Raw genomic sequence first — 144,179 nt, forward strand, 5'->3', positions numbered from 1 at the left:
TTCATCTAAGTTATCAAATATATTGACATAAAGTTATTTAAAATATTAATCATCGCCTTTTTAATGTGTGTAGGTAGGTTTCACACAGAAATGCAATTGACTACCTCTGTGGAAAGAGACGATGGAAAAGCTCAATATCATCAGTCAGAACAAGGCCAGGGGCCAACTGTGGAACAGACCATCAATTGCTCATATGCAAGTTCAAGCTGAAACTGAAGAAAATCAGAGCAAGTCCATGAGAGCCAAAATATGACCTTGAGTATATCCCACCTGAATTTAGAGACCATTTCAAGAATAGATTTGATGCATTGAACACTAGTGACCAAAGACCAGACAAGTTGTGGAATGATATCAAGGACAGCATCCATGAAGAAAGCAAGAGGTAACTGAAAAGACAGGAAAGAAAGAAAAGGCCAAGATTAATGTCAGAGGAGACTCTGAAACTTGCTCTTGAGTGTCGAGCAGCTAAAGCAAAAGGAAGAATTGATGAAGTAAAAGAACTGAATAGAAGATTTCAAAGGGCCTCTCGAGAAGACAAAGTAAAGTATTATAATGACACGTGCAAACAGCTGGAGATGGAAAACCAAAAGGGAAGAACACGCTCAGCGTTTCTCAAGCTGAAAGAACTGAAGGAAAAATTCAAGCCTAGAGTTGCAATAGTGAAGGATTCCATGGGGAAAATATTAAATGATGCAGGAAGCATCAAAAGAAGATGGAAGGAGTACACAGAGTCATTATACCAAAAAGAATTAGTCGATATTCAACCATTTCAAGAGGTGGCATATGATCAGGAACTGATGGTCCTGAATGAAGAAGTCCAAGCTGCTCTGAAGGCATTGGCAAAAAAACAAGGCTCCAGAAATTGATGGAATATCAATTGAGATGTTTCAACAAACAGATGCAACGCTGAAGGTGCTAACTCGTCTATGCCAAGAAATATGGAAGACAGCTTCCTGGACAACTGACTGGAAGAGATCCATATTTATGCCTATTCCCAAGAAAGGTGATCCAATCGAACGTGGAAATTATAGGACAATATCATTAATATCACATGCAAGCAAAATTTTGCTGAAGATCATTCAAAAACAGCTGCAGCAGTATATCGACAGGGAACTTCCAGAAATTCAGGCCGATTTCAGAAGAGGACGTGGAACCAGGGATGTCATTGCTGATGTTGGATGGATCCTGGCTGAAAGCAGAGAATACCAGAAGGATATTTACCTGTGTTTTATTGACTATGCAAAGGCATCCGACTGTGTGGATCATAACAAACTATGGATAACACTGCAAAGAATGGGAATTCCAGAATACTTAATTGTGCTCATGAGGAACCTTTACATAGATCAAGAGGCAGTTGTTCGGACAGAACAAGGGGATACTGATTGGTTTAAAGTCAGGATAGGTGTACATCAGGGTTTTATTCTTTCACCATACCTATTTAATCTGTATGCTGAACAAATAATCTGAGAAGCTGGATTATATGAAGAAGAACAGGACATCAGGATTGGAGGAAGACTCATTAACAACCTGCGTTATGCAGATGACATAATCTTGCTTGCTGAAAGTGAAGAGGACTTGACGCACTTACTCATGAAAATCAAAGACCACAGCCTTCAGTATGGATTACACCTCAACATAAAAAAAAAAAACAAAAATCCTCACAACTGGACCAATGAGCAACATCATGATAAACGGAGAAAAGATTGAAGTTGTCAAGGATTTCATTTTACTTGGATCCACAATCAACAGCCACTGAAGCAGCAGTCAAGACATCAAAAGACACATTGCATTGGGCAAATCTGCTGCAAAGGACCTCTTTAAAGTGTTGAAGAGCAAAGATGTCACCCTGAAGACTAAGGTGAGCCTGACCCAAGCCATGGTATTTTCAATCACATCATATGCATGTGAAAGCTGGACAATGAATAAGGAAGATCAAAGAAGAGTTGACACCTTTGAATTGTGGTGTTGGCGAAGAATATTGAATATACCATGGACTGCCAAAAGTACGAACGAATCTGTCTTGGATGATGTGCAGCCAGAATGCTCCTTAGAGGCAAGGATGGCGAGACTGTGTCTTACATACTTTGGACATGTTGTCAGGAGGGATTAGTCCCTGGAGAAGGACATCATGCTTGGCAGAGTACAGGGTCAGTGGAAAACAGGAAGAACCTCAACAAGGTGGATTGACACAGTGGCTGTAACAATGAGCTCAAGCATAACAACAATTGTAAGGATGGCACAGGACCGGGCAGTGTTTCGTTCTGTTGTGCACAGGGTCGCTATGAGTCGGAACCGACTCAATGGCACCCAACAACAACAGCAACACAGGTAGGGAAGGACACAAGCTCTAAGAACTGAAGAAAAAATTCAAACCTCAAGTTTCAATATTGAAGGATTTTACAGTGAAAATATTAGACTACACAGGAAACATCAAAAGAAGATAGAAAGAATACACAGTCACTATACCAAAAAGAATTGGTCTACGTTTAACCATTTCAAGACTTAGCATATGATCAGGAACCGATAGTACTGAAGGATGAAGTCCGAACTGCACTAAAGGCATTGGTGAAAAAAAAGGCTCCAGGGATTGACGGAATACCAACTGAGATGTTTCCACAAACTGATCCAGTGCTGGAAATGCTCACTGGTCTATGCTAAGAAATTTGGAAGACAGCTACCTGGGCAACCAACTGGAAGAGATCTGTATTTATGCTTACTGGAGAGAAAGGTGATCCAACCAAATGTGGACATTATCCAACAATATCATTAATATAACATGCAAGTAAAGTTGTGCTAAAAATCATTCAAAAGTGGCTGCAGCAGTACATCAAGAGGGAATGTTCAGAAAATCAAGTCAAAATTATAAGAGGATGTGGAAAGAGGGATATCATTGCTGATGTCAGATGGATCCCGGCTGAAACCAGAGAATATCAGAAAGACTTTTACCTGTGTTTTATTGACTTTGCAAAGGATCATAGCAAATTATAGATAACATTTTGAGGAATAGGAATTCCAGAACACTTAATTGTGCTCCTGGGTAACTTGTACATAGATCAATAGGCAGTCGTTCAGACCAAACAAGGGCATACTTATTGGTTTTGTGTCAAGAAAGTTGTATCCTTTTATCCTACTTATTCAATCTGTATGCTGAGCAAATAATCTGAGAAGCTGGACTATATGAAGAAGAACAGGCATCAGGATTGGAAGAAGACTCATTAACAACCTGCATTATGCAGATGACACAACCTTGCTTGCTGAAAGTGAAGAGGACTTGAAGCACTTACTGAAGAAGATCAAAGATTACAGCCTTCAGTATGGATTATACCTCAACATAAAGAAAATAAAAATCTTCACAACTGGACCAGTAATTAACATCATGACAAATAGACAAAGGATTGAAGTTGTCAAGGATTTCATTTTACTTGGATCCACAATCAACACCCTTGGAATCAGCAGTCAAGAAATCAAAGGATGCATTGCATTGGACAAATCTGCTGCAAAAGACCTCTTTAAAGTGTTAAAAAGCAAAGACATCGCCTTGAAGACTAAGGTGCACCTGTCCCAAGCCATGGTGTTTCAGTTGCTTCATATGTGTGAAAGCTGGGCAATGAATAAGGAAGAAGGAAGAAAACTGACACCTTTGAATTATGGCGTTGGTGAAGCATATTGAATACACTATGGACTGCCAAAAGAACAAATAAATCTGTCTTGGAAGAAGTACAACTAGAATGCTCCCTAGAAGCAAGGATGGCAACCTTCGTCTCACATACTTTGGACACGTTGTCAGGAGGGACCAGTCCCTGGAGAATGACATCATGCTTGGTAAAGTAGAGGGTCAGTGAAAAAGAGGAAGTCCCTAGATGAGATGGATTGATACAGTGGCTACAGCATTGGGTTCAAACGTAACAACAATTGTGAGGATGGTACAGGACTAGGCAGTGTTTTGTTCTGCTTTACACTGGGTGGTTATGAGTCGGAACCAACTGGACGACACGTAACAACAACAATGTAGGTCATGATATCCTCTCTTTCTTTCCTGGTATTGGAGATTTGTGTTTTCTGTCCTTTTTTATTCACCTGTCTTGTTAAGGACTATGATGGGGTGAATATGGTTTACATGTGGCAAGGACATGAATTTTGAGGGCCGAAGTGTGAAGTGTTATGGATTGAATTGTGTCCCCCCAAAATATCGGTCAACTTAACTAGGTCATGATTCACAGTATTGTGTGATTGTGCATCATTTTGTCATCTGATGTGGTTTTCCTGTGTCTTATAAATCCTATCTCTATGATGTTGATGAGATGGAATTAGCAGCAGTTATGTAGACTCAGTATATAAGATTAATCTACAATATGAGGCAATCTCTTTTGAGATATAAAAAGAAAGAAGTAAGCAGAGAGACAGGGGGAACTCATACCACAAAGAACGCAGCACTGGGAGCAGAGCACATCCCTTGGACCCAGAGTCCCTACGCCTTTGATGCTCCTACACCAGGGGAAGATTGATAGCAAGGAGGAATCCACAGCCAAAAGAGATAGAAAGAATTCCTCTGGAGATGACACCCTGAATTTGGACTTCTAGCCTTCTAGACTGTAAGAGAATAAACTTCTGTTTGTTAAAGCCATCCACTTGTGGTATTTCTGTTATAGCAGTAGTAGGTAACTAAGACAAGGCCTTGTCACTTTTACCAGTCTTTTCAAACAACCAACTTTGGTTTTATTAGTTTTTTTCTGTTGTTCATGTCTTTCTTATTTCATTTATTTTTCTCTTGTATTTTTTTTTCTACTTACTTTGGCCTTAATTTTTTTTTTCTTCTACTAGCTTCTTAAGGTGGAAGCAAATATAATGTATTTCACATTCTTCTTTATATCTAATATTAGTATTATCTTTACTGGTGGCTGTTGAGTTGATTCTAACTCCTGGAAACCTCATATGTGTCAGAGTAGAATCGCGTGCCGCAGGGTTTTCGATGACTGATTTTCCAGAAGTAGATTGCGAGGCCTTTCTTCCAATGTGCTTCCAATCTTTTGGTTAGCAGCCAAGCACATTAACTATTTGTACCACCCAGGGACTCCTAATATATGTGTTAAAGTTATAAATTTCCCTGTAAGGACTACTTTGGCTGCATCCCACAAATTTTGTGTTGATTTTAATGTTTCAAGTCAATTTTCTCAGGTACATGTTGGGCATTATCTAACGTGTAGAATTAACTTTTATTTTATTTCTTGATTATATTTTAAGTATTAGTTTTGTTTCACTGTATTGTATTTCTTTTTCAGATACTCCAGTTGCATGTATGTTGTATATTCTTTAACAGGCTTTTATAACTGTTACTTTCTCACTTTTTCTCTTTTATGTCTCCTTTGTTTTAATTTTTAACATCTTTTTACTTCTGTACTCTAAGTCTCTTACCGTAACTTTAAAAAAATTAATAGACACTTTTTTTAAGAAAATCTTTAGATTTATTGGAAAATTGAGCAAGTAGTACAAAAAGTTCTCATAAGCCCCACCCTCACCCTTAGTTTCCCCTATTATTAATATCTTATATTACTATGGTAAATTTATTGCTATTAATGGACCAATATTGATACATTACTAAAGTCCATGGTAAATTCAGGTTTCTCTAGGCTTTACCTAATACTATTTTTCTGTTTTGCAATCTCATCCAGGGTTCCATGTTACACTGAGTTGCATGTCTCCTTAGGCTCCCCTTTGCTGTGACAGTTTTTAAGAATTTCCTTAGTTTTGATGGCCTTGTCACTTTTGAGGAGCACTGGTCAAGTGTACTGTAGGAATCTCCTCTATTGTTTTTGTCTGACATTTTTCTCATGATTAGACAGAAGTTATGGGTTTTGGGAAGAAAGATAACAGGTAAAATGGCATTTTCATAACATCGAGGATACATGCTACTAATGTAATTTATGTTGTGTATCTACCATTACAGTATCATGCAGAATAATTTCGCTGATGTAAAAATGAATAAGTACTCCACCTGTTCATTCTGTCCTCTTAAGCTGTTCATTCTGTCCTCTTAAGTCGATTCCTCTTAAGGAATCGACTCGATGGCAATGGGTTTTTTTAAGCTACTTACTGTACTTTTGGTTATATATATGTTCTTTGGGCACCTTAAAATTTATTCTTACTTTCTGATATGATTTGATCTTTTGATATTTGATCACCTAGCTTAAGTAGTGTTTTCAAGTTTCTCCACTATGAAGTCCCTCATTCCTGCTGCCCCAACGCCTGCTTCAATATTGTACTCTTTGGAAGGAAATTGCTATGTGCTGCCCACACTTAAGAAGAGGAGAGTTTTCCTGTGGGAGCTTCCTTATGGGAAATAGCTTTATCAGTTAGAGAGCAGCACTTATGTGCAGTTCCTTTCACCTTTTGGTTTACAAACTCCATTCATTTCCAGAGTTACTTCAAGCCAGTACCTTTTTCTCTACCCTCTTCCGTGAAGTTTTCTCATACATTCAGAATACCACTGGAATCTCTTGTCACAGTCTGCATTATTTCCTGGGATAGCTTGTCCTCCTTTAATTTTTTTTTTTTTAATTTCATACATTAAGATTCACTCCTTGTGTTGTAAAGTTCTATGGGTTTTGGCAAATGCATAATGTCATGTAAATTTTATTCTTACTTTCTGATATGATTTTTATCTTTTTCTTTAGTTTCTTAATCTAGTTTTGCATTTCTGATTTTTGATGTTCTCTTAACATTTAATTCAAGTTGGAGTGTTGTGTTAGACTTCATTTGCTTTGAGGATATTTTAGATTTCCAATTTCTGCTTTCTTCTTGTAGTGGCTTTATATGAATGGATGTCAATTTCTTTTTCTGTTCAAGGTTATTTGTGCAAGAATTTCCTGGACCAGCCCTAACTGTGACTTACGGAAGGAATGTGGGAGGAATCTTATGGTTTACTCAATCTGTTAGTTCAAGGGCACCCTTATTTGTTATAGTGAAGTTCAGTGTGTGTAATAAGTGGCACCATTCTTCTGATGTTTAAAAATAGTTTCTTGAATCAATAGCACCTATATCACAAGCTATCTTCTTCCTTCCTTTCACCATCAAGCATCTAAGAGACATCTCCCCCTTCCAAGGCACCTCCCTCTCCCCACAAGCAGCTCCACACAAGGCTGAATACTCAAGTCCTCTGCACTTTGTGAGCATCTTCCTTTTGACTCCTCAGCTCAGTTCTCTGATCTACCAGACCTTAGACCTGTTCTGTGTTCCCCTACTCAAGGCGCAGACTTCTTCTTCTGGGTAGTGTCATAGGTGTACTGCCACCAGTGGGACACTACCATACTCTCCTCTCTTCTAGGAGTTTCCATTGAACTCTGCTGTCCTGTGGACTCCCTTACCAACTTCACTGGTTTCAGATGTTTAGTTCCCCATGTATGTGTACATTGAAGTTTGAGTTATTTATGCTATGTCTTCTGTTTGCTGCCAATGGAAACCCCAAGTTTTGCTCAACATGACTTGTTACACCCAATAAACAAGGGGCCAAGGTGTGAGAGTAGAAAGGTACCTTTATTTTGTTGCATAAGGAAAGGAGACAGTCAGGTCTGCTGCCTCCAAGACTGCTAGCTGACAGCTTGGGGAGGCAGACTTTTACAGAGAGTAGCCAAGGGAATGCAAATTTATCATGAATATTCAGGATCGACCTTCAGGCAGGTGCTCAGGGCTTGGTGATGACTATGCATTTTCTCTAGACAAAGGTTTGAGCCCCTAAGATGGAGGAGGAGATCGATTTTCCTTCATTAGCATGCTAAGTCTCCACCCAGACTTAATGAGCTGATAGGTTATTTAAAGTGCCAGGATGGCATTGAAAACCTGCTAAAACTGGTGGAGGCCAGCTATGCTATGGCCCGTTCTGCACTTATCTTGCCAAGAACAATTGAAGAAGGGCAATTGGTATAGGAGGATAAGCTAAAGCGTTACTCAAAGAAAGGTTGGGCTCTGAGGCTTCCTGCCTCATGTTTTATTTGTTATCTTTGTTGACGGCAATGCTTTTAAGAGGATATGTGGCCAAAACTACCCCAAGATCACCTTTTAGCAAAATAACAGACTGGCAAGCAAAATAAAGGATATTACCCATGTGTGCGTTGCTCCATTAAAAAACCATCTATATGAGACCAAAAAGTCAACAACTACTCTAATACAAAGAAGAGAAGATCAAGAGGCAGGGAAACTAGAGTACTGGAAGTGGAACTATCAGAAAGCAATTAAAAAGAATGTTGATACATCATGAAAAACATAACTAATGTCACCAAAAAAAATTGTGTAGCAATTGTCAAATGGGAACCTAAATTGCTGTGTAAACTTTCACTGAAAAGAGAAGAAAATATAATTTTAAAAAACAAGATATGTGGAGAGATGAGTATTAAGGGGCAGTCATTATCTAATAGGTACCCTTTCCTTTCTTTCCTTCACTTCTCTTGACTGTGTTACACGTGGGCCTCATGGCATGCCTGAAGCTGAGATTTTAATGCCTCATCTCTGTGGCACATGGAACAGGGGTGAAGGAGAAGTAAATGCCCAGGACAGCTGCTGGTTTGACAAAGTATTCAGGAGTCCAGGTGTCAAGGCTTGTGACAATTAGTAAGCTCAGCAAGATCCTGGTAAGTTTCTGCTCTGTCCCACCCTGTGCATATTTTGAAGGCAAACTGAAACCATTGAAACTTTTTGTCAAATTGAGTGAGTTATACGTGTAATTGTCTGCCTGACTCCCTGCCACCAGGTCCCCCAAACTTGGCCTCTGCGTGTGTTCGACCCACAGTAACATATTCATTTCTGAGTCATCCTTTGAACCTAATTCTAGCCAAGGCAGGATGGGTACTCAAAAAGCTTGTGGCAGGAGTTCACTCCTTCCACAGAGCCTCTGTCCTACAGGTTGTCCTGCTCAAACCTCAGTGTGTGAGCCATTTTTCATGACTGGTCTCCTGCTCACCCTCAAGGGCCCTCCGTGAAAGCTGAGCTCTCGAGTTGCAGAGATCTGAACTGGACTCTTGCCCTGGAGCTGTGCCCCATGTTGGTTTTCTGATCTTGAGCCAGACCCCGTGTGGCTGAGTCTCCATCCTTGCTGGCAGAATTCTCCAACCTAGCCAGCAGGGCCTCTTGTGGGGCCACTCCTACTTTGCTCACTAGATGGACTGAATCTTAGATGTTTGAGTCTTGGTCAATAGCATCTCGTAACAACTGCAGTAATGTCTTGCCTTTAGATTGTTGTTGTTGTTGTTAGTTGCTGTTGAGTTAGCTCCAACTCATAGCAACCCCAAGGTATAACAGAATGAAACATTGCCCCATCCTGTGCCATCTTCATGATCTTTAGTATGTTTAAATGATATACCAAAACTAAACCTGTTGCTGATGAGTCAATTCCGACTCATGGTGACCCTATGGGACAGAGTAGAACTGCCCCATAGGATCAGCCACTGAATTGGAACTGCTGACCTTTTGGTTAGCTGCTGAGCTCTTAACCTCTGTGCAATCAGGGTTCTTTAAATGATATAAGACTAATTATTGCACAGTGTACGAAAGCATGGAATTAATTTCTCAAGTCTGATGAGGTAGTCCACTTGAACTGGATAAACTGGGAATTGTCACACAAATGTTGGTGCTCTCACCATTTGTAATGGGTTGAATTGTATCCCCCCAAAATTGCATCCACTTGTCCAGGTCGTGTGTGGTTTTCTTCCATTTTGTGATTTTTCTATGTGTTATAAATCATAATCTCTATCTGTGGTTAAGGAGGATTTTGGGGGAAGTAACACCCTTGCTCAGGTCACATTCCTGATCCAATGTAAAGAGAGTTTCCCTGGGGTGTGGCCTGTACCATCTTTTATCTTACAAGAGATAAAAGGAAAGGGAAGCGAGGAGAGAGATGGGGACCTCACACCACAAAGAAAGAAGCACCAGGATCCTACGCAGAGCAGCTCCTAGTCCAGGGGAAGATTGACAAGAGAGACCTTCCTCCAGAGCTGACAGAAATAGAAAGTCTTCCCCTGGAGCTGATGCCCTGAATTTGGACATCTAGTCTACTAGACTGTGAGAAAATAAATTTCTCTTTGTTAAAGCCATCCACTTGTGGTATTTCTGTTATAGAAGTACTAGATGACAAAGACACCGTTGTTTCATGATCTCATATTCTCCTTACAAAAAACTACGAGATAAGAATTATGATCCCCACTTTACAAACAAGGCAACTGAGACTCAAAAAATTTGAATAATGTGCTTGAAGTCAAAATATTAGTCAGTGGTGGAGAAAATTTCAATTTCATAGAACAAAGACTTTGAGGACTGGTGATTCGTTTCACAAATTATTTCTTTTTTGCAAAAAGCTGAGTATAACTAAATACTACAAGCCTCCTCATTTGACATATACATTTGTGTATGAAATGTTGTCTACACACTTCTTCAGAAGCCTGTACTGTGCATAGTGACAGGAACTTTGGCTCAAATAACAGGCATCTCTTGACCCTGGAGAAACAAGAAGTGGCTGAACTCACATCGGGACATAGCAAATGTTCTTACCTGCTGACTTTTACCATTCTCCATAAAGCTATAAAGATCTTTTGACTTCCAGTTCTTGCCCTTAGAGAGACTGGAGCTGCTGCAATGGGATAACACCCCAATGATGCAGGATTAAGTGAATTCAGATTTCTAACCTTTCTGAGTGCTTGTTGGAAAAATCAGATTATACGCTTCAAAATTAAAGAAAAATAAAACAAGCAAGTCGTGCCTCACCCCATGAGTCCACACATAACCACCAAATATTTTCCTGTAAAATAAAACTTGAATAAATTAAAAGTGTCTGGAAAAACCTCCATGGGGGAGCCTCCGAATGTTCCAAGGAGTCTGCTGTTTCCCTGGGGCCCCGCTTTCCTGTTTGTGCTGACACCAGAGGCTCGGAGCTGCTGGGTGAGCTCAGTGCACAACTGGCTCTTTATGTCCCAGCGCTCAGATCTGAGCCACCATGACCAGCACCCCCTGTTCCATCAGATCCTACTGAGGCTCAGAGATGTCATTTGTCACAAACAACACACCTAAGTCTTCTCTCCCTGTGTGTCTTTGCTGTTCTTTCTGGACATAACAGTGGGATATGGAGCATCCCTTCAGGGCTTTCCTTATCTAACTGCTCCTAACCTGATGCTACCTTGTTTTCCTCCTTGAGGTGGAATTTCTCCATGTCTCTGTCCTGGGCTTCGCACTCCTTTTGTCTCTAAGGTGCCTTCTCACGTGGTTCCTTTTAAGGATTCTCTCCAAGAACTCGCCAAAGTCTCTGCCTCTGGACAGTGAGAAGAGCCTGGAAAACAAGCCCTGACACTGCAGATGGGCAGGGTTGCCTTTGGTCCTGTCCTCCTTCCCCGGACTAAGCAACCTTCAGCTTTAGGGTCAGCCCTCTGGTTTGTGAGCCTCCAATGTTCGATGGCAGCCCCTCTGATCCCAGCACATATGCCCCTGATCCTGATCCATTTGGCCAGCTCTGGGTTGCCATCTGGCTGCTCACCTGGCACCATTCTTCCTCTAGCTGCAGGGGTTCTTATCCCATAGCATGGGTCTTACTTCCATCAGGGTGGCTACAGGAACCCAAACTATTATCTTCCTGAGGCTCTGCTGCCACCCATCACTTCACCAGACCCAAGAGTCCCTGCCTAAGCCCCATGTTCCTTCCCCCTGGGCACACAGCTTCTTTGGCCCCACAGAGAGAACCATGTGAAAGACTCTAGCCTTGGCAACCTAAACCTGTTCCGGGTCCATCATCTGAGCAGAGGAGGCTGTACCTCCATTGGGTGGCCTTTGTGCTCAGCTTACAGCCCATCCCCTGGACTTCGTGCCACTCCCTTTCAAATCTCTGAGAGATGCATGTGCACAGTTAACACTTCTGAATAGACTTTTCTCTCTTCCTCAAGGACTTCTTCCGCTCTTCAAGCAGCACTCACCTCAAGCTCCTGCGGTTGACTGGCCTTGAGCACCAGGATATTTCGTGTAGCACCTAACTGACCCTTTTAATTTTGCATGAAACCAAGTGAATTGCAACGGTGCAGAGGAGGTCTGTGCATATCAATAGGTGAAAATATCTGCCTGGCACTCTGGTTGTTAGCCCAGATGTGGCCTGTATTTTTACAGGATTTAATTTCTATTGGTTTTGCTACTTTTTAATAAGGAGATTTTTTTTTCATCTCTTTCTCTCCCCCTCAACCAAAATAATGTCTTAGCCAAACTGAGATACTTGTTTTTCTGCTTCAGAAGGAAAAGAAAATAAAGCTGCCCTTTTAAGCCATCAGACTTTTCAGAATTTTAATTAATAGGGTGAGTTCTGTGTGTAGAATATCAAGCCTGTTTTGGAAAAGACCAGATCTTCTACTTATTTAGAGCTCTGTTTAGAAGCCAAACTATATTAGTCTCTTATATTTCCCAGTAAATCATTTCTGCATTTAGAAATACTCTTGTTGTTGTTGTTGTTAAGTACTGTCGAGTCGGTTCCAACTCATTGCGACCTTACGTAAAACAATGAAACACTGCCCGGTCTTGTACCTTCCTCCCAATCATTGCTATGTTTGAGCTCATCATTGCAGCCACTGTGTCAATCTGTCTAGTTGAAGGTCTTCCTCTTTTTATCTAACCCTCTACTTTACCAAGCATGGCATGCTTCTCCAGGGACTGGTCCCTCCTGATAACATGTCCAAAGTACATGAGATGAAGTCTCACCATCCTTCCTTCTAAGGAGCATTCTGGCCATACTTCTTCCAAGACAGATTTGTTCTTTCTTCTGGAAGTCCATGGCATATTAAATATTCTTTGCCAACGCCATAATTCAAATGCGTAAGTTCTTTTTCAGTCTTCCTTATTCATTGTCCAGCTTTTGTATGCATATGAGGTGATTGAAAATACCATGGCTTGGGTCAGGCCCACCTTAGCCTGCAGAGTGACATCTTTGGTTTTTAACATTTTAAGGAGGTCTTTTGCAGCAGATTTGCCCAATGCAATGCGTCTTTTGATGTCTTGACTGCTGCTTCCACTTGCGTTGATTGTGAATCCAAATAAAATGAAATCCTTGACAGCTTCAGTATTTTTTCCATTTGTCATAATGTTGCTTATTGATCCAGTTGTGAGGATTTTTGTTTTACGTTGAGGTGTAACCCATACTGAAAGCTGTAGTTTTTGATCTTCATCAGTAAGTGCTTCAAGCCCTCTTTACTTTCAGCAAGCAAGGTTAAGTCGTCTGCATATCGTAGGTTGTTTATGAGTCTTCCTCTAATCCTGATGCCACTTTTTTCTTCATATAGTCCAACTTCTGAGATATTTGCTAAACATACAGATTAAATAAGCATGGTGAAAGGATACAACCCTGACACGCACCTTTCCTGATTGTAAACCATGCAGCATCCCCTTGTTCTATATGAATGACTACCTCCTGGTCTATGTACAGGTTCCTCATCAGCACAGTTAAGTATCCTGGAATTCCTATCCTTCACAATGTTATCCATAATTAATTATGATCCACACAGTCTTATGCCTTTGCATTGTCAGTGAAACACAGGTAAACATCTTTCTGGTGTTTCTGCTTTCAGCCAAGATCCATCTGACATCAGCAGTGATATCCCTGGTTCCACATCCTCTTCTGAAACCAGCCTGAGTTTCTGGCAGTTCCCTGTTGATATACTGCTGCAACAATTTTTGAACGATCTTCAGCAAAATTTTACTTGTGTGTGATATTAATGATATTATATTGTTTGATAATTTCTGCATTTGGTTGGATCACCTTTCTTTGGAATGGGCATGGATATGGATCTCCTCCAGTCAGTTGGCCAGGTAGCTGTCTTCCAAGTTTCTTCTAGAAACATAGCACATTTAATTAGGAATTATTGTCTAGTTAAATCAAGAAAAAAGTCCCTGGGTGGTGAAAATTGTAAACGCCTTCAGCTGCTAACTGTAAGCTTGGAGTTTCGAGTCCACCCAGAGGCAACTGGGAAGAAAGCCCTGGAGATCTACTTCCAAAAAGTTGGTCATTGAAAACCCTGTGGAGCTCAGTTGTACTCTGACACACATGGGGTTGTCATGACGTGGAATCAACTAAACGGTCACCATGAGCTCAAATTAATTGATCGGTGCACAACAACAGATGGCAACTGGTTTGGTTCTGTTTTTTAAATCAAGAATTGTTTCTTTTTTTCTTAAAATTGTTTTATTGTTCATATTATAGTTAAATAAGACCGGAGGTGATGACATGAGAGCAAAAACACTTAAAAACTGTTTCAATCTCATTTTTTTTTTTTGGTGAGGTTATATGCAATTGAACAGATATGGAATTTCAGGGTTAGATAAAAGACTGGGAAACCCTGCCTTTTTTCTAGCTATCCAAGCATTTGCAAACAAATTCCAAAAAAAAAAAAAAAAAAAGCCTGGGAAAAACTTCCAGGTCTGCAGTTTTATGCTGAAAGTAAAGTTGGGCTTCAGCAGTCAAGTTTACACATTTGATTTCTCACAGACCACCTGGTCGATGACAGTAGTGTGGAATTATACCCTGGGTATGTGCCATATGGCATGGGAGACAATTTGAACATTCCAGTCCTTTCTGGTTCCGCTGCATATGTATTGAAGACTTTGGAGGTGAAAACAGACACCCCAAACCCCTTCTCCCTTTCCACCTCCACCTTGGAGGCAGAAACAGTGAGGCACCCAATTTCCTGATCTGTCATGCGGCTAGAAGTGGCCATCTGACACGGTTCTAGCTGAGGAAAAAAAAAAAAAAAAATCAGGGCTCTGATAAAAGGAAGAGATGTGGCTGATGCCTGGAACTCAGGGAGTCATCTTGCAGCCATGAAGAACCAAGCTCGAGGGAAACACTGAGAGATGAGAACAGTAGACTTTAACTCATTGAGCACGTGAACTACTGTGGGCAAGGGCCTGCCTCCAGCCTTGTGGGTTTCGAAACAACACTTTGCTTAGTTTAAGTCACACCACGGAAAGGAGTTCCAGTTGACCGAATTGTTTTATAAACCGTGTAGATGCACCGCCTGGCACATGGTAGTTGCTCGATTGAGAGAATAAATCACTGGAGAGAGCCACTGGGGACAACTGTTCACAGTCACCCAGAAGGAGGATCTTAAGACTGAGCTGCAGCCATGAACTTTTTTTTTTTTTAATTGTGGTGGAATATATATAACAAAACATATGCAAACCTAGCCATGTTTAGTACATAATTCAGTGCATAATTAATTATGTTCACCGTGTTGTACAACCATCACCCCATCAGCTTCTGAATTTTTCATCACCCTTAACAGAAACTCTGTGTCCCTTAAGCAATACCTCCCCACTGGCAACCACTCACCCCTGGTAACCACTAATAAACTATGGTCTGTACACATTTGCCTATTCTAGGTAATTCCTGTGTCTTAGTCATCTAGTGCTGCTATAACAGAAATACCACAAATGGATGGTTTTAACAAACAAAAGTTTATTCTCTCAGAGTCTAGTAGGCTACAAGTCCAAATTCAGGGTGCCAGCTCCAGGGGAAGGCTTTCTGTGTCAGCTCTGGAGGAAGGTCCTTGTCATCAACCTTTCCCTGGACTAGGAGCTTCTCCACGTAGGAAACTCAGGTCTAAGGACACGCTCTGCTTCTGAGACTGCTTTCTTGGTGGTATGAGGTCCTTGTGTCTCTCTGTTTGCTTCTCTCTTTTGTATTTAAAAAGAGATTGGCTTAAGACACAATCTAATCTTATAAAAATATAGCTGCCACTAATCCATCTCATTAACATCATAGTGATAGGATTTACAACATGTAGGAAAATCACATCAGATGACAAAATGGCAGACAATCACAGGATACTGGGAATCATGGCCCAGCCAAATTGATACACGTATTTTTTGGGGACACAATCCAATCCATGACATCATGTAAGTGGGATCATACGATATTTGTCCTTTTTTGTCTGACTTATTTCGCTTAGCATGTTTTCAAGTTTCATCTATGTGGTGGCATGTAGGAATTTCATTTCTCCTTATAGCTGAATAATACTTAATTGTATGTATATACTACATTTTGTTTATCCATTCAGCTGTTGATGGACACTTGCGTTTGTTTCCACCTCTTGGCTATTGTGAATAGTCCTGCAATGAGCATTGGTGTACAAGTATCTGTTTGAGTCCCTGCTTTCAAGTCTTTTGGGTAGATGCCTAGGGGTGGAATTGATGGATCGTATGGTAATTCTATGACTGACTTCTTGAGGACCTGCCAGACTATTTTCCACAGCAGCTGCACTATTATACATTCCTACCTGCAATGGGTAAGTGTTCCAATGTCTCCATATCCTCACCAACATTTATCATTTTCTGCTTTTCTGACAATAGCCATCCTAATGAGGGTGAAGTTGTACCTGATTGTGGTTTTGATTGCATTTCCCTAGTGACCAATGATGTGGAACGTCTTTTCATGTGCTTAATGGTCATTTGTGTATCTTCTTCAGTGAAATGTCTATTCAAGTCCTCTGCCCATTTTTTGATTGGGTTATCTTTCTTTTTGTTGTTGACTTTTAGGGGTTCTTTATTTATTCTGGGTATTAAATGCTTTCTAATTTATAGTTCTCAAATATTTCCTTCCATTCTATAGATTATATCTTCATTTTGTTGATAACATCCATTGATGCAAAAATTTTTAAATTTCGATGAAGTCTAAGTTATCTGTTTTGTCTTTTATTGCTTATGCTTCTGGTGTTCTATCTATGGATCTATTGTCAAAAACTAGGTCCTAAAGCTTTACTCCTGTGCTTTGTTCTAAGAGTTTTATGGTTTTAGTTCTTACACTTAGGTCTTTGATCAAACCTGAGTTAATTTTCATTTACAGTGTGAGGTATGGTCCAACTTCATTCCTTTGTCTGGAGAAATCCAGCTGTCCAGCACCATTTATTGAAGAGAATTTTTTTTTTTAACCATTGGATGGGCTTAGCATCCTTAATGAAAAGTAATTGGCCATAGATCTATGGGTTTATTTTTGGACTCTCAAATCTATTCTTTGATACATGAGTCTATCAAGGAGACCTGGTGATGAAATTGTTAAGTGCTCGGCTGTTAACCAAAAGATTGGCAGTTCGAAGGAGAAAAAACCCGGCTATCTGCTTGCCTAAAGATTAAAGCCTTGGAAACCCTATGGGGTAGTTCTACTATGACCTATAGGGTCATTGGGTCGGAGTCAACTCAATGACAATGGCTTTGACTTTTTTGTTTGTTTTGATTACTGTAGCTTTATAGCATGTTTTAAAATCGGGAAGTATGAGTCTTCCTACTTTGTTCTCAGCCACAAACCATTTTGATGCCACAGCGCTTTGCCTGGAGAGCTAAGGGTTACTGAATGTACGCTTGTGGCCGTGAGATGTTATTTTACACCCATACCTCCAGATAAAGTGAATTTAAGAACAGATGATTCAGGCAAGCATGTACTTTCCTCCAAATATCCATCTAATTGAAGCAAATGTGTTTTTTATCACGAATTATGTGATACTTGTTTGAAAAGTACACTTCAATTTATATGCACTGGTCCTGATTTTCAATTTTATTTCAAAACATTTCTTCTGCACTTGGATGGGAATTCCCTTCTTAAACCCATTAAATCACATTCTCCATGGATCAAATACTAAAAATTCCTGATTGGCCTTCTCAACTCTCCTCCCTTCCTGCTTCCCTCACCTAGCCCCAGCCCCCAGAGTTCTTGCCTGAGCACTAGAGCAGGCAGAGGGAGAGACCCTGGCTGGGACAAAACCAAAGGACATGGCTTAAATGCTTCTCTCATACACACACAGCATTTGGAAGCTTCTCTAGTTACGATTCTCAAAGTGGGGTCCATGCGGCAAAACTGTTTTAATTCAGCCTTTATGGTATATTGTGTTTCTAGTGTGAGAGGGCCACATATGGTTTAGGAGTGTGTTTGTGGAGTGTTCTCAGTCACTGAGAGTCTTTCATCTCATTGAAGTCAGGTAAGGTTTTTTTTTTTTTTTTTTTTTAAATAACCTTCCCAACTCAAGAGAAAATGGAAGCAACAGGCTATAGCAGGACACACTGGTGAGATTGGCTGCCAACAGCAGATACTTTTTGCTGAAGTTGGCCATTGATGTGGTAGCATCTATCGAAGTTGTAACCCTGGACCCTGGTTAGGGATGCTGAATTTCTATTATGTGTTGGGCACTGGTCAGATGCAAAGACCACGTGAGCAGAGTCACTGCCTTTAAGGAGTCTAGGGTCTGGAGAGAGAAGGAAGACATATGGATAAATCACTCCCATTATGTACAAATGGTCCATGTGGGCTGGGAGAACCAAGTTTCCCAAGAAGCCTGTTTAGAGGATCGAGTAGGACAATTTGGATAAACTAGTTAGCATGCAGCTTGCCACTGAACGTGTAGCTCACAATCTTAGCTTCAGTTGTTATTCTGGGACAAAATTTGAATTGATAATAAATGAAGTTTTGACAATGAAGTTGGAGAAGCAGACAACATAAGAGGTAGAATAGCAGAGAACTCAAACAGTGGCTGTTGAGTTGACTTCCACTCATAGTGACACAGTTGTGTCAGAGTTGAACTGTGTTCCATAGAGTTTTCTTTTTTTAGATATATAATTTTATTCATTTTGCTGTTGTTGTTAAGAATATACACAGCAAAAACATGCACCAGTTCAACAGTTTCTACATGTACCATTCAGTGACATTGATTACATTCTTTGAGTTACACATTCTCACCCTCATTTTCTGAGTTATTCCTTCCCCATTAACATAAATTCACTGCCCCAAAGGTTCCTATCTAATCTTTCCAGTTGCTGTTGTCAGTTTGATCCCATATAGATAGTTCTTTAAAAAGCATGATGCTCAAGGCAGACATTTTTTACTAATAAAACTAAATTATTGTTTGGTTTTAAGAAGACTTCAAGGGATATTTTTGGTATAAGGTTTAAAGATTCTCTCAGGGCAATTGTTTCAGGGGTTCATCCAAACTTCACAGCTCCAGGAAGTCTGGAGTCCATGAGGATTTGAAATTCTGTTCTGCATTTCCCCCCTTTTGATCAAGATCCTTATATGAACATTTTGCTCAAAGACTACATAGAAGAATCCTGATCAAAAGGGATGTCTTAGTTACCCAGTGCTGCTATAACGGAAATATCACAAATGGATGACTTTAACAAAGAGAAATTTATTCTCTCACAGTTCAGGATGCTAAAAGTCCGAATTCAGGGTGCCAGCTCCAGGCGAAGTCTTTCTCTCTCTGTTGACTCTGGGGGAAGGTCCTCATCATCAATCTTTCCCTGATCTATGAGCTTCTCAGCACAAGGACCCTGGATCCAAAGGACATGCTCTGCTCCTGGCTCTGCTTTCTTGGTGGTAGGAGGTTCCTCTCCTCTCTGCTTGATTCTCTCTTTTATCTCTCAAAAGAGATCCACTCAAGACGCAACTTAATCTTGTAGATTGAGTCCTGCCTCACTAACATAACTGCCTCTAATCCTGCCTCATTAACATCATAGAGGTTAGGAGTTACAACACATAGAATAATCACAACAAATCACATAATGGTGGACAGCCACACAATACTGGAAATCATGGCCTAGCCAAGTTGACACACATTTTTGGGGGACACAGTTCAATCCATAATAAAGGGGAAAATGTTATTTTCTGTTTTTTTTTTTTTCTACCTTAGCCACCCTAGTGGAAGTTAAATAGTATCTCATCGTGGGTTTGATTTGCATCTCTCTGATAGCTAATGATACTGAGCATTTTTCATGTGTTTCTTGACTATTTGAATATCCTCTTTGGTGAGATCTCTATTCAAGTTCTTTGCCCATTTTATGATTGGGTTATTTGTATTTTTATTGTTAAGTTGTCAATGTTTTATATATATATATATACTGGTTATTAGATTCTTGTCGAAAATGTGGTTTCCAAAGATATTCTCCCAGTCGGTAGCTTGTCTTTTCACTTTTTTGGTGAAGTCTTTTAAGGAACAAAAGTTTTTAATTTTTATGAGGTCTCATTTATTTAATTTGTCTTTTGCTTTTTGTACTTTTGAATTTTTATATTAGATAATTCCATTGTTCAAAGCTAGGCCAGACAGCATTGCCTGTGCTTGTTCCTATAAGAATTTTATGGTTTTAGTTTGCACATTTAGGTCTTTAATCCATTTTGGATTTGTTTTTGTGTGTGGTGTGAGGCGTGGATCCTGTTTCATTTTTCTGCATACGGAAATCTAGTTTTCCCAGCACCATTTATTGAAGAGATTCTTCTTTCTTCTTTGAATGGACTTAGCACCCTTGTCAAAAATCAGTTGACCATAGATGGCAACTACTGCATTCTCCAGCTCAAAGCAAGAAAACTGTGGTGGTGCTTCTTCCTGAGGTAAGCAGGTGTCATGTAGATTCCCAACTAAGAGGCATATTCTTTTCTTCTACTAGTAACTTTTTTCTTCGCCCATTCACTTCATCTAAAATATTAAGCCCACGTGGTAGGTCGAGTATCGTTTTTCAATCAAAGGACTGCCCAGATCACTGTGTTAGTCAGTGTTCTCCAGAGAGGCAGACCTATAGGGAATATGGGCGTGTGTAAATACATTGTAAGTACCTATATATGTATATGTATCTCTCTGGGTGGCACAAGCAGATAAGTGCTCAACTAATAGCTGAAAGGTTGGCAGTTTGAACCCACCTGAAGGCACCTCAGAAGACGGGCCTGGGCATCTGCTTCCGAAAGGTCACAGGCTTGAAAACCTCATGGAGCAGTTCTACTCTGCACACATGAGGTCAGCATGAGCTAGTCAATGGCAACTAACAACAACAAAAAATAACCATATACATATACGAATATGTGTGTATATATATATAGTTTTGGCTACTTTGTTTCATTTCAAACATACATATATGTATACATATATATGTATATACACAGAGACCACTCTATCTGTCTGTCTATTTATCTGGAGTCCTGGTGGCATAGTGGTTAAGAGGCTGGCTGCTAACCAAAAGGTCGGCAGTTCAAATCCACCAGCCAGTCCTTGGAAACCCTGTGGGGTAGTTCTACTCTGTAGAGCTCTCTGAGTCGGAACTGACTTGATGACACCTAACAATGACAACAACAAAATCTATCTAAACCAATACTAGAACTGCCATGTGGGCTTAACATTTTGGAGAAGGTGATTGTGCAAAGAAAAATTACTAGTAAAGGAAAATATGTGTATATTCATATAGGGTCTCTATGAGTGGGAATTGACTCGACAGCAATGGGTACATACACAGAGAGAGAAAAAAAAATTTAAGGAATTGGCTTACACAATGGTGGGGTGGAGGTGGGGAGGGCAGCCAGAGCTGGCAAGTCCAAAATCTGTAGGGCAGGCCAGCAAGCTGAAAACTCAGGTAGGATTTCTCTGTATTGAGGCAGAATTCCTTCTTCTCAGGGAAACCTCAGTTTTTTCTCTTACGGTCTTCAACTGATTGGATAAGGCCCACCATCCTATTAAGGGTAATCTCCTTTACTTAAATTCACCAGATTGTAAATGTTAATCACATCTACAAAATACCTTCACAGCAACATCTAGACTATTATTTGATTAAATAACTGGGCTCGGTAGCCTAGCCAAGTTGACCATAGAATTTGCCATCACACCAAATCAAACTGTAGAATGTATCTAGTTGTAAATGATGCAAGCTGGAGTCAAGGGTAATATTTAACCTTGTAATGCCAATCTCCAGGCATACACTCTCTTCCACCTGGCACACATCTTGCATTGACACGGTGGGGGTGAGAATAGGCCACCTGCTCCTGTGGCTTGAAGGAGGAAGGTCGAGAGGGCAAATGACAGGCAAAGTCAGGCAGCACTTTCCAATGCCTGGCGGACAGGGCCATTCTCTGCACTGTGTCCATTTCAAAGGACGGGAGATTTGCTCTTCCCACTAGGAACTACAAGGAGATTGGCATAGCTGTGTTCCATCTTCTTCTGTTTAGCCTCTGATACACTCCGTGTTTTCCCACCACCCAGAAATGTCCAGCTCTGTAGCTACTTGGTTTCCTTTCAAACCTACATTTGCTCCTTCTGCAGCCAAGAGGGAGTATTGTTTATTCTAAAAGGAAAGCATACATGGTTGTGACATAAACACAAATAATTGGCTCTATGACATTCTTAATAAAAAAGACATGTTGATTTTGGTGTAATGGCAAATTTATAGCATATTTTTCAACTAAGTGAGAACAAATGCCAGAGTGGGTCCTGTCATTCTGTATACAAGACTGCCCTCTATGGGCACATGGGTCTCTCTCTACCACTGACTGGTTGTGGCTCCACTTCCTCCAGGTGCAAGGCAAAGGGTCTGCTGGGAACCCGAGGAAAAGGACGCTGGATTCCAGCTGAGGGGGTGATGTTCCTTTCTTGTCTCCCGTTCCTTCTCCACAACAGCTCTTGTGGGGATGTTGTCTCTATCGGTTCCCACTACTCCATCAGGACTCGCAGATTTAGGTCCTCCTGGAGCCCTGGTGGCGCAGGGGTTAAGAGCTCAGGCTGCTAACCAAAATTTCTGCAGTTTGAATCCACCAGCTGCTCCTTGGAAACCCTATGGGGCAGTTCTATTCTGTCCTGCAGGGTCGCTTGGAGTCAGAATTGACTCGATAGCAACGGGTTTGGGTTTTTTTTGTTGTTGTTCTAGCACCCTGGATGCCTCGTAACTCTCTCAGACTTCAGTGGAAAGTCTTGAGGCAAAAGCACTACAGGCTCACCGTCTTAACAAAACCCCAAAAAACATGTTGCCGTCAAGTCGATTACAACTTATAGAGACTCTACAGAACAGAGTAGAACTGCCTCATAGGGTTTCCTAGGCTGTGGCACAGTGGTTAAGTGCTATGGCTGCTATCAAAAGGTTGGCCGTTTGAATCTACCAGCTGCTCCTTGGAAACCCTGTGGGGCAGTTCTACTCTGTCCTGTTTCAAAACAAAACAAAAAAGAGCCCTTTGCCGTTGAGCCAATTCCGACTCATAGCAACCCTATAGGACAGAGTAGAACTGCCCCGTAGCGTTTCCAAGGAGCACCTGGTGGATTCAAACTGCCGACCCTTTGGTTAGCAGCCATAGCACTCTGTCCTACAGGGTTGCTATGAGTTGGAATCCACACGATGGGAACGGGTTTGGTAATGGGAATCTTTACGGGAGCAAATCGTCAGGTCTTTTCTCCCAGGAAGCAGCTGGTGGGTTCAAACCACTGACCTTTTGGTGATCAGCCAAGCACTTTAACCACTGCGCTGCCAGAGCTCCTTCCACAATCTCAAAGAGCAGCAAAATTTAGAAATCCTGAAGACCACAGGGAGTGCCTGGGTGGTACAATCAGTTAACACACGTGGCTGATAACGGAGAGGCTGGAGGTTCAAGTCCACCCAGAGATGCCATGGAAGAAAGGCCTGGCTATCTACTTCTGAAAAATCAGCCATTGAATTCCCTACAGAGTACAGTTCTACTGTGGCCCACATGGGGTAGCTGTAAACTGAAATCGACTCAACAGCAATTTTTTTTTTCTTTTAAAGACCAGAGAGAAAAGGCTCCTTTTAGAGTCTTCTCTGTATGCATGCCACACTAGGCCACTGCCCAGGAAGAGGGAGCTGGCTCCTACCACCACCTGTGTGCAGACAGAAGACCTCTGCAGTGACAGAGAAGCAGCAGGACACAGGCCAGTGGCCCGAGCGATGGCAGTCCCTGACAGGAAGGGTGGCCCGAGCGATGGCAGTCCCTGACAGGAAGGGTGGCCGGAGCGATGGCAGTCCCTGACAGGAAGGGTGGCCAGAGCGATGGCAGTCCCTGACAGAAAGGGTAGCCGGAGCGATGGCAGTCCCTGACAGGAAGGGTAGCCGGAGCGATGGCAGTCCCTGACAGGAAGGGTAGCCGGAGCGATGGCAGTCCCTGACAGGAAGGGTGGCCCGAGCGATGGCAGTCCCTGACAGAAAGGGTAGCCGGAGCGATGGCAGTCCCTGACAGGAAGGGTAGCCGGAGCGATGGCAGTCCCTGACAGGAAGGGTGGCCGGAGCGATGGCAGTCCCTGACAGGAAGGGTGGCCAGAGCGATGGCAGTCCCTGACAGAAAGGGTAGCCGGAGCGATGGCAGTCCCTGACAGGAAGGGTAGCCGGAGCGATGGCAGTCCCTGACAGGAAGGGTAGCCGGAGCGATGGCAGTCCCTGACAGGAAGGGTGGCCCGAGCGATGGCAGTCCCTGACAGAAAGGGTAGCCGGAGCGATGGCAGTCCCTGACAGGAAGGGTAGCCGGAGCGATGGCAGTCCCTGACAGGAAGGGTAGCCGGAGCGATGGCAGTCCCTGACAGGAAGGGTGGCCCGAGCGATGGCAGTCCCTGACAGAAAGGGTAGCCGGAGCGATGGCAGTCCCTGACAGGAAGGGTAGCCGGAGCGATGGCAGTCCCTGACAGGAAGGGTGGCCGGAGCGATGGCAGTCCCTGACAGGAAGGGTGGCCCGAGCGATGGCAGTCCCTGACAGGAAGGGTGGCCAGAGCGATGGCAGTCCCTGACAGAAAGGGTAGCCGGAGCGATGGCAGTCCCTGACAGGAAGGGTGGCCCGAGCGATGGCAGTCCCTGACAGGAAGGGTGGCCCGAGCGATGGCAGTCCCTGACAGGAAGGGTGGCCAGAGCGATGGCAGTCCCTGACAGAAAGGGTAGCCGGAGCGATGGCAGTCCCTGACAGGAAGGGTGGCCGGAGCGATGGCAGTCCCTGACAGGAAGGGTGGCCCGAGCGATGGCAGTCCCTGACAGGAAGGGTGGCCAGAGCGATGGCAGTCCCTGACAGAAAGGGTAGCCGGAGCGATGGCAGTCCCTGACAGGAAGGGTGGCCCGAGCGATGGCAGTCCCTGACAGGAAGGGTGGCCGGAGCGATGGCAGTCCCTGACAGGAAGGGTGGCCAGAGCGATGGCAGTCCCTGACAGAAAGGGTAGCCGGAGCGATGGCAGTCCCTGACAGGAAGGGTAGCCGGAGCGATGGCAGTCCCTGACAGGAAGGGTGGCCCGAGCGATGGCAGTCCCTGACAGGAAGGGTGGCCCGAGCGATGGCAGTCCCTGACAGGAAGGGTAGCCGGAGCGATGGCAGTCCCTGATAGGAAGGGTGGCCTGAGCGAAGGCAGTCCCTGACAGGAAGGGTGGCCCGAGCGAAGGCAGTCCCTGACAGGAAGGGTGGCCGGAGCGATGGCAGTCCCTGACAGGAAGGGTAGCCGGAGCGATGGCAGTCCCTGACAGGAAGGGTGGCCCGAGCGATGGCAGTCCCTGACAGGAAGGGTAGCCGGAGCGATGGCAGTCCCTGACAGGAAGGGTGGCCCGAGCGATGGCAGTCCCTGACAGGAAGGGTGGCCGGAGCGATGGCAGTCACTGGGTGCTCAGGACTGCTCATTTCTTACCCTGAGTTTTGGCATGACGAAACTTCAGTCAGGCTTCTTTCCTCCCCACAGGTCCCTAATTTAAAAAAAAGCACTAAGGTCCTTAGGTATGGACATCTCCCTTGAACAGCTCACCCTGCGCATCACCAACCACAGAGGGAAACCCTTCCTGTTGAAGCAGCCTGGCTTGTCCACCTACTCACCCCACAAAGTTCCTGCTGGCCCCTTTTATCCCTCCGGATAAAAGAGGAGCCTTTTTCTGTTTCATCTTGAGGTTTGCAGGTTTCTGAGATTGGAGCCTTCTCCGTATTGTGATGGTCTTTTTGAATAATATCTCTCCACACCTAAGTCCAGCTGGCCGCACAGTGGTTAGGGCTCAGGCTACTAATCAAAAGGTTGGCAGTTCAAATCCACCAGTTGCTCCTTGGAAACCCTATGAGGCGGTTCTACTCTGTCCTATAGGGTCGCTATGAGTCGGAACCTACTTGACGGTGATGGGTTTGGTTTTGGTGCCTGAGTCCGGATTTGTTTTTAATTTGAAAATGCACAGGTGACGGGTGGCCGTCATTCAACAGTACTCACATTTGAGAGGCCAGAGAGTACTGCCTAGACTGTCTTCGATGTGCTCCTCTGCAACAGAATGGTCTCCCTGTCACCGGCAAGCTCATTTTTTTAAAGAACATCTTCTAATTTATGCATGCGCATATTTGTTTCCTTTGTGTTTATTTTGTTGTTGCAAGCTCCGTTTTAAGCAGCGTGGGAGGAAGAACCTACAGATGAGCTGGCAGCGCTGGAAACACCAACGACAGGCTGCTGCCACTTTTCCCAGTTCAAGGGAGGGGTTTGCCATGGCGGAGCAAAATCCTAAGCAGTTGATGGGCCCGAGGGTGTGACTCCCCATCAGGCAGGTGGACGAGAAGGCAACAGCTATGACAGCAAGTCCCTGAGTTTTAGATTCAAACTTGAGTCACAAACGGTCCTCGTTATTTGGGTTCCGTGGCTGGCTCAGCCGAACCCACCAGGCCAGGGTTGTCACCCTGTGTCCATCCCCAGGCTCTCTCCCTAGGGTACAGCCCCCTCTCTGGGCAGATAGAACCTCTGCTTCCCAAATACACACAGCTGGTCAGCTGGGAGTCCATGCCAATCTCTGCCCACGAGCTCACATGCCACCTGCTCACTGATGGGGGAGGTAGCACTGGTGGGGTGGGTGAGCCAGGCCGGTGACCCACCACTCAGACACATCTGCCGCTATGATCTGATAAAGAAAATGAAGATTGCTTTTAGACCCCCTCAACTTGACAGTTTTTGTCATGGCGACCACTTACTTAAAGCACGCTGGTCAGATGCCGAGACTCCAGTGAACGGCCAACAGTCTGGTGCTTCCTGGCAATCCTTGGCAGAAGCAGAGATTGGAGAGATGCATCTACAAGTCAAAGAAAGCCAAGGATCAGCGGTGTCACCAGAAACTAGAAGAGAGAGAAGCATAGAACAGAGTCTCCCTCACAGCCCTCAGAAGGAATCACTGCGGCTGAAACCCTGATTGCAACAGACTCCCAGTCTCCAGAACTCTGAGACAATAAATTCCTGTTCTTAGAAGCCACTCACTTTGTAGTATGTACTACAGATCTCGCTTTCAGACAAGCAAACAAACAGAAAGTGGAGAAACGAGCAAGACCTTCTCACCATACCTGGTTACAGCACGCATTCTCCTCCAAGAACTCAGGGACCCTGAACGAGGGGTCTGTGTGGCTGAGTAGCCGATTTATCGTGTTTACCTTTGTTGAGAATATTTGTTTTTAATTCTCCCATTTTGTTTCAACACATTTCTACACTATTTGATTTACTTTTACTGGTTAATTGTGACTTTTCCAACCTACTTTCATCAGGTGGCTCATATTGGCCCTATTTTAAATCAACCAAGTATTATAGACAGTGAAGTCCACACAGATGGGTTCTCAACGCCTACATTTGAGGATTTCATGAACTTAAAAATACAGTGGATCGGATTTCTCTCCTCATAAATTAAACCAAATGTGGCTTTCACTACCCTCACCCACTCCCCCATTCCCTCAGAAAGAAATGCCTAAAAACTGCTTCGCCAGCTCCTTGTATGGAACCGAACACAGTAAAACATTTAATTTGGATGTGATTTCATTTTGTTCTGTTGCCAAGTCCTACATAAGAAGGGATTTTTTTTTTTTCAAATAAAAAAATAACATTTTGTAGAGTTAGCACTTGGTTCACATTTTGGATGAAAAATGTTTTTGGAAATAAAGGCAACTCTTAAGAGTTCAAATAATGTGGAATTTACTGACCACGTGCAACAATTACTTTTCATATTTGAACTTAACACAAAATTTTAATAGTTTTCAATAAGACTTTGCACTTCTCAAAATAAACACACTCTCATTGGGGTCAGCAGCTCTGAAGAATGTGTTAAGAATGTGGGCTTTACCACTTTTTCTAGAATAATTAAATGTATATCATATAACTCACCTTACATAAAGTATTATAAAACTGCATTTCTTTGCAAAACTTTCCACTCCTGGAGTCTGGAGATTCCTTTCACCTAAGGCGAGCCCTCAATAAGGTCAGATTGGAGTTTCTTAGGAACTTGGGTAGTTGAGGTAGCAGAGGACAACACGAGGCAAGCCAGCAGGGATGGCCAACTGTTCCTGAAAAGGGCTAGATAGTAAGTATTTTCATCTTTGCAGGACATTAGATCTCATTGCAACTACTCAACTCTGCTCTTATAGCAGGAAAACAGCCATAGACAATATGTAAGGGAATGAGCATGCTTGTGCTCCAATAAAACTTTATTTACAAAAGCAGGCAGTCAACCTAAAGGCCAGAGTTTATCAACCTCTGCAATACAGGGACCTACCTCTTCATTGTACTTACTGAGGCTCTTTGTCACAGCACCTGACCCGACTCTCCCAAGGCTACTGGAAGCATGTTGTTGTTAGGTGCCGTCAAGTTGGTTCCAAAACATAGCGACCCTATGCACAACAGAACGAAACACTGCCCGGTCCTGCACCATCCTTACAATCGTTGTTATGCTTGAGCCCATTGTTGCAGCCACTGTGTCCATCCACCTCGTTGAGGGTCTTCCTCTTTTCCGCTGACCCCGTACTCTGCCAAGCCTGATGTCCTTCTCCAGGGACTGATCCCTCCTGACAACATGTCCAAAGCATGTAAGACGCAGTCTCACCATCCTTGCCTCTAAGGAGCATTCTGCCCGCACTTCTTCTAAGACAGATTTGTTTGTACTTTTGGCAGTCCATGGTATATTCAATATTCTTCGCCAACACCACAATTCGAAGGCGTCAACTCTTCTTTGGTCTTCCTTATTCATTGTCCAGCGTTCACATTTATATGATGTGACTGAAAATACCATGTCTTGGGTCAGGTGCACCTTAGTCTTCAGGGTGACATCTTTGCTCTTCAACACTTTAAAGAGGTCCTTTGCAGCAGATTTGCCCAATGCAATGTATCTTTTGATTTCTTGGCTGCTGCTTCCATGGCTGTTGATTGTGGATCCAAGTAAAATGAAATCCTTGACAACTTCAATCTTTTCTCCGTTTATCATGATGTTGCTCATTGGTCCACTTGTGAGAATTTTTGTTTTCTTTATGTTGAGGTGTAATCCATACTGAAGGCTGTGGTCTTTGATCTTCATTAGTAAGTGCGTCAAGTCCTCTTCACTTTCAGCAAGCAAGATTGTGTCATCTGCATAACACGGGTTGTTAATGAGTCTTCCTCCAATCCTGATGTCCCATTCTTCTTCATATAGTCCAGCTTCTCGGATTATTTGCTCAGCATACAGATTGAACAGGTATGGTGAAAGAATACAACCCTGACACACACCTTTCCTGACTTTAAACCAATCAGTGTCCCCTTGTTCTGTCCAAACAACTGCCTCTTGATCTATGTAAAGGTTCCTCATGAGCACAATTAAGTATTCTGGAATTCCCATTCTTTGCAGTGTTATCCATAGTTTGTTATGATCCACACAGTCGAATGCCTTTGCATAGTCAATAAAACACGGGGAAACATCCTTCTGGTATTTTTTGCTTTCAGCCAGGATCCATCTGACTTCAGCAATGTTATCCCTTGTTCCACATCCTCTTCTGAAACCAGCCTGAATTTCTGGAAGTTCCCTGTCGATATATTGCTGCAGCTATTTTTGAATGATCTTCAGCAAAATTTTGCTTGCTTGTGATATTAATGATATTGTTCGATAATTTCCACATTCGATTGGATCACCTTTCTTGGGAATAGGCATAAATATGGATCTCTTCCAGTCAGTTCGCCAGGAAGCTGACTTCCATATTTCTTGGCATAGAAGAGTGAGCACCTCCAGTGCTGCATCTGTTTGTGGAAACATCTCAATTGATATTCCATCAGTTCCTGGAGCCTTGTTTTTCGTCAATGCCTTCAGAGCAGCTTGGACTTTTTCCTTCAGTACCATCGGTTCCTGATCATATGCCACCTCTTGAAATGGTTGAATATCGACTAATTCTTTTTGGTATAATGACTCTGTGTACTCCTTCCATCTTCTTTTGATGCTTCCTGCATCATTTAATATTTTCCCCATGGAATCCTTCACTATTGCAACTCTAGGCTTGAATTTTTCCTTCAGTTCTTTCAGCTTGAGAAACGCCGAGCGTGTTCTTCCCTTTTGGTTTTCCATCTCCAGCTCTTTGCACATGTTATTATAATACTTTACTTTGTCTTCTCAAGAGGCCCTTTGAAATCTTCTGTTCAGTTCTTTTACTTCATCAGTTCTTCCTTTTGCTTTAGCTGCTCGACGCTCAAGAGCAAGTTTCAGAGTCTCCTCTGACATCCATCTTGGTCTTTTCTTTCTTTCCTGTCTTTTCAGTGACCTCTTGCTTTCTTCATGTTTGATGTCCTTGATGTCATTCCACAACTCGTCGGGTCTTTGGTCACTAATGTTCAATGGGTCAAATCTATTATTCACACGGTCTCTAAATTCAGGTGGGATATACTCAAGGTCATATTTTGGCTCTCATGGACTTGCTCTGATTTTCTTCAGTTTTCAGCTTGAACTTGCATATGAGCAATTGATGGTCTGTTCCACAGTCGGCCCCTGGCCTTGTTCTGACTGATGATATGAGCTTTCCCATCGTCTCTTTCCACAGACGTAGTCAATTTGATTTCTGTGTTCCTTCTGGCGAGGTCCATGTGTATAGTCTCCGTTTATGCTGGTGAAAGAAGGTATTTGCAATGAAGAAGTCATTGGTCTTGCAAAATTCTATCATTCGATCTCCGGCATTGTTTTTGTCACCAAGGCCATATTTTCCAACTACTGATCCTTCTTTGTTTCCAACTTTCGCGTTCCAATTGCCAGTAATTATCAATGCATCTTGATTGCATGTTCGATCAATTTCAGACTGTAGCCGCCAATAAAAATCTCCTATTTCTTCATCTTTGGCCTTAGTGTTTGGTGCAGAAATTTGAATATTAGTCATATTAACTGGTCTTCCTTGTAGGAGTATGGATATTATCCTATCACTGACAGCATTGTACTTCAGGATAGATCTTGAAACGTTCTTTTTGATGATGAATGCAACACCATTCGTCTTCGAGTTGTCATTCCCGGCATAGTAGACTATACGATTGTCCGATTCAAAATGGCCAATACCGGTCCATTTCAGCTCACTAATGCCTAGGATATCAATGTTTATGCATTCCATTTCATTTTTGATGATTTCCAATTTTCCTAGATTCATACTTCGTACATTCCAGGTTCTGATTATTAATGGATGTTTGCAGCTGTTTCTTCTCATTTTGAGTCATGCCACATCAGCAAATGAAGTTCCCGAAAGCTTTACTCCATCCATCTCATTAAAGTTGCCTCTACTTTGAGGAGACAGCTCTTCCCCAGTCATCTTTTGAGTGTCTTCCAACCTGAGGGGGCTCATCTTCCAGCACTATATCAGACAATGTTCCACTGCCAGTGAAAACCTTATGAATTGGAAGCATAGCCAATGCTTACTTCCTGTTATGATTTGGATTGTGTCCTTCCAAAATATGTGTTGGAATCCTAACCATCAATACACATGGATGTGGTCCCGTTTGGGAATAAGCCTTTCTTTCTCATGCTAATGAAGCCATATCAGTGTAGGGTGTGTCTTAAGCCAATCAGTTTTGAGATATAAAAGGAACAGATTAGATACAGAAGCAAGCACAGATAGGGGAAAAGATGGCATACCACATGAAGATCACCGAGGAACCATGGAAGAGAAGCTCAAAAGAGGCAAGACCATTCTCCCAGGGCAGACAGAGATACAAAGAATTCTCTGAGAGCTGGAGCCCTGACTTCAGACTTGTAGCCTCCCAAACTTTGAGAAAACAAATTTCTATTTGTTAAAGCTACCCACACGTGGTATTTGTGTTATAGTAGCTCCAGGGAACTAAGACACTTCCCCATTCAGCACACTTCTGGAAGTTAGAAAAAATACCACCTGGGGTCACATCTGATCAACTAAATCAGAATCTCTGGCAATGGGCTCAAAATCAGGATGTTTTTTAAAGCTACCAAGTGAATTAACGAGAATCCAGGGTTTAAAAGGAATAGCTACTCTAGCAGAATCGTGGATGGTAAGTCAGGCTCAATGGAGAGAGGAGTCAGGGAGGCTGTAAAAGTCACCAGGTTTACTACGCTCACAGGTCCCAGAGACAGGGAAGCACAGCACACCATGGCACAGGACCACACAGGTTGCACCTGGGGACAAGGCGACAACAAGGTGGAGTTGTAGAAAAGAGCTTACGAATGATGAGCAGGGAGGGTTACGTGGGCTTTCTGGGGACTGGAAATTTTGAATAATTCTGTAGGCTCTGGGGTATATGGGCTGTTCCTAGTTGTTGGTACCTGGCCCCAGGGTGAATAGGATGGGTGCAGAGTGACCCAGGAGTGTGAGAACCTGTTAAGGGTTAAGGTTGAAAAATGGTCTTAATCCGCTGTTCCAGAAGGGGAATGGACCAGCCTCCAGCCGGGGCCTCAACACTATGTCAAAATACCACTTAAGAAAATGGTATTCCACACATTGCTTTTGTTGTTAGGTGCCATCTAGTCAGTTCTGACTCATAGTGACCCCATGTACAACAGAATGAAACACTGCCTGGTCTTGCACCTTCCTCACAATCATTATGCTTGAGTGCATTGTTGCAGCCACCATGTCAACCCATCTCTTTGAGGATCTTCCTCTTTTTTGCTGACCCTGTACTCTCCCAAGCATGATGTCCCTCTCCTCAAACTCTCTCTCCTAATAACATGTCCAAGGTATGTGAGGTGAATGTCTCACCATTCTCTCTCCTAACGAGCATCCTGGCTGTACTTCTTCCAAGACAGATTTGTTTGTCCTTCTGGCAGTCCATGGTATAGTCATATTTCTTAGACAAAACCATACTTCAATGGCAACATTTCTTTTTGAGTCTAGCTTTCACATGCTTATGGGGTGATTGAAATCACTTTGACTTGGATCAGGTGCACCTTAGTCTTCAAGGTGACATCTTTGCTTTTTAACACTTTAAAGAGGTCTTTTGCAGTAGATTTGCTCAATGCAATGTGTCATTTGATTTCTTGACTGTTGCTTCCATAGGTGTTGATTGTGGTTCCAAACAAAATGAAATCCTTGACAACTTCAGTCTTTTGTCCATTTATCATGATGTTGCTTATCCAGTGGTCCAGTTGTGACGATTTTTGTTTTCTTTTTTGTTGAGGCATAATCAGTACTGAAGGCTGTGGTCTTTAACATTCATCAATAAGTGTTTCAAGTCCACTTCACCTTCAGCAAGCAAGGTTGTGTCATCTGTGTAACACAGGTTTTTAATGATTCTTCCTACAATCCTAATGCCCCTTTCTTCTTCATATAGTTCAGCTTCTTGGATTGTTTGCTCAGCATAAGTATGGTGAAAGTGTACAACTCCGACGCACACCTTTCCTGACTTTAAACCATGCAGTATCCCCTTTTTCTGTTGGAACAACTGCCTCTTTGTCTAAGTACAGGTTCCTTATGAGTACAATTAAGTGTTCTGGAATTCTCATTATTCGAAATGTTATCCATAATTTGTTATGATCCACACAGTTGAATGCCTTTGCATAGCCAGTAAAACATGGTATTCTTTGCTTTCAGCCAAGATCCATTTGACATCAGCGATGATATCCTTGGTTGCACATTCTCTTCTGAATCTGGCTTGAATTTCTGGCAGTTCTCTGTCAGTGTACTCTGCAACTGCTTTTGAATGATCTTCAGCAAAATTTTAATTGTGTGTGACATTAATGATATTGTTCAATAATTTCCATATTCTGTTGGATCGCCTTTCTTTGGAATGGGCAAGAAAGTGGATATCTTTCAGTCGGTTGGCCAGTTAGCTGTCTTCCAAATTTCTTGGCATAGATGAGTGAGCACTTCCATCCCTGCATCTGTTTGTTGAAACATCTCAATTGGTATTTTGTCAATTCCTGGAGCCTTGTTTTTCACCAGTGCCTTCAGTGCAGCTTGGACTTCTTTCTTTAGTACCATATGTTCTTGATCATATGCTACCTCCTAAAATGGCTGAATGTCAACAAATTCTTTTTGATATAATGACTCTGTGTATCCCTTCCATCTTCTTTTGATGCTTACTGCTTTGTTTAATATTTTCCCCATAGAATCCCTCAGTATTGCAACTCCAGGCGTGAATTTTTTCTTCAATTCTTTCAGCTTGATAATTGATAGATACCGAAATTATCCCTCAAAAAGTTTACAGTTTTCTAGCATCCAGTGTCACTGACGAGAAGTCTGATGTGTGTTTGGTGTTCTCCCTTTTAATGTAAGCTGTTTATTCTCTCTGATAGATATCAGATTTTTTTTGTTCTTTGTGTTTTTATCTTTTGTCTTTGGTGTTCTAAACTGAGGTTTAGCTTTTCGTTGTTGTTGTTAGTTGCTGTCAAGGAGAATCCAACTCATGGTGACCCCATGTGTGCAGAGTAGAACTTCTCCAGAGGGTTTTCAACGCTGTGACCTTTTAGAAGCAGATCGCCAGGCCCATCTTCTGAGATACCTCTGGGTGGATTTGAACAACCAACGTTTCAGCTCGTAGTCAAACATTGAACTGTCTATGCCATCCAGGGACTCCTGTTGTTGTTGTTAGGTGCCGTCGAGTCGATTTCGACTCATAGCGACCCTATGCACAACAGAACGAAACACTGCCCGGTTCTGTGCCATCCTTACAATCATTGTCATGCTTGAGCTCATTGTTGCAGCCACTGTGTCCATCCACCTCATTGAGGGTCTTCTTCCTCCTTTCCGCTGACCCTGTACTCCGTCAAGCCTGATGTCTTTCTCCAGGGACTGATCCCTCCTGACAACATGTCCAAAGTATGGAAGACGCAGTCCCGCCATCCTTGCCTCTAAGGAGCATTCTGGCCACACTTCTTCCAAGACAGATTTGTTCATTCTTTTGGCAGTCCATGGTATATTCAATACTCTTCGCCAACACCACAATTCAAAGGCGTCAGCTCTTCTTCGGTCTTCCTTATTCATTGTCCAGCTTTCACATGCATATGATGCAATTGAAAATACCATGGCTTGGGTCAGGCTTACCTTAGTCTTCAGGGTGACATCTTTACTCTTCAACACTTTGAAGAGGTCCTTTGCAGCAGATTTGCCCAAAGCAATGTGTCTTTTGATTTCTTGGCTGCTGCTTCCATGGCTGTTGATTGTGGATCCAAGTAAAATGAAATCCTTGACAACTTCAATCTTTTCACCGTTTATCATGATATTGCTCATTGGTCCAGTTGTGAAGATTTTTGTTTTCTTTGGGTTTTATGTTGAGGTGTAATCCATACTGAAGTCTGTGGTCTTTGATCTTCATTAGTAAGTGCGTCAAGTCCTCTTCACTTTCAGCAAGCAAGGTTGTGTCATCTACATAACGCAGGTTATTAATCCTGATGCCCCATTCTTCTTCATATAGTCCAGCTTCTCGGATTATTTGTTCAGCATACAGATTGAATAGGTATGGTGAAAGAATACAACCCTGATGCACACCTTTCCAGACTTTAAACCAATCAGTATCCCCTTGTTCTGTCCAAACAACTGCCTCTTGATCTATGTAAAGGTTCCTCATGAGCACAATTAAGTATTCTGGAATTCCCATTCTTAGCAATGTTATCCATAATTTGTTATGATCCACACAGTCGAATGCCTTTGCATAGTCAATAAAACACGGGTAAACATCCTTCTGGTATTTTTTGCTTTCAGCCAGGATCCATCTGACATCAGCAATGATATCCCTGGTTCCACGTCCTCTTCTGAAAACTACCTGAATTTCTGGCAGTTCCCCGTCGATATACTGCTGCAGCTGTTTTTGAATGATCTTCAGCAAAATTTTGCTTGTGTGTGATATTAATGATATTGTTCTATAATTTCCACATTTGGTTGGATCACCTTTCTTGGGAATAGGCATAAATATGGATCTTTTCCAGTCAGTTGGCCAGGAAGCTGTCTTCCATATTTCTGGGGACTCCTAGTAGCTTTACCCAGATCTTAAAGATGGTCTTTCACATTTAATCTTCTTAGTCCCTGGTGAGTCAAAAGCTGATGGTTTGAGTCTCTTCAGCTCCGAGAACTTGTATTATTTCTCTAATTATTATTCTCTCCATTTTCTTTTTTCTCTCCATCTGAAAATTCAAAAGGAATTCTAATATCTAAGGAATGCCAGATATTAGTTATGTCTCTATATTCTAAGATATTCGTTTGCTCTTATCTTCCAGTTCACTAATCTGGCTTTTAGCTATGATCATGCTACTGATCACCTTGTGCTTTCTTTTTTTATTGTGCTTTAGGTGAAAGTTTACACCTCAAGTTCATTTCTCATACAAAAATTTATACACACTGTTTTGTGACGTTAGTTGCAATTCCCACAATGTGACAGCACACTCCCCCTCTTTCTACCCCGGGTTTCCTGTGCCCATTCAACCCATTCCTGTTCCTTTCTGCCTTCTCATCTTGCTTCAGGACAGGAGCTGCCCTTTTGGCCTCGTGTATCTGTTTGAACTAAGAAGCACACTCTTCACATGCACTGTTTTTCTTTTATAGTCAGTCTAATCTTTGTCTGAAGAGTGTGCTTCAGGAATGGTTCTAGCTCTGGGTTAACAGAGCATCCAGGTGTCATAGCTTCAGGGGTCCTTCCAGTCTGTCAGACCATTAAGTCTGGTCTTTTTACGTAAATCTGAGTTCTGTTGCAAACTTTTCTCCCGCTTCATCCAGGACTCTCTGTTGTGTTCCCTGTCAGGGCAGTCATTGGTAGTAGCTGGGCACCATCTAGTTCTTCTGGTCTCAGGCTGGTGGAGTCTTTGGTTTACGTGGACCTTTAGTCTCTTGGGCTAATATTTTCTTTGCGTCTGGTATTCTTCATTCACCTTTGCTCCAAGTGGTTTGGGGCCAAGTGATACATCTTTTAAGCTTTTAAGACCCCAGACGCCACTCACCAAAGTTGGATGCAGAACATTTTCTTAATAAACTTTGTTATGCCAATTGACTTATATGTCCCCGGGAACTATGGCCCCCAGGCCCCAGCCCCAGCTACTCTGCCCCTCAAAGTGTTTGGATGTGCCCATGAAACTTCTTACCTTTTGCTTTTGTCCACTTGTTGTGACTTCCCTGTATTGTGTGTTGTCTTTCGCTTCACTGAAGATGATCCTTGCCTACTATCTAGTTAGTGAATCCCCTCCCTCTCCCTTCCCACCCTCGTAACCATCAAAGAATATTTCTTCTGTGTTTAAACGTTTTCTTAAGTTCTAGTAATAGTGGTCTCATATAATACTTGTCCTTTTGTGACAGACTAATTTCACTCAGCTTAATGCCCTCCAGATTCATCCACGTTATGTTTCATGGATTCATCATTGTTCTTTATTGTTGCATAGTACTCCATTTTGTGTATACACTGTAATTTGTTTATCCGTTTGTCTCTTGACAGTCACTTGTGCCTTTGGTTTTATTCTTTCTCCCTTGCTCCAGAAGGGATAAGACCAGTGGATTATCTTAGACGGCTGCTCACAAGCTTTCAAGACCCCAGACGCTACTCACCAAAGTAGAACGTAGAACATATTCTTTATAAAATATGTTATGCCAATTGAGATAGACGTTCCCCAAGACCATGGTTCCCACAGCCCTCAGCCCAGCAATTCGGTCCCTCGGGGAGTTTGGATTTGTTTATGGAGCTTCCATGACCTTGCCTTATACAAGTTGTGCTGGCTTCCCCAGTATTGTGTACTGTCTTACCCTTCACCAAATTACCACTTATCTATTTTCTTGTTTAGTGTTTCTCCATCCCCACCCTTCCCCTCCCTCATAACCATCAAAGATTGTTTCTTTTTGTGTGTAAACCTTTTCATGAGTTTTTACAGTAATGTTCTCATACAATATTTGTGCTTTTGTTATTGACTTATTTCACTGAGCATAATGCCCTCCAGATTCATGCATGTTGTGAGATGCTTTGCAGATTCATCATTGTTCTTTATTTTTGCATAACAATATGTACCATAGTTTATCCATTTATCCACTGATGGACACCTGGGCTCTTTCTATCATTTTGCTATTGTGAACAATGCTGCAATGAACATGGGTGTGCACATGTCTTTTCGTGCAATGGTTCTTATTTTTCTAGGATATATTCCTAAGCGTGGTATTGCTGGATCATATAATATTTCTATTTCTAGCTTTTTAAGGAAGCAAGCACCATATCATTTTTCAAAATGGTTGTACCATTTTTCATTCCCACCAGCACTGCAAAAGTGTTCCAATCTCCGTGCAGCTTCTCCAACATTTGTTATTTTTTGTTTTTTTGATTCATGCCAGTAATATTGGGGTGAGACGGTATCTCATTGTAGTTTTGATTTGCATTTCTTTTAATGGCTAGTGATCACGAGCATTTCCTCATGTATCTGTTAGCCACTTGAATGCCTCCTTTGCTGAAGTATCTATTCATATCTTTGTCCATTATTTAATTGGATTATTTGGCTTTTTCTTGTAGAGGTGTTGGATTTTCCTGTAGATTTTAGAGAGTAGGCCTTTGTCAGATTTGTCATAGCCAAAATTTTTTTCCCAGTCTGTAGGTTCTACGATCTTTTATTTCTCGATATCACCTTAACTTTCTCTCCATATGGAAGTTCTGTGACTTCACTATTTATTCCCTCTTTTTTGTTTTCACATTGTCAGCATTGACATATCGATGCTTCTTTCTCTATTCTTAGTCTTTTAGCTTTGACTTATTTTTGCTACTTCCATATCTGGGTAGATATCTAGTTGTTCTGTCCTGTGTTCTAGTCTTGAGTTGTTGTCTGATATTGTTGGCTTTCTTACCAGAGGACTCCCTTTAATATTTTTTGTAACTTTGGTTTGGTTTTTACCAATCCCCTTAACTTCTGTTTATCTGGAAATGCCCCGATTTCACCATCATATTTGAGAGACAGTTTTACTGAATATATAATTGTTGGCTGCCAATTTTTTTTTCCTCAAGGTTTTATATATATATCACCCCATTGCTTTCTTGCCTTCATGGTTTCTACTGAGTAGTCAGAGCTTAGTCTTATTGATTTTCCTTTGTAGGTGACTTTTTGTTTATCCCTAGCCACTCTCAAGATTCTATCTTGATCTTAGGTTTCAGTAAGTTTGATTATAACATGTTGTCTCAGCCATCTAGATTTCTGCTCTAACAGAAATAGCACAAGTGGATGGCTTTAACAAAGAGAAATTTATTCTCTCACTATCTAGTAGGCTACAAGTCCAAATTCAGGGCATCAGCTCCAGGGGAAGGCTTTATCTCTCTCTTGGCTCTGGAGGAAGGTACTTGTCATCAATCTTCCCTTGGTCTGGGAGCATCTTAGCACAGGAACCTCAGGTCCAAAAGATGTGCTCTGCTCCTGGCACTGCTTTCTTGGTGGTATGACTTTCCCGTCTCTCTGCTCACTTCTCTCTTTTATATTTCAGAAGAGATTGGCTTAAGATACTGCCTAATCTTGTAGACCTCATCAATATAACTGCTGACAATCCATCTTATTACATCATAGTGACAGGGTTTATAATACATAGGGGAATCACATCAGAAGATAAAATGGTAGACAACCACACAATCATATAAGGGAATCATGACCTAGCCAAGTTGACAGATATTTTGGGGGGACACAGTTCAATCCATGACATATGTTTTGGTGACTTTCTTTTGGGATCTTCCCTGTGTGGGGTTTGTTGAGCTTCTTGAATAGATTTTTTTCACTACAGATGTCTTTCACTATATTGGGAAGTTTTCTGCCAACAAAGCTTCAACAATTCTCTCTGTATTTTCTGTTATCCCCCCGGTTTTCGTACTCCAGTCACTTGTAGCTTTTTCCTCTTGATAATGTCCCACATAATTCTTAGAGTTTCTTCATTTTTTTTTTCTGATTTTCCCTCAGATAAATTGGTGTCAAGGGATTTATCTTCAATCTCTCTAATTCTGACTTCCATGGCCTCAATTCTGCTCCTATGACCTTCTACTGAGTAGTCTAACTCTGAAATTTTATTAATATTTTGCATTTCTAGTTGCAGTCTTTCTATTGTTTCTAGCAGCCTGTTAAAATTTGTCATTCTGTTCTTGTATTATTTTTCCTGAATTCTTCTGTTGCTTTGTGTGTTCCTTGGCTTTGTCTGAATTTTGCCTGATCTCTTGAAGAGCTCTGTATATTAATCTTTTGAATTCTATCTCTGGTAATTCCAAGGCTTTATCTTCTTCTGGAAGGTTTCCTGGTTCTTTATTTTGGTCACGTGCTGGAGCCATCTTGACCTTCTTTACGTGATTTTACAATGACTGTTTTCTGGGTTGTCTCTAAGCCATCAATAAGTAATTTATTTATTGTATGTTTGTTTACTGTGTCCTAGCTTTTTGTTTTGTTTTGTTCTGATATGCCCAAGTACGCTGGACATGCAAGCTACTTTGGTTATCGGAGTCTTTCAAGCTCCCATGTCCTGTCTCTGGGTGGTTAGAGCAGCTACTAGGTGTATGACCCCAGAAATCTGCTCACTTTTCTTCTTTGGATGTGGCTCAGGTGCCCAGGTTGTCGGTCACCAAGTATGTGGTGCAGACTCTCACCTATAGTCCTAGACAGGCAGGGTTGCTTAGGGGTGTTTGGAACAGGCACAGTTATCTGGCTGCAGTAGGGTGCTAACTGCTTAGCAAGACTGACAGCTGCCTGCAGATCCCTGGGTAGAGGGTGTGTCCCTGTCGCTTAGAGCACATGGGGGGCGGGTTTTGCAGCCAGCACTTGATTACCCAATGTTGTTGGCTCTAAGGACTAGGAGGCACCACTTATTCTGAGAACCCTGTTGTGGGTGGCTGGATGAAGTGAGTGATACTGCCAGGCTTCAGGCCCTTGATATGGGTGGATGAGGTCCCTGCTTAACGGGCAGGGTGGTGTCGAATGTTAAAAACCTGCAACTCCTCCGTGGCTGCTGCCATTGAAAATAGGCTTCAGGTGTATGCCCTGTTGTTTTATCCTAATGAAGGCATGCAGTGTTGAATTGGCCCACATAGGTCTAGGTGGAGGTGAAGGGTGCTACAAGTCTGTGGACCCCTTATGCCAGTACCTAGGCAAAGGGGCAGTGCCTGTCCTGAGTTTCCAGCTTAGAGGGTTTGGCATTTTTTTTAAAGCTGCAAGACTGATTTGGGCATGGATAGCCCTAGTTCCGACTTATGGGACAAGGCAGTTGTTGAATACTGCCAGCCTGGTGTCAAAGTGGAGTGGAGTTGGGGGTGGGTGAGGAGAAAGAGACACTTCTCCTCTGTGAAAGTACTGGAGGGGGTGGGGTTATTTTGACTTTGAGCAGTAGATTAGACACTTGCACTTAACTTTCGCAGGTCCAGTGCCACTTCTACCCAGCTCTGCAGCCTTGTGCAGACTCACTGCCACCTGGCCTCTCCTGACACGGTGAGATGTGTCTTGAATGCTACTGCTTATGTCAGCCCCCGTGTACCGGCCAACCCAGCCAGCAGGGTGCTGGCATCTTCATGACTGGCACTTTGCTGCTTCTGAACTGTCTGTCCTTTTTTCTATCACTCAGTCCTACTCCTCGGATTTGTCTTTGATGATCAGGGCTCCTAGATTGTCATATATAATCTATTCACTTGTTTTTACAGGTCTTCATTTCTAAAGAGATAACAGGAAGTGTCTGAATATTCTGCCATCTTGGCTCTACCTCTCTGATCACCCTGTGTTGCTTTTTTTTTTTTTTAAATTAGGGATAGGAAGTAATCATAATCTTTAATTTCTAATAAGTTTTTTTTTTTATCATTCTTTTTGGAGGAGTCTTTTAAATAAAATTGTGGATGTGCTAGACACCCAGACAGTACTGCACATATGAATTTTAAAAATTTCCCACACCTTTTGTAGATTCCTGAATTATTTCTGTATTCTAGAGTCAGAGTCATCTGTTCTTCTAGTTTAACTTACCCTTCTCTTTTGGGCTACTGATTTATCTGAGTGCTGGAGATCCTTGATGCTGTGCATACACTGTTGAATGGATGACTATGTTGATGAGGACAGTAGCTGGTGTGGATTCTACTACATGTATGTGAGTCCATCTCCCTGACATCTTTTGACCTCTTAACAGGCCAGGGCTGTTAGCAGGCTCTGTAGGGGCAGCTGAACATGGACTTGGAAACCACTCTGTGGTTTCCATTTCAGTAATCATGAGAGCTGAACCCTGCAGTGGGGACTTTCATTTTATTTCCCTCCTGAGACTTGCTGCCTTTCCTATTTATCAATCTACTTATTTAGCCTCTGAGTCTCTAGTGCAAGTCTGAAGTGACCTCACACTGCTTTATTTCTCTCTGAGATCCCTCTGCTCACATCAGAGGCCCTTTACAGACAGGCAGTGAACTTCGGCAGCCAGCAGTGCCTCTCAACTTGCCAGCAGTGCCTCTGCTGCTTGCTGCCTAGGATTGGGATGCAGCTTCTGAATGGCTCCATTCTAACCAGCATGCACAGTACCTTCTGAGGCTGGGGTTTGGGCATCTGCAGATCTACTGTAACCTCCTGTGAGTCTCTCCTTCCCTTGTTCCAGGCTGAAGTTTCCTTTCTTCACCAAAGTCTAATTCCACCTTGTCTTCATTTTCCAGAAACATGTCATAACTCATGTACAGAATATGCCACTTGTTTTCCAGGATTGTTAAGAATTTATTATTATTTTTAATCTGCTTTCTGTCATTTGAAGGAATTTTGGATGGTATCTTAGACATCTAGTACTGCTCTAACAGAAATACCACAAGTGGAAGGCTTTAACAAACTGAAATTTATTCTCTCACAGTCTAGTGTCCTAGAAGTCCAAATTCAGGGCATCAGCTCCAGGGGAAAAGGCTTTCTTTGTTGGCTCTGGAGGAAGGCCCTTGTCTTCAATCCTCCCTTGGTCTAGGAGTTTCTCCACGCAGGAACCTCAGGGTCCAAAGATGCGCTCTGCTCCTGGCACTCCTTTCTCGGTGGTATGAGGTTCCTATACCTCTCTGCTTGCTTCTCTCTTTTATATCTCAAAAGAGACTGGCTCAAGACACTATCTAGTCTTGTAGATATCATCAATATAACTGTCACTAATCCATCTCATTACATCATAGTAATATGATTTACAACACGTATGGAAATCACATCAGGTCACAAAATGGTGGACAATTATACAATACTTGGAATCATGATCTAGCCAAGTTGACAGATATTTTGGGGGGACACAGTTCAATCTATGACAGATGGGAAGGACCCATATGCATATACTCAGCCTGCTGCTTTGGTTTCAATAAAGAATAAATGAGAAGTTAAGTTGGGTGCTCCTCTGAGGAGGTGACTTTTGAACTGAGAACTGAGGGATAAGGTTTGAATAATTATTAGAGGTAATATGTGGTGAAGGTGATGAGCCAGCATAATTGTCTTCCATCTAAAAGAAAATAAACATATCTCTACCTCAGTCTTTTTTTTTCTACCTCAGTCTATATAAAATAAGATATAATGGCATTAAAATAAAATACATTAAAAATGAAGCCATAAAACAATTAGAAGCAAAATTTAAGATGAAATTTTTATAACCTAGATGAGCCCTGGTGGCTCAGTGGTTAAGAATTATAGCTGCTAACCAAAAGATTGGCAGTTCAAACCCGCAAGCCACTTCGCGGGAGAAAGATGTGTCAGTCTGCTTCCATAAATATTGTAGCCTTGGAAACTCTACGGGGCAGTTCTGCTCTGTCCTATAGGGTCACTATGAGTTGGAATTGACTCGATGGCAAACGGCAATGGGTAGACTTTAAGAGACCTTTTCTTAACCCAAACAGAAAACTCAAAACCTTAAGGGAAAATTATATGCATTTTACTATACCAAGTTAGGTATTTATACATGTCAAGGATGTATAAAATATAAAAATGATAGGTTGGGAAAAATGTTCATAGATCATATAACAAAGGGCTAATATCTTGAATATACAAAATCCTCTTTCTATTTAGAAAAAGACAAGTGATACGAATGGAAAAATAGCAGAGAATGTGAATGAGCCATTCACCAAAGAGGACATACAAATGGTGAATAAAAACCTAAAATGATGTGTCTCACCAGCGCTCAAAGGGATGCAAACTCAGATAATCATACAGTATCTCTCTCCCCTTTGGAGTGGCAAAAATTAAAACAAAACAAAACAAATGCTCATCTAGTGCTGATGAGGACGGGGGACATCAGTGGTCATTTGTATTTCTGTCAGATGTACGAATCGAAAAGACCTTTTGGGAATGTTATCTAGTCATGTCTACTAAACTAAAAGTGATTATGTTTTTACCTTACAACAATAAGGGTCCTTAGAAGTGAGCATGGCACGACTTTGACTTGCTTGCTTTGAACATATCATTAGTAAAGACCAATGGCTGGAAAAGGACATCATGGTTGGTAAAGTAGAGGGTTAGCGAAAACTAGAGAAACCCTCAATGGGATGGATTGACACAATGGCTACAACAATGGACTCAAACAGACCAACCATCCTGAAGATGGCACAAGACTGAGCAATGTTTTGTTCTGTTATACTTAAGGTCGTCATGAATCAGAACCAACTCAATGGCGACTAATGACAACAACAACATGCTTTCACTCAGCAATCATATTTTGGGAAAACTTATCATATAGGAGGAGCCCTGGTGGCACAGAGTTTAAGGGCTCGGCTGCTAACCAAAATGTCAGCAGTTGGACTCCACCAGCTGCTCCTCAGAAACCTTAAGGGGCAGTTCTACTCTGTCCTATAGGGCCACTATGAGTCAGAATCTACTCGACGGCAATGGATTTTGTTTAGTTTTTATTATATAAACATAATTAGGATTAGTATACAAGGATACTGTCTTATACATCTAGTGCTGCTATAACAGAAATACTGCAAGTGGATGGCTTTAACAAACAGAAGTTTATTCCCTCACAATCTAGTAGGCTGAAAGTCCAAATTCAGGGTGCCGGCTCCAGGGGATGGCTTTCTTTGTCAGCTCTGGAGGAATGTCCCTGTCATCAATCTTCCCTTGGTCTGGGAGTTTCTCCATGCAGGAACCTCAGGTCCAAAGGACGTGCTATGCTCCCAGCACTGCTTTCTTGGTGGTATGAATTCCCCACTTCTCTCTTTTATATTTCAAAAGAGATTGGCTTAAGACACTATCTAATCTTGTAGATCTCATCAGTGTAACGGCCGATAATCCATCTCATTAACATCATAGCGATAGGATTTACAGCACGAGTTGACACACAGCTTTAACCATGACAGTCCATCCCTTGTCAACCTGGCACCTTAAACAAATTACTTCTCCTTAAATCACACATAATCTCTGGCTAAAGGCAATTATAAAGTCATACTTGCGTCTAACATGATACAACAAACACACATACAACCAAGAATGTACTAGTCCTATTTACATCTTATGTTTTATAAGTGGAGAAAACAAAAATATGTGATGCACACTTACAAGGAAGAAATACTCATAACAATTACAATTACAATCCTCCTTTCTGCAGATGGTCACATGGTCATAACTGGTATTTAGAACTACCTACTTCCACCACTCATTCTGTATTCCCTTTAGCCACAGCAAGCACCTCAGCTGATTGTGGTTCTTTGCCAGTGGGGTGACCTAAACTTTCATTCCTGAGGATCTGGGCCATTAGTAGTCATGTCAGAATTGGGTTGCTGTAGTTTTCCATTGACTTTAATCACAGGGCACAGTAGTACTAAGAGACACCCTAAGGGATCTCCTGCATTCCAGACATACTCTTCTTTACTTCCATTATGTAATATCAATCTGATTTCCTTTTGGTAATCAAGGTCGATCACACCAGCCAATATGGCAGCTTCCTTCTTTGCCTTTTGATCCAGAGACATAAGGAGCCCAAAGTGGCCAGGTGGCATTCTTAGCTTCCAGTTCAATGGAATCAGTGATGTGTCTCCAGGCGGGAGCATTCCTCTATTTGGAACTAAGACCTCTAGACCCTCAGAGCATTGGGTCAACAGGGACAGGAAGAAAAATCTTGAGAGTGGATCACTAGGGGTAATAGTGAGTGGTGCCACTCCCGTTTCCAACCCTGGATTCCTGGACCCATGAATCCTGGCTATGAGAGAAACAGCACCTTATATTGGATGCTGGTTTACAGCATATACAGCCTTCTGAAGAACATTGCCCCAGCCCTGAAAGGTATTGCCCGCTAGCAGGCACTGTAATTGTGTCTTTAGAAGGCTATTTCATTGTTCTATCAAGCCAGCTGCTTCAGGATGATGGGGAATGTGGTAAGGCAAGTGAATTCCATGAGCATTGGCCCATTGCCACACTTCATTTGTTGTGAAATGAGTCCCTTGATCTGAGACTATGCTATGTGGAATACCATAATGGTGCATAAGGCATTCTATAAGTCCATGGATGGTGGTTTTGGCAGATGCATTGCATTCAGGGAAGGCAAATCCATATCAGAGTAAGTATCTATTCCAGTAAGAACAAAACTGCCCTTTCTGTGACAGAAGTGGCCCAATATAATCAACTCATCACCAGGTTGCTGGCCGATCACCTTGAGGAACAGTGTCATACTGGGGACTTGGTGTTGGTCTCTGCTACTGGCAGATTGGGCACTCAGCTGTAGCTGTAGCCAAATCAGCCTTGATGAGTGGAAGTCCTCATTGCTGAGCCCATGCATAACTTCCATCCCTGCCACCATGGCCATTTTGTTCATGAGAGCATTGGGCCATGATGGGAGTGATTGGGGAAAGAGGGTGACTTGTTTCTACAGAATGTGTCTTCCTACCCACTTGATTATCAAAATCCTCCTCTGATGAGGTCACCTTTGGTGAGGATTCACATGAGACACAAATATCTTCACTTCTTTGGCCCGTTCAGAAAGGTCTATCCACATACCTCTTCCCTATACCTTTTTGTCGGCAATTTTCCAATCATGCTCCTTCCAAATCCCTGACCATCTAGCCAAACCATTGGCCACAGCCCATGAATCGGTATACAGTCGCACATCTGGATATTTCTCCTTCTAAGCAAAGTGAAAAACTAGGAGCAATGCTTGAAGTTCTGCCCATTGGGAGGATTTCCCTTCACCACTGTCCCTCAGGGAGGTCCCAGAAAGGGGCTGTAGTGCTCCCGCTGTCCACTTTCAAGTGGTGCCTGCATATCACACAGAACCATCTCTAAACCTGCACCAGTTTTCTCTTCTTCAGTCAACTGATCATAGGGAACTCCCCATGATGCCGTAGGTGCAGACTGGAAGATGGAAGGTAATGTGACAGAAGTAGAGACCACAGGCATTTGGGCCACTTCCTCATGCAACTTGCTTTTGCTGTCAGGTCCTGCTCGGGCCCAGTCTCGCATATACCACTTCCGTTTAATGATGGAGTGCTGCTTTACACGTCCAACTTTATAATTCTGTGGGTCAGGCAACATCGAGTTATTGATGGGCAACTCAGGGCGCATGATGACTTGGTGGCCCATGGTTAAGTGTTCAGTCTCTACTAAGGCCCAGTAACAAGCCAAAAGCTGTCTCTCAAAAGGAGAATAGCTATCTGCAGAGGATGGCAGTGCTTTGCCCCAGGATCCTAAGGGTCTGTGCTGTAATTCACCAATAGGGGCCTGCCAAAGGCTCCATACAGCATCTCTATCTGCCACTGACACTTCAAGCACCTTTGGGTCAGCTGAGACATAAGGCCCAAGTGGCAGAGCTGCTTGCGTGGCAGCCTGAACCTGTTGCAGAGCCGTTTCTTGGTCTAGGTCCCACTCAAAACTAGCAGCTTAATAAATAGGCCAGAGTAGCACACCCAAATGAGTGATATGTCACCAACATCCAAAAAGGTACACTAGGCATTATGCTTCCTTTTTAGTTGTGAGAGGGGCCGGATTCCATAACTTATCCATCACTTTAGAAGGAATATCTCGACATGCCCCACACCACTAGACCTCTAGAAATTTCACTGAGGTGGAAGGGGCTAAATTTTTGTGGGATTAATTTCCCACCCTCCAGCATGCAAATGTTTTACCAATAAGTCCAAATTCATTGACACTTCTTCCTTACTAGGTTCATTTAGCATAATGTCACCAATGTGGAAGGGAAAGTTGATCAAGGTCCCTGTGGACTAAATTATGACATAGGGCTGGACAGTTGATTTATCCCTGAGGTAGGACAGGGAGACCCAGTGGGAAGGGATATAGGTGGCATACAGGGCTAGGAGGGAGGGAGAAAGAAAAGGAAGGAAGGGAAAAAAAATGGCATAGCAAGAGCCAGCAGGTGGGACTGGGGCAGACCTGGGGTGATGGCGGGCCAGTAACTCTGTAGCCCAGGTGGCTTGGCATGGCCCATCAGGAAGGGGTAGAGGTGGAGTACTGGGCAGAAGGGTAAGGGGTGGAACAACGTGTTTCTCTGGTTACTGGATGCTCTGTCTCCTGTTGGGAGCTCTGTGAATTTGCCTTCCTGTACTCCCTGTCCAGGGTCATTACTGGCTGTGCTCCAAGATGACAATGCTCTGCTGTGGTAGTTGGCAGGGGATCTGCACTCTGTCTCTCTCCTCATTCTCTGTTTTCCTTCAGTCTCTTCTCCCATTAGGTGTTTGATCTAGCTCTTTATCCCTTCATTTGATGCTTAGGTTTCCAGGACTGACTTTTGTACCTGTTTTACTTAGTTTTTCAGGTCTTTGCTGCAGCGGGACAGCATGAAGTGTCAAGGGCGCCATGTATGCTCTGCCTTGAATAATTTCTTTTATAAGGATCAGCGCAAAGTTGGTTTCTATGGGGCAGAGGTTAAAGATGTCCCAAATATTCAAGCTTTCCAAAATGCTGTACAACTCCATCATCTCTAACATCAACTACTCCCTCTCCCCTCAATACTCTCCCTCCTGTCTTTGGGTTTGGTAATTTGCTGCAATGTCTCACTTAACTTACAAACTACTTACAGTTTAGTAGTTTATTAGTGCCATGGATTGAATTGAATTGTGTCCCCCAAAAATATGTGTGTCAATTTGGCTAGGCCATGATTCTCAGAATTGTGTGATTGTCTACCATTTTGTTATATGGTGTGATTTTTTTATGTATTGTAAATCGGATCTCTATTATGTTAATGTGATGGGATTAGTGGCAGTTATGTTAATAAGGCAGGATTCAATTCACAAGATTAGATTGTGTCTTAAACCAATCTCTTTTGAGATATAGAAGACAGAAGTGAGCAGAGAGACATGGGGACCTTATACCACCAAGAAAGCAGCACCGGTAGCAGAACGCATCTTTTGGACCTGGGGTTCTTATGAAGAGATGCTCCTATACCAAAGGAAGATTGATGACAAGGACCTTCCCCCAGAGCTGACAGAGAGAGAAAGCCTTCCCCCGGAGCTGGCACCCTGAATTCAGACTTACAGCATACTAGACTGTGAGAGAATAATCTCCTGTTTGTTAAAACCATCCACTAGTGGTATTTCTGTTACAGCAGCACTAGATAATGAAGACAGGAAGTTACAGGGTAAAACTCAGGATCGGAATCACCTTGGAAGTAACAGGAACAACTCAACACTTAGTTCCTTGATCAGGACAGCTTCTTCTCGTCACTGCTGCCAGGCCCTGCTGGGGTCTTCTGATGACAACTCTCAGCCCCACAGGTCAGCAGGCCGCATGGCAGCTGTCTCCCAGCAGTCTCCTGGTTCCTGCCATCTTTCACTGCTATTGCTCTTACTACTGCTGCGCCACCATTTCTTGCTGTCTTCCGTGTTACAGCTCCTCTCACTCTCTCCATGTCTCCTTTTAAGCCTAGTGGAATGGCAAAACTGACCAATCTTCTTTTTAGGGTTCCATAAACCTTATCTGCATGGTCCTACCACACGAGGATGCCATGTACCTTATTTACATTATTAGCAAGCTATCTAACCTCCTTGGTGGACCTCGAGTGCCTCATTTGCATAGTCCCACTCAGCCATTTGGTGGGAGTTACAAAGACTATGGCCATATTAGGTAATTTACTGCACAGCAGACCACCCGCTGGCTCTTCTAGCCATTGGCCAGGGATGTATTACCCAATAAGCAAGGTACACTTGGGTTTCCTTGTACTTACTTACTTATCGGTAATGCACAATTTCACCTGCACAGTTTCACCCATGTGAAACTGTGCACTATAGATTAGTAAGTAAACACAAGTAAGCCTGTGAGTATCTTGCTTACCGGTTAATCTACTCCCGCCATTGGTCCTTTCACACTTGAAGGATTAACTTCTCCCTCTCAATCATTTTACTAGTCCAAAACAGTTGTTAACAATTAGTCGTTCAGTAGGGCAAAGAGTCCTCAGGGTAAGGTTACTCAGGTACCAGCCACTCAGGTCTGCTGCAAGTGTCCCTCTGATCTGGTCAGGTTCACCAAAAGTCATCTCGGCTTCACCCTCTCTGGCCTCTGATAAAATTTAACTGAGACAATTATTCCTTTGTTCTGGGCCTCTCTTGAGGTATCAGCATAATGTTAGATTTCTCTTGTTGCATAACTCATGTATTCATTCCTTTATCTTCAGCTATTATTTCTCCTTCCTTCCATTTGTCATTTATTTTTACCCAAACTCTTCCATGTGGGAAAAGACATCAAGTTCAGCTTCTGTGCCAGTCCAGAAAGCTGGTAACAAGACCAGTCTAGTAAGTGTTTCCCTCCCAGTCCATGCCCATTCATGTTGGGTAGGATTACATACGTACAACACTAGTGGGCTATCTTGACCACTAGGCAATACGGCAGCATTCATTGTCAACCCCAATTTTGCCAGATGGGAGGTAGGTACAATCCATCTCCTCAGGTATTTGGAAGGAATTCTGGAGTACAAGTTCAGAGGTATAGTTACAGTCTCTTGCTTAGGGTCCACTCCTGCTTCCAGCACCTGAAGTTGCATCCCTGGTCCTGGGATCGCAGCACCAGTGGGAAAAAAGCAACTTTAGGTGATGTGGGAAAGAACTGTACACTGACACTAGTGTCCTCCCCTACCCTCTCTTCCCCAGATTTCCCAGAGAAGCATAGGGATCTGTCCAGTGGTGACCCTCTCTTTGCCCCCCTCATGTTGAGTGTGAGCACTCACTCATGAAGGCATGTGAGCCAGCCTCTCATGCCTTTATCTCCTCCCATTTTAGATAACAAATGTTTTAATTGCCCATTCCAATTCTCTATCAAACCTTTACTCTGAGGATGGTATGCAACATGATATGTCCATTTAATATGATGTTTCTTGGCCAATTGCTGCACCCTATGGGCTGTAAATTGTGTTCCTTGGTCTGATGAAATATAACTCAGTGACCCAAATTGGTACAATATCTTTTGTTCCAATCCCTTAATGGTGTTTTTGGCATTTGCACCTGTCAAGGGATATGCAAAGGCCAGTCTAGAATAAGTATCTATTCCTGTAGGTCTATTCCTAGACCCATCTGTAGCCACCTAGGACCACCAGCATCATATGTGCAATATAATCAATTTGCCAGCTATATGCAGGGCCTTCTCCCCAGGGAATCTGCCCATAGTCATTTGCAACCTCTGTCTTTCTTGCTGGCAGACAGAGCAGTCCTTATTGGTATTCTGTGCTTCAGAGGGTGCAAAGAAATATGTCTAGATTCAGCCCATCTTTGCATTACTGCAGCACCCACATGTCCACTCATTTCATGGACCCAATTGGACATCTCAAGGATGGACACAGCGGCTGCAACAATGAGCTCAAATGTAGCAACGATTGTGAGGACGGAGCAGGACTGGGCAGTGCTTTGTTATGTTGTACATAGAGTCGTTATGAGTCGGAACCCACTCAGCAGCACCTAAGAACAACAACACAAAGATATATGCTTAAGGATGTTTACTGAGGCAACGTCTATATTGGCAAGAATTTGAAAACCACCTGATTTTACATCTGTGGCAGATGGTTGACTAGGTTACAGTACATCCATGTTATAGAAAGTTAGGCAACTCTTGAAAAGAATGATTTCATACTTGTAAAGCATTGAGATAGTGCTGGTTCAGAGTCAGTACTCCGAATATTGGGTTAACCACGTGACATTGCTGATTTTCATATTTTTGATGTGCAAGCAGGCACTTTCTAAAGGTTCTCCAATGTATTAACTACAAGTGTTGACTCGAAGGCAGCTCGTATTGTATTAAGGCATGTATTAAGAGGAAAAAGGAATGTTCTTAGTGACGGACATGGCGTAAGCTCTGATTTTGCTTAAAAATAACAACAAGAAGACAGAAAAACCTCCACGCTGACGCATGTAAATTAAATTGTGTATATGTTTGCACAATGTAGAGAAGTGTACGAGAGATAATAGCTCAATTTTTAACATCATACCTCGGAGAGATGGGTTTGAAGGCTGGCAGGGAGACGATAACTTTTCCATTACGTTATTTGACTTGGTAGAATGAGCATACACTACTGTGATAATTAAAACAGAGGATAAAACCAAACCAAACAAACATTAAAGGGAGTGAGAAAATCCTCATGGCCACTGCTAGGTCAAAATATCAGTGTCTCAAAGCCTAAGGTAGAATGCAGGCTTTTTTTTTTTTTTTTAAGGAAAAAAAGTTGTTTCTCTGAGGGAGAGTTAGTTGGAATTGGGGCTGAGCCCTTTGAGTAATGAGAATGGATCACCTCAGGAGAGAGGAGCAGAGGGCTGTTTCTAGGGAGAAGAGTCAGCAGCAAAGATAAGCTAAGAGAATCACCATATGCAGAGGTTTTGCATATAAAATGCATATGTGTGTTCAAAAGGATACCTCTATTGGCATTAAAAGCAATCTGGTGAAGTAGCAGTCACATAGAATGGGGACATGTGATGTGGGATGAGCAAGTGACAGTTTTGTAGCCCAGACCTTGCTCTTTGTTTCCCCATGATGGTCCTGTTGCAGGCTGAGAGGTACCCTTCAGAGGTGTTGTCTAGGCATGTGGCCTCATCCACCGTGTGAGGCTCCTCTCCTCTGTACCCAGCTGCAGGTTCTGCAGATCAGACTTTGCCTCTGAGCAGGAAGTGTTCCCTGACAATCCTACTCCCTGCACACCCAGCACTGGTTCAGATCCCAACAGCCCAGGATAAGGGGGAACATGCCGCTCGCCTTGATAACTGACAGCTTTTCTGTGGCCAGTTCCTGGGAAATGATGGTGCTGCCAGCAATCAGTTCCTTCCAGTCCTTTCCCAGAATCTGAATTTTGATGAATGAATGCATTTGAGCTGGAGTGTTAGCAAAGAAAATTGAATACACTGTGGGCTGCCAGAAGAACAAACAAATTAGTCTTAAAAGAAATACAACCAGAACGCTCCTTAGAAGTGAGAATGCCTAGACTTCTGGCTCACTTACTTTGAATACGTCATCAGGACAGATCAATCACTAGAATAGGACATCATGGTTGGTAGAGGGTCAGCAAAAAAACAAAAACAAAAGGAAATCCTCGATGAGATAGATCGAACACAATAGCCACAACAATGGACTCAAACATACTAATGACCATGAAAATGGTGAAGGACCAGGCAATGCTTCCTTCAGTTCTACATAGATCACCATGATTTGGAACTAACTCGACAGCAACTAACAACAATCCTGTCCTGTCATATTCCTTTGTCCTCTGCATTTTCTATAAATTGGGTTGTATTATACAAAAATCCAATTTTCAGAAGTAGATTGACAGATACTTCTTTCTACAAAAAAATTGGCCAGTGAAAACCTTATGAATAGCAGTGGAACATGGCCTGATATAGTGCCAGAAGATGAGCCCCTCAGGTTTGCACTCAAAAGAAAACTGGGGAAGAGCTGCCTCCTCAAAGTAGTCAACCTTAATGACATGGGTGGGATCAAGCTTTCAGGACCTTCATTTGTTGATGTGGCATGGCTCAAAACTAGAAGAAACAGCTGCAAACATCCACTAATATTCAGAACATGGACTGTACAAAGTATGAATCTAGCAAAATTAGAAGTTGTCAAAAACGAAATGGAAGGCATAAACATCAATATTCTAGGCATTAATGAGCTGAAATGGACTGGTATTGGCCATTTTGAATCAGACAATCATATGGCCTACTGTGCCAGGAATGACAAATTGAAGAGGAATGGTATTACATTCATCATCAAAAGAACATTTCAAGATCTATCCTGAAGTACAACGTTGTCAGTGATAGGATAATATCCACATGCCTACAAGGAAGACTAGTTAACATGACTATAAATTAATATAAACCCACCAACCACTAAGACCAAAGATGAAGAAATTGAAGATTTTTACCAACTTCTGCAGTCTGAAATTGATCAAACTTGCAATCAGGATGCATTGATAATTACTGGTGATTGGAATGAGAAAGTTGGAAACAAAGAAGAAGGATTGGTAGTTGGAAGATATAGCCTTGGTGATAGAAACAACTCCGGAGATCTCACGATAGAATTTTGCAAGAATAATGACTTCTTCATTGCAAATGCCTTTTTCAACAACATAAATGGCTGCTATACAAGTAGACCTCACCAGACGGAATACACAGAAATCAAATTGACTGCATTTGTGGAGACAATGGAAAAGCTCAGTATTATCAGTCAGAACAAGGCCATGGGCTGACTGCAGATCAGACCATCAATTGCTCATATACAAGTTCAAGTTGAGACAGAAGAAAATTACAAAGTACAACCTTGAGTATATCCAACCTAAATTTGGAGACCATCTCAAGAATAGATTTGACTCATTGGACACTAAACTCCAAAGGCCAGACGAATTGTGGAATGACATCAGGATATCACTCATGAAGAAAGCAAGAGGCCATTAAAAAGCAGGAAAGAAAGAAAAGGCCAAAATGGATGTCAGAAAAGAGTCTGAAACTTGCTCTTAAAAGTACAGCAGCTAAAGCAGATGGAAGAAATGAAGTAAAAGAGCTGAACAGAAGATTTCAAAGGGCAGCTTGAAAGACAAAGTAAAGTATTATAATGAAATGTGCAAAGACCTGGAAATAGAAAACCAAAAGAGAAGAGCACCCGCAGCATTTCTCCAGCTGAAAGAACTGAAGAAAAAATTTGAGTTTTGAGTTGCAATGGACTGCCAAAAGAACAAACAAATCTGTCTTGGAGGAAGTGCAAACAAAATGCTCCTTAGAAGCAAGGATGGTGAGACTGCATCTTATATACTTTGGGCATGTTGTCAGCAGGGCTCAGTCCCTGGAGAAGGACATCATGCTTGGTAAAGTACAGGGTCAGTGAAAAGAGGGAGACCCTCAACTAGGTGGATCGACACAGTGGCTGCAACAATGGCCTCAAGCATAACAATGATTGTAAGGATGGCTCAGGACCGGGCAGTGTTTCATTCTGTTGTACATAGGGTCGTTATGAGTCAGCACCGATTTGATGGCACATAACAACAACATGAGGAAAATATTAAATGACTCAGGAAGCCTCAAAAGCAGATGGAAGGAATACACAGACTCACTGCACCAAAAAGAATTGGTCGATGTTCAACCACTTCAGGAGGTAGCATACGACCAAGAACCAATGGTGCTGAAGGAAGAGGTCCAAGCTGCACTGAAAGTATTGGTGAAAAACAAGGTTCCAAGAATTGAGGGAATACCAGATGAAATGTTTCAACAAACAGATGCAGTGCTGGAGGTGCCCGCTTGTCTATGCCAAGATATTTGGAAGACAGCTACTTGGTCAACCAACTGGAAGATATCCATATTTGTACCTATTCCGAAGAAAGGTGACCCAACAGAATGCAGAAATTACTGAACAATATTATTAATATTGTGCACAAGTAAAATTTTGCTGAAGATCGTTTGAAAGCATTTGAAGCAGTCCATCAACAGAGAACTGATAGAAATGCAAGCCAGAATCAGAGAGGATGTGGAACAAGGGATGTCGTTGATGATGTCAGATGTATCTTGGCTGAGAGCAGAGAATACCAGAAAGATGTTTACCTGTGTTTTATTGACTGTGCTAAGGTTTTTAACTGTGCGGATCATAACAAATTATGGATAACATTAAAAAAAAAAAAGGGAATTTCAGAACACTTAATTGTACCCATAAGGAACCTGTACATAGGTCAAGAGGCAGTCGTTTGAACAGAATATGGGGATGCTGCGTGGTTTAAAGTCAGGAAGGGTAAGTGTCAAGGTTTCACTTTTCACCATACCTATTCAGTCTGTATGCTGAGCAAATAATCTGAGAAGCTGGACTACATGAAGAAGAACGTGGCGTCATGATTGGAGGAAGACTCATTAACAACCTGCATTATGCAGATGGCACAATCTTGCTTGCTGAAAGTGAAGAGGACTTGAAGCACTTACTGATGAAGATCAAAGACCACAGCCTTTAGTATGGCTTGCACCTCAATGCAAAGAAAACAAAAATCCTCACAACTGGACCAATAAGCAACATCATGATAAACGGAGAAAACATTGAAGTTGTCAAGGATTTAATTTTATTTGGATCCAAAATCAATGCTCATGAAAGCAGCAGTCAAGAAATTGAAACTCACATTGCAATGGATAAATCCACTGTAAAAGACCTCTTTAAAGTGTTGAAATGCAAAGATGTCACCTTGATTGAAGACTAAGGTTGACCTGACCCAAGCCATGATGTTTTCAATCTCCTCATATGCATGTGAAAGTTGGACGATGAGTAAGGAAGACAGAAGAAGAATTGATGAATTGTGGTGTTGGCGAAGAATATTGAATATACCATGGACTGCCAAAAAATGAACAAATCTGTCTTAGAAGAAGTATGACCAGAATGCTCCTTAGAAGAAAGGATATGAGACTATGTCTCACGTATTTTGGACATGTTATTAAAAAAAAAAAAAAAAATTTTTTTTTTTTTTTTTTAAAAAAAAAAATGTTATTAGGAAGGATCAATCCCAGGAGAAGAACATCACGCTTGGTAAAGTGGAGGGTCGGCAAAAAAGAGGAAGGCCCTCAACAAGATGGATGGACACAGTGGCTGCAAAAATGGGCTTAAGGATAACAATTGTGAGGATGGCAAAGGACTGGGCAGTGCTTAGTTCTGTTGTATATAGGGACGCTATGAGTCAGAATTTACTCGCGGGCACCTAAGAACAACAACAAGAGAACGAATAAATCTGTCTTGGAAGAAGTACAGCCAAAATGCTCCTTAGAAGCAAGAATGGTGAGACTTCATCTTACATACTTTGGACATGTTATCAGGAGGCGCCAGTCCCTGGAGAAGGACATCATGCTTGGTAAAGGAGAGGTCAGCGACAAAGAGGAAGACCCTCAACAAGATGAATTGACACAGTGGCTAAAACAATAGGCTCAAGCATTAAAATTATTATGAGGATGGTGAAGGACTGGGCAGTGTTTTGTTCTGTTGACTTAGGTAGCTATGAATTGGAACTGACTAGACAGCACCTAATAACAACAATACAAAAAAAAAAGCACTCTTTATTTGTCGTTGTTTTTATCGAGAAAATACAGTAAAATCTGCAAAGGCCATAACCTGTGTGAGGTGGAAATCTGTCAGAAGGAAAACTCAAATATTTCCCACTGAAACAAGGGATAGAAAAGCGGTAAGACTGCACCCTGTCAAAGGTGGAAAACTTGCAAGTTCTGGCTCTCACAGATTTCATTATATAAAGATAGTTCCTCGGATTCAATACTAATTTAGTTCTAATTCAAATTGAGAGGGTTTGGCCCCAACTGAAATTAATGTTTCTCCAGAGAGAGAACTTTGTTTTCCTTAAAGAAAAAAAAAAAAAAAAAAAGTATATATTCTACTGTAGGCTTTGAGACACTAACTTTTCCACCTAGCGGTTGGAGGAGGGTTTTCTCACTTCATTTGATATTCGTTTTATTCAGTGTTTACTGAACCTCACGCGTCTTTTATTTGTGTCTTTGTCCTCCCAGCTGAAAACCTTTGTTCCCCACAAAACCACCTTTTGACTCAGTGCTTTCTCCCACAATCGCACCCAAAGCCACGGAACATCAACACCAACGTGGACGACAATTCAGTCCCTGGAAACAGTTCAAAACAGCATTTGTTTTGTTTTCGTCCTTAGCTTTCATCTCACTATGGATTTTCAGTCATGTTAGAATTTTTTAAAGTCCCCTGAAATGATACCCATTTGTATGGCTATACTCTTAATACGTACAACAACCAGTTGCTATCGAGTTACTTCTGACTTATGACTAGCCCATGTGTGTCTGAGTAGAACTGTATTCCACAGGGATTTCAATGGCTGATTTTTCAGAAGTAGATCACCAGGCCTTTCTTCTGAGGTACCTCTGGGTGGACTCCAACCTCCAATCATTGGGTTAGCAGTTGAGCACCACTCAGTGACTCCTCTCAATATCTAAAAAAACCCATTGCCGTCATATCAATTCTGACTCATAGTGATCCTATAGGAAAAAGCAGAACTGCCCCATAGGGACAGATTGCGTGGTGGATTTGAACTGCAGACGCTTTGGATGGCAGTCGTAGCTCTTAACTGCTATGCCACCAGGGTTTCCACTATATATATATATATAGTAAGGACAATTTGCTTTCAGATTTTACTGCACCTGTACCTGTTGTCGCTGAGTCGATTTTGACTCATAGCGGCCCTATAGGATAGAGTAGAACTGCCGCATGCTGTTTCCAAGGAGCTTGCTGAAAGTGAAGAGGACTTGAAGCACTTACTAATGAAGATCAAAGACCACATCCTTCAGTATGGATTACACCTCAACATAAAGAAAACAAAAATCCTCAAACTGGACCAATAAACACCATCATAATAAACGGAGAAAAGATTAAAGTTGCCAAGGACTTAATTTTTCTTGGATCCACAATCAATACCCATGGAAGCAGCAGTCAAGAAATCAAAAGACACATTGCGTTGGGCAAATCAGGGGCAAAAGACCTCTTTAAAGTGTTGAAAAGCAAAGATGTCTCCTTGAGGACTAAGGTTTGCCTGACGCAGGCCATGGTGTTTTCAATCGCTTCATATGCATGCAAAACTGAACAATGAATAAGGAAGACGGAAGAAGATTTGATGTTTTTTATTGTGGTGTTGGCAAAGGATATTGAATATATCATGAATTACCAAAAGAAAGAATAAATCTGTCTTGGAAGAAGTACAACCAGAATGTTCCTTAGAAGCAAGGATGATGAGACTATGTCTCACATTCTTTGGACATGTTCTCAGGAGGAATGAGTCCTTGGGGAAAGACATCATGCTTGGTAAAGTAGAGGGCCAATGAAGGAAAGGAAGACCCTCAAGCAGAAGAACTGACACAGTGACTGCAACAAAGGATAGGGTCAAGCATAACAACAATTGTGAGGGTGGCACAGGATTGGGCAGTGTTTCATTAAGTTGCACATAGAGTCGCTATGAGTCGGAATCGGCTCAATGGTACCTACCAACAACATATTCAGAGAAGTTGAACTTCTATCTAATGCCCTCCACCCTTTTTCCCTTCAAAGATAAATTATTTAAACAAATTTTATTGTTTATTCTTTAATTTTTAAATCTGAGCTTATATATAGTACACATGCATGCGTATTGGTACCCAAACAAAAGTGATGCATGAAATGGTAAGGTCAGTAAGGTGACTTCTGAAGACTCAGGCCTCTGGCTGGAATTAAAGAGAAGGAAAATCTCCTCCCAAAATACAGTGTGCAGAATCCAAAGAAAATGTTAGTTGGGCCCGGTGGGGGTGGCAGCGTTTCAGGACTGGGTTGGAGTCCATCTGTACCCATTTTGGGGGCACTGGGATCAGAGAAAGCCAGGAAACTAGGTATCCTCACCAATACCCTCCTATGAATCAATTCCCTAGCCTCGTCTGGAGTGTTGTTCCCTCTGTAGGTGCTGACCCTTCCTATCCACATGGGTCATCTTTCAGGTGATACATGCTCTTCTTCGCTTCCTGGCAATCTCCAGACTGCATTCAAGGAGCTGATAGCTGATAGCCGACAGAGTCCGTCCCTCTGAGAAGCCACTTCCTGAGGGGACTCAGTTACGGGACTGATCTATTTCCTTCTCTTGAGACTCCAATTGCCGTTCTTATTCTACAAACTGGAGTCCCTGGGCGGTGCAATGGTTAACACACCCTGCTGCTGACAAAAATGTTGGAGGTTTGAGCCCGCCCAGAGGCACCTTGAAAGAAAGATCTGGTGAGCTACTTCTGAAAAATCAGCTATTGTAAGTGCTATGAAGCACAGTTCTATTCTGACATACACGGAGTCCCCGTGCGGCAGGGTCAAGGCAGCTGGTATTCTATGAATTACAGTTGCGTGGAATCTTGCCTCTCGTTCCTTAAACTCTGTAATGTGGAAGCAACAGAGGTCCTCTAATTTCAAGAGGAGGGAAGATAATCGCCATCAGGATCAGCCCAAAGTTGATTCCTGTGAGGTAGAGCTCAGACACACCTCCACTCTCCAACTTTTTAATACCAGCTGTCTCTCCCATGGCGCTCTCTTCTTCTCTGGTTGTTTTGATCATTTGTCACAATGGCCACACAGAACTCACAGTTATGGGGTTTATTAGGGTAGTAACAGGCTATAATTCAGGATCAAGATCGACCTGGAAGTAATAGGATATAATCAGGACAACTTCCAACCAGGACAACTTTAAGCTTCTTCTCAGCCATGCCTGCAGGCAGGCCTCGCTCTTGGCCTCTGCCACAGAGTCTGGTTGGGCCAGGACTCTGTCCTGCTTGGGCAAGTGTTACAGCTCTTTAGGTCCACCAACATAGTGCCCATAGGCACCCCGCTCCACTAGGAATCCTCCTGCCTGAAGGTGTCCAGCTCTATCGCTCTGTGGATCAGACAGGACAATGCAACTGCTCTGCTCTGTGGGCTGGGAAGCCCACTGTAGCCATCTCGTGGTTCCACGCTGTCACCAGTGTTGCAACTTTCTCTCTGTCTCCTAGGTCTAGGAGATTCTCAGTGTAGGGACCTTGGGTCCAAAAGACACACTCCATTCCCTGCACTTTTTCTTGGTGGTAATGAGATCTCCCTCAACCTCTGTGGGACTGGCTGTTTTAAGCCTAGCAGGATGGCAAAACTGACCAATCCCCTTGGAAGGACACATGCACTTTATTTGCATAATCACTGTCCAATCCCTGTAAGAGTTTCACACATCTTTTTTGCATAGTCCCAACCAATGATTTTGTGGAAGTTACAAGACCATGGCTAGAGGGATCACATTAAAGCAATTCTCTACACTGCAAACTCACTGTTTCGTGGACTGAATCTGTTTGCTTGAGATAATTATTTCACTGTTCCTGTTTTCTAGTCTTGCCATCTCTTAGTCTTTCTTCTTGTCCTTTCCTTGCTCTATTTTTCCAAAGAACCTATATAAAAGGCTTATTTTCCCATGATGCTAAATACACTAGTAGTTAGTCACAAGGTGGGATTTATGCAAAAATGGCCAACTTGGCAGGAGAAGACCACCAATGATCCAGTAGTGACAACGGGGACACTGCACAGAAAACATTTTTGAAGAAGAAATGTTTCTCTTATAAATTATAGCTGCAAAGCAGCATTTTCTAGGTTAAAATGTATTTAAAACCTTGCCTTTCATTCTTTATGATGGGATGGTGTTTGCATTGCAAGAGAAAGTAATTGTAATAACTTCATCATTCTAATGGACTGGAACCACAGTTGAATTTAGCAGACACTAGACAAACGATGGGCTGCTCTGTGCTTGGCGGGACAGAGCCATCTGCCTCCCTCTCCCCTCTGCCGGTCTTCAGAGGAAATCAGGGCCCACGAGAAGGAAGTAGTGAGGAAAGAGGTTTCTTGGAAGAAGGAGGAGTTTATTTTCTAATCAAAATGTCCTGAGCTCCCACCAACTGCTCTGACAGGGATCACCACAGGAGGTCCTGGACAGAGCTGGAGAAAAATGTAGAACAAAATTCCAACTAAAAAAAAAAAAAAGACCAAACTTACTGGCCTGACAGATAACTGGAGAAACCCCAAGAGTATGGTCCCCAGACACCCTTTGAGCTCAGCACTGAAGTCACTCCTGAGGTTCACCCTTCAGCCAAAGATTAGACAGACTCATAAAACAAAACGAGACTAAAGGGGCACACCAGCCCAGGGACAAGGACTAGAAGGCAGGAGGGAACAGGAAAGCTGGTAATAGGGAACCCCAGGTTGAGAAGAGGGGTGTGTTGACATGTTATGGGGTTGGCAACCAATGTGACAAAACAATATATGAGCTAATTGTTTAATGAGAAGCTAGTTTGTTCTGGAAAACTTCATCTAAATTACAATAAAAAAAACGAAAACAAACAAAAAATGTGTCCTGAGGTCTCTGTCCACTTCTCCAGATTCCTCTGCCCACTTCTCTTCTTTCATGGGCAGAAATCACAGGAGGTACCAGTAGCAGGGATGGGGGTGAGAGGAGCTGGAGGAGATGGAACAGCCCAGTCACAGCTGTGGTACGAAACTCCAATCCTTGCAAGAGACTGTCTTAAAAGTACTGGTGAGTCTGTTTGCCAATCCACGGATGGGGTCACAGAGCTGCCCAGGGACATACTACCCCTTCCAGAATCACCTCCACGTCCCTTCCAGGACTGGTTGTAGACATGGGGGACACACAGAGAACCAAAGAGCCCTGCCCTCACAGGGCATGAATTCCAGGGACAGGAAGCACAGAAAAAACAAAACAAATAGATCCATCTACAAGATGTTGGAAGTCCCTGTGTGGGGCAAACTGTTACATGCTTGGTTGCTTAATCTCATGAACGTTTAGAGTTCTGTCTTAGTTTATTAGTGCTGCTATAACAGAAATATGCCCTGGTGGCGCAGTGGTTAAAATACTCAGCTGCTAATAGAAAGGTCAGCTGTTCAAACCCACCAGTCGCTCCAAGGGAGAAAGATGTGACAGACTGCTTCCATTAAGGTTACAGCCATGGAAACCCTAGGGAGAGTTCTACTCTGTCCTGTAGGGTTGCTACAAGTCAGAATCGACTCGGCAGCAGTGGGTTATAACAGAAATATTACAAGTGGGTGACTTTCAAGAACATAAACTTACTTTCTCACAGTTTGGGAGACTAGAATTCCAATCAGGGTACTGGCTCTAGGAGAAGGCTGTCTGTTGGCTCTGGAGGAAGATCTTTATCTCTTTCAGGTTCTGTAGCCCTGGCATTCCTTGGTTCAGCAATCTTCACGTGGCATCCATCTTCCCCCAGTTTGTGCTTACTTGTTCCTGTTATCTATGTGCCTCCTTAAAATTCAGAAGGGAATAGGTTTAGGACACACCCTACTCTGGTGTGACCTCACTAATACACCCCCCCAAAAAGAAACCTTTTTACAAACAGGATCACATGTACGGATACAGAGGTTAGTATTCCAACACATATTTGCGAGGACACAATTCAGCCTGTAATAGGTTCCTATTGCTGAGTTATTGGTGTGTAGACTCACACATCCTCCAGTGACTTGAACAAAACACTGAGCTTCTGTGGCTGATTTCTTAATACTCCTTCCTTATGCTCTGCAGAACTTGACTGTCCACTCTATTTGAAAATCCAGGGACAGTCTCATCTATTGCACAGCCTTGCAGTGCTCTGCTCATGGTGGCACCACTTCCCAATTGGGATCAGATGGAATCAGTACCTTGGTGCTCCCAGAGAGACCTTGTCTCTCCCATAATCCAGGCTGGCGGGTCCTACCAGCCATTCCGGAAGATTTTCGGAATCACCCTTCACCTGAGAAAGGAGACGGTGGTGCAGAGATGCTTTCCAGGGGAGCAGGAGGTGTGCTCAGGCAGGAGGTGTGTTCAGACAGAGGTTTGGGCCGCAGCACTAGTGGAGCAGGATACAAGCATGACACATCAGCCCTGTACTAAGTGCAGCATGCTGAGCTGCTACTTGGGTCATTTGTGACCATGAGCACACATGGTAGATAGATAGAACACAGGCGTGGGGTCAGACCTGTAGGGTGGCCTGGGGCAGGTGGATTTACCTGCCTGAGTCTCCCTTCTGCATCTGTCTCGAGGGCTCTTGTACAAATGCAGAAAAGTGACATCCACAATCATGTGGCATAAAGGCAAGCACATGCAAATTCCGCCCACACAACAACCATAAACCATGGCTGGGCATGTTGGGCGAATTGCAGCGATGATACAAAATATTGGCATGAACATCGCTGACTGCCGTTGTCTGAGAGCCTGATAATTTGTCTTTATAAAAGATAATTAAAAATGGAATAATAAATAGCTGCCATAGAGTCAACTCCAACTCATGGCCATGGTGACCTTATAAACAACAGAATGAAATGCTGCCCACTCCTGCATCATCCTCACAATTGCTAGCATTGTTGAGTTCATCTCTGTGGCCCCTGTGCTAATCCATCTCGCCCAGGGTTTCTCTCAGTCCCATTGGCCCTCTGCTTTACCATACATGGTGTCCTCCTCCAGTATTAATCTCTCCTGATGAAGAGTCCAAAACAAGCCAGTTAAACTATGTTCCGTTGTGATCCATAAGATTTTTAATTGGCTAATTTTCAGAAGTAGATTTCCGGGCCTTTCTTCCTAGCCTGTCTCAGTCTGGAACCTGTCCACTATGGGTGACCCTGCTGGTATGCGAAATACACGTAGCATAGTTTCCAGCATCTTAGGAACACACAAGCCACCACAGTATGACAAACTCGCAGACGAGTGGTGGAATAATATAATAGAATTATAGAAACACAGGCACAAACAGTAAAGCCCTTGACTACTAGCCAAAAGGCTGACAGTTCAAATCCACCCAGAGGCACTTAGATGACAGGTCTGGCGATCTGCTTTTGAAAGGCCACAGCCTTGAAAACCCTATGGAGTAGTTCTACTCTGCAGACATGGGGTAGCCATAAGATGGATTCGATTCAATCGCAACTAACAACAGCAACATAGAAATAACAGAATGGTAAACATTTTATAATAATTATAAAATAGAAATACCAATATGTAATAATGCAATGTATAAAGGAATGACATTCTAGTATTCTGAATGCTTTTCTGTTTGAGTAGCAGCTGATTATCTGTTTTCTGGAAGCAGTCCTGCTGGGCACGCCTTCATCAACACTGAGGACACTTGACACTTATATTAATTAGCACTACTTACTATCCTCTCACGGATCCCCACTCTCTTGTATGTTTGTCATATGGTGGGGGCTCGAGTGTTACTCTGATGCTAGAGCTATGCCACAGGTATTCAAATACCAGCCGGATCACCCATGGTAGACAGGTTTCAGCTGAGCTTCCAGACTAAGACAGACTAGGAAGAAGGACTTGGTGGTCTACTTCTGAGAAGAATTAGCCTGTGAAAACCTTATGAATAACAACAGAACATTGCCTAACACAGTGCCAGAAGAAGAGCCCCTCAGATTGGAAGGCACTGAAATGACGACTAGGAAAGAGCTGCCTCCTCAAAGTAGAGTCCACCTTAATCACGTGGATGGGGTCAAGCTTTTGGTACCTTCGTTTGCTGTTATGGCAGGACTCAAAATGAGAAGAACAGTTGTAAACATCCTTTAATAACTGGAACATCGAATGTACCAAGCATGAATTTAGGAAAATTGGAAATCATCAGAAATGAAATGGAACGCAAAAACATCAATATCCTAGGCATGAGTGAATTAAAATGGATTGGTATTGGCCACATTAAACTAGACAATCATATGGTTTACTATGCCAGGAGTGACAATGAAGAGGAATAGCATTGCATTCATTGTCAAAAAGAACATTTCAAGATCTATCCTGAAGTACAATGCTGTCGATGATAGGATAATATCCATACCCCTACAAGGAAGACCAGTTAATACAACCATTAATTCCAATTTATGCACAAACCACTAAGGCCAAAGATGAAGAAATTAAAGATTTTTACCAACTTCAACAGTCTGAAGTTGATCAAACAAGCAATCAAGATGCACTGATCATTACTGGTGATTGGAATGCAAAAGTTGGAAACTAAGAAGAAGGATTGATAGTTGGAAAATATGGCCTTAGTGAAGGAAACAATTCCAGAGATCACACGATAGAATTTGCAAGACCAAAGGCTTTTTCACTGCAAATACCTTTTTTCAGCAACATAAACAGTGACTATACACGTGGACTTGGCCGAATGGAATATACAAGAATCAAATTGACTACATTTGTGGAAAGAGGTGATGCAAAAGCTCAGTTTCATCAGTCAGAACAAGGCCAGGGGCCCACTGCTGAACAGACGATCAATTGCCCATATGCAAGCTCAAGTTGAAGCTGAAGAAAATCCAGAACAGGTCCCTGAGAGCCAAAATACAACCTTGAGTATATCGCACCTGAATTTAGAGACCATCTCAAGAATAGATTTGATACAATGAAAAGTAATTACTGAAGCCCAGATGAATTGTGGAATGACATCAAGGACATCAAAGACAGGAAAGAAAGAAAGACTAAAATGGATGTCAGAAGACACTCTGAAACTTGCCCTTGAACGTCAAGTAGCTAAAGCAAAAGGAAGAAATAATGAAGTAAAAGAACTGAACAGAAAATTTCAAAGGGCTGCTCAAGAAGACAAAGTAAAGTGTTTTAATGATCCGTGGGAAGACCTGAAATTAGAAAACCAAAAGAAAAGAACACACTCTACATTTCTCAAGATAAAAGAACTGAAGAAAAAATTCAAGCCTTGAATTGCAGTGTTGAATGATTCTATGGGCAAAATATTAAAAGACTCAGGAAGCATCAAAAGAAGAAGGAAGAACTGGTCTTACCCCTTCAGGAGCAAGGAAGAATGAAGAGAACTAAAGATACAAGGGAAAGATTAGTCCAAAAGACTAATGGACCACATCTACCATGGCCTCCACCAGCCTGAGTCCAGTACAATGAGAAGATGCCCGGCTACCACCACTGACTGCTCTGACAGAGATTACAATACAGGGTCCCAGACAGAGCTGGAAAAAATATAGAACAAAATTCTAACTCAAAAAGAAAGACCAGGCTTGCTGGCCTGACAGTGACTGGAGAAACCCTGAAAGTACGGCCCCTGACACCCTTTCAGCTCAGTAACATGGCCACTCCTGAGGTTTACCCTTCAGCCAAAGATTGAATGGGCCCACGGAAAAAAATACGATTAAAGGGGCACACTAGCCCTGGGCCAGGGACTGGAAGGCAGGGGGGACCAGGAAAGCTGGTAATAGGGAACCCAGCGTTGAGAAGGGAGAGTGTTGACATGTCTTGGGGTTGTTAACCAATGTCATAGAACAGTGTGTATACTAACTGTCTGATGAGAAACTAGTTTGTTCTGTAGACCTTCATCTAAAGTACAAAAAAAAAAAAAAAAAAAAGAATACACAGTGTCAATGTACCAAAAAAAAAAGAAACCTGTCAAAGTTCAACTATTTCGGGAGGTAGCATATGACCAGGAACCGATGGTACTGAAGGAAGAAGTCCAGGCTTCACGGAAGGCATTCGCGAAAAGCAAGGCTCCAGGAATTGATGGAATACCAATTGAGATGTTTTGACAAACGGATGTAGAGCTGGAAGTGCTCACTCACCTACGCCAATCAATTTGGAAGACAGCACCTGGCCAACATATTTATGCCTATTCCAAAGAAAGGTGATCCAACCGAATGCAGAAATTATCAAACAATATCATTAGTAACACACACAAGTAAACTTTTAGCTGAAGATCATTCAAAAGCTGTTGCAACAGTACATCAACAGGGAACTGCCAGAAATTCAAGCTGGATACAGAAGAGGATGTGGAAGGAGGGATATCATTGCTGATGTCAGATAGATCTTGGCTGAAAACAGAGAATACCAAAAAAGATGTTTAGCTCTGATTTATTGACTGTGCAAAGGCATTCAACTGTGTGGATCATAACAAATTACGGATAACATTTTGAGAAACGGGAATTCCAGCACACTTAATTGTGCTCATGAGGAACCTGTACGTAGATCAAGAGGCAATCGTTCAAACAGAACAAGGGGATACTGCTTGGTTTAAGGCCAGGAAAGGTGTGTGTCAGGGTTGTGTCCTCTCAACATACTTATTCAATCTGTATGCTGAGTAAATAATCCAAGAAGCTGGACCACATGAAGTAGAATGGGGCATCAGGTTTGGAGGAAGACTCATTAACAACCTGTGTTATGCAGATGACACAGCCTTGCTTGCTGAAAGTGAAGAGGACTTGAAGTACTTACTGACGAAGATCAAAGACCACAGCCTTCAGGATGGATTACACCTCAACATAAAGAAAACAAAGATCCTCACAACTGGACCAATAAGCAACATCATAATAAACGGTTGAAGCTGTCAAGGATTTTATTTTACCTGCATCCACAATCAACGCCCATGGAAGCAGCAGTCAAGAAATCAAAAGACACATTGCCTTGGGCAAATCAGGGGCAAAAGACCTCTTTAAAGTGTTAAAAAGCAAAGATGCCACTTTAAGGACTAAGGTGTGCCTGACCGAAGCCATGGCGTTCTCAATCGCCTCACATGCGTGTCAAAGCTGGACAATGAGTAAGGAAGAGCAAACTGATGCCTTTGAATTATGGTGTTGGTGAAGCATATTGAATATACTATGAACTGCCAGAAGAATGAACAAATCTGTCTTGAAAGAAGTACAGCCAGAATGCTTCTTAGATGCAAGGATGGCAAGACTTCCTCTCACATACTTTGAACATGTTATCAGGAGGGATCAGTCCCTGGAAAAGGACATCAAGCTTGGTAAAGTAGAGGATCAGTGAAAAAGATGAAGGCCGTCAAGGAGATGGGTTGACACAGTGGCTGCAACAATGGGTTGAAGCATTACGACAGTTATGCAGATGGTGCAGGACCAGGCCATGTTTTGTTCTGTCGTATGTAGGGTCACTATGAGTTGGAACCAACTCGACAGCACCTAATGACAAATTACCGTCCTGAGACTGGGAAACAAAATCTGTCTACCAGAGGCAATGAGGTTGGAAAAGGGCTCAGCTGAAGGGTAGGTGCCCCAGGTCCTCCCAGATATCCCAAGTCCAACAGGAAACCACAGGACCTCTCCACAACTCAGTCTCCCCATCTGCAAAGGCCCGTGGTCAAATCACCTCCTTATTTTGACTTATACTTGTTTTGTTTTTTAATAATAAGTTAATGTTTGAGTCCTCTATACATCAAGGTGCCCTACACACATTACCTTATTTCATCCTCTCAACAGCCCAATGAGATAGTTTCTAGAATTACCATCCCTACTTTAAAAATGAGGAAACTGAGTATGGGAGAGGTTGACTAACTTACCTAAGGTCACAAAGCTACCAAGTGGCAGGGCTGGGATTCAAGCCCACACCATCTTCTCCGAGTTAAAGTGCTAAGTATTTCAAACTTAGGGTGACCTATAACTTCTTGTCCAAACTGAGACACTTTTAAAAGTAAGGGAGGCACTAAAAGTTATTGTATAATTTTTGAAAATTTTATTTTTTTGATCAAGAGATTAATTGTATTATAATGATATACCTATAAAATATTCATTTATAGTTTTACTGCCTATATATTCATTCCTCACCAATATAGTTTAGTTTTGATGTAGGGTTACTAATACAATCTCATATTTCCTTAAAGCTCTTTTTGTTCTTACAATACCTCCTGTGGAGGATGTAGAGTCAAAATACTGGGTTCTAAAAGACACAGTGGCTACAACAACAAGCACAAGCATAACAACGATTGTAAGGATGGTGCAGGACCAGGCAGTGTTTCGTTCTGTTGTGCGTAGGGTCGCTATGAATTGGAACCGGCTCAATGGCATCCAACAATAACAACAAAACTTACTTGAAATAATGCTGTGCTCCCTGGGGTTTTGTTGCCAACTTCATACATAATTAGGTTCTTTTGTTTCAGCTTGTTTTCAGTTTTCAGGATTGCATTTTTTCTTTTTGTTTTAATTTTATCCTTCGTATGTACCAAACATATAAATGATCACAAACCCAACAATATAACAAGATGTAGTACGAGGATTCTTTCTTCCGGTCCAGCACCCTGCACCCCGATCCCTCTGTCCCCCATAGGTAACTTTTTTTTTAACCTTCTAGTGATTCTTTTTGCAAATATACATATGAATGCATTTATATAGCATTGCCATTATAATTGTGAGGTCATATTGCCTCAAAATTTAGTGGAATAAAATAACGAAATAAATAATGCCCACTGTTGTTGTTAGGTGCCATCGAGTCGATCCCAACTCATAGCAATCCTATGAGCAACAGAGCAAAACACTGCCTGATCTGCACCATCCTCACGATCTTTGCTATGTATGAGCCCATTGTTGTAGCTACTGTGTCAATCCATCACCTCGAGAGTCTTCCTCATTTTCACCGACCCCTTACTTTACCAAGCATGATGTCCTTATCCAGGGACTGGTCCCTCCTGGCAACATGTTCAAAGTATATGAGAGGAAGTTTCGCCATCCTTGCTTCTAAAGAGCATTCTAGCTGCACTTATTCCAGGACATACTTTTTCTTTCTTCTGACAGTGCATGGTATATTCAATGTTCTTTGCCAATATTGTAATTCAAAGGCATCAATTTGTCTTCTTTATTCAATTGTCCTGTTTTCACATGTATATGAGGCGTTTGAAAACTCCATCCACGTTAAGGTCCACTTTACTTTGAGGAGGAAGCTCTTCCCTAGTTATATTTTGTTCCAACTGGAGGGGCTCATCTTCTGTACTGTATCAGACAACATTCTGCTGGTATTCATAATGATTTCTCTGACCAATTTTTTCAGAAGTAGAATGACAGGTCCTTCTTCCTAGTCTGTCTTAGTCTGAAATCTCCACTGAAACCTGTTCACCCTGGGTGACCCTGCTGGTATTTGAAATATCAGTGGCATAGCTTAAATATCACTGCAACGTGCAAGCCACCACAGTATGACAAACTGATAGATAACTGGTGGAACCCCCTCTAGGATGGCTATTATCAGAAGAGTGGAAAATAACACGTGCTGGTGAGGATTTGGAGAAATTGGAACCCTCATCCATTGCTGGTAGAAATGTAAAAAGGTTTAGCCACTGTGAAATACAGTTCAAAGGTTCCTCGAAAAGTTAAACATAGAATGACCATATGATCTAGCAATTCCACTCCTAGGTGTATACCCAAAATAATTGAAAATATATGTCCACACAAAAATTTGTACACAAATGTTCATTGCAGCACTATCCACAACAGCCAAAAGGTGAAAACAGCCCAAGTGTCCATCAACAGATGAATGGATCAACAAAATGTGGTACCGTGAAAACTGTGCGAGCCAGAAGTCAATGGGGCTGCTTTCTTTTTCCTGGTCTTGCATGTTTTCTGCTTCTGACAGGGTGAATCTTACCACTTTTCTATTGCTATTAGTTGAAAACGTTTGAGTTTTCCTTCTCTGACAGGTTTCTGCTTACAGTTTCCAGCTTTTGCAAATTTTTCTCTATATACATACAGTGGAATATTTATGGTTGTTATTAAGTGCCGTGGAGTCAGTTCTGACTCATAGTGATGCCGTCAAAAATGAAACGGAACGCATGAACATCGATATCCCAGGCATTAGGGAGCTGAAATGGGCTGGCATCGGCCTTTTTGAAAAATCGGACAATCTTATGGTATACTATGTCAGGAATGACAAATTGAAGAGGAATAGCATTGCATTCCTGGTCAAAAAGAACATTTCAAGACCCATTCTGAAGTACAATGTGGTCAGCGATAGGATAATACCCATACACCTACGAGAAAGTACATGGTCAGCGGAAAAGAGGAAGACCCTCAACGAGGTGGATGGACACAGTGGCTGCAACAATGAGCTCAAGCATAACAAAGATTGTAAGGATGGCTCAGGACTGGGCAGTGTTTCATTCTGTTGTGCATAGGGTTGCTATATGTTGGAACCGACTGGACAGCACCTAACAACAACACAAGGAAGACCAGTTAATATGACTATTATTCAAATTTAGACACCAACCACTAAGGCCAAAGATGAAGAAAACAAAGATTTTTACCAATTGCTGCAGTCTGAAATTGATGGAACATGCAATCGCGATGCATTGATAATGATGGAATATAATCCAGCCATAAAGAGAAATGAAGTTCTGATACATGCCGCCACGTGGATGAGCCTTGAAGACATTATCCTGAGTGAAATAAGCCAGACAGAAAAGGACAAATGTTGTATGATTCCACTCAACTGAAATATCTAAAACAGGCAAATGCGTAGAGTCAAAAACTTATTGGTGGTTACCAGGGGCTGGGAGAAGGGGGAAATGGGAGAGTTACTGCTTAATTAGTATAGAGTCTCTGTTGGGGGTGATAAAAACCTTTTGCCAACAGTGGTGACGGTTCCACAACATGGTGAATGTAATTAATGTCGCTGAATTATGTGTTTAAAAATGGTTAAGATGGCAAATTTTTATTATACATATTTTTCCACAATAAAATGAAAACAAACAAAACGTTTAACTCGCTCATGAATCTGCAGTTTGAACAGAGGTCAGCATGGACTGCTCAGCTCTGCTCTGCTCAGACACAGCTGGGCAGCTGAGTGGTGGCTTTCTGAATCACAGGGATGTTTGGTGGCTGATGCTGGTTGTTGGCTGGGACCTCAGTGGGGGCCGGGGCCAGAGCACCCATATGCAAACTTTCTATGGGAGTGCCTGGCTTCTTTACAGCACAGTGGTTCGGTTCTAAGGCCAAGCATTCCAGGAGGCTCAAGTGGCCACTATAACACCTTTGGTGACCTAGCTTTGGAGATCACTCAGTGTCACTTCTGCCCCAGTGACAGACAGGCCCAGATTCACAGGGTGGGAGCATAGAGCCTCCTCTTGGTGAGATGTGCCACATTGTAAGACGAGCATGTAGGATAGGATGTACAATGCAAAAACACATCCTATGCCCTGTTTTCGCATAAAACAGGGCATGTTCTGCAAACTGCTCTATACCTACTTTTGTCCATTTCTAAATTTAAACAATAGAACCTAGAGACTGCTCCCTGTCAGTGCATGTTCACCATCCCCCTTCATGGTTTCACACTCTTCCAAGTTATGGCAATGAATTACCATGGGTCTGAACCACATTGTCCCTCTCCCAGCCTATTTCAAAAGTAGACTTTTTTTTTCTTTTAGGAGTGGGGGTGATGTGCCAAGGGGTAAATACACATGCAGTTGAATTGTGCTTGTTCATAAACCTTATGTAAATGGAATTGTCCTGTATGCATTTCTTTGTGTCTGACTTCTTTTGCAAGATTTGTCCACCATGTTGCTCATGGCTATCGTTGGTTCATTTTCATTGCTGTATGGTATTCTACGGCTTGAATATACCAGAATTTATTTGTCTGTTCTACTGCTGATGGACATTGAGTTGTTTCCGTCATGGGAATGTCACAAACAATCCCATCTGGACATTCTTGTTCATGTGTCCTATGACTCTATGCACAACTTTCTCTAGGACGAGGATTTAGGAGCAGATTTTCTGGATAACGAGATACCTCCAAACTGTTTCCCAAAGTGGCTGTGTCAGTTCCCCTCCTGGGCAGGATAAGGGAGTTCCTACTGTTCCACAGCCCCCAAAACATTTGAGTATTGTCAGACTTTTAAATTTTACCCAGTCTGGGGGTGGTAGTAGCATTTCATTGCAATATGAATTTGCATTTCCCTGATGGCTCATGAGAACTCTTGTTGTTGTTGTTAGGTGCTGTGGAGTTCATGGTGACTCGTAGAGACTCTGCGTACAACAGAATGAAACAACAGCCAGTCATGCACCACACTCACAATCACTATTATGCTTGAGCCCATTGCTGCAGCCACCGTATCAATCTATCTTGTTGAGGGTCTTCCTCTTTTCTGCTGACCCTGTCCTTTCCCAAGCATGATGTCCTTCTCCAGGGACTGATCCCTGACAATCCATGGTATAGTCAATATTCTTCTCCAACACCACATTTCAAAGGCATCAATTCTTCTTCAGTCTTCCTTTCTCATTGTCCCGTTTTGGTGAGAACTCTTATCTTCCTGTGTATTTATCTTCCATTTGGATCAACCATTGGTTGTCCGTCATTTTCTTATATGTTCTGTCTAAAAAAAAAAAATTGCCATCAAGTCACCCTGACTCGTGGCAACCCCCATGTGTGTCAGAGTAGAACTGTGGTCCATAGGGTTTTCAATGGCTGATTTTTCGAAAGGAGATTGCCGGGTCTTTCTTTCAAGACTCCTCTAGGTGGACTTGAAGTTCCAACTTCATTTAGTAGCCAAGTGTGTAAACTGTTTGCATCACCCAGAGGACCTGTGTTCTCTATGTGAGTCTTTCATTAATCATTTATGCTGCAAATGTTTCCTCTTACTTCTTGGGTTGTCTTTTTACTCTCTTTTATAAAATCCCTCTTTTCTCCTTAGGTAATAATAAGGCAAATTTGCCCTAATTCCTAGGAAAAAAATAAGTGTGGATCTGAAATAAGCAAGAGCTGGAGTAGAGTCAAGTGTTGGCTTAATTCTAGCCATCCTTTAGTCTCATAGCAAAGCAACTGTGTACCTATGCTTGGATGAAGCGGGACTCTTTTTGGCTCTAGCTGCAAAGCCAAAGCACATCATAACTGAGCGTTAGGCTGAGTGCCTTGGGACACGCATGACTTATAGATGCCTTGTTCATAGCAAAGCATAAATACTTCACTAAAGCTTCCATTTGTCATTTGTTCTGGGCATTTCTGAACTTATGCAATATGAATTTCGTTTTGTAATGGCCCTTGTGTTGGGGTCTTCTGGGAAAATACTGTTTTCACTGAGACAAAGCAAATTGCAGTTGTTCCTAAAGGGACTTGACTTTTATACAAGGAAATACATTTAATCTGACATAGTTACTCTAATGATCTCCTGTGTTATCTTTTATTGAACACAAGATGAGGTCTGCCCATCTAAGCTGTGTGTGGCTGAATGTGTTCACATTGAAATACCAAATCCAAGTGGGAGGAGATTACAGGAAGAGAACTTATAGCCCTGTCTTTGAAAAACAGATGGGTCCTGTTCACCCATGCACAACTCTTCCTCGTTAGCAGGAGAACAAAGGTGGGCTGGGCTGTCCTTTGTGCCTAAGTTATTCCCTGTGAATATTACATGTTGACTACTGTTATGGATTGAATTGTGTTCCCCCAAAATTTATGTTCAAGTCCTAACCTCTGGTATCTATGAACTTGACGCTGTTTGGAAATAGGGTCTTTGAACATTTTATCAGTTAACATAAAGTCGTGTTGCTGTTGTTAGTTGTCATTAAGTTGACCCCAACCCATGTCGACCCCCTGTGTTACAGAGTAGGACTGTTCCATGGGATTTTCTTGGCTATAATCTTAACTGAAACCGTAGTTTCAGGGCTCATCCTGCATCCATGGCTCCAGAAAGTCAGGACTGAATCCCTCAGGTTCACAGAGGGTGACAAAATTCTGAATCCAGCGGCATCACTAGAGGGGTGCAGGGGGTACGGACCACATCAGGTGACATTGTCAGAGGGAGTGACACCAAAATGACTGTAAAATTTTTATGCAGTGTTTCAACAGAAACGTATTGTTTTTTCAATAAAAAATCCCTGTAGTTAGTTGTAACAACAACAAAAAATTTTTAAGCCCAGCTTACATATATCAATACACCCACAAGTCTAAAACTCTATGCTAATTTACTTTTTGAACGGTTTCTAATGCCCTCCAGACAGAGCTGTCACTATTACCCAATGACAATGATGCTTCGAATCACGTGGTTTCATCTGCACACGCTACAAGCACACACTGTTTTCATTGCTGCTGGTGTTTTTATAGTTGCTGATTTTGTCAAATTTTCTGTTTTAGCTACAATATTGTGGCAATTAGCACAGAGACGGGGGACACCATGAATCATCGTACTGGGTAACATGAACCCTAGTGACACCACTGTCCCAATCCGGTAGGCAAGAGTGTCAGGAACTGTTGCCTTGTTGTAACATGGCAAACCATGGGAAGCAAAAGCTTGCCTTTTGCTGCCAGGATATTTTTGGCATATTTCTGAATTATGCCAGTTTTAAATAATGTAGAGTTATTCACAAAGGCTATGTTTGCATAAAACACAGCTGCTCTGTAGACAGGAGGTGGCAGCTAATGGTGGACTTACGTGAGCCGGCATCCCTCCATTGAGGATGCCATGTCACACCTTTCCAGCAAATGCCTGGTGCTCCTAAGGATGGTCCTTGAATGCCTGGGACATGGATGCACACCCAGGAAGGGCAATTTTTGAGGGAGGGCTGCAGTCCTGAGGATGCTTCCAGCTCTCTCTTCCCTCATTCAGTTTTAAGATGACTGTAGAATTTTTCTGGACATGCGTATGGTGGGTTGAAATGTGCCACGAGATATGTTCACCCAGAACCTGTGAATGTGACCTTATTGGGGAAAAGGAACTTTGAAAATGTGATTAAGGATCTTGAGATAATCATGGATTATTGAGTTGGGCCCCAAATCCAATGGCAAGTGTCCTTGTAAGGGAAGAGGAAGAGAAGAAACAGACCCAGAGGAGAAGCCATGTGAAGATAGAGCAGAGATTGGAGTGACGCTGCCACAGGCCAAGGAATGTCTGAAGCAGCCAGAAGGAGGAAAGGCAGAAGGAAGGAACTCCCTCTAGAGCCTTCAGAGAGAGAGCATGACCTTTCTGACACTGTGATTTTGGACTTCTGGGCCTCCAGAACTAGTCAGTTCTAAGGCATGACTGTCAGAGTCAGTTGTGGGGGTTAGACCAAGTGTAATGAAGAGGGGGTGCGAGGAACGGCAGGGAGGAGGGAAGAACAGAGATTCTCTCCTTCCGTCCTCCCTTCTCTGTCCTCTTCACTCTGTGCCCCTTTCTACCTCCCCCTCTTCAATCCCTAAAGGACGCTGTGGTAACGGAGGGCGTGGGTCATTCTGGACGCATTGTCCCTGAGCCTCACACTAAGGCAAGAGATCAAAAGAGGCAACTGTGTGGAAAGTGTCCTGGGAGTTATGTGAGTGGTGTGCATGAGTCATGTACGTGAGTCGTGTCTGTGAACTGTGAGCATGAATCATGTTTGTGAGTCATGTGCATAAATTGTGTGCATGAACACTGCATGTGAATCATGTGTGTGAATCTTGTGTGTGAACTTTGTGCATGAATCATGTGAATCATGCTTGTTAATCATGTGTGTTAAGTCATGTTCGTGAGTTGTATGCATGAATCGCATGCATGAATCATTGCATGAATCATGTCTATGAACTGTGTGTGGAAATTGTGTGCATGAATTGGGTGCGTGAATCATGTGTGCAAGTTACGTTTGTGAATCATGTGCATGAATTGTGTGAATAATGTTTGTGAGTCATTTGTTGAATCGTGTGTAAGTCATATTTGTGAATAGTGTGCATGAGTCATGTTTGTGAATTGTGTGAATCATGTTTGTGAGTCATGCATATGAATCATGTGTGTGAATCATGTTTGTGAATCGTGTGTGTGAATCATACACTTGAATCATGTGCGTGAATGGTGTTTGTGAATTGTGTGTGTGAATGGTGTGCAGGAATGGTGTGTGTGAATCGTGTGCAAGTATCCTGTGTATGTTCATGGCCAGAGCTAGAAGAGAATTGTGTCAACTGTACGTTTGGTGACTTTACTCTTTTCGTATTTGTTAATTTAATCATCTTAACTGCTCTCCAGGGCCATCCACAGAACTGTAATACCCTCCTGCTGGGACTTTCTTGTGCATATTCCAGCTCTGACGCCCAAGGCATCGTGTGATTCCTTGTTGCATAGACTGAAACACCAAGTGGAGGCTCATTGTCTAATAGGGAGTGGCGGTCACTGAGACCATCCTGAGTCCAGACCTTCTCTCATCACTGACCTGTGAAGATCCCCAGTTCCCCTATGCAGTCTTCTGTCTGGGACAAGGCCCAGGGAGTGAGAAGGCATGGCAATGCTCAACGAGACCTGCCATGTGCTCACTAGAGTCTACTTACGTTTATCTCAGTGTTGGTACAAAGCATGCTGGGACCACATTTTATCCTACTTATGATTCTAAAAAAAAAAAAATCTGGTGATTGACAAAAAGGTGGTCAATGATTTTAAAATTTTACCATTAGTAGGACTTTGTTTGAAGAGTGTCCTTGGTGTTACTTGTGGTGTATATCCCAATATGAAATGGGAAATAAAACTGTACTGTTTGTTGCATAGTTTGTGACTAGTCTGCACTGGTTGTTATGGACTGAACTGTGTCCCCCAAAGAGATACGTTGAAGTCCTAACACCTACATTGGTGAATGTGACATTGTTTGGAAATTGAAGGTTTTTTGTTGTCGTTATTACTAATTAAAGTCATACTAGAGTAGGATGGGACTTAATCCTAATCACTTCTGAGTGGAGTCTTGTGAAAGGGGTTACAGACATGGATACAGAGTCATACAACAGAAGATGCCATGTGAGGATCTGTCTAGAAGCCAGAAAGTAAAAGAGACAAGGAAGGATCTTCTCTTAGAAAGAATTTTCAGAGAGAGCATGGCCCAGCTGGTATCCTGAATTTGGACTTCTGGCCTCCAGAACTGTGAGAATAAATATCTGTTCTTTACACCCACGCACTCAGTAATATTTTGATATAGCAGCACTAGGACACTAAGACACTGGAGAAGCCCCATAGGGCAGCTCACAACGTAGCAGCCAGCTTCATCAGAGCAAGCAAGCAAGGGAAAGAGAGAATGTGAACCATATGGAAGACAATGTCTTTTGTAACCTAATCTCAGAAGAAAAATCCCTTCTCTTTCAAAACAAGTTACTAGGTCAAGCCCACATTCAAGAAGAAGGGATTACACAGGGCATAGATACCAGGGGGCAAGGATCATTGGCACCACTTTAGAAGGTTGCCTACCATATGTAACGACTGGCTTGGAAAGCAATGCCAAGAACCTCACATGACTGTCTTCATTGCCAGAACTTTCCGAAAGCACACATCTTTATCACAGATATTTACCAATCATTGAGATGCTTAGGGTCTATTCTGTGACCTAAATTAAAGCATGTGTCATGGACTGAATTGCACCCCCCCTCCAAAATATGTGTCAACTTGATTCCCAGTGTTGTGTGGTTGTCCTCCATTTTGTGATCTGATGTAATTATCCTCCATTTTGTGATGTGTTGTAAACCTTAACCTCTATATGTTACTGAGCCAGAATCAGTGTGGGGTATATCTTGAGTCACACCCTCACTCAAGTCACCCGTTGCTTGAGTCACACCTTTTATCTTACAAGAGATAAAAGGAGACAGAAGCAGAGATGAGGGAAGAGAGATGTCAGCCACATGAAGATCACCGAGGAGCAGAAGCTGAAAAAGACAAAGACCTTCCTCCGGAGCTGACAGAGAGAGAAACCTCGCCTATAACCAGGACCCTGAATTTGGACTTCTAGCCTCCTATTTGTGAGAAAACAAATTTCTGTTTATTAAAGCCACCCGGTTGTGGTATTTCTGTTATATCACCACCAGATAACTAAGACACAGCGATTTATAGTTGTAAAGATCTAGTTTAATAGGAAAAATAATGGCACTTATATACATGTATTTAGCTTGGAGCTTAGTAATGAGAACTATCTTACAGCTTTAATAAAGTAGAAATATAGGGCTCATTTACATAAGTACTTACTGATTAAGATCAAAGACTACAGCCTACAGTACGGATTACACCCCAACATAAAGAAAACAAAAATCCTCACAACTGGACCAGTAAGCAACATCATAACAAATGCAGAAAAGACCGAATTGTCAAGGATTTTGTTTTACTTGGATCCACAATCAATGCTTATGGAAGCAGCAGTCAAGAAACCAAATGATGCATTGCGTTGGGCAAATCTGATGCAACAGACCTTTTTAAAGTGCTAAAAAGCAAATATGTCACTTACAGGACTAAGGTGCACCTCTCCTAAGCCATGGTATTTTCAATCGACTCATCTGCATACAAAAGCTGGACAATGAATAAGGCTGAAAATTCCAGAAATACATCTTTCCTAATGCTGGCTACAATGAATACGGAAGGCCAAAAAAGAATTCATGCCTTTGAATTATAGTATTGGCAAATAATTTGAATTAACTGCCAGAAGAATGAACAAATCTGTCTTGGAAGAAGTACAGCCAGGATGCTCCTTAGAAGTGAGGATGGCTAGACTTCATCTCACATACTTTGGACAAGTTGTCAGGAGGGGATCAGTCTCTGGAGAAGGACAGCATGCTTGGTAAAGTAGAGGGTCACAAAAAAGAGGAAGACCCTCAACAAGATGGACTGACACAGTGGCTACAACAATGGACTCAAACATAGCAACGATTGTGAGGATGGCTCAGGGCCAGAAGTGTTTCATTCTGTTGTACATAGGATGGCTGTGAGTCAGAACCAACCTGACCGCACATAACAACCACAACAACCCACTGGGAACCAGTTACCCTTCCAGGTACGAGGATAGAATGGGGAGCAAGACTGCTCCCTGAAGCTGACATCAAGTGGTGTTGAAGGTGTCCAGAAAATGGACAGCAATCAACAAACAAAAAAACAAGATAATCTCCAGAAGCATGATGTATGTCTAGGTAAAAAAAGAGACTGTCTGTAGAGAAATACAGGTAGTCCTTGTCTTATGGCATATCCAAGTTATGACGAACCATACTTACAGCCGTTTGTTGTTGTTGTTGTTTTGACATCTTATCGTTAATAATATGTACTACATATACAATGTTGCAATGTGTAATTTGCTGATGTTTTCATTCTCAGGTATTCACTTGAAGATGTTCAATATTTTAATTTACTGTTCAAAATACTGCTGTATAGCAGACTGTGGCTTGGTCTCCAATGAAGTCAGTGTCATGAGTTGTAATGGGTATAAAGTTGGGCAATGCTCAACTCTAAGATGTCAGCTTGAGGACTAAGGTGCACCTGATCCAAGCCATGGTATTTTCGATCACTTCACGTGCATATGAAAGCTGAACAATGCATAAGAAGGTTGATGAAGAACTGATGCCTTTGAATTATGGTGTTGGTGAGGAGTATTGAATATGCCATGGACTGCCATAAGAACGAAAAAAACCTGTCTTGGAAGAAGTACAGCCAGAATGCTCCTTAGAAGCAAGGATGGTGAGACTACATCTCACATAATTTGGACATATTATCAGGAGAGACCAGTCCCTGGAGAAGGACATAATGCTTGGTAAAGTAGAGGATCAGTGAAAAAGAGGAAGACCCTCAATGAGATGGATTGACACAGTGGCTGCAAGGATGGGCTCAAGCATAGCAATGATTGTGAGGATGGCGCAGAATTGGGCAGTGTTTCTTTTCTGTTGTACATAGGGTCAGTATGAGTCAGAACTGACTCAGTGACACCTAACAACAACAATAACACACAACAGTTGAACTACACATGCGCAACAGTCATTAGTTGTTAAGTTGGAGATGAGTTGTTCAAGTATTTCCAACTGTTTAATACCTATACTGCTTATACCCCGAACAACATGTCTAGCAAAAGAAGTCATGCCACGGAAAGTTCTAATCCAAAAAAGTTGAAGAAGGCTCTAGAAATGGATATAAAAATGAAGATCATTATGATAATGCAAAGAAAGTCAGCAAAACAGCACTTGGAGGAGGACTGTCTCATTGGACCATTCTGACAATCATTAAGGATACGAATAGGATTTTGGACGCAGTTAAACTAGTGGTTGGCATAAAATCAATAATTATAACAAAGAAGAGGCAAAGACCAACCCACGAAATGGAGGAGCTGTTGATGATTTGGATAGAAGACCAAATCCACGAGAGGATTCCTGTGAGTTTGCCGACACTTCAAACAAAAGCATGCAGCCTTCTTGGAAACCTGAAGGAACAGCAAGAAGACTACCTCAAGTACCTTAATGCCAGCAAGGACTGGTTTCATCCCTTCAAATGAAGATTTGGCTTACATAATGTGTGTATAACCAGAGAAGGAGGAAGCACCGATGTTGAAGCTGCCAAAAAAATCAAAGATGAGCTGGACAAGACTGAAGAGGAAGAAGAGAAGTTGTCAAAAAATTTTACAGTGAAAGGATTAGCTGGAGTTTTTTCTGAACTAAATCAAGGGCTTCAGTTTCCTGAAAACATGGACCCAAACACTGATCGCTTTGCTAGAGTCAATAGGCAGATTCTGGAAGCAGTGAGATGTTACCTTGAAATGTATGAAGAAAAAAGAAAAGGACCATACAGACAACTCTGGCTAGTTTTCTGACTAGAAATGCAACCCCCACTCCCAGGGATAATCAAGATGATCAGGAACCTTCCACAAGTAGAGTTATTACTACAATCAACAAAATGCCAACATTGTCCAACATTTCTTTGTTGTTGAAGTAAATTTTTATAGCTTCTGTGTTTATATATATATATGTATGTATTATGGAAACTCTATGGGGCAGTTCTACTCTGTCCTACAGGGTCGCTATGAGTCGGAATCTACTCGACGGCACCAGGGTTGGGTATGTATTACAATATATCTGTATGTTTCTATGTAATGTTTCCAACCCCAAAGACAAATGCAATTGGATTTATAAAGATACTGATAAAAAAGAGGATAATAATGAAAACTAAAAAACACAAAATGAGGTATTTGACTTACATTGGAATAGACTTGCATTGGAACTGAACCTCGTCCTAAGTCCAGAACTACCTTACCAGGTAGTATAGGAGAGATGACCAGCTCCAGTTTTGAGTCTACCATACCCTTACATATTTCCTGCCTATTTGGCGTGTGGCTACAATGTCCTGGAATATCCTATAATGTCCACTCTCTCCGCAGTGTCTTCCTGATCCTATGGTAGGAAGTGCTTCATTCCACCTGGACTGGCCCTGGATTCCAGGCATCTAGGAAAGGAAAGCACAGACTATGCACTTAGGCAGGCCTGGTTACCCACTTGGAGGCAGCAGCTGGGGGCTGGCTCATGCACCAGTCCACAGCTCGGGAAGAACAACCCCTAGGAGCTGGAGGGACAGAGATCAGGATGCATTCTCAGGTTCATGCCATGCACCTCATGCCTGAGGGATGGCTTAGGAAGAGGAAGACGTAACCTGGTCAGTTGCAGGTGTCACCACTGCCAGGAACATAGCCTTGACTTGCAAAACATTTCCAATAGGACGGCTCTGACTGAAGGCTGTGTCATAGGATGCTCACAAGCCCCACAGCAAAGGCTGACAATTAACTTCTTAGTATCCTTTAGGTTAAGAAAAGAGATCCTGGGTGGTACAAATAGTTGAGTGCTTGGCTGCTAACTGAAGGGTTCGTGGTTTAAATGTTCCCAGAGATGCCTTGGAAGACAGGCCCAGCTATCTGCTTCCAAAAGATCACAGATCTTTAGTATATTAAATATACCATGGACTGCCAGAAGAATGAACAAATCTGTCTTGGAAGAAGTACAGCCGGAATGCTCCTTAGAAGTGATGATGACGAGACTTGGCGTCACATACTTTGGATACATCGGAGAGTGACCTTTGTGTCCCCGGAGGGTCTGCAGGGGTGAGCAGGCTCCATGCTCATCCACATTTCCTCCTAATAACCTGACATCATAGTTCAAAGGCCTCTGCCATCACCTCCCTTCATCACCCAGCTTGTTCCTACAGAAGGTGGAGACATGCCACTCGACCCTGGCTCTGCCCGCAGGCTCCCGAGAACAGCCTCTCTCCTGCCCCAGATATGGGATTTGCCTGAGTGTTCAGGTCAAGAAGGCCAGGTAGATAATGCCATGCTTGATGGCACGATAAAATGCTTTCCCGCAGTGATGAGTAGCCAGCAGACCCGTCCATCCTCAGGCCTGGCTGTCTGGAGAGGCACCCCAGGGATGGATAGCCCTACATGGAAATGCCGGATACGTCATGCTGGGATGGATGCTCCCTAACCTCTGCAGGGAGATCCACGGATACACGTGATGGATACTCCATTCAGGGAGCCTGAGAAGGCTTGTCCCAATACCGGGAGCCCTTGCTGGCTAATGCATCTTGTAAAGAAGCCAGAGATTCCAATCTCTGAGCAACTTGCTCACTGACATCCATCTTTTCACACACACAAGCCGGAAACAGATGAGCCTACAAATCTCCAGGTCTGGACTAGCCTGGCTCACTGGCCCGTGGGGTCTGCCTCGTGGGGAACACAGGGTGCACGGTGGTGCCCCAGTTAGCTGCTGGAGTGCTGACTACAGCTGGGCCACACTGGAATTCCAGGGAGGGGTCTGAGCCCTCATCCTTGCTGCACCAAATGTGAGGCAGCAGGGGGCTTCTTTCCGAGTCAGTGAATACATGTCCTGGAGGTTGCTGTCATGTCCCTTCCCCCCCTCCCCTCCATACCCCATGGTGGCTATGGTCGGGTGCAGGAGAGGCAGTCTGGAGAGAGTAGTAAATCCCATTTTTCTTCCCCAAAATTCACTACAAGTTTGGCTCCCTTGAGTCCTTATGTAAGGAAAAGTGTGGGAGGACATTCACGCTTAGTTTTTTCAACTGCAATTTTATTTAGGGGGGAGATGGTCCCAGAGAAGGAGGGGCCAGATAGCTTTGCGGGCCGTTCCACCTGGAGCTGCTTCCTTGGGGTAAGAGATCACGCCTGCTAGCTGCAGATGAACTGTACACTTGACTTGTACGTTACTCTGACTCCACTAATTGGAGTAAATACGTTTTCTCACCTGTCACACACCTGCCTGTGCTGAGCATCCTCTGGCTTGTTGGTGACAGACAGGACGCAGATAGTTCCGTGGGGGTTACCTCGGCAGCACACGATCATGTCAGCTCTCAAAAGGCCCTGGTGCCTACGTGGAGTCCAGCATTCATTCTGGGAGTTGGTAACTTGGGGTTTTAGTTTCTAGATTTAACAAACTTTGATGAGTAATTCCAAGGGCTTTCACCTCATCAGGCTTCAATGAGATGAATTGACACAATGGCTGCAACAATGGGCTCAAACATAACGATTGTGAGGAGGGTGCAGGACCAGGCTGTGTTTTGTTCTGTTGTGCATAGGGTGGCTATGAGTTGGAACCCACTCGATGGCACCTAATAACAACAACTACAGGCTCTACTTATGGCTGAACGTCAGCAAGACTCCAGGTGAGAGACAGAAGAAGGATTTCCGCACACAGAGCCAGGGGCCCCAGGACGACATCTCACACCCATAGCATGAGGCTAGAGGATTTACAGCGACCCCTTCTCTCCACTTTCAATCACTTTCCTGAAGAATGGCAGCCGTGAATCAGCCTGTTCACTAGAATCTCAATAGTGAACTGTCAAAGCTCCAAATCTGACTCTTTATCAATAGTTCCAGGAAGATCCTCAATATGTTAAGTATTTACTGCTTGTTCTGTGTTGAATGGAAACCCTAGTGGCATAGTGGTTAAGTGCTATGGCTGCTAACCAAAGGGTCAGCAGCAGTTCAAATCCTCCAGGTACTCCCTGGAAGATCTATGGGGCAGTTCTACCCTGTCCTATAGGGTTGCTATGAGTAGGAATCGACTTGACGGCACTGGGTTTGGTTTTTTGTTTTTTTTTCTGTGTTGAATAGTTACTCCCCCAAATTCATGTCTACCCAGAACCTCAGTATGTGACCTCATTTGGAAATAGGGCGTTTGCAGATGTAATTAAGTTCAGACAAGATCATAGTGAATCAGGGTGAATCCTAAATATAATGACCAAAAAACCAAACCTGTTGCCATCAAGTCTATTCCTCCAACCTTTAGATTAGTGTCGAGAGCAAACCATTTGTGCCACTCGGGGACTTTAATCCAAGGACAGGTGTCCTTAGAAAGGAAGAGAAAGAATTGAGGCACAGGGACACACCCGGGAGAAGGCCATGAGACAGTAAACCAGAGATTGGAGTGATGTGTCTACAAGCCAAGGAATGCCAAGGATTGCCAGCAGCCAGTAGAAGCTAGCAGAGAGGTGTGGACTAACTTCCCCTCAGAGCCTCCAGAAGGAAATAACCTCTGAGTTCAGTTCTCCGTCCTGACATGACACAGGGTATCCAAGCTCTCTGTGGGCACTTCCCTGTAGTCAGCACCGGGATCCCCTTCCTTTCATGGCCTGGGGGCCCTGAGCTACCTGCAGATTTCCATCCTACAGACCTAGAACAAGGGGCATGCTCCTCCTTCTCTGATGATATGGCTTTTGTACATTCATGAACAATGTATGTCTACAATCAGGGCCTTCACATTTCCAGGAAGGTCAAGGGTTCTTATGCTCCATACTTCTCTTTTTACATATTCACTGTTTGTGTGGAGATGGACTCTTATTCTGAATTATCAGTGATGTTGTTGGATGCCATCGAGTCGATTCTGACTCAGTGCAACCCCGTGTGACAGATTAGAACTGCCCCATAGGGTTTTCTAGGCTGTAGTCTTTATGGTGGCAGATCACCTGGTCTTTCTCCTATGGAGCTGCTGGGTAGGCCTGAATCTCCAACCTTTAGGATAGCAGCAGAGCATTTAACCACTGTGCCTCCAGGACTCGTTATCAGTGCTAGCTATAGTAAAATGATAACTGACTAATTTATTATTTCATTCAACAAATATTTATTGAACACCTTTAGAGGGCTTCTGTCCTATCTGTGCTAGTGAGAGCTCAGGGGTGAACAAGGTCACTGAGGAGCCTGTCCTCGGGGCTCTGTGACCTTGAGATTGCCCAAAGACAGGAGACTTCATGTCCAGCCACCCCCAAGGTACCTTCAGCCAGGAGCCCCTGCCAGGAAGCAGTTCTCAGATGCCTAGGGATTCTAAAATGTCTAAAAGACATTGGAGGAAGCTGTGGTGTAGTAGGGTCACAACTTCCTATTGAGACCCGAGCTCTACAGAATGGAACAGTGAAAAACTTCAGCCTGCCACCTTCAAGTGGGCGGATGAGAATTTCCAGACACAGCATCTGGGGAAAAAAAAAAAGTCTGTACTAATTTCCTATGGCTGCTGTGACAAAGTCCCACAAACTCAGTGGCTTCAAATAACAGACATTCTTTTGTGACTCCAAAGGCCCACTCCTATTCTGTGCAGTTGCTTTGGGAGAATCCTGGGAAGCCACAAGAGATACATTTTACCTCTGGGATGATAATGACTCAAATATACAAAGCAAAAAAGTAAATGGCCAATATTAAGTGGGAAAAACTTCTTGTTTATAGGGAATAAGGGAAGGCGCATGTCCCTGTCAGTCTTTTCTAATGAACCTCATGTTCATATTACAGAGGACAAGGCTCAGAGCACAGCGATGGCACATTTGTCTGGTGAGATGAAAGCTATAGAACGCAAGGAGCGAAGTCATCTACCAAAAAACCCTAGAACAAATGAGAAATGCATGATTTATTCTCCTCTCCTTTACAGTACAATAAGATATGGAAGAAGAAATATAGGGTTAGGAAATATCATAAGTGGAAAAAAAACACAAAAGAAACTAGAATCCATTTATCCACATGAAAATAAAATAAAGTGAAATAAAAATATTCTGAGTAGTTTGGTTCCCATTAATACACTTCCCTTTCACTAAATAAAACTTCAAATAAAAATTATTTTGCACATAAGATTGCAGAACCAACAGGAATGTTAGAGATTGTCTAATTCCACCTTTCTCTCTCTTTTTGGGTGGAACTCTGGAACCCAGGGAGAGGCTAGGTCAAAGCCACACAGCCAGCTAAGGTACAGCCAGCTCGAGAAGCCCAGGCTTGTTCCATTGCCCCTAGAGTCAGTTCACCAAACCCTACGAAAATCCATCTGGTAAGGGCCAAAGTAGCTGCAGGCTGGGCCCCAGGGAAGCAAGCCCTGGTTTATATCCATCTGTATTAAGAGTCTTCTAGTGCAACATGAGCCTTCTTAAAATTGTCTTTCGAATGTCAAAGATGTGCTATGAAGGAATGCCTGTGTGTGTCCAAGCTCATGCCCTCACCTCACAAGGGCACATTCCCCAGCAGAGGTATCAAGGCTTCATCTCCAAGTTGGGATCTGAATAGGGTTGCTGGATTTATCAATCAATCAGTCAGTAAAAAAGACAGGACTCCCAGTTAAATTAAAATTTTTATTTGATTCATTCACGTGCCTGGGGACCATGGCATTTCTCTCTGCTTCATTATCTCTTGATCAGGGAGGTCCATGACTGGACTTTGTCACTAAAACCAAGTGATGGTTTCCACTATACTGGGCTACCAGTACATCTTGTTGGAAGGAAGGAAGTCCTGGTTGTTTCTGCTTTCCCACGGAGGGTAAGGTAAACCATGCAGGTAGAGCCCAGAGACATAGCTTGAGGCTGAAATCAAGGGCCAGGGCATGAAGGTGTTCACTTGTACTCCACAGGGTTGATTGACTGTTCTCCCAACATGGCGCTGGCTATCCTCAGTGAGTGATCTGAGAGAGTAAAGAGGAAGGCATAGTACCCTTCATGACCTAGTTTCAAAAGTCACACACCATCACTTTTGATTTATTCTACTCCTTAGAAAGAAGTGGTGAAATCCAGCCTACACTCAAGAAGAGGGAAAAGTAGGCTCTGCCTATTGAAGAGAGGAATATTAAAGAATTTGTGGTTAAAACAACTTCATGGGAGCTATGGGTCTCCTTTGGGGCCTATTTATGACCCAGTGAATCAACTTGACCCTATGACTACGGAGTAAGGGAAGGAATTTTTTCTGTCTTGGCTGTGCTGTTCACGTGACTGGAAATTCCCTTACTGCTATTTCTCAGCCAACTCGCACTCACCCATCTCAGATGTCACAACCTCTGTGATATCTTCTCTGACTCCCCAATATAGACTTAGCTCTTCTTTCCTTGGGAAAATATAAGATTTTCCTATAAAAATTGTTTTTGTTGTTAGGTGTTGTTGAGTCAGCTCTGAATCACAGAGATCCATGTATAATAGAACAAAATGTTGCCCAGTCCTTTACCACACTCATTGCTATGTTTGAGCCCATTGTTACAGCCACTGTGTCAATCCATCTCATTGCGGGTCTTCCTTTTTTTCCCTCACCTTCCATAAAATTATACTTTTATTTGTTGCATTGTGTTATATATGGTAGTTTTTTTGACAAAAAAAAAAAAATAGTTGCAACTATATCCCTCTCTGTGTCCATGCCGCTTTGCAGCGTGACTTTTTGGCAACTCCTCTTACAAGGTGGAGACTCTCTCCTCAACCTCGGATAAGGGCTGGTCTTGGACTTGCATTGTCCAATAGAATGTACCAGAAGGGACTTTGTGCCAGTTCTGAGTTCAGGCCCCAGGAGCCCTTGTCGTTTCTGCTTGTTCTCTTGGAACTCTCTGCATAAGCCAGGTCAACAAACCCAGACTAGCGTGCCAGGTGATGTGAGACCACACGGACCAGAGCACCCAGTCAGCCAAGGCCCTAGACCTAGAGAAAGCCCAGACAAGCCCAGAAACTCCGACCCACAGCTAAGGCACAAGCAGAGGCCAGCAGAACCACTCAGCTGAGTCCAGACCAAATTGTCGACAATGGAATCATAGAGTTAAAAAAAAAAAAAAAATGGGTCGCACGTGAAGCCACTAAGTATTGGTGTGGTGTCATGGAATGAATTGTGTCCCCCAAAAATATCCATCAACTTGGCTAGGTCGTGATTTCCAGTATTGTGTGATTATCCATCATTTTATCATTTGATGTGATTTTCCTGTGTTGTAAATCCTATCTCTATGGTGTTGATGAGATGGGATTAGTAGCAATTATGTTAATGAGGCAGGACTCAATCTTCAAGATTAGGTTGTGTCTTAAGCCAATCTCTTTTGAGATATAAAAGAGAGAAGTGAGCATAGAGACATGGGGACCTCATACCACCAAGAAAGAAGAGCAGGAGGCATGTCCTCTGGATCCCGGGTCCCTGCCCTGAAAAGCTCCTAGATGAGGGGAAGATTGATGACAGGGACCTTCCTCCAGAGCCAACAGAGAGAAAGTCTTCCACTGGAGCTGCTACCCCGAATTTGGAGTTCTAGCCTACTAGACTGTGAGAGAATAAATCTCTGTTTGTTAAAGCCATTCACTTGTGGTATTTCTGTTACAGCAGCACTAGATAACTAAGACAGGTGATTCTTTACACAGAACTAGCTAACAGACACTCTGCACTATTGGGATTTATTTTACATCTCCACCTCTGCATAGAGGTGCTCTATTTTGCTCATCTCTGAATTCCCAGTGCTAGAGAAATGTGTCTGACATACAGTAGGTATCAGCCATCCTCTGGGCCCATTGGGAGCACCCATCCCAAACACCATTGAGCATTCGGGCTAAGCATCATGAGCATGCCCATCTGCAGACACAGACTGCAGGGAGGCTGGGCTAAGACCCTCATCCCATCCTCTAGGCAAATAAAACTTTGGAAATACTGGGCTTGAGCACTTGACTATATAAATACCTTAAAAATAGTGGCAATATGGGGACGGGGGCACATTTCTTTGTCTTGCTCCTCCACGGCCCCTCTCATCTCTAAGTGTGTTAAATGCTTCTGTGTAAGGGTCCATAGCCACCCTAGGTGTGGAATGTGGCACCTTCTGGATACCACCCACTCAGACCCCCTCCTAAGCCTGGCAGCAGGAAGTTAATAACCTGCCTGATTGTAAAACAGGCCACCAAGGACCCTGGTTGCAGCATTCAACCGTGTCGCTGCTACCAACAGCCAACATCGCATTAATGAGCCTTTTTGGGTGCAATTTTAGCCTCTCCCTCTGTTGGATTTTACCACATTTCTTATTAAATTGAGTTTATTGAAACTGAGAGACTCACTGAGACGAATATAATAATGTGAGTAGATCATGGGTCTGAAGCCACTAAGCTTGCCTTGCACAGGGTGACAGAGTCTGACCAGCCCTAATGAAAGGCTTGAGGAGGAGGACACCTCTCTGCCCAGGGCCAGGCCATGCTCTTGTAAGCACAGGTACTCAGGGTGCAAGTGGGCGACTGCCTGGCTCCTCTATCAGTCCACTTTCGTGGGCTTACTGGGACCCTGCACCTGATGTTTCAGCAGCCTGGGCCCCAAGTCAGGGGGACCAGATGTGGTGCTGGCAGAGCTTGTCCTTGCCCAACACTGTCCCTGGAGAAAGGTCTGCAGTGAAGCCCTGGAGCTGTGCCCAGCCCCATCCCCAGCCCCACCAAGAACCTCGAGCCCCCTGCCCCTCGCCCCTGCCCGGCCCCCACCATCAGCCAGCCTCTGCCTCCTGGGTCATATACCCAAGACATGCTGTGGACTCTGACCCCTTCAGGTAAGGACTAGGCACCCTAGCTCACCCAGGCTAGGTCTCCACAGCGGAGCTCAGCTAGTCTATATGTATCTCCCACTCAATGTGGACCGAGATTCTGCCACCTGCCTGATTATGGGGGGGATGACGATCCAGAGACTCTTGCCACCATCAACCCCCACCAGAGGAGCTAGCCCTGGCTAATGACAGGGCTCACCCTGACCTTCAGGCCCACGAGTGTCTGCAGTTTCCCCCAGAGCCAGCCCCAGCCCAGCACATGCCATCCCCCTTACCAACATACTCCTGAGGTCCCAGCGTGCTCAATGACCAAAAGAAAAGATGATGGCAAGACCTCCAAGCCCAATCTCATTAACTTTGTCTCTCAGAAATGTGTGGTTCCAAGTAGATCCCCACATCCAAGTGACATAACCCAGCACAAGGTCAGGGCACACAAAATCAGCTAATGACCACTTTTCCCACTCTCATCCTCCCTCCCACCCCACCGCTTTCTGCTGTTAACACTCACGGCTCTCAAGGAGCCCTTGTTTTCAGAAGCTATCTGAGATACCCGGACCCACATCATGGGTACAGGCATTAGGATTTCAACATATGTTTTTAGGGGACACAATTTAATCCATAATCTTGACCAAAGTTTCCTTTGCAGATTCATTGATTCATCTGATTGACATTGAACACCTGCTACGTTTGTGTCTGTTGTCATGCTGGACACGTGATGGACCACATAGTGAAGAAGAACTTGTCTGGTCTCGGGGAACTTTCAGTCCTACAGAGGAGGTACAACTGTGAGCAGAAGTGAAATAAGGCAGGAGGTTCCCTAGCTGAAGTAGGCGCAGGAGATAGTGGAGACAGCAGAAGGGATGGTGCCAATTCTCCCTCCACAGGGGGACTGGTGGTAGCACGGTCCCTATGGAAAAGAGGTCTCCCACAATCTGCAAAGCTTCCCGAACTCCTTGGGGATTGAGTCTTTCTCTCACCTTGTCTCTCACCTTATGGGGAATGCCAGCCCCTCACTCCTGTTCTCAGCCTCCCTCTGCCCACATGCATAACCCTAGCAGACCCTTTCTCACCTTCAGCAACCACTTGGGAGCCTCCTTCCCTGACTTGATCTCCCCTTCTGGGCTGCTCATTTTCACCACTCTAATGATAAATGGCCCACACAAACCCCCAGCTTCAGCCAGTGGCCATGTAGCTCGTCTTCCAGAGAAACTTCCATCTGAAACTCTGGCCACACTTGGCTCTCATCTGGAACATGCCCACCTTCACCTGACCCTTTTCATCTCTCGGAGTCTCCCAAGCTGATTCATGTGGCTGGGAGAGAAGGGAATTCCCCAAGTGTGGAACATTCCAGAAGCCCAGGACAGTCTTCTGCATCTCTTGCTTTTAAAGTCCACATCTTTACCAGATGTCCTAGTTTCTTAGGGATATGTGTGGTTAATAAGAAGAGAAATTTATTGTCCCTTGGTTCTGGAGGCCAGAAATCTGAATTCAGGGTGTCAGCAGGTCCATGCTCTCTCTGAACGCTCTAGAGAAGATCCTTCCTTGCCCCTCCTGGCTCCTGGTGGCCTCAGATGCTCCTTGGCTTACAGCAGCATCACTCCAATCTCTGCCTCCATCTTTATGTGGCATCTTCCCTCCTTCCTGTCTCTCTGTATGTCTTTTCCACCTTTCTAAGGACACCACTCATATTGAACTAGGACCCACTCTAGTCTAGTACAACCTCATGTTAACTGATAATATCTTCAACCACTGTTTCCAAACAAGGCCGTATTCACAGGCAGCAGTGGTTAGGATGTCAGCATATCTTTTGGAGGGGATACAATTCAATCCATAGCATTGGAATCAATGTAATCAACCCTGTTTAACATCTGAAAAAACAGAAAACTGGAGAAATCAGTGGACTTGCTTGAGGTCATGGCCCAGAACTCAAACACAATGCAAAATGAAAATGTTATGAATCCCAGTGTGTTAAGGTACATTTATGGCAATACTCTAATGTTTTGTTTGGGGAACTCCAGCGTTTTAGGAAAAACCTCCCCTTGAGCTTGGAACTGAGAAAGCTATTAGGCCTTCAAGGAGTTCCCAGGTGGTGCAAATGGTTAAGCCCTCAACTGCTAACCAAAAGGTTGGCAGCTCGAACACACACAGAGGTCCCTCAGAAGAAAGGCCTAGCAATCTGATTCCAAAAGGTCACGGGCTTTGGAAACCTTGAGGAGCATAGCTCTACTCTGCACACATGGGATCACCATGAATTGGAATCAGCTTAACAACAACTAACAGCAACAAGCAGACCTTCATCCAGCCTGCTTCAGTGCTACTGGCACCCTGGCCCAGCCTAGGCACTCCAGAAGTCACTGGCAAGGGCACGGTGAACCTGTGTCTGTGCTTGAATCCTTTCACATCTCACCCCATGAAGCAGATTCACCCCTGGTCCACCATCACAAAGGCTTGGTTTGAGGGTCAGATGTGTCCTTAATGCACCCAGTCCTGGTGGATGCCCCCAAGCCTTGAGTTCTGCTAGCCCAGCCTGGTCCCAGCCACAAGCCATCTATAACATTAAAAAAAAAAAAAAAAAAGCCCTGTAAAAATCCACACAGCCACATCTGTCTTCCCTAGCTTTTTTTTTTTTTTTTTTTTAAGAGAGAGCATGGAAAGGAATAAAAAAAAGAAAGAATAAAAAGGAGATTCAGGAGATAACAGGCAGGCACACGTGGGTGACAAAAAAGCTATGACATAGTCAAATTTTATTAATGGCTCAGCCATATGCATCCAGGGGATAATTAACTATTCACAGGTGAAATTAGCTGATAGGAGTGGCTGTCTGCTGCAAATCGAATGAGCTCCGATTAGATCAATAGTTTTCAACCAGTGTCCCTGGTTATCCAACCATCAAATAAATTTGTCCACTCTCTTCCTTTGGAGAGTGGGGGGAAACTTTAATTATCCAGCCCTAGCATATGGCAGGTCATTAATAAAACCTAGTTATCGGGCTGCAGGTTCGGGAGTTTTACTGTTATCCATCTTTTATCTAAATAAACATTTGGGGAATGTCCTTAAAATTATTATAGATACTTTGCCCCTGCCCCAGAACAGAAATGCTTAAGTGCAGCCTGGCTGCATTTTACTACACAATATGAGGCATCACCTCCACCCACCCATGCCTGCCTCCCTCGCCTCTACAGGAATGGAAGCTCCAAGTTGGCCGAGTGCCATTGATGAATCTAGCCGACCTGCAAATGCAGATAAGGCCGAAATCACCACGTGGGCTGGTTCTCCTTAATGTATATTTACTCAGCCTTTATGTTATGTATGCGCTCTTTATTTTCATGCCACATATATCAATGACAAATGGAAGAATTGAACAGCCAGTAATAACACAGAAAACAGGCCTGTTCGTTTTCCTTCTCGAGGGGCAGTAGTCAGACAGTATGCCTTTATTAAAAGAAAGAATGCTAAAACATAATTTATTATTCCAGTTTCAAAAAAGGTATGCTTATTCTACAGGCACCTGCAAGACCGATCTATTTTACAGTATTATTTACGAATTTTATACATATATAATAAATTATGTACATTGTGGGTACGGTGTCTATTCTTGGATGTTTAGGATTTCAGATATGATTACAGGGACCAAATGAGGCAAAAGGAAGAAACAGGAAGACAGCACCCATGACCTATGCCATGACCTATCACTGAATTAATATTATTTCCATACGTGATTATAGCCAGGTGCCACCAAGAGTGTGAGGTAAGTGGCCCCACCTTCGGGCCCCACATGCCAGGATTTCACTGAACTAGGGTCCTCCTCCCCACCACAGTGACTACCAAAGAGTACTGCTCAAAAAATATCCACTGAATAAAATTATGAATGAAATGTCAAAATGTTATTCTTTATTGAATCACCTCAAGAAAGAAGGTCATGGAACCGTACGTTGGGTTTTTAGAATTTCATTTCCCCTCTCCATGGGATTGTCTCTCAACAGCCTTTGGATCCTCTCCCTAGTACTCTCTACTGTCTTTTGAACTGTTGTATCGAGGCAAAAGGAATGCAAGAAAAGCATAACCCATTGCCCATTGCTGTCGGGTCAATTCCAACTCATAACAACCCTATAGACAGAGTAGAATTGCTCCATAGGGTTTCCGAGGAATGGCTGATGAATTCAAACTGTTGACCTTTTTGGTTAGCAGCTGAGCACTTAACCACTGTGCCACACCAGAGCTCCAAAGAAAGCAGGGCAGCTGGGAAACAAACTCAATGTAGCATGTTCTGGGTTATCCAGGCTGGAGCTTTTGGAGTGGAAGGAATCTTTAGGCAACTCAAACCATGAACCTCTATGAGTGAGGCTGAGAGACGAATGATCTCGGAGTGCTTTTTTTCTTTCTTTACTTCATAGAAATATTCAAGGAGAAAGCAAATTCTCAGAACAGTATTTACCTCACACAGACTTCAGTAGGAAACAAGCTTTCGGTCAAGTCTTGAAGGTTGCACACCTGTAGGCAGGAATTAAAGCACATTAAGGAGAGTTGAGTAAGCGTGATCAGACATCAGATTCCAAAACCCTGCTGACCGTGGTCTTGAGTCAGGTGTGGAGATTTGGGAATTGCAATGTGAAGATTATCTACCTAACAAAGCAGAGGTGGAAATGGTCCAGGTCTGCAGGAAGGACGCATGGTCCCAGGACTGTGGAGTAGAAGGCCATGATGACCCATGTGGTTCCTGAGACCTGAGGTGGGCACTCAGGTCATCCTGCTTTGTTTCCTTCTTGTATGTTCTAACGCATGCTCTCGGGGCTGTGTGGACTCAGCCATTGGTATGGGTCCCTTTGGCAATTGATACTCAGATTTTAAGTTGCCCAAATAAATTGTCCAGTTTCAAAAAGTTAAATCATTAGGTATGTAACACAGAGTATACAACGCCTTCCTAGAGTAAGATAGATTGCTTCACCCCATTTTGGTAATTTTTTTTTACTCCACCAAAATTCAGACTGTTTTCCATAGCTACCTCCTGTTACTGCAAAGGTTCCTGACATTAAGTGATTACCATACAGTCCCACTGAGACTCAGGACAGGTGTGGAGATCCAGCATCATTCTGGACCTTGGCACCCAGGTCACTGTTAGTTAATGCATGGGGTCTGGGTGTCTGAGCGCTGTGTATCTTGTTTGCCTCCAGTAAGTGCTTTAGACCCTGAGAAAGACAAGGTGCTCTGGGAGGCTCTGAGTCTAGATTCAGGACTAGCTCTCCATTCTGTATGGCAAACCTGCCCCTTTCGACCCTTCTTCAAGTTCTTGCTTAAATGTCACCTCCTCAAAGAAGCCCATAATAAGAGGCCAGTTCCACAGAAAAGGGGAGAACCTTTTACAGCTTCAGAATCAGACTGATGTAAATACAGATCACAAAAGAGCCAGGAAGGCATCAGAGGAAGGATGCAGAATGGACATGGCAGAGGAGCAAGAATCTCCAACAAGATGGGAACAGACCCAGCCCTGGCCCCTCCTCACAAAGAATTCCCCAAAACTCTCACATGTGGGATTGGTGTAGTTCATACCAAAACCGTACTCTGATAACCTCTCCAAATCATTTGTAAAGACCTAAACCAAAAACCCAAACCCATTGCCTTCCAGTGGATTCTGACTCACAGCAACCCTACAGGACACAGTAGAATCGCCCCATAGGATTTCCAAGGAGCAGCTGATGGATCCAAACTGCCGACATTTTGGTAAGCAGGCAAATGCTTAACCACAGCGCCACCAGGACTCCTGTAAATAGCTAAGGATCGTTGATTTCAATAAGTATTTATTAAGCTGACTAGAGTTCAGTGTACTTCCTATGTGGTGTGATGTTGTTAGGTGCCGTCGAATTAGTTCCGACTCATAGCAACTCCAGGCACAACAGAATGAAACACTGCCTGGTCCTGCACCATCCTTACAATCGTTATTATGCTTGAGCTCATTGTTGCAGCCACTGCATCAATCCACCTCATTGAGGGTCTTCCTCTTTTCCACTGACCCTGTACTCTGCCAAGCATGATGTCCTCCTTCAGGGACTGATCCCTCCTGACAACATGTCCAAACTATGTAAGACGCAGTCTTGCCATCCTCGCCTCTAAGGAGCATTCTGGTTATAGTTCTTCCAAGACAGACTTGTTCGTTCTTTTGGAAGTCCATGGTATACTCAATATTCTTTGTCAACACCACAATTGAAAGGTGTCAACTCTTCTTTGGTCTTCCTTATTCATTGTCCAGCTTTCACATGCATATGACGTGATTGAAAATACCATAGCTTGGGTCAGGAGCACCTTAGTCTTCAGGGTGACATCTTTGTTCTTCAACACTTTGAAGAGGTCCTTTGCAGCAGATTTGCCCAATGCAATGTGTCTTTTGATTTCTTGACTGCTGCTTCCGTGGGAGTTAATTGTGGATCCAAGCAAAATGAAATCCTTGACAACCTCATTCTTTTCTCTGTTCATCATAATATTGCTTATTGGTCCAGTTGAAAGGATTTTTGTTTTCTTTATGTTGAGGTGTAATCAATACTGAAGGCTGTGGTCTTTGATCTTCGTTAGTAAGTGCTTCAAGTCCTCTTCACTTTCAGCAAACAAGGTTGTGTCATCTGCTAACGCAGGTTGTTAATGAGTCTTCCTCCAATCCTGATGCCCTGTTCTTCTTCATATAGTCCAGTTTCTCAGATTATTTGTTCAGCATACAGGTTAAATAGGTATGGTGAAAGAGTAAAACTCTGACGCACAACTTTCCTGAATTTAAACCAAGCAGTATCCCCTTGTTCTGCCTGAACAACTACCTCCTGATTTATGTAAACGTTCCTCATGAGCACAATTAAGTGTTCTGGAATTCCCACTCTTCACAGTGTTATCCATAGTTTGTTATGATCCACACAGTCGAATGCCTTTACATAGTCAATAAAACACAGGTAAACATCCTTCTGGTAGTCTCTGCTTTCAGCCAAGATCCATCTGACATCAGCAATGTTATCCCTGCTTCCATGGCCTTTTTTCTGAAACCGGCCTGAATTTCTGGCAGTTCCTTGTCGATATACTGCTGCAGCCGTTTTTGAGTGATATTCAGCAAAATTTTTCTTGCATGTGATATTAATGATACTGTTCTATAATTTCCACATTTGGTTGGATCACCTTTCTTGGGAATAGACAAAAATATGGATCTCTTCCAGTCAGTTGGCCAGGAAGCTGACTTCCATATTTCTTGGCATAGACAAGAGAGCACCTCCGGTGCTGCATCTGTTTGTTGAAACATCTCAATTGATATTCCATCAAATCCTGGAGCCTTGTTTTTCGCCAGTGACTTCAGAGCAGCTTGGCCTTCTTCCTTCAATACCATCGGTTCCTGATCATATGCCACCTCTTGAAATGGTTGAATATCAACTAATTCTTTTTGGTATAGTGATTCTGTGTATTCCTTCCATCTTCTTTTGATGCTTCCTGCATCATTTAATATTTTCCCCATGGAATCCTTCACTATTGCAACTCGAGGCTTGAATTTTTTCTTCAGTTCTTTCAGCTTGAGAAATGCCAAGAGTGCTCTTCCCTTTTGGTTTTCCATCTCCAGCTCTTTGCACATGACATTATAATACTTTGTTTTCTCGAGAGGCCCTTTGAAATCTTCTGTTCAGTTCTTTTACTTCATCAATTCTTCCTTTTGCTTTAGCTGCTCGATGCTCAAGAGCAAGTTTCAGGGTCTCCTCTGACATCCATCTTGGTCTTTTCTTTCTTTCCTGTCTTTTCAGCGACCACTTGCTTTCTTCATGAATGATGTCCTTGATGTCATTCCACAACTCATCTGGTCTTTGGTCACCAGTGTTCAATGCATCAAATCTATTCCTGAGATGATCTCTAAATTCAGGTGGGATATACTCAAGGTCATATTTTGGCTCTCGTGGACTTGCTCTGATTTTCTTCAGTTTCAGCTTGAACTTGCATATGAGCAATTGATGGTCTGTTCCACAGTCGGCCCCTGGCCTTGTTCTGGCTGATGATATTGAGCTTTTCCAGCATCTCTTTCCAAAGACGTAATCAATTTGATTTCTGTGTGTTCCATCTGGTGAGGTCCATGTGTATAGTCGCCGTTTATGCTGGTGAAAGAAGGTATTTTTTACAATGAAGAAGTTGTTGGTCTTGCAAAATTCTATCATTCGGTCTCCAGCATTGTTTCTACCAAGGCCATATTTTCCAACTACTGATCCTTCTTCTTTGTTTCCAGCTTTCGCATTCCAATCGCCAGTAATTATCAATGCATCTTGATTGCATGTTGGATCGATTTCAGACTGCAGCAGCTAATAAAAATCTTCTATTTCTTCATCTTTGGCCCTAGTGGTTGGTGCGTAAATTTGAATAATAGTCGTATTAACTGGTCTTCCTTGTAGGCGTATGGATATTATCCTATCACTGACAGCGTTGTACTTCAGGATAGATCTTGAAACGTTCTTTTTGATGATGAATGCAACACCATTCCTCTTCAAGTTGTCATTCCCAGCATAGGAGACTATATGATTGTCTGATTCAAAATGGCCAATACCAGTCCATTTCAGCTCACTAATGCCTAGAATAGTGATGTTTATGTGTTCCATTTCATTTTTGATGATTTCCAATTTTCCTAGATTCATACTTCGTACATTCCAGGTTCTGATTATTAATGGATGTTTGCAGCTGTTTCTTCTCATTTTGAGTCATGCCACATCAACAAATGAAGGTCCCAAAAGCTTTACTCCATCCACATCATTAAGGTCGACTCTACTTTGAGGAGGCAGCTCTTCCCAGTCATCTTTTGAGTGTCTTCCAACCTGAGGGGGCTCATCTTCCAGCACTATATCAGACAATGTTCTGCTGCTATTCATAGGGTTTTCACTGGCTAATGTTTTTCAGAAGTAGACTTCTTCCTAATCTGTCTTAGTCTGAAAGCTCAGCTGAAACCTGTCCTCCATGGGTGACCCTGTTTGTATCTGAATACCGGTGGCATAGCTTCCAGCATCACAGCAATACATAAGCCCCCACAGTACGACAAACTGACAGACACGTGGGGGACTTCCTATGTCGAATCTGCTATCCCAGAGTCTTTAACTGTGCTGCAGTCCCTGGCTATTGCAGACGGTTAACACACTCAACTGAAAGGATGGGTGTTCGAGTCCACCTAGAGGACTGGAAGAAAGGCCTGGCATCTACTTCTGAAAAATCAGACACTGAAAACCCTATGGAGCACAGTTCTGCTCTGACACACATGGGGCACCACGAATTGGAATAGACTCAAAGGCAACTGGTTGTAGCTATGCTACCCAATATGGTATCCACAAGCCCCAATGTGGCTATTGAGTGCATGAAATGTGGCTGATTCAAACTGAGATGTACTGGATTCCAAAGCCCTTGTACAACAACATCAACAATAATAATAATAATTAAAAATTGTTCTTTAATAATTTTATATCAAAATAAAATATAAGTACATATTAAATGAGACTATTTTGGATACAATGGGTTAAGTAATATGCACCATTAAATAAAATGTATTCATTTCACCTGTTTCTTCTCATGAAAATCACATAAGTGGCTTGCATATGTTTTTCTTGGACAGAGGGGTTCTATAAATTCCAGGACAGACAGGAAACCTTGGCCCCGGGCTTTGGACTGGGCCCAGGTGAGCTGAGCATGGCATCCTGAGACAGCACAAACACGGGGCGCAGTCCTAGCCCCCTGAACTGACCTCAGGGGAAGCCCAGCCAGTGCACACAGGCAGTGCAGCGATGTGGCTGACAGGAGGAGAAGTCACAGGGAGGCAGTGACTGGTTTTGGAGCTGGGAGTGCAGCGTCCCAGCCGGAAACCTTGGCGCTGGGCTTTGAACTGGGAACAGAGGAACTAACCGAGGCTTCTGAGACAGCGCAAGCACAGGAAGCGGGCCTGACCCTCGGGGGCAATCTCTACCCAGCTAGCGCACACAGGCGACGCGCCCCTTGGGAATCTCAGATAAAACAGTCATCCCAAGCAAGATAAGTAACTTTGTCTATATTCCAGGGTGCTACTCTCTCCTATTTATCTGAACCCTCCCCTCCCCTTCCCAGGTGGCTTCACTAACATTGGAATTTCCTGAGCCAGAAAGTGAATTGCGCTACGGTTTTTCTTTCTTTTTTTTTTGGTCTTTTCCTAACCTGTTCTTCTGGCCTGAGAGAAGCAGCTACAAAAAACCCAGGGACCAAAAATCCTTCCGTAATTGGACTAAAAACACAGAACCAGCTCCAGCCAAGCATATGTGATCCACAGTCTTGGGCTTTCATCCCTACAGGTAACAAGGTGGCTATTATGAGGCAAAGGCATTTCTGATAGGGATCTGACTGTAACTGTTTTAGCAGATTACTGGAAAGAAAAGTTTCCCAGGTCTGATATCTCTGCATATTCAACAGAGCCCTCACTGACCCACAATGGGGAACTGAGGGCTGAAGCTCCCCCCAGACCACCTAGCCTCCTGCCTTAAGGGTCTAAGGAGGATGACACCTATCAATCTGTAGAGATACTTGCATTGGGGGCCTAAGGTACAGCTGCAGAGCCCACCCACCAAAGTGCTTTAGGAATAGAGACACACCTACCTCACTGGCACTTGGGGAAACCTGACCCCCCTAGAGTGTGAACCCCAGCTGCTACTAGAATCTGGTGCACACAACTATCACCACTACTTCTCTAGGTGGATAGGTAAGAGTCTGCACCACACACTTGATGACCCAAAATCAGATTCTACACAAGAATAGTGAATGGGCTCTTAGGCTTATATATCTGGTAACAGCCCAAACCAGCTGGTAATAGGACATAAATGACTCAAGGGCTACAACAATCGAGACAGCGCAAACTAGTAGCCCATCTATGTACACTGAAAGAAAACAAAACAAGATAAGATTCAGTGAGCAAATATAGAATAAATCACTATAATATCTTCGTGATGGCTCGGAGACAGCAGTCGATATCAAACCACATAAAGAAGCAGACCATGATTGCTTCTACAACTCCCCAAACTAAAGAATCAAAAGCTTTCCCAAATGAAGATACAATCCTGGAATTGCCAGATGCAGAATATAAAAAACTAATTTACAGGATGCTTCAAGACATCAGGGATGACCTGAGAAATGAAATAAGGCAATCTACAGAAAAAGCCAAGGAACACACTGATAAAGCAGTTGAAGAACTCAAAAATATTATTCAAGAACATAGTGGAAAAATTAATAAGTTGCAAGAATCCATAGAGAGACAGCATTTAGAAATCCAAAACATTAACAATAAAATTACAGAATTAGACAACGCAATAGGAAGTCAGAGGAGCAGACTCGAGCAATTGGAATGCAGAGTGGGAACTCTGGAGGACCAGGGAATTGACACCAATATAGCTGGAAAAAAATCAGATAAAAGAATTTTAAAAAATGAAGAAACCCTAAGAATCATGTGGGACTCTATCAAGAAGAATAACTTGCATGTGATTGGAGTCCCAGAACAGGGAGGGATAACAGAAAACACAGAGAGAATAGTTGATCTGTTGGCAGAAAACTTCCCTGACATCATGAAAGACGAAAGGATATCTATCCAAGATGCTCATTGAACCCCATTTAAGATTGATTCAAAAAGAAAATCACCAAGACATATTATCATCAAACTTGCCAAAACCAAAGATAAAGAGAAAATTTTAAAAGCAGCCAGGGATAAAAGAAAGGTCTCCTACAAAGGAGAATCAGTAAGAATAAGTTCAGACTACTCAGCAGAAACCATGCAGTCAAGAAGGAAATGGGATGACATATATAGAGCGCTGAAGGAGAAATACTGCCAGTCAAGGATCATATATCCAGCAAAACTCTCTCTAAAATATGAAGGCAAAATTAAAACATTTACAGATAAACACAAGCTTAGAGAATTTGTGAAAACCAAACCAAAGCTACAAGAAATACTAAAGGAAATTGTTTGGTCAGAAAACCAATAATATCAGATACCAGCATAACACAAGGTCACAGAAGAGAACATTCTGATACCAACACAAATAGGGAAATCACAAAAACAAATTAAGATTAATTTTAAAAAGAAAAAAACACTTGAAACAGGGAATCATTGAAGTCAATATGTAAAAGATCACAATAATCAAAAAGAGGGACTAAATACAGGTGGCATAGAACTGCAGTATGGAGAGGGATACAAGGCGATATAGAACAATACAAGTTAGGTTTTTACTTAGAAAAATAGAGGTAAATATTAAGGTAACCACAAAGAGGTATAACAACTCCGTAACTCAAAATAAAAACCAAGAAAAACATAACGACTCAGCAAACATAAAGTCAAATACTATGAAAATGAGGAACACACAATTTACAAAGAAAAACATCTCAGCACAAAAAAGTAAGTGGAAAAATGAAATTGTCAACAACACACATAAAAAGGCATCAAAATGACAGCACTAAACACATACTTATCTATAATTACACTGAATGTAAATGGACTAAACGCACCAATAAAGAGACAGAGTCTCTCAGACTGGGTAAAGAAACACGATCCATCTATATGCTGCCTACAAGAGACACACCTTAGACTTAGAGACACAAACAAACTAAAACTTAAAGGATGGAAAAAAATATATCAAGCAAACAAATAAGCAAAAAAGAGCAGGAGTAAAATCAGCAGGAGTAGCAATATTAATTTCTGACAAAATAGACTTTAAAGTTAAATCCACCACAAAGGCTAAAGAAGGACACTACGTAATGATTAAAGGGACAATTGACCAGGAAGATATAACCATATTAAATATTTATGCACCCAATGACAGGGCTGCAAGATACATAAAACAAACTTTAACAGAACTGAAAAGTGAGATAGACACCTCCACAATTATAGCAGGAGACTTCAACACACCACTTTCAGAGAAGGACAGGACATCCAGTAAGAAGCTCAATAGGGACGTGGAAGACCTAATTGCTACAACCAACCAACTTGACCTCATTGACTTATACACAACACTCCACCCAACTGCTGCAAAGTATACTTTTTTTTTCTAGCGCACATGGAACATTCTCTAGAATAGACCACATATTAGGTCATAAAACAAACCTTTGCAGAATCCAAAACATCGAAATATTACAAAGCATCTTCTCAGACCATAAGGCCATAAAAGTGGAAATCAATAACAGAAAAATTAGGGAAAAGAAATCAAATACTTGGAAACTGAACAATACCCTGCTGAAAAAAGACTGGGTTATAGAAGACATTAAGGAGGGAATAAAGAAATTCATAGAATGCAACGAGAATGAAAACACTTCCTATCAAAACCTCTGGGACACAGCAAAAGCAGTGCTCAGAGGTCAATTTATATCGATAAATGCACACATACATAAAGAAGAAAGAGCCAAAGTCAGAGAACTGTCCCTACAACTAGAACAAATAGAAAGTGAGCAACAAAAGAATCCATCAGGCACCAGAAGAAAACAAATAATAAAAATTAGAGCTGAACTAAATGAATTAGAGAACAGAAAAACAACTGAAAGAATTAACAAAGCCAAAAGCTGGTTCTTTGAAAAAATTAACAAAACTGATAAACCATTGGCCAGACTGACTAAAGAAATACAGGAAAGGAAACAAATAACCCGAATAAGCAACAAGATGGGCCACATCACAACAGACCCAACTGAAATTAAAAGAATCATATCAGATTATTACGAAAAATTGTACTCAAACAAATTTGCAAACCTTGAGGAAATGGATGAATTCCTAGAAAAACACTACCTACCTAAACTAACACAATCAGAAGTAGAACAACTAAATAGACCCATAACAAAAAAAGAGATTGAAACGGTAATCAAAAAACTCCCAACCAAAAAAAAGCCCTGGCCCGGATGGCTTTACTGCAGAGTTCTACCAAACTTTCAGAGAAGAGTTAACACCACTACTACTAAAGGTATTTCAAAGCATAGAAAATGACGGAATACTACCTAACTCATTCTGTGAAGCCACCATTTCCCTGATACCAAAACCAGGTAAAGATATCACAAAAAAAGAAAATTACAGACCTATATCCCTCATGAACATAGATGCAAAAATCCTCAACAAAATTCTAGCCAATAGAATTCAACAACATATCAAAAAATTAATCCACCATGACCAAGTGGGATTTATACCAGGTATGCAAAAAAAAAAAAAAAAAAAAAAAAAAAATTTTATGCAAGGCTGGTTTAATATTAGAAAAACCACTAATGTAATCCACCATATAAATAAAACAAAAGACAAAAACCACATGATCTTATCAATTGATGCAGAAAAGGCATTTGACAAAGTCCAACACCCAGTCATGATAAAAACTCTCACCAAAATAGGAATTGAAGGAAAATTCCTCAACATAATAAAGGGCATCTATTTTTTTTTTTTTTTTTATACAAAGCCAACAGCCAACATCACTCTAAATGGAGAGAGCCTGAAAGCATTTCCCTTGAGAACGGGAACCAGACAAGGATGCCCTTTATCACCGCTCTTATTCAACATTGTGCTAGAGGTCCTAGCAAGAGCAATTAGGCTAGACAAAGAAATAAAGGGCATCCAGATTGGCAAGGAGGAAGTAAAATTATCTCTATTTGCAGATGACATGATCTTATACACAGAAAACCCTAAGGAATTCTCCAGAAAACTACTGAAACTAATAGAAGAGTTTGGCAGAGTCTCAGGATATAAGATAAACATACAAAAATCACTTGGATTCCTACATCAACAAAAAGAACATCAAAGAGGAAATCACCAAATCAATACCATTCACAGTAGCCCCCAAGAAGATAAAATAATTAGGAATAAATCTCACCAAAGATGTAAAACACCTATACAAAGAAAACTACAAAGTACTACTACAAGAAACTAAAAAGGACCTACTTAAGTGGAAAAACATACCTTGCTCATGGATAGGAAGACTTAACATAGTAAAAATGTCTATTCTACCAAAAGCCATCTATACATAGAATGCACTTCCGATCCAAATTCCAATGTCATTTTTTAATGTAATGGAGAAACAAATCACCAACTTCATATGGAAGGGAAAGAAACCTCAGATAAGCAAAGCATTACTGAAAAAGAAGAAGAAAGTGGGAGACCTCACTCTACCTGATTTCAGAACCTATTATACAGCCACAGTAGTCAAAAGAGCCTGGTACTGGTACAACAACAGACACACAGACCAGTGGAACAGAATTGAGAACCCAGATATAAATCCATCCACGTATGAGCAGCTGATATTTGACAAAGGCCCAGTGTCAGTTAATTGGGGAAAAGATAGTCTTTTTAACAAATGATGCTGGCATAACTGGATATCCATTTGCAAAAAAATGAAACAGGACCCATACCTCACACCATGCACAAAAACTAACTCCAAGTGGATCAAAGACCTAAACATAAAGACTAAAATGATAAAGATCATGGAAGAAAAAATAGGGGCAACCTTAGGAGCCCTAATTCAAGGCATAAACAGAATACAAAACATTACCAAAAATGACGAAGAGAAACCAGATAACTGGGAGCTCCTAAAAATCAAACACCTATGCTCATCTAAAGACTTCACCAAAAGAGTAAAAAGACCACCTACAGACTGGGAAAGAATTTTCAGCTATGACATCTCCAATCAGCTCCTAATCTCTAAAACTACATGATTCTGTCAAAACTCAACCACAAAAGACAAACAACCCAGTCAAGAAGTGGGCAAAGGATATGAACACACACTTCACTAAAGAAGATATTCAGGCAGCTAACAGATACATGAGAAAATGCTCTCGATCATTAGCCATTAGAGAAATGCAAATTAAAACTACGAAGAGATTCCATCTCACTCCAACAAGGCTGCCATTAACCTAAAAACACAAAATAATAAATGTTGGAGAGGCTGCGGAGAGACTGGAGCTCTTATACACTGCTGGTGGGAATGTAAAATAGTGCAACCACTTTGGAAATCTATCTGGCGTTTTCTTAAAAAGTTAGAAATAGAACTACCATACAACCCAGAAATCCCACTCCTCGGAATATACCCTGGAGAAATAAGAGCCTTCACACGAACAGATATATGCACACCCATGTTTATTGCAGCTCTGTTTACAATAGCAAAAAGCTGGAAGCAACCAAGGTGTCCGTCAACGGATGAATGGTGAAATAAATTGTGGTATATTCACACAATGGAATACTACACATCAATAAAGAACAGTGATGAATCTGTGAAACATTTCATAACATGGAGGAACCTGGAAGGCATTATGCTGAGTGACATTAGTCAGAGGCAAAAGGACAAATATTGTATAAGACCACTATTATAAGATGTTGAGAAATAGTATAAACTGAGAAGAACACATACTCTTGTGGTTACGAGGGGGGGAGGGAGGGAGGGTGGGAGAGGGTTATTTACTGATTAGTTAGTAGATAAGAACTACTTTAGGTGAAGGGAAAGACAATACTCAATACATGGAAGGTCAGCTCAATTGGACTGGACCAAAAGCAAAGAAGTTTCCGGGATAAAATGAATACTTCAAAGGTCAGCGGAGCAAGGGCGGGGGTTTGGGGTCTATGGCTTAAGGGGACTTCTAAGTCAATTGGCAAAATAATACTATTATGAAAACATTCTGCATCCCACTTTGAAATGTGGCATCTGGGGTCTTAAATGCTAACAAGCGGCCATCTAAGATGCATCAATTGGTCTCAACCCACCTGGATCAAAGGAGAATGAAGAACACCAAGGTCACATGACAACTATGAGCCCAAGAGACAGAAAGGGCCACATGAACCAGAGACTTAAATCATCCTGAGACCAGAAGAACTAGATGGTGTCCAGCCAGAACCGATGACTGCCCTGACAGGGAGCACAATGGAGAACCCCTGAGGGAGCAGGAGATCAGTGGGATGCAGACCCCAAATTCTCATAAAAAGACCAGACTTAATGGTCTGACTGAGACTAGAGGAATCCCGGTGGCCATGGTCCCCAAACCTTCTGTTGGCACAGGACAGGAACCATTCCCAAAGACAACTCATCAGACATGGAAGGGACTGGACAATGGGTTGGAGAGAGATGCTGATGAAGAGTGAGCTACTTGTATCCAGTGGACACTTGAGACTGTTTGGCACACCTGTCTGGAGGGGAGATGGGAGGGTAGAGGGGGTTAGAAACTGGCAAAATTGTCACGAAAGGAGAGACTGGAAAGGCTGACTCGTTAGGGGGAGAGTAAATGGGAGTATGGAGTAAGGTGTATATAAGCTTCTATGTGACAGACCGACTTGATTTGTAAACGTTCACTTAAAGCTCAATGAAAATTATTAAAAAAAAAAATTCCAGGACAGAGAAATGGCTTCAACTCAGGACGGAACAGTCCTGGACCCCAGCTGCTAGAGGAGAACCCCTCTGTGGCCACCATCCTGGTACTTGGGCAGGGCAAACCAGGCAAGCTGCACAATTTCTGACAATGGGAAAGAGAGGGCGAGATAGAGCTAGAGAGAGATTAAGGAGGAGGAGGAAGAGCTGGAGAAGGAGGACAAGAAAAGGAGAACTACAGAAGGAGGGAGGGAGGGAATGAGAGAGCAGAGATCACCAGGGTCATCTGTGGGGCCCCATCTTCTGATGCCCCATAGAGAAGTGTGCCAATGGGAGTAGGGGTAAATTTACCTTAGCATAATCTCTAGGAGGGTACATGGAAATGGCAGGGGGCGGGGGAGACAGGGGTAAGGTGGAAAGGTTGGCAACCCTGACCAGGCATTCTGACCGGCACACCAGTCCTGGGTTGATACCCGAAGCTTTGTAGGGCTGTCCTAGGAAGGGCTTGCTTTCTTTCGTGAGGCTCCCGTTTTATCAGGTGGTAATGAGACCAACACTGACTTCCCTCCGTGCAGAAAGTAAAGTTGGAACTGAGGCCCTGCCTGGATGTGTCTGCCGCAGAGGGCATTTGGAATGTTGCCCGATGTCTGGAGCCTGTATTACTGCAACAGTCTGCACTTCTGCCACAAAATGTGCAGTGAGGGGGTTCCATTTGCCGATGGGTGTATGGGTTGGAATTGACTCCAAGGCAATGGTTTGGTTTTAGTTTTTGATGGGCACAGATGAGTTTAATGATCACAGAGCTTCTTAACTCAAAGACGAAATGATTAGTGTTTACAACAGGTGGGTCCGGGTACAAACACCCCTCCAGTTTCACTGCCTTTGGGACTTGTCAGCCTCCTGTAGATGGCGGCCAGAAAGTATGAGCATTTCCACATCTATAAAGCGGGATAAGGAGCACTGGTGGTGCAACGGTCAAGTGCTCTGCTGCTAACCAGAAGGCTGGCAGTTTGAACCCACCCAGTGGCTTTGTGGGAGAAAGACTGTAGATCTGTTCACCTATTACATGGGGTCGCTATGAGTTGATATCCACTTGATGGCATCCACAACAACAACATAAACAGAAATAAACCTTTACCTCATACACTTTGGATACAATTCTTTTCAGTTAAAAGGAACTATTCCCACTTTTATTATAACTCCATCTTCCTAATAATACTTTTTAAATCAATTTGACTTAAAATTACAGTTGCGTGTGAGTTTGGAGGCTGTATGTTTCTGCTCCGGGCTTCACCTGCTTTGTCACGGTGCTTGCATGTTTACCTTTAAAGACTTTGCTGTGTTCTTAGACAAATCATTTCTTCTTTTGCAATTATAACTCCCGTGCTCTCTGCATGCTGTCTTTGATAGTTATATAATTAAAGAGCAGAGGTTTCCCCCACCCTTGGCTGCACAAGGTGAAAAATGTTAGCTATTTCCACACTTCAGAGACCCAGCTGCTTCAAGCATTAAAAATTACTTAAAACAAATATTTATGGCATTGGGATCACAACGGATTGTGTTGTTGTAAATGAATTGCACTGTAAATTGCTGTTTTAAATTAAAATATAGCTTATTAGGAATGGCAAGAATCTAATACAGGAGGAAGTAATGTTTCATATAATTGTCCCCAAAAGCCTGTCTCGCTGAGAAGTGATGACAGCAAAGGAAGAAGCTACTGTTGACTAGCTGCCTTAGGGTTTGCTCTGAGCCTTGTGGCTCACTTTCTTTGTTTTCCCTCCCCCTACCTCTCTTCCCCTCCCACAAGTCTTAATGATTTATTAAGGGTCTGAAGTAGGCAGTGGACATGCAAAGATGAATAAGGCATTGCCCTTCCTTTCGACATGTAGGATCTAATGGAGGGGCTGGCACCATGTGAACAGTTGATGGAGGATGGGCAGTGGTAAAGATGCAAACAAGATATTATTTGATCATGGAGAAAAGGAACAAGAATATTTAAGGAGACTCAGAAGAAACGGGAACTTAATTGATTAATCTAAGCCAGCAGACTGTTGAAACCAAGAGGAACTCAGAGTTTTGGCATTAGAAGGGGATTCTATGTGGTGAAATATACTCCTTTAATTAAACAACAGACTGCGTTGAGTAAATCTGCTGCAAGAGACTTCCTTACAGTTTTAAAAAGCAAAGATGTTGCTTTGACGACTAAGGTGCATCTGATGTAAGCCGTGGTCTTTTTAATCACTTCCTATACGTGAGAAAGTTGGATAATGAAAAAACAAGACAGAAGAATAGATATCTTTGAACTGTGGTGTTGGTGAAGCATATTGACTACACCACAAACTGCCAAAAGAACAAACAAATCAGTTTTAGAAGAAATATACCAAAATGCACCTTAGAAGTAAGCATGGAGAGACTTCGGCTTGCTTACTTTGGGCATATCGTCGGAGAAGACCAATCGCTAGAAAAGGACATCATGCTTGGTTAAGCAGGTCCACAAAAATGTGAGACACCCTCAATGAGATGGATTGACACAACAGTCGCAACAATGAACTCAAACATACCAACGACTTGAAGATGGTGGAGGACCACGCAACATTTTCTTCTGTTATGCATAAGGTTGCATGAGTCAGAGCCAATCTGACTGCAACTAACAACAACAAGGGAACCCTTTCTGAAGTACACATGGAAGATGGTTGCCAATTCTCTACTTGAACACTTCCAGCCATGTGGAACTTGCTACATTGTGAGCTCTCTCCATCCATTTAGGAACAGATTCAAGTCTTCTCCCCACCCCCACCCCCCGCAGAAGAATAGCCCAAAGATCATGTATTCAGTTTGGACACTGCAACTTCGAAAGCTCTGGGTGACATCTAAGAGGGAGATTTAGAGTAGGTGGAAGAAAGCATGGACTTAGAGCAGAGAGCACAAAGTGGGCACAATCAGAACAGTCATGGTATGTGGGTACAGAGGGAAGAGACCAGGGCCAGGACTCCAGCATGTGTAAGTAATGGGAATAAGGCTGAACTTAATGGAGAGTATTTACAAAATGGGAGCTTGATTAAAAAGGCAACGAAGCCCTTTTAGGACGTTTGTGAGGAAGAGAGTAAAATGATGCTGGACGGGCTTTAAGGAGATGCATTTAACAGTGCCAAGACACACTGGAGGGAAAGGGCATAGACTCACAGAAACCCTCATAGCCACAGACTCTCACATGAGATGGAGACCTTGAGGTCATCTCATCTACCATTGCACAGGCTAACAGCTCCTGACGGTAGCCATACCCAGAGGCTGTGTAGACCTTCTCGCCCACAGTGGCCTTGCCCAGCATCTGAGGATGACTTGTTGGCCACCCTGAGCCTTCTTCAGTCCCAGCATCCTGTCCTCCTTTAAGAGAGTCTCCTGGTCCTTCCCTGCTGTGCCACACCCTGTCCCAGGTATTTATCACGTCAGTCCAGAAATTTAGATGTAGATGGCGAAAACTGCCCATCAATTCCCTCATGGGTTTCACAAACACATATTTAGCAACTAGTCTATGCCAGACATTGTACTAGGCAATGAGTTTGAAGAGAAAAATGAGTGCTTCTTGCTCGTCTGCTGGCAGCCTCAGCTGAAAGAAGAGAGATAGACAAGTGAAAATGTACACATAAGGAAAGCACACATGAGCCAGGTCCCAAATCTCTACAGGGAGCAGTGGGGCTGCAGTTGAAACATGGTTCTAGGATAAGGACAGCTATTCTAAAGCCTCAGCAGGGAAAACAGAAACAAACAAAAAAAACATGGCCACCAAGTTGATTCCAACTCATAGCAACCACATAGGACAGAGTAGAACTGCCCCATAAAGTTTCCAAGGAGTGGCTAGTGGATTAGAAGTACTTACCTTTTGGTTAGCAGCTGAGCGCTTAACAATTCTGCCACCAGAGCTCCTGAGAGAGAAAGGGGCCCTTATATGTAGTCAAGAAAGATGTGTAGTACTTCCCCAGGTAGATAGGAGCAGGAACATTTTTGCCAGCAGACGGAGAAGTAAGGGCCAAGGCCCAGAGGTAAGAAAGAGCTGCAGTTTGGTGTGGTGGAGCAGATGGGTCAGGGTCACAGGCATTGTAGTGGGCAGTGGGATGGTGCAGAATGTAACTGGACGTGAGGTTGTCGTGCCTGGCCAGGAACGAATCTTGCAGAGTCATAGTAATGATGACCGTTTATTGAGGGTCGACCAAGTTTCAGGCAGTTCCTTTGGTTACATGATTTGATTCAATCCTCAGAACAGGAGGTAGACAACGAAGCATGACAGGAGCATCAATCAGGGTCAGAGCAGTTAAATAACGTGCTCAAGGCTGAACTGGAACTCATATCCAGACCTCCCCTAGTCCCAACACTTGTGTTCTTAACCATTACATCACTGAGCTCCACCAAACCCTTGTGTCCCGTACTATGGAATTCATATTTTATTCCCAGGCATTTGAAGAGTTTCTGCCTCAAGTGCCCTGACCAGGTTTGCATTTCAGATCATTCCGGAAGCCAAGGGAAGGACAGACTGAAGGGCTCTGAGTCTGGAGTCCAAGAGGGAGGGCGTATTCCAGTAGTAAGTGCAAGTGCTATCAGAATGGAGGTGGGGGTGGTGGGAGACAAGAGATAATGAGGATGTATTAAAGAGCAACATGACATCAATTAAATGTGGGAGGGGGAGGTAAGAATAAGGAGTAAAGGATGTTGATATGACTCCCATGTTCATGGTTTGGAACTAAGTAAAGATGAGAGCAGAGCAATCTGAGGGAAAAATATTGCTACGTGCAGAATCTGTGAACCATCAGGGGAAGATAACCAGAATGCAGTTAGCGAAATGTGCCTGTGACTCAGGAGAAAGGTCTGGGTTGAAGATGACAATTTAACCTTTGCAAGTTAAGATTGCACAAGGTTAAGCAGGAAAGGGATAAGATAAATGGACCTATGATAGAGTCTTGGGAGACAGCAATAAGTTGGGAATGTGCAGATGAAAAGCTCCAAGGAAATGATCTGAAAAATGAACACCATACTTATAGAAAGAGAGATAGTAGAGAAGAGTGTGATGGACACTGTAGGAAAAGAGAGATTGAAGGAGAAGTGCATGACTCACAGTTTAAAAGATGACGGGAGAGTCAAACACGGCAATTCCAAGAGATTTCATAGTTAGGATTTGGTGGCCAGTAACCAAAGTTGGTTTGCCATTGCCATTGAGTCGATTCCTACTCGCAGTGACCTATATACCATGGACTGTCTTGGAAGAAGTACAGCCAGCATGCTCTTCAGATGGGAGGATGGTAAGACTTCTCACATACTTTGGACGTGTTATCAAGAGGGACCAGTCCCCTGGAGAGTCAACTGTCAATGAGATGGATTTGCACAGTGGCTGCAACAATGGGCTCAAACAGCAATAATTGTGAGGATGGGGCAAGATCTGGCAACATTTTGTTCTGTTATACATAAGATTGATACGAGTCGGAACCAACCCAATGACACCTAACAGCAACAACAACCTTTGCCAAAATATTCCAGTGAAGTGGTGCTGCAGAGTGCGATTGTAGTGGGCTTAAGGCTGTTGTGTTGTTGTTAGGTGCTGCTGGGTTGATTTCTACTAATAGCAACCCCACATGACAGAGTAAAACTGCCCCATAGGGTTTTCTAGAGTTGTAATCTTTACAGAAGCAGACTACCACATCTTTCCTCTGTGGGGCTGCTGGGTGGGTTTGAACTGTCAACCTCTGGGTTAGCAAACACACAGAAACACCTTGACATTGAAATGAAGGACAAAAATCTGCTGGCAGTTAAATGTCAGAGGACTACAGAAAACCTTAGGCTTTTGTTGTTCGTTTGTTTTTAATTAGGGAAAGAAAGTTAGCATGCGTGAAGCCTGTGAAGGGCTAGTCCTGAGAAAGAGGTTAGAAATACAGGAGATAGGGAGTAAAAAGTGCCCGAAAGAAAGGTGCCAGCTTTAAATGAGATGTTGAGAACTTTTTGTCTGATCCTGGAAGAAAGAGGAGGGGGGATAAAAAGATGAAAAACACTTTGCGTGTGTCTAGCACCTCGGCAAGGAAGGGATTAAGGGAATTCCTATTTAATTATTTCAACTTTCTCTGGAAAAAATATTTTTCTTTTAGGTTAACTCTATATATTGACTCTCCCTTATCTTCCCAGTTTCCTCTCTTGTGAATCTTTGGACTGTGTCAAATTCTTTCACATTTTTTATTACTTTGACTGTGCTGCGTTCTGGCTAATTTTCTCAGGTTTATATTCTAGTCCACTTATGTTCTTTTCATCTGTGTTGTCTCTGCTATTAAACTAATCAGTTGAGTTTTCTATATTTCAGTTACCTTATTTTTTCACTTCTAGATGTATATATGACTATTTTGTTTCCAGCATATATGATTGTTTTCAGTTTTGTTTATTAAAATGAATTTAATCTCACAGCATTTTATTTTATAACAGCTTCTTCAAGGCATACTTTACATACAACAAACTACACATATTTAAGTGTACAATTCAACACACTTTGAGATGAAACCATCACCACAATCAAGATAATGAACGTATCCTCAATTTGTGTATCCATTTACTCATTGATGGACATTTGGATTGCTTCTAATTTGGGACTATTACAAATAAAGTGGCTATGGATATTTATGTAAAGTCTTTGTGTGCATATATGTTTTCATTTCTCTTGGATAAATACTTAGGAATGGGAGAGCTGAAGCACGTGGGTAGGTGTATGTTTAACGTTTTAATAAACTGTCAAACTACCTTCTAGAGTGACTGCTACAGTCTGCGTTCTCACCCATCATGTGTGAGAGATCCAGTCCATCCAAGCCCTCCTAAACACAGTTTCTTTTTTAGAATTTAGCCAGGACTTTTTTTTTTTATATAATAGGTAGGTCCAAGTACCCCATTGTGCTTTAACCTTGCAGATAATGTCCTGCATTTATTACATGCCAATTTGTCATCTAATATCTGTATCAGTGAAATGTCTCTCTGTTTAAAACTTTTACCCACTTTTTAAGAATTGGGTTGTTCCTTTACTTATTGTTGACTTTTAGAAGTTCTTCGTATATTCCGGATTCAAGTCTTTTATCAGATACCTGTTTTGCAAATATTTTCTCCCAGCCTGTGGCTTCTTTTTTCATTCTCCTAACAGTGTCTTTTGAAAAGCAGAGGTTTTACATTTTGACAAAGTCCAATTTACCATTTTTTTTCTTCTATGAATCGTGCTTTTGGTGTTATATGTAAAATATCTTTTCTTAACTCAAGATCTCAAAGGATTTCGCTCATGTTTTCTTCTAGGAGCTTTATGGTTTTCAATTTTATATTAATGTAAATTATGCATTTTGAGTTCATTTTTTTGAATGGTGTGGAATATAGATGGAAGTGCATTTTTATTTTGTATGTGGATATCCAATTGTTTCAGTACCATTTGTTGAAAGACTATCCTTTCTGCAGTGAATTGCCTTTGCACCTTTGGCAAATATCAGTTGATCAAATACGTATAGGGCTATTTCTGCACCCATTTTTAAAATTTTTATTGGCCTTTTTGTCTAACTTTATGTAATACCAAACTGTCTTTATTACTGTAACTTGATAATAAATTTTGAAACCAGGTAGTGTTAGGTCTTCAACTAGCTTTTCTTTTTCAAATTTACTTTGGCTATTCTAGGTTATTTGTGTTTTCATATGAATTTTAAATTCAGCTTGCCAACTTCTACAAAAAGAGTCTGCTTGAGTTTCAATTGGGATTTCATGAAATCTATAGATCAAATTGGAAAGAACTGACATCTTAATAATACTGAGTCTTCCAACCCATGAATATAATCTACCTATCCATTTATTTGGAGCCCTGGTGGCACAGTGGTAAAGAGCTTGGCTGCTAACTAAAAGGTCAGCAGTTCAAATCCAGCAGCCACTCCTTAGAAACCGTAAGGGGCAGTTCTACTCTGTCCTATAGGGTCAATATGAGTTGGAATCAACTGGATGGCAACAGGTTTGATTTAGGCTTTTATCCATTTCTTTAGGTTTCCTTTAATGTGTAAGTTTCAGTACACAGGTTTTGCACATATTTCATATTTTTATTGTCATTATTTTTTATTCTGATTGCTAAATAATAGTATATAAGTTGACTATTGTATATTGATATTAAAAAAAATTGATATTATATACCACAAATTTACTAAACTCACTTGCTAGTTTGGGAGGTGTTTTTTGTAGTGGCCATCAGATTTATATATAGAAGGTCATGTCTTCTGTGAATAAAGACAATGTTACTTATTTTCTTCCAATTTGAATGCCTTGTATTTCTTTTTCTTGTCTTATTTAACGAACTCGAATTTCAGTACAGTGTTGGCGAGAGTGGACATCCCTGTCTTGTTTCTGGTCTTAGGGGAAAGGTTTCAATCTTTTACAAATAAGTATGAAACTAGGAATAGGTTTTTGTAGATGCCCTTTTTCAGGTTGAGGGATTTCTCTTCTATCCTTAGTTTGTTGAGGGTTTTTAATCAGGAAAAGTGGAATTTGTCAAATGATTTTGCTGTGTGTATTGGGATGATCATATTTTTAATATTTTGTTTGTTGATTGATGGATTTTGAATGTTAAAACGATCTTGCAATACTGACATAAACTTGGTCCTGATGTATTATCCTTTTTTATATACTATTGGATTTGATTTTATAAAATTTTTAGAATTTTTACATCTATCATTAAGAGATATTTTTTCTGTCATTTTCTTGTAAGACTTTATACGACTTTGATAGAAGGGTAACGCTGATGTTATCAAACAAGTTGGGGAAAATTATCTCTCCTCTTCAATTTTCTGGAGGAGTTTGTGTAGAAGTAGTACTTCCTCAGCAAGGTCTGCCGAAACTTACCAATGAAGCCACCTGAGCTTAGGGTTTTCTTTTTGAGAAGGTTTTAAACTATAATTAAATTTCTTTTATAGATAGCAGACAGATCAGGTTATTTATTTCTTGCTGCATGAGCTTTGGTAGTTGGTGCTTTCAAAAAATTTGCTCATTTGATTTAAGTTCTGGAATTTATTGAAATAAAATTGTTTGTAGTTTTCCCTTATCTTCCCTTTAGTATCTATAAAATGCATAGTTATATCACCTTTCTTATTCCAGAGATTAGTAATTGGCATCATATCTTTTTTTTTTTTTCCTTACGAATCTGGCTACAGTTTTATCAATTTTATTTTTCTCCTCAAAGAAACATCTTCTGGTTTTCATGATTTTCTTTGTTGTCTTTGTTGTTTATTTCACTGACTTCTTCTCTGATCATTCTTGTTTCCCGTCTTCTAGTTACTGTAAGTTTATGTTGTTTTTCTTTTTCTAGGTGGTTAATGTAGAAGCTGAGATGGTTGACTTGGGACTTTTCTTCTTTTCTAATATGGGCATTTAGTGCTATAAATTTTTCCTTACGTACAGTGGAGTGGTTAAGAGATCAACTGCTAACAAAAGGTTGACAGTTTGAATCCACCAGCTACTCCTTGGCAACCCTATGGGGCAGTTCTACTCCGTCCTGTAGGGTCGCTATAAGTCAGAATCAATGGCAATGGGTTTCCACAAACTTCAATATTTTGTATATTCATTTTCTTTCTTTTATTGAAGTAAGTGTCTCAGGCTGGGTTCTCTAGGGCAGCAAAACCAGTAAAACAAACAAATATATATATATAGAGAGAGAGAGAGAGGAGAGATTTATATAAAGGAAAAAGTTCATGCAATTGTTGTTGTTGTTAGGTACTGTCCAGTCAGTTCCAAATCATAGCGACCCTACGCACAACAGAACGAAACACTGTCTGGTCCTGCACCGTCCTTACAATTGTTGTCATGCCTGAGCCCATTGTTGCAGCCACTGCATCAATCCACCTCGTTGAAGGTTTTCCTCTTTTCCGCTGACCCTGTACTTTACCAAGCACGATGTCCTTCTCCAAGGACTGATCCCTTCTGACGTGTCCAAAGTATGTAAGATGCAGTCTCACCAGCCAGGTTTCTAAGGAGCATTCTGGTTGTGCTTCTTCCAAGACAGATTTGTTCATTCTTTTGTCAGTCCATGGTATATTCAATATTCTTCACCAACACCACAATTCAAAGGTGTCAATTCTTCTTTGGTCTTCCTTTTCATTGTCCAGCTTTCACATACATATGAGGCCATTGAAAACACCATGGCTTGGGTCAGGTGCACCTTAGTCTTCAAGGTGACATCTTTGCTCTTCAACGCTTTAAAGAGGTCTTTTGCAGCAGATTTGCCCAATGCAATGCGTCGTTTGATTTCTTGACTGCTGCTTCCATGGCTGTTGATTGTGGATCCAAGTAAAATGAAATCCTTGACAACTTCAATGTTTTCTCTGTTTATCATGTTGTAGCTTACTGGTCCAGTTGTGAGGATTTTTGTTTTCTTCATGTGGAGGTGTAATCCGTACTGAAGGCTGTGGTCTTTGATCTTCATCAGTAAGTGCTTCAAGTCCTCTTCACTTTCAGCAAGCAAGGCTGTGTCATCTGCATAATGCAGGTTGTTAATGAGTCTTCCTCCAATCCTGATGCCCTGTTCTTCTTCATATAGTTCATCTTCTCAGGATATTTGCTCAGCATACAGATTGAAAAGGTATGGTGAAAGGATACAACTCTGCCACACACCATTCCTGACTTTAAACCACTCAGTGTCCCCTTGTTCCGTCTGAACAACTGCCTGCCTCCTGATCTATGTAAAGGTTCCTCATGAGCACAATTAAGTGTTCTGGAATTCCCAGTCTTCGCAATGTTATACATAATTTGCTATGATCCACACAGTGGAATGCCTTTGCATAGTCAATAAAACACAGGTAAATGATCGTAGAGGCTGGAATGTCCCAAGTCCATGGATCAGGTTAGAGATTTCTCCTGATTCACATAGCTGCAGGGGCTGGTTAACCCAAGACTGGCAGGTCAGAGAGCAGGACTCTTGCTCACAGGCTATGAAAATTGATGAATCCCAAGATTGCCAGGGAAACTGCTAGCTCAGGTCCCAAGAACTGGAGGTCAGGTGAACAAGAGACAGCTGCAGGATCCAGAGAAGGCAAAAGCCAGAAAGTCCATTTATGTCTGGATGCAGGCTATATACCTGAGGAAACTCCCTTTCAACTGATTGGCTACTGACAGCAGATCCCATCATGGGGGCGATCACATATAAACACTGAACCAAGTTGACACACCATCACAGTCCACCCCTTGCCAACTTGACACCTGTACACATCTCCCCAAACCATACATAATCTGAATAAAGGCAATTGCAGAATCATACGTGCTCCTAACATGATACAGCTAATATGTGTGCAACCAAAGCGCACCACCCTGTTTACATCTTATATTTTATAAGTGAATAAAACAAAAATATTTGATGCCACATACAAAACAGAAATACTTATAACACAGTCCTCATTTCTGCAACTGGTCATGTGGCTGTAACTGGTATTTAGAACTATCTTATTCCACCATCCATTGCATATTCCCTTTGCTCTCAGCAAGCACCTTCCCCAAAGGGATCTACGACTTTTCATGACAATGTCTGTTCACTGGGGAAAAGAATGTAAGGTTTTTGGGGGATTACTGGATACTGACTCTGAACTGACACTAACTGTAGGAAGAAGAACCTGGAAGTCTACTTCTGAGAATATTTATCCAGTGAAAACCTTATGAATAGCAGTGGAACGTTGTTTGACATAAAGCTGGAAGATGAGCCCCTCAGGCTGGAAGGCACTCAAAAGATGACTGGAGAAGACCTGCTTCTTCAAAGTAGAGTCAACCTTAATGACGAGAATGGAGTCAAGCTTTCAAGACCTTCATTTACTGATGTGGCATACCTCAAAATGAGAAGAAACAGTTGCAAACATCTATTAATAACCGGAACATGGAATATATGGAGTATGAATCTAGAAAAATCAGAAGTTGTCAAAATTGAAATGGAACACATAAGCATTGATATCCTAGGCATTAAAAAGCTGAAATTGGCCATTTTGAGTCAGACAATCATATGGCCCACTATGCCAGGAACAACATCTTGAGAGGCATGGCAATGCATTCATGGTAAAAAAAGAACATTTCAAGATCTATCCTGAAGTACGACGCTGTCAGTCATAGAATAATATTCATACGCCTACAAGGAAGACCAGTTAATATGACTATTATCCAAATTTATGCACCAACTACTAAGGCCAAAGATGAAGAAATTGAAGGTTTTTACCAGCTTCTGCAGTCTGAAATTGATTGAACGTGCAGTCAGAATGCACTGTTATCTGTTACTGATGATTGGAATGTAAAAGTTGGAAACAAAGAAGAAGGATCGGTAGTTGGAAAATACGGCCTTGGTGACAGAAATGATGCTGGAAATTGCATGATAGAATTTTGCAAAACCAACGACTTCTTCATTGGAAATACCTTTTTCACCAAAAGAAGATGGAAGGAATATACGGAGTCACCATATGAAAAATAATTTGTCAATGTTCAACCATTTCAGGAGGTACCACATAAGTAGGACCCAACGGCACTGAAGAAAGAAGCCCAAGCTGCACTGAAGGCATTGGTGAAAAACAAGGCTTCCAGAATTGACAGAATACCAATTGAGATATTTCAACAAATGAATGCAGCACTGGAAGTGCTCACTCGTCTATGCCAAGAAATTTGGAAGACAGCTACTCAGCCAACTGACTGGAAGAGATCTATATTTATGTCTATTCCCAAGAAAGGTGATCTCACCGAAAGCAGAAATTATCAAACAATATCATCAATATCACATGCAAATAAAATTTTGCTGAAGATCATTCAGAAGCAGCTGCTGCATTATATCAACAGGGAACTGCCAAAAATTCAAGACAGATTCAAAAGAGAATGCAGAGCCAGGGATATCATTGCTGATTTCAGAGGGATCCTGGCTGAAAGCAGAGAATACCAGAAAGATGTTCACCTGTGTTTTATTGACTATGCAAAGGCATTCCACTGTGGGGATCATAACAAATTATGGATAGCATTGTGAAGAATGGGAATTCCAGAACACTTGATTGTGTGTGTGAGGAACCTGTACATAGATCAAGAGGCAGTTGTTCGAACAGAATAAGAGGATACTGCGTGATTTAAAGTCAGGAAAGGTGTGCGTCAGAGTTGTATCCTTTCACCATACCTATTCAATCTGTATGCTGAGCAAATAATATGAGAAGCTGGACTATATGAAGAATAATGGGGCATCAGGATTGGAAGAAAGCTTATTAGCAACCTGCATCATGCAGATGACACAACCTTGCTTGCTGAAAGTGAAGAGGACATGAAGCACTTACTGATGAAGATTCAAGACTACAGCCCTCAGTATAGATTACACCTCAACATAAAGAAAACAAAATTCCTCACAACTGAACAAATAAGCAACGGCATGATAAATGGAGAAAAGATTGGAGTTGCCAAGGATTTCATTTTACTTGGATCCACGATCAACACCCATGGAAGCAGCACTCAAGAAATCAAAAGACACATTGCATTGGGCAAATCTGCTGCAAAAGACCTCTTTAAAGTGTTGAAAAGCAAAGATGTACCTTAAAGACTAAGACGAGCCTGTCCCAAGCTATGGTGTTTACAATTGTCTCTTATGCATGTGAAAGCTAGACGATGAATAAAGAAAAATTGATGCCTTTGAATTGTGGTGTTGGGGAAGAGTATTGAATATACCATGGCGTGCCAAAAGAATGAACAAATCTGTCTTGGAAGAAGTACAACCAGATGCTCCCTAGAAGCAAAAATGGTGAGACTACGTCTCACATACTTAGGACGTGTTATCGGGAGGGATCAGTCCCTGAAGAAGGACATCTTGCTTGGGTAAACTAAAGGGTCAGCGAAGAAGAGGAAGACCCTCAATGAGATGGACTGACACAGTGGCTGCAATATTGGACTGAAGCATTACAAGCATTGTGAGGATGGCGCTGGACTGGGTAGGGTTTCATTCTGATGTACGTAGTGTCAGTATGAGTCTGAGCTGACTCGACAGCACCTAACAACAACAACAACATGTTGTGCAACCATCACCAGTATCCATTTCCAAATTTTTTCATCACCCTTAACAGAAACTCAGTGCCTCACAATGGAGTATTATGCAATGATAAAGAACAACAATGAATCTGTAAATCATCTCATAACATGGATGAATCTGAGGGCATTATGTTGAGTGAAATAAGTCAATCACAAAAGGACTAATACTGTATGAGACCACTACTGTAAATACTCATGAAAAGGTTCACATACAAAAGGAAACAATCTTTAATGGTTACTAGGGAGGGGAGGGGTAGGGATGGAAAAACACTAAACAGGCAATAGATAAGTGGTAACTTTGGTGAAGGATAAGACAGTACAGAATACTGGGAGGCCAGCACAACCTGTACAGGGCAAGGTCATGGTAGCTCCATAGATACATCCAAACTCACTGAGGGACCAAATTATTGCTGTGCTGAGGGCTGTAGGGACCATGGTCTCAGGGAACATCTAGCTCATTTGGTAACGCATAGTTTATAAAGAAAACGTTCTACATTTTACTTTGGTGAGTAGCATCTGGGATCTTAAAAGCCTGTGAGCAGCCATCTAGGATACTCCACTGGTCTCACACCTTCGGGAGCAAGGAAGAATGAAGAAAACTAAAGACACAGATGGAAGATTAGTGCAAAGGACTAATGGACCACATCTACCATGGCCTCCACCAGACTGAGTCCAGTACAACGAGATGATGCCTGGCTACCACCACTGACCGTTCTGACAGGGATCACAATAGAGAGTCCCAGACAGGGCTGGAAAAAATGTAGAGCAGAATTCTAACTCAAAAAGAAAGAGCAGACTTGCTGGCCTGACAGAGACTGGAGAAACCCGGACAGTATGGCCCCTGACATCCTTTCAGCTCAGTGATGTGCTCACTCCTGAGGCTCACCCTTCAGCCAAAGATTGAACAGGCCCATGGAACAAAACAAGACTAAAGGGGTGCACCAGCCCTGAGGCAGGGACTGGAAAGCAGGGGGGACCAGGAAAGCCGGTAATAAGGAACCCGGGGTTGGGAAGAGAGAGTGTTGACATGTCGTGGGGTTGTTAACCAATGTCATACAACAATGTGTATACTAACTGTTTGATGAGAAACTAGTTTGTTCTGTAAACCTTCATCTGAAAAAAAAAGAACACCAAAGATACAAGGTGAATATGAGCCCAAGAGACAGAAAGGGCTACATAAACGAAAAATAAAAAAAAAAAGAAGATACTCAGCGCCCCGTATGCATGAAATAATCATGTTCTTTTTCATTCGATGTAAATTACTTTCTAATTTCCCTTTAGGTTTCTTTTTTGACCAAGGAGTTATCTAAAAGTGTGCTGTTTACTCTTCAAAGATTTGGAAGATTTCTCCAAAATCTTTGTTATTATTTCTAATTTAATTCCATTGTGGTCAAAGAACCTACTTTATATATCTTGAATCTTCTATTGAGTTTTGTTAAGATTTAATTTATGGCCCAGGATAAGGTCTATTTTGGTAAATATTCAGTGTGTACCTGAAAAAGAATACATTTTCTGACGTTATTGGAGGGTGTATTCTATAAATTTCCCTTAGGTAATTTTGGTTGATAGTGTTAAAATTTTCTTTATCCTTCCTGATTTTCTACTTATTCTATTCATTATTGATAGAGGGATTTTTGAAATCTCTTCTGACTACATTGTGGATTTATCTATTTCTCTATGCACTTCTACCACTTTTTGTGTCACATATCTTGAGGCATTGTTATTAGGTACATAATGTTTAGAATTATTATGTCCTTTTGATTAATTGACCCCTTTATCATTGTGAAATGACTTTCTTTATCACTGGTAATATTATTTTTCTGAAATCTATTTCATCTGGAAGCAATATAGCCACTCTGGCTTTCTTTTGTTTAGTATTAGCATAGTATATATTTTTCATCCTTTAAGTTTTAATTATTTTGTGTCTTTGTATGTTTGAAGTGTGTTTTTTGTAAGCAGCATATAGAGATTGCCTTTTTTAATTCAGCCTGACATTTTATGCTTTTTAAATACTCATTTATCCTTTAAAGAGATTTTAATAAGAAGAAAAAGTTTATATATTCACTCATATAGTTACCATTTATATATTTCTTCATTTCTTTGTGCAGATTCATGTTTTCTTCTGATATTATTTTCCTGCTTCCTGAGGTACATGGTTTAACATTTCTTGCAGTGTGGGTTCTTTCACCTTCTATTCATCTAAAAAGTCTTTATTTCTCCCTTGATTTTGAAAGCTATTTATTCAGGGTATAGAATTCTAGGTCGCCAAGGGGTTTTTTCTTTCATTACCTTAAAAATGTTTCTCATCTGTGTTCTCGTTTACATTGTTTTCTGATAAGCGATCTACTTTCATCCTTATCTTTACAACTTTGGACATAACAGGTCTTTTTTTTTGTCTGGATACCTTTACAAATTATTAGTTTTAATAATTTCATTATGATGTGCCTTAATATACTTTTCTTCACATTTCTCATGTTAGGGATATTTTGAACTCCTTAGATCTGTGGTCTATAGTTTTCATCAAATTTGGAAATATTTCAGCCAGTATTTTTTCAAATGTTTTCTTTTTTGTCCCTACTTTCTCACTTCAGGAATTCCAGTTACACATATATTAGGCTGCTTGATATTGTCCCACAGCTCAGTGAAGCTCTGCCCATAGGTTTTAATTAACTTCAAACTGTATTTTATTTTGGATTATTTCTATTGCTATGTATTCAAGTTCACTAGTATTTTCTTTTTCAATGTCTAATTTGGTTTTAATTCCATTCAGTGTATATTTCCTAGATGTTCTTTCTGGGTCTGTTTTATATCTTCCAAGGCTCTACCCAATTTTTTAAACATATAATAACTATTTCAATGCCTCATCTATTAATCCTAGGAGCTGTGTTAGTAATGAGTCAATTTTAATTGATTTGTTTATAGTATTTTCCTACTCCTTTGCATGCCTGGTGACATTTTATTAGATAGCGAACATTGTGAATTTCACCTTGTTGACAGATGGATATTTTTTCTAATTCTATAAATATTCTTGAGATTTGTTCTAGGACAAAGATGAGTTTCTTTGAAAAAGATTGATTCTTTCGAGTCTTGCTTTTAAGATTTGTTAGGAATGACCTGAGCAGTGTTCAATCAAGGGCTAATTATTCCCCACTACTGAGGCAAGCTGGACTATATGAAGATGAACACAGCATCAGAACTGGAGGAAGACTCATTAATAAATAACCTGCATTATGTAGGTGACACAACCATGCTTCCTGAAAATGAAAGGGATTTGAAGCACTTACCGATGATCAAACAATACAGCCTTCAGTATGGAGGCTGTATAAAGAAAACAAAAATCCTTACAACTGGACCAATAAGCAACATCATGATAAACAGAGAAAAGTTTGAAGTTGTCAGGATTTCATTTTACTTGGACCCACAATAAACACCCATGGAAGCAGCAGTCAAGAAATCAGATAATGTATTGCATTGGGTAAATTTGCTGCAAAAGATCTCTTTAAAGTGTTAAAAAGCAAAGATGTCACTTTGAGGACTAAGGTGTGCCTGACCCAACCCATGGTATTTTCAGTCACCTCATATGCATACAAAATCTGGACAATGAATAAGGAAGACTGAAGAAGAATTGGTGCCTTTGAATTATGGTTTTGGTGAAGAATATTGAATATACCATGGTCTGCCAAAAGAATGAACAAATCTGTCTCGGGAGAAGTACAACCAGAATGCTCCTTAGAAGGAAGTCTAACATACTTTGGACATGTTATCCCTGGAGACGGACATCATGTTTGGTAAAGTAGAGGGTCAGTGAACAAGAAGAAGACCCTTGTGATGGTTAAGGTTGTGTGTCAACTTGGCTGGGCCATGATTTTCAGTGGTTTGGCAGTGATAATATAGTTTGGCACTTATGTAATGAGGTAATCACCTCTGTAATGAGATCTCATATAATGTAATCACTTCCATGATGTGATCCGCTAGGGGCAACCAATCAGTTGAAAGAGAGTTTCCTTGGGGGTGTGGCCTACATCCAATATATGTGGACTTTCTGGCAAAGCTTGTGGGCTTTTGCTTGCTCTGGATCCTGCATCTGGCCTCAGTTCATCTTACCTCTGGTTCTTCAGACTTGAACTAGCAGCTTACCTGCTGGTCTTGGGATTTGTCAGCCTCCATAGCCTGTGAGCCAGTGCCTTGCCAGTTTATCTGCTGAGCTTGAGTTCGTCAGCTCCTGCAGCTACATGAGTCAGGAGAAGCCTCCAGCCTGACCCACAGACTTGGGACTTTCTAGCCTCTACAACCACAAGAGCCATTTCTTTGATATTAATTTCTCCCTCTCTCTCTGTATATACTTCTTTGGTTTTACTTATCTAGAGAACCCATCCTAACACAACCCTCAACAAGATGGATTGACACAGTGGCTGCAAAAATAGGATCAAACATAGCAACGATCTTGAGGATGGCACAGGACGAGGCAGTGTTTCAGTCCGTTACACATAGAAAAAAAATAGTGTCACTATGAATTGGAACTGACTCGACAGCAACTAACAACAACTGAGGCAGCACTCGTCTATGTGCTTTACCCAAATTTCCATAAATCTTGGGGTTTTCATGTTGCCTGGTGGGAACAGGCAGTACCCCTTGTTTTCTATAAGTATCAGACACTTATACTTCTGGTCCTTTCAGGTGGTCCTCCTCAGCCTTATGTAGTTTTCTCACACGCAAACACTGATCAGTACTCAGCTGGATACTCAGTTGATACCTTCTGCTGATCTCAGGATTCTCAGTGTGTGCATATCTCTTCTCCAGTACTCTGTCTTGTGAACTTTAGTTGCTTCCAGTTCCCCAGTCTCTGAGCTCTGTCTCTTAAACCTACGGAGTCTCCTTGACTATGCCTAGCCACCTCCCTCCCTGTGCCATGGCTTGAAAGCACTCTCAAGGCAGTAATTGTAGGAGATCAACTCATGGAGAAACTGTAGAGATCAAGACATTTTTTTCCAGTCCTTCATGGATGGCTGCCCTTTGTTACCTGATAACTAAAAAAAAAAAAAGTAAAACATTGGTTCATATGAATTGCCAGGTTTTTTGGTTGATTCAGGTAAGAGGATAAATCTATTCCCTATTACTCCATTTTAACCAGAAACACTAGTCTCTGATAATTTGGAGCCCTGGTGGTGCAGTGGTTAAGAGGCGTGCCTGCTAACCAAAAGGTCGGCAGTTCGAATCCACCACCCACTCCTTGGAAACTCCATGGGGCAGTTCTACTGTGCCCTACAGGGTCACTCTAAGTTGGAATTGACTTGACAGCAATGAGTTTGGTTATTTAAAATTGTACCTTATCATACTTGCAAATCCTCTTTTATTTACTTAAACATAGTAAACCTGTACATTCTGTCCGATACTTCTAACACCTAAACTGTTTGCTTATCTACTCCTGCTGTTTCTCACTCATGATGCCTTATTTTCTTTTGTGTTTTCTGACTTTTTATTGTGAGTTCATGATAAATAAAACTTTTCTGTGGAAATTCTTTGAGATCCTATTGGGTTTCAGCTCCAGGTAGGAGCTGTCATTTGAAGTCTTCACACTGGATGAGCCCTCGACTTTAACTCCTGACCCTGTCACTTCACATGGCCATTGAAATGGAAGTTCCAAGTCAGCAGAGACACACAGATGCCTCAGACAAGTACCAGACCAGACTAGCTTATCTCTCAAGAGGGCTCATTCATTTCACACTGCCACCTGAGGATTTTTCTTAGGTTTTGCTGTTCTAGTTAGTGGGTAGTTTGTGGGTTGGTTGGTTGAAAGTAGGAGGGCATACATTTAACTAGTCTTGCTACTATTGGAAATAGAATCTCCATTACTTATCTTTGCAGGCAACCAAGATACCCTCTCCTTGAAATCATAGGTCTATATATCTTTTCTCCTTCTTTATAAGAAAATATGCAAGCAAGCACAAACAAGCATCAGTCAGTGGTTTTTCTCAGAAAATGATCTACTGTGGTTACTCGACCTTTTGAAAACTCTGCACCTGTGGCTACAGTTACACTTTGTTGTCATTGTTGTTGTTAGTTGCCATAGAGTCTATTTTGACTCATGGTGACCCCACGTGTACAGAGTAAAACTGTTCCACAGGGTTTTCAAGGCTGTGACAGTTCGGAAGCAGATCAGCAGGCATTACTTCCGAGGCATCTCTGGGTGGGTTTGAACTGCCAAACGTTCAGTTAGTAGTCCAGTGCTTAACCATTCGCACCACCAAGGGACTCCTCAGTTGCAATTTACCAACATTTAAAGACCTCGAAACGTGAAGCCTACGATGTTTTTCCAGAATCATATTAAAATCCGTTTTGTTTACTACGACCAAGTCAAACCAAACTCATTGCCACAGAGTTGATTCCAAATCACAGGGACCCTGTAAGACAGAGTAGAACTGCCCCATCAGGTTTCCAAGGCTGTGATCTTTATGGAAGCTGAGCGCCACATCTTTCTCCCCAGGAGTGGCTGGTGGGTTTGAATCGCCAATATTTTGGTTAGCAGAAGAGTGCTTAACCACTGTGTTACCAGGGCTCCTCTTACTATGACAGTACATTGTAACGCTACAGGTTCTAAAACTATCCATCCAAAGAGAAAGAAATAGTTGATTATAGGTAAATGGAATATTCATTTATACAGAAAACCATTCATTTTTCAAGGTTTTTGTAACAAAGTCATTACTGTATTTACTGTTCAAATTCTTTTGTAATAATGTTGTGGTTAGGCACCATCAGGTCAGCTCTGACTCATAGTGACCCCACGTATAACAGAAGGAAATGTTGTCCCGTCCTGTGTCATCATTGAAATAGTACATATGTTTGAGCCCATTATTTCAGCCACTGTGTCAATCCATCTCATTGAGGGACTTCCTCTTTTTTGCTGACCCTCTTATTTTACCAAGCATGACATCCCTCTCTACCGATTGGTGACTACTGATAATGTGTCCAAAGTAATAAATATTACATAGCTAGAAGCACATTGACTCAACAATGTAACTCTTCATTAGGCCCAATGCCATTTGTTTTAGACCCTGGGTCTGAGACTTTGTGCCACGTTACAGCATTATCTTCAAGACTCTTTCATTTTACCTGTAGATCAATGACAAGGAATTTTGTTCTCCGTTTAACTGGTAATGACATAGACATGCAAGGGTGGCTACTGTGCCTTTATGTAGAGGAACCAGGTTAACAAAACAAAGAAAGGAAGACAGTCCACTCTCCAGGAAGGGGCTGCTCCATGGAAGTGCCTGGGGCCACGGCTCTACGGACTTCATCTGTTATGTCAATTCAAAGGGCCGTGGTGGCACAGTGGTTAAAGCACTAGGCTGCTAACCAAATGGTCGGTGGTTCTAACCCACCAGCCACTCCATGGGAGAAAGATGTTGCAGTCTGCTTCCACAAAGATTTACAGCCTTGGAAAACCTATGGGGCTCTGTCCTATAGGGTCTCTATGAGTAGGAATCATCTCAGTGGCAGTGGATTTGGTTTTGGTTTGGTGCCTCCTTAACAGACGGACGAATTCCTCTCTATCGTGGATCCTTGGGTTCTCACCGACCTCACCAAAGGACTGGAAAGTCCTCCCAGTTGGAGATCCCAGTGTGAATCTTGGAGGACAAAGTGTTGCTCCCATCAGACGCTTGAAGGAGTGACAGTTGTGGCTCACAAACATCTTGCAGTGTAATGGAGTGTAAGGAGGCTTTTCCTGTAAGTGGGGGTGTCCAGGTCCGTGATTCCCTTCGATGAGGTGCCGTCAGCGAAGAGTAGGGTTGCTATCAGCAGGTCACTTGTCTGGCTTTTGGCTCTGGGTCACCCCCACACCCCACCCCACCTGTCTGAAATGCAGTCGTACCTGGACCAGCCAGCCAGGCTCAGAGGAGGAGGAGGGGCTGGATCTGCCACGCATGGATGGATGATGGCAATTCCCCCTGACTCAGCCTTTTGCTTCTGCCAGATGAAAACCAGCCTGTTCAGATAACCCAGTCTAATGCGTAATAAAGCCTTCAGAGGAGAACCGGGGACATAAGTGATTGGGTTAAAACAACAGAAGGGGCACTTGAAAAAGGCGGGGGCAACTTTCGCTGAGTTTGAGTTTCATGCCTGAGGCGCTCAGCAGAAACCACGCTGGCCCTTGTTTCATCAGTCACAGATGCTGTGTTTCAGCATCCCAGGTTGTTAGGACCTAGGCAAAAGATCCAGCCCGCCGTTAGCAAATTCATCTTCTCCACGTGACTGTGAATTCTGGTTGTCATCTACTTATGACTGAGGGCAATGAGATTAGCTTGGCTCTTCTTGTCCTTATCCAACTCCACACACAGACATCCCCCACACACACAGCACACGGTGACACCACATGGACGCAGATGGACCCACAGCACAGGCATGTAACACACACATATAGCACGCAGACATTCCACACAAACCCAACACCCACAGAGACATGTGGGACAGAAACATAACATATACAGTAAACACAGAGACATACTATATACACACAGACATAACACATATAAATACAGGCATGCCACATACACACAGACATACCACACACAAACACAATGTACGCACACGCAGTGCTTACAGAGTGCACATGTACACATCCAACACACGTGAAACACGATGACAAACTGCATAGACCTGTATGACTCACAAAGCAACACAAACATAACAAGCAGACATAATGCACACACAGTTATACTACATACACACAAATAGACCTCACATACCAGCTACTCCCACAACACACAGGCATGCCACATGCACATAACATACCACACACGCACGCAGACATCCCTGAATCATGTATGAACAGAATATGGAAGGATGACAATAAAATGAGTGAAATTTGCCTCCAAGAAACTTAACTACAAGCATTAATTTTGCTTCCCAAAATTATTTCCCACAGGCTTTCTTAATGGCTGCTAAGTTGCCGTGGAATCGATTCCAACTCACAGTAACCACTTGAGTGTCAGAACAGAACTGTGCGCAGGGTTTTCAATGGCCGATTTTTTGGAAGTTCATTGCCAGTCCTTTCTTCCAAGACACCTCTGGGTGGATTTGAACCACCAACATTTTGGTTAGCAGCCAAGCACATTAACTGTTTGTACCACCCAAGGCCTCCTAATGGTGGTAAAGAGGAGAAATAACTGCATACGAACTAGGTGCTTTCCTGGCTGAGCAGCCCAGGTGCTGAGCGGTGTCCAGACGATGAAGGGCGCTGTGTGCCGTCCCACGTGCTGGCGGTGCAGGGACCTTGGGCCACGAGGCAGCAGCACCCAGCCAGCTGCTCTCAGAGTGCAAGCTCCTCCCTGCTGCCCAGATAGCCCTTCATCACAAAGCAGTCAAGGCTCATTCCAAAGAACATGGCACACCCTAGGGTCCCTTGGATTTAGCTCCGGCCTCTGGAAAAGTGGCACCCCCATGCCAGAACAGGGCACTTGTCGCTCCTCTCAGCGACCACCATGCCCCACCCAGCGTGTTTTGTCCACCTTTGCTGGCCCTCACACCCCTTCTAGGCCCTCTGTGCTACCTCAGTGTTCCATTTTACAGACAGTTTGGAGTCCTCAGAGATCTGAGAAGCTGAGATCGTTAAAATGGCGGGTCCTCGTTTTCGACTACGAAAACTCACCCAGGATGAGCCTTCTCTGGCTGCTTCGGTATAATTTGCTACTTCAGCCAGTTTCCAACAGCATGCCCGTGCTCTGAACCTTGCTCCCAAGTCCTCTGCAGGGGGAGAGACATTTTCTGCAACACTGACAGTAAATCAAAAGTTTTGCAAATGTCTCTTTGGTCCTTACGCAGCCAAACCTGCAAAAAGACTCCACGATCAGTCCAGGTGAGCTCTGCCACGGGGACATCAGGGGCTGGCGGGTCGACAGAATGCTGAGCACCTGCAAAACAGGAGTGGGAGGGAGGCACAGCCTTGAACCTTGGAGTTTATAAAAGTGCCTTCCTCCGCAGAAGAAATGGTCTCCCAGTGGATTCATCTCTCACTAAGGGAACGCCAATTTATAGATGGTTGTAATACAGGGTTCTCACGTGCCAAGAGGTACCAAGCACGTGGCTAACCCTGGTATGAGGCCAAGTGCTACTTTATCTTGCATGCATTGGCTCCATCAAAGGCAGTGCCCAGGCAGCCCACCCATCCTACGTCCTCTTGTTCCACGAGGCACCAGAGCTGAAACCAGTCTCCCCAACATTTGTACTGTGTAGCACCCAGGGGCGTCTTCTCTTGCCAGCCATCTTCAGTTTTGTGCCCCAAATAGTAAGGCAACATTTGAAGTTACAAACACACATGACTAATCCCCTTAGAGAATTTCTCAGCTGGAGGCGGGATCAGCAATGTCAGAAAAACTGAGTCTATCACCATTGAAAATGATTTCCTGTCTTATCATCTTTCAGATAGTAAGTTTTACTTACCATGAACAAATAACACTAACCGGGATTATAAGAATGATTTGCTCTGTATTGCATGCTTCACAAGTGGATGTCGGAAGGAGGGTGCGATATTTTACATCAACAATCAAAAATATGTAAATGAAACCACCTAAAATTGTTCCTGGAACAAGGTAGGTGTGGAGAGAATTGTTGTTGTTAGGTGCCATCGAGTCGGTCCCGACTCAGAGGGACCCTATAAAATAGGATTACATATTACAAATCATCTGTTAAACCTACTGATCGTTGATAAAGGTCACTTCCCTTTATCTTGTCAACATGAACCAGGTTACAGTTCGTGACGCCTAAGAATGCTGTAGGTGTCAATCACTAGCTCAGTAAGTACGTGTTGAGGAAAGGAACAAATTGGTGAATCTTGCGGACTTGTGGCTATATGACTCACGACACAACACAAACATAACAAACACACAATGCACACACAGTTACACTGCATACACACCAGCATACCTCACACACAAACCACTCTCACAACACACAAGCATACCACATGCACATAACGTACCACACACACACAGATATCCCTGAGTTACGTATGAACAGAATATGGAAGGATGATAATAAAATGAATGAAATTGGCCTCCAAGAAACTTAACTACAAACATTAATTTTGCTTCCCAAAATTATTTCCCACACGATCTCTTATTGGCTGGTAAACCAGTTGCAGCTGAATTGATTCCAACTCATGGTAACCATTTGTGTATCAGAACAGAATGGTGCACAGGGTTTTCAATAGCAGATTTTTCAGAAGTAGATTGCCGGGTCTTTCTACCAAGGCACCTCTGGGTGGATTTGAACTGTCAACCTTTTGGTTAGTAGCCAATGCGTTAACTGTGTTTGCTCTGTGGCTGAATTCCTTGGTCCTCTAGAGACAGCGTTGACGAGTTGTCGTTCCCAGCATAGTAGACTGTGTGATTGTCTGATTCCAAATGGCCAATACCAGTCCATTTCAGCTCACTAATGCCTAGGATATCGATGTTTATGAGTTCCATTTCATTTTTGACGATTTAATTGATGGAATATCAATTGAGATGTTTCAACAAACAGATGCAGTACTGGAGGTGCTCACTCGTCTATGCCAAGAAATGTGGAAGACAGCTTCCTGGCCAACTGACTGGAAGAGACCCATATTTATGCCTATTCCCAAGAAAGGTGATCGAACCAAATGTGGAAATTATAGAACAATATCATTAATATCACACGCAAGCAAAATTTTGCTGAAGGTCATTCAAAAACGACTGCAGCAGTATCGACGAGGAACTGCCAGAAATTCAGGCCGGTTTCAGAAGAGGACGTAGAACCAGAGATATCATTGCTGACGTCAGATGGATCCTGGCTGAAAGCAAAGAATACCAGAAGGATGTTTACCTGTGTTTTATTGATTATGCAAAGGCATTCAATTGTGTGGATCATAACAAACTATGCATAACACTGAGAAGAAAGGGAATTCCAGAACACTTAATTGTGCTCATGAGGAACTTTTACATAGACCAAAAGGCAGTTGTTCGGACAGAACAACGGGATACTGATTGGTTTAAAGTCAGGAAAGGTATGCGTCAGGGTTATATTCTTTCACCATACCTATTTAGTCTGTATGCTGAACAAATAATCCGAGAAGCTGGACTATATGAAGAACGGGGCATCAGGATTGGAGGAAGACTTATTAACTTCTTGCTATATGCAGATGACACAACCTTGCTTGCTGAAAGTGAAGAGGACTTGAAGCACTTACTAATGAAGATCAAAGATCACAGCCTTCAGTATGGATTACACCTCAACATAAAGAAAACAAAAATCCTCCCAACTGGACCAATGAGCAACATCATGATAAACGGAGAAAAGACTGAGGTTGGCAAGGATTTCATTTTACTTGGATCCACAATCACAGCCATGGAAGCAGCAGTCAAGAAATCAAAAGATGCATTGCATTGGGCAAATCTCCTGCAAAGGACCTCTTCAAAGTGTTGAAGAACAAAGATGTCACCCTGAAGACTAAGGTGCACCTGACCCAAGCCATGGTATTTTCAATCTTATCATATGCATGTGAAAGCTGGACAATGAGTAAGGATGACCGAAGAAGAGTTGACGCCTTTGAATTGTGGCGTTGGCGAAGAATATTGAATATACCATGGACTGCCAAAAGAACGAACAAATCTGTCTTGGAAGAAGTGCGGCCAGAGTGCTTCTTAAAGGCAAGGATGGCGAGACTGCATCTTACATGCTTTGGACATGTAGAGAGGAGGCATCAGTCCCTGGGGAAGGACATCATGCTTGGCAGAGTACAGGGTCAGCAGAAAAGAGGAAGACTCTCAACAAGGTGGGTTGACACAGTGGCTGCAACAATGAGCTCAAGCATAACAACGATTGTAAGGATGGCGCAGGACCAGGAAGTGTTTTGTTCTGTTGCGCATAGGGTCGCTATGAGTCGGAACCGACTCGATGGCACCTAACAACAACAACTAGAGACAGCCGTACTCGTTTTGAGACTTGTCTTCACTTCTGGTCACTCTGAACAACTCAAGTCAAGGAATTCTTACTAGTTTATCTTATTTCTACATATTTTGGAAGGGTTGTATTTGGGGAAAGGAGACCTTGGGAGAAAGATGTAGCAGTCTGCTTCTGTAAAGATCACAACCTACAGGGTCACTGTGAGTCAGAATCGACTCGACAGCAGTGGGTTTGGTTTGGGTTGGTAACTGGGGATGACTGTGAAGTTATCTTCAACACAACTCTTTTCCATGGATTGTATGTTAAGCAAATGCTTACATACCCACTACTTTCTTATTGTTGTTTTGTGCGGTTGGGTTGATTCCGACTCCTAGTGACCCCATGTGACAGAGTAGAACTGCCCCCTAGGGTTTTCTAGGCTGTAAACTTTATGGAAGCGGATCAGCAGGGCGTTCTCCTTCTGAGTTGCTGGGTGGCTTTGAACTGCCAAATTTTCAGCTAGCTGCCAAGCTGCTTAAACACTGCACCACCAAAGACCCTCACCTAAATGGTAGGATTCCTGCCTTCCGTGGAGGAGACCCTGGTTTAGTTCCCAGCCAACGCATCTCATGTGCAGCCACCACCTGTCTGTCCGCGGAGGTGTACGTGGAGCTATGATGCTGCACAGGTTTCAATGGAGCTTCCAGACTACGAAGGACGAGGAAGAAAATTCTGGTGATCAGCTTCCAAAAATCAGTCAACGAAAACCTGAAGGATCACAACAGTTTGATCTGCACCTGATCGCAGGGATGGCTCAAGACTGGTAGCATTTCCTTCTGTTGGCATGGGGTCACCTGGAGCTGGGAGCTAACTAAATGGCAGCTAACAACAAGCTAAAAAAATAGAAAATTGGCATTACCTCAGGCATCCTCAGTGCACCTCTTCCTTCCTAACAGAGGGGCCCTCCCAAGTTGTTTTTTTTTTTTTTTCAATCGTACTTTAGATGAAGGTTTATGGAACAAATTAGTTTCTCATTAAACAATTAGTACACATATTGTTTTGTGACATTGCCAACCCCCAATGTGTCAACACTTCCCCCTTCTCCACCTTGGGCTCCCTATTACCAGCTTTCCTGTCCCCTCCTGCCTTCCTGTCCTTGCTGCTGGGCTGGTGTGCCCCTTTAATCACATTTTGTTTCATGGGCCTGTATAATCTTTAGCTGAAGGGTGACCCTCAGGAGTGACTTCACTACTGAGCTAAAAGGGTGTCTGGGGGACATACTCTCAGGGTTTCTCTAGTCTCTGTCAGGCCAGCAAGTCTGGTCTTGTTTTGTGAGTTAGAATTGTGTTCTACATTTTTCTCCAGCTCTGTTCAGTACCCTCTATTGTGATCCCTGTCAGAGCAGTTGGTGGTGGTAGCCGGGCACCATCTGGTTGTACTGGACTGTCTGGTGGAAGCCCTCCTGAGTTTTATCCAGGCTTTTGTTTTTATTTATACTTTACACGCACATGTGTCTCTGAACAACGAATTGTTGAATTGTGAAACACTGAGTACCAAGCACACATCTACTGTAAGATGAGGCCCAAGAAGAGAAGCTGAAGGCCCAGGGTCTCTGTTACCCAGGGCAACTTCAGACTCTTGTGGAGCTCATAAGAGCCAGTCCTGAAAACCTAGGGCAGACTCAGGACGAATGGGGCCTGGAATCTAACAATTCAGGTTGCCTTCTTTCAAAAAGAATTAAAAAATCTTTTATAATTTTTACAAAAATGTATGACCATGCACCATGCACCATGGTTTTGAAGGGACTCGTGCAAGCTTGAGCTTCCTCAGCCCCACAGTGATGTACCCTTGGGCTCTTGTTTGAACCAGGTACTGCATACCTGGCAGCAGTGTGGTCACCATGGCTTCCTCCAGCTCTCAGGATCAGCACATGGAAGGACATGCAAGAACGTTATCAGTACATGGTGTTCAGGCTCACCTGGGCAGTTTGTACTCATGCTAAAAGATGGTTCAATGGCAATGATATTCTTTTTTTTTTTTTAATAATTTTTATTGAGCTTTAAGTGAACGTTTACAAATCAAGTCAGTCTGTCACATATAAGCTTATATACACCTTACTCCATACTCCCACTTACTCTCCCCTTAATGAGTCAGCCCTTCCAGTCTCTCCTTTCGTGACAATTTTGCCAGTTTCTAACCCTCTCTACCCTCCCATCTCCCCTCCAGACAGGAGATGCCAACACAGTCTCAAGTGTCCACCTGATACAAGTAGCTCACTCTTCATCAGCATCTCTCTTCAACCCATTGTCCAGTCCCTTCCATGTCTGATGAGTCGTCTTCAGGAATGGTTCCTGTCCTGGGTCAGCAGAAGGTTTTGGGACCAAGACCGCCAGGATTCCTCTAGTCTCAGTCAGACCATTAAGTCTGGTCTTTTTATGAGCATTTGGGGTCTGCATCCCACTGATCTCCTGCTCCCTCAGGGGTTCTCCGTTGTGCTCCCTGTCAGGGCAGTCATCGGTTGTGGCCGGGCACCATCTAGTTCTTGTGGTCTCAGGATGATGTAAGTCTCTGGTTCCTGTGGTCCTTTCTGTCTCTTGGGCTCCTAGTTATAGTGTGACCTTGGTGTTCTTCATTCTTCTTTGATCCAGGTGGGTTGAGACCAATCGATGCATCTTAGATGGCCGCTTGTTAGCATTTAAGACCCCAGACGCTGCATTTCAAAGTGGGATGCAGAATGTTTTCATAATAGAATTATTTTGCCAATTGACTTAGAAGTCCCCTTAAGCCATAGTCCCCAAACCCCCACCCTTGCTCCCCTGACCTTTGAAGCATTCAGTTTATCCCGGAAACTTCTTTGCTTTTGGTCCAGTCCAGTTGAGCCGACCTTCCATGTATTGAGTATTGTCCTTCCCTTCACCTAAAGTGGTTCTTATCTACTAACCAATCTGTAAATAACCCTCTCCTACCCTCCCTCCCCGCCTCGTAACCACAGAAGTATGCATTCTTCTCAGTTTACACTATTTCTCAAGATCTTATAATAGTGGTCTTATACAATATTCGTCCTTTTGCCTCTGACTAATGTCACTCAGCATAATGCCTTCCAGGTTCCTCCATGTTATGAAATGTTTCACAGATTCGTCACTGTTCTTTATTGATGCGTAGTGTTCCATTGCGTAAATATACCACAATTTATTTCACCATTCATCCCTTGATGGACACCTTGGTTGCTTCCAGCTTTTTGCTATTGTAAACAGAGCTGCAATAAACATGGGTGTGCATATATCTGTTCGTGTGAAGGCTCTTATTTCTCTAGGGTATATTCCGAGGAGTGGGATTTCTGGGTTGTATGGTAGTTCTATTTCTAACTTTTTAAGAAAACGCCAGATAGATTTCCAAAGTGGTTGTACCATTTTACATTCCCACCAGCAGTGTATAAGAGTTCCAATCTCTCCGCAGCCTCTCCAACATTTGTTATTTTGTGTTTTTTGGGTTAACAATGGCAATGATATTCTTGATGACATATATCTCTCTTATGTCATACTGTTCCCACCTAGCTGTTGTTGTTGTTAGGTGCCGTCGAGTCGGTTCCGACTCATAGTGACCCTATGCACAACAGAACAAAACACTGCCCGATCCTGAGCCATCCTCACAATCATTGCTATGCTTGAGCCCATCACTGCAGCCACTGTGCCAATCCACCTTGTTGAGGGTCTTCCTCTCTTCCGCTGACCCTGCACTCTGCCAAGCATGATGTCCTTCTCCAGGGACTGATCCCTCCTGACAACATGTCCAAAGTATGTAAGACGCAGTTTCACCATCCTTGCCTCTAAAGAGCATTCTGGCTGTGCCTCTTCCAAGACAGACCTGTTTGCTCTTTTGGCAGTCCATGGTACATTCAACATTCCTCGCCAACACCACAATTCAAAGGCGTCAGTTCTTCTTTGGCCTTCCTTATTCATTGTTCAATGTTCGCATGCATATGATGTGATTGAAAATACCATGGCTTGGGTCAGGCGCACCTTAGTCTTCAAGGTGACGTCTTTGCTTTTTAACACTTTATAAGAGGTCCTTTGCAGCAGATTTGCCCAATGCAATGCGTCTTTCGATTTCTTGACCGCTGCTTCCACAGGTGTTGATCGTGGATCCAAGTAAAGTGAAATCTTTGACAACTTCAGACTTTCCTCTGTTTATCATGATGTTGCTTATTGCTCCAGTTGTGAAGGATTTTGTTTTCTTTTTATTGAGGTGTAACCCATACTGAAGGCTGTGGTCTTTGATCTTCATCAGTAAGTGCTTCAAGTCTTCTTTACTTTCAGCAAGCAAGGTTGTGTCATTTGTATAACACAGGCTGTTAATGAGTCTTCCTCCAATCCTGATTCTGCATTCTTCTTCATATACTCCAGCTTCTGGCATCATTTGCTCAGCACACGGTTTGAAAAGGTATGGTGAAAGGATTCAACCCTGAGGCACACCTTTCCTGACTTTAAACCACGCAGTATTCCCTTGTTCTGTTCGAACAACTGCTCTTGATCTACATATAGGTTCCTCATGAGCACAATTAAGTGTTCTGGAATTCCCATTCTTCGCAATGTTATCATAGCTTTTTATGATCCACACAGTTGAATGCCTTTGTATAGTCAGTAAAAAAAAAAAAAAAAATATTTTTTTTTTTTTTTTAAAACACAGGTAAACATCCTGTTTTCAAGACAGGATTCATCTGACATCAGCAAATGATATCCCTGGTTCCGTGTCCTCTTCTGAATCTGGCTTGAATTTCTGGCAATTCCCTGTCAATATACTGCTGCAGCCACCTTTGAATGATCTTTAGCAGAATTTTACTTGAGTGTGATGTTAATGAAATTGTGAGATAATATCTGCATTCATTGGATCACCTTTCTTGGGGTTAGGCATAAATATGGGTCTCTTCCAGTCAGTTGGCCAGGTAGCTGTCTTCCAAATTTCTTGGCATAGATGAGTGAGCACTTCCATTGCTGCATCCATTTGTTGAAATATCTGAATTGGTATTCTGTCAATTCCTGGAGACTTGTTTTTCACCAATGCCTTCATTGCAGCTTGGACTTCTTTCTTCCTTCAGTGCTTTTTTTCGCTGACCCTCTACCAAGCGTGATGTCCATTTCCAGGAACTGGTCCCTTCTGATAACTGGTCCAAAGTAAGTGAGATGAAGTTTCACCATCCTCACTTTTAAGGAGCATTCTGGATGTACTTCTTCCAAGACAAGTTTGTTTGTTCTTCTGGCAGTACATGGTTTATTGAATATTCTTCATCAACACCATAATTCAAATGCATGAATTCTACTTCGGTCTTCCTTCTCCATTGACCATCTTTCACATGCATATGAGGTGGCTGAAAATACCATGGCTTGACACAGGGACACATTAGTCATCAAAGTGACATCTTTGCTTTTTAAGAAGCAATCACCTTGGTGGTCAGGGTGCACCTGAGGTAGCTTTCACCTTCAAAATGACAGAATTCTCATTAAGTCATCAAAGCAAACTTCTGGTGGCAAGGTCTGCTTGTATATAACGAAGGACTTTTCACTGAGCAGGGTCACAGGCAGACATATAAAGGAATCAACTCAGATCTGCAGTGAAAGGGAAACAGTGTGAGTTCTGAAGAAAGGCACCAAGTCTAACTCCCAGGCAGATATCACCACATGCGATACCCAAGGAGTTTGGGAAGACTCCAAGAAAGGTCACAATACAGCCAAGGCTGGAGCAGGGCAAGGGTGAACATGGGGACCAGAGACATCTCTGAAGGGGTTCACTATGCACTCATTTCATTCACTACCTTATGGCCTGGAGATACAAGAGAAAGGAGTGGTGTGTCGCTGAGCTGCCTGGAAGTGTTTCTGGAACTCTGTGCTGGTTGGACGCCTGTGTTCTCAGCCAGACCAAACATCAAGGTGACAAGGAAGGAATATCAATGACTCCTGTAGCCATCACGGTGATCACTGTTATGATATTAAACTTGCATGTCTGTGGCCGACTACGAGTCTCTGGGTTTCCTGTTTCTTTACAAAATCATTACTTAAGAAGCCCTGAGTTTCGGTTTATGGTGATGGAAAATTTGACAATGGATATTGGTGATGGGTGTACCACATAAATGATGTAATTGGTGTCACTGAATTGTACACACAAAAAATGTTGAATTGGAGAATGTTGTGTTATATATATTTATGACAGTAAAAAAAAAAAAAAAGAAAGAAAGAAATGGTGAAGACACCTGTCACAGTTTGATCCCTACCCACTCACACCGAATCAGCCTCCTCCTCTGTGGGGATAGGGACGGAGTTGGTATGCTGGCCGGGTCTGTCCAAGGTCCACAGTCTGATGGGCAGTGGACAGTGGATGTGAGAGAGAACCTAGAAGTTATCAGGGCTCCCCGCATGCCCTGCTGCACTCTTGTCCTAGGAAAGACTCTTTGCCGTTTGGACCATAGTGAGACCACTTGGATTTACTTTTCCACAGAGTAAATGATGTTGGAAGGGGTTTTGCTTCCAGTTTCTTTCCCAGTGATAGCCAGGGAAGGGGGCGTGGAAAAGAGGTGGACATCTACCCCCCTGCACATCCTTGCAGCAGCTGGCACAAATGAGATAAGTCCACTGTGCAATGTTACTAATTAGTGTTGCTGTTGTTTTTGCTGTCATTACTACTATTCTCTTTTCTCCTAAGGATGCATGTTGATGTTTGTCAGTTGTAATTTGGGCTCATACCTTTTTGTACGGGAACCAGCAAAGCCCAATTTGCCAAAGATTTGGTTCAGTCCAATGGAAGGGGTAGGCCATGACTCTGAAAGCTATGGTGTCCACCACTCAAGTTGATGGGCTTTTAACATTTCTTTATCACGTGTCACTGTGGATTCACCATAAAGACCTACAATCTTAAACCAAAAAAAAAAAAAAAAACCCAACAAAATCCATTGCCATTGAGTAGATTCCAACTCAGAATCTTAAGTAAGGTGGCAATGTGACTAATGCCCAGGCCACCAAAGGCTCTTTCTTGTTAAAGCATTTGGGCACCTTGACTGCTGCAGCTCTGTCATGGGCCTGGGTCACATTGTCCCCTTTCTGTCCAGACTCATGCAGATCCTGGCACTGCCAGGCACTCACACAGGTCAGCATTCGCTGGTGCTCACAGTGTTTTGTCTGTGAGTGTCGCTATTTCTGAGTAGATGAGATGTAAACGTTCTCCAGGAATTTCACAGTTAGCGTGAATGAGTGGGCTTGCATGAGGAGCTGTTATGGATTGAATTGTGTCCCCTAAAATATGCGTTGGAAGTTGGAATCCTAAACCATATACCTGTGGATATAATCCCATCTGGAAGTAGGGTTTTCTTTGTTATGCTAATGAGGTCATATCAGTGTAGGCTGTGCTCCAAACCTAAGCACTTCTGAGTTATAAAAGGAATAAAATTCACACAAAGACAAGCACAAACAAGGGGAAGATAGATGCCATGTGATGATCACCAAGGAACGGAGGAACACCAGGGCTATAAAAGCTAGAAAGGCAAGGATCTTCCCCCAGAGCCCACAGAGAAAGAGCCTTCTCTAGAGCCAATGCGCTGCATTTGACTTCTGGTCTCCTGAACTGTAGGAAAATAAATTCCTGTTCTTTAATTTCACCCACTTGTAGTGCTTCTGCTCAAGCAGCAGTAGGTGACTGAGACAGGAACCTTTGTCACTCTGCACTGTCTGTGACTCGTCATTGTGGTCAGGGAAGATGATTGCAGCTGTGATGTGCCCAACCTATTTAACACAGTACTGTGCCACCTTGTGCCCAAGTCACTGCTGGCAAGGGTGGTAAGACATTTTGGAAGACTCGGGAAGAAGGCACCTCCTTTGAGCTCACAGGGCTCAAAGAGCCAGGGCTCCATCTGGGGCCCCACACACCTGGCTTAGGATATCTCTCCCAAGGACAAGTGCACGTGGGCAGAACCCGACAAGGAAGAGGCAGATACACGCTGGTTTCTATTGCTGCTTTAGAGGACTGAAGCCAACTACATCAGGATTACAGGAGTTTTAATCACAGATGGTGACAAGATAGCACAGGAGAAGAGAAATTGGAGCCATTGATAATGTCATTCAAAGGAAATAGCAGATTCACCACGGTTCTCTTAGTGCCCATGGAAAGCAAAGCTTTGTGATGGAAATAACAGCATTCATAAAGTTCATTAGGCAGGAATTTTGCTGGGGGGACTATTATGAACCTGGATACTTTTATGTCACTTAATTAGCCTTTGTGTGACATGTAAATATCATTAGAACATGAATCTTTCGTTTCTTTGGAAGTCACCTGCCCATCAAAATGCTTCTTCTATTATTTAGATGAACTCCACTATTAAAAATCATACCTTCCCCCATATCCCCATTTCCTCTTAAGTAGAGGGCTTCTCTTATATTGTACTTGGAATTAGAGTGAAATTCTAACATCCGCTTTGATGTCTGCCCTAGTTTTTGCAGTGAAGAAAGTTGTCAAATACAGTGGTCAGGTTCGTTTGCAGTGGAAGCATTTTATTACCCCAGACGAAGGGACCATCTGCTCTAGACTAGCTTGCACCTTCTGGGAAGACTTAACTTTATTTAGAGTTTACGGTAAATCTGTGTAATAGCGATTTGTGTGACCCTGGGTTAAATTGTGTTTTTCTTATTATTGCAAGGTCAGGGCTCTGTCTATGGATAGTCAATAGTCATTAAATGATTGCTAATTAAGATCCTTAGAGGAAACAACAGCAACAACTAAGAAATACATGTGCTGGTATATATGTATGCATGTAGACAAATATACATATAGGTATGTATCTGTGTGTATATATAGATGTATGGATATGTATATGCATGTATGTGACTGTATGCACATATATTTATAATAAAGCACATGGGGGCAAAGTTATGGATA

This window comes from Loxodonta africana, chromosome 2 (assembly GCF_030014295.1).
Source record: "Loxodonta africana isolate mLoxAfr1 chromosome 2, mLoxAfr1.hap2, whole genome shotgun sequence".
NCBI lineage: Eukaryota > Metazoa > Chordata > Mammalia > Proboscidea > Elephantidae > Loxodonta > Loxodonta africana.